The sequence below is a fragment of the Rhinoderma darwinii genome, chromosome 4 (genome assembly GCF_050947455.1).
Source record: "Rhinoderma darwinii isolate aRhiDar2 chromosome 4, aRhiDar2.hap1, whole genome shotgun sequence".
NCBI classification, from domain to species: domain Eukaryota; kingdom Metazoa; phylum Chordata; class Amphibia; order Anura; family Rhinodermatidae; genus Rhinoderma; species Rhinoderma darwinii.
Window position 1 is genome coordinate 137,144,652 of NC_134690.1, and position 126,948 is coordinate 137,271,599.

General features: G+C 43.0%; 1 protein-coding gene across 1 annotated transcript; it reads left to right on the forward strand.

The window, feature by feature from the left end:
* Nucleotides 1–24,363: 24,363 nt before the first annotated feature.
* SEC62 (SEC62 preprotein translocation factor) lies at nt 24,364–74,560 on the forward strand. The gene is made up of 8 exons (XM_075861589.1): nt 24,364–24,471; nt 47,224–47,332; nt 50,795–50,900; nt 52,179–52,383; nt 61,196–61,288; nt 62,686–62,746; nt 67,294–67,413; nt 70,540–74,560. The coding sequence occupies exons 1-8, from the start codon at nt 24,436–24,438 to the stop codon at nt 71,004–71,006; spliced, it is 1,197 nt and encodes a 398-aa protein (XP_075717704.1). The 5' UTR covers nt 24,364–24,435; the 3' UTR covers nt 71,007–74,560.
* Nucleotides 74,561–126,948: the final 52,388 nt, after the last annotated feature.

The window sequence follows — 126,948 nt, forward strand, 5'->3', positions numbered from 1 at the left end:
TGTCTTTTTTGACACAAAAGTATTTAACATTTCATATTGTCTCTGGCTAACACGGTACTACACTATTTTTTACTGTACTTCGTAAAAAAAATGAAATTTGAAAATTTCAGCTCTACTTTCCTTCAATTCCTGTAAAACGCCTAAAGGGTTGAAACACTTTCTGAATGCTGTTTTGGATACTTTGAGGGGTGCAGTTTTCAAAATGGGGTGTTTTATGGGGGTTTCTAATATATAGGGCACTCAAAACCACTTCAGAACTGAACTGGTCCCTGAAAAAATCGCTTTTTGAAATTTTCTTAAAAATATGAGAAATTGCTGCTAAAGTTCTAAGCCTTGTGAGGTCCTAGAAAAATAAAAGTATGTTCAAAAAACGATGCAAACATAAAGTAGACATGTGGGGGATGTTAATTGGTAACTATTTTGTGTGGTATTACCATCTGTTTTACAAGCAGATGCATTTAAAATGGGAAAAATCATAATTTCTTCATATTTTCGCTAAATGTTGGTGTTTTTCACAAATAAGCAATGAATTTATCGACCAAATTTTTGCACTAAACTAAAGTACAATATGTCACGAGAAAACAATCTCAGAATCAATTGGATAGGTAAAAGCATTCCGGAGTTATTACCACATAAAGTGATACATGTCAGATTTGAAAAAATGGGTCTGGTCCTCAAGGCCAAAATGAGCTGGGTACTCAAGGGGTTAACCTGCCACAACATATGCTTACTTCAGCACAATCAATTCTTCTAGCTAAAGGTCTTTATTTTTTCCCCATCTAACAATTTTGATTTATTTACAGTAATTAAAGACATACATCTTTTGCAAGCAAACTGGTTTTAAAGAAATTACACCGTAAAAGGGATCAAAGCAATGGACTAACCACGCTAGAAGAACAAGAGACTCTATCTGCTTTGGAATCATTACAGGGGGATAACATGGATGAGCAGGTAAACAAATTTGTCAAATTTCCACCTCTGAGTTTATGCCCCTTTGTCGATATTTTTGTAGACCTAGGGAGCAAAGATTTGGAAGGGCTGGTAGGTAGCCAAAGTTGGGACAATTTATCACGTGATGAATGTAAAGCGCTTAAAGCATTAAAAGCATTGAAAGAAGTTGAGATCAAACCAGCCGATAGGGGGGGGGGGGTAATATTGTCCTTTGGCTAAAGAGCATGTCTGAGAAACAGGCTTTTAAGTTACTCAATGACACTACCTGTTATACAAAGCTTGCATCTAATCCCCTCTTGTCCTTTCAAAAACAGCTTGAAGAAATTTTACAGGAAGCCTTAGACATGGGAATAATACCTATGAACATCCACAAATCTCTGATGGTGACCAGCCCCAGAATTGCAACATTCTACCTTATTCTGAAGATACACAAGGATATTCTCGATCCTCCGGGAAAACCGATGGACTTGGGTAACGAAAGTTTGTGTGAGACGGTGTGCCAATTTATCAACTTCTATCTAAAACCCCTAGTCGCTGAGTTACCTTCCTATACCACTGCACAGGGCCACCGTCAGGGCAGTACAGCTGGTACTGCAGTCAGGGGCCCACCCGCTTCTTAGTAACTGTAAACATTTGTATCAGGGCCCCAGCATTAGTTACTTGGAGAAAGAAACTGACCCTTCCGTTCCTTCCTCCGAAGTAACTTTAACGCTGGGACCCTGAGGGGACAGTAGGGGAAGCTGCTGCATGCCTCGGTGTGGAGCGAGCCCGTCCACCAGACACAGCCCACAGGACACTGCAAGACTGGTGAGTGCCCCATCCTCCTTTACATCCCCCCTGACCCCACTTGTAGAAAATACCTTGCGTTTTTTTGCCGCGGTTTTCGTAATCGCGGCAAAAATTGCGCAGTTTTCCCGCAATTTTAAAAAATCACTGCAAAACTGCTTTATTTGTGCCATGATTACAAAAATTACATTAAAATATAATGGCACTAAAGATGAAAAAAACAGTTCTTTTAGGCTATATTCTCACAGTGCAGTCAAAAATCGTGGCAAAAAATGACATTTGACTGCACTGTGTGAATAGACCCTAAAGGCCCTTTTTCACTGGCCGATGCGGCGAGCGCCGTTCAACGAGACATCGGTGTTCGACGCTCGTTTGCTCTTGTCACACGGAGCTATTGATGGGGACAAGTGGTCGTTACTCCGATCGCTCGTCCCAATATGTTATTATCATGTCGGAGGCGCATCTCCCTGTTTACACAGGGAGATGTGCTGCCGACAACGATAATATTTTACTTTTTTAAAACAATACGACCAGTAGATGAACGAGCATTTTCTCATTCATCTGCTGATCGCTGCCTTTTTTACACAGGGCAATTATCATCAACGAGCCTTCTATGAACGCTTGTCTGCCCGATAATCGCCCAGTGTAAAACCCCCTTCAGTCCACTTCAGACATGGTGGATTTATCTCCTATTTTTGCTGCTGATTGCACACTGAAAATTCACTACAAATTACAATACAATTTATGTTTGAAAGAAAAAGAAAGAAAGGAGTCGTATACTATATTGGTTTTAAATGCCACAGGCATAGAAAAGTTCAAACTTTATTGGACAAATACAAATAAAATAATAAAATCGAGAGTTCAAATCGGACAACTGTATATGAGCTACACATAAGACAGGAAAACACATAATTGCCAAGAGATAAGCTCTAAAACAGAGGGCTAAATAGCCATATCTGAAGGAGCTAAAATGGCAATATGCTATATCGACAAGGGGTATGTAGAAGTAATTCACACAGCAGATCGTAACAGAGACAGAGTATATACTATGATGATATCGGTAGAAGAAATGGTAATTTGTAACAATGCTGTGCAGCACTCAAGCACTCAAATCAATAGGGCGCCAGCAATCATACTTGACGCTTCTAAACCTCAAGGGGGAAAGTTCCCAAACTACAACTGTGATATAGGTTTATGAGAGAATGAATGAGTAACTAACCCATGTCGCTCCAAATGTCCAGTGGCTCCAAGGTGAAGAAACCCCAACGCGCGTTTCGCGTGGATGGCTTTATCAAGGGGCGGTGAGCACCGTTCAACGAGACATCAGTGTTCGGCGCTCGTTTGCTCTTGTCACACGGAGCTATTGGTGCGGACAAGTGGTCGTTACTCCGATCGCTCGTCCCAATATGTTATTATCATGTCGGAGGCGCATCTCCCTGTTTACACGAGGAGATGTGCTGCCGACAACGATAATATTTAACCTTTTTAAAACAATACGACCAGTAGATGAACAAGCATTTTCTCATTCATCTGCTGATCGCTGCCTTGTTTACACAGGGCAATTATCGTCAACGAGCCTTCTATGAACGCTTGTCTGCCCGATAATTGCCCAGTGTAAAACCCCCTTAAGGCCACTTCAGACATGGTGGATTTGTCTCCTATTTTCTCTGCTGATTGCACACTGAAAATTCACTACAAATTACAATACAATTTATGTGAATGGGGTTTTGAAAACCCCATTCACATGCAGCAGAAAAAAATCTGCATGGGCTGATTGTTAATTCAGCAGAATGCCTATTATGTTGCAAAATTGCCACGCATTTCACCCTTTAGAATGCAAAGGGTTAATTTGCTGCAAATCCTTAGCAAAATCGGTAAAGGTAAATTCACACGTAACACTACGGATTTTTTGTAATTGATTTCATTGCGAAAAATTCGCAGCGGAATACAGTAGCAGCAGAGGGGATGAGATTTGAACAAATCTCATCCACACGCTGCGTAAAAACATGCACTAGGAAACTGTTGATCAATTGACCTGCGGTGCGTTTTTTTAATCCGCAGCATGTCCCGTTATGTTGCAGAATCGCTGCTTTCTGTTGGGGGTTTTCTCCATTGAATTCAATGGGGAGGTAAAACCCGCTACAAATAGCAGATGTTGCTATTTTTGCTGCGGAAAAGCTGCGATTCTGCCACAAAAAAATTGCAACTCAGAAAAAAACAAACTTAACTTACCCAGAACTCTGTGCTTCTGCGTCCAGCCTGTCCTCCATAGATGACATTTCATCCCATGTGACTATTGCAGAATGTCAAAGAGATGCATGGCATGGAAGGTATAGGCTTTTTTTTTATTTTTTACCTGCCTTAGTGCTCCTTACATCCTCACAAAAGTTTCACCTTCTCTTAAGGCGCCCTCCACATCATGTTATCGCCCTACGTTTATCTTGTACATCGGAAAAGCTCCTGACGTACACGATAAATGTGTACATAGGACTTCATTATGTCCTTATGGTCTTCGTCGGGTTGGTATACTTCGGTATACTTTTTCTTTTTTGAAGGCTGGAATAGCGTAGTAGACTCTGCTATTCCATCCTGAGAGATCCCGCAGAAAAACAAAATGTATACCGCTCCTGACAACACTTTATGGACAGTAATGTCATGAGCTCCCCAATGCCGGAGTCCCCAGGCCGAGCATCACAAGTACTCTGCCTGTGGACTTTGACCCAGGTAAAGCTCCTTACGTCTCTGTTCATTTATGGACAGTGACTTCAGGAGTTTCCCTAGGGCCATTCCCCAGGCGACGTATCCCATTGTATGCCATATGTTTTGGCTGAATTCAATGAAATCCAGGGTATCAACTGGTCACTGACTGCTTCATGGTTTTGTTCACTATAACTTGACGTGAGTAACAAAATCATTTACTGCATATAGCGTACAAACGTGAGTGCCATACTTTCTGTTGCCCACCCCCGGTAATGGAGGGGGATCAATCTCTTTTGCTATAGGGGGCCCAGAAATTCCTGATGGTCGCCCTGCCACTGCAGCACTAAATCGCCTTGAAGGCTTGAGCCTGGATAACAACTGGCTGATAGTAACTGCAGATCTAGAATCCTTAGATACTTCGATACGGCATTCTGATGGTCTCATGGCAGTCTCCCAAGCCTTAAGAACAAGCAATCTAGCGGAGGATCTGTGCAAGGTATTACTCATACTGTTAGAATTAATTTTGAAACATGATTTTTTCATTTTTAAAAATTGCTTCTTCTTACAGATACAGGGGACTGCCATGGGAGCCACTTGTGCCCCATCATATGCCAACTTTTTTTTGGGAGCAAGGGAAAGAGAGATCTTCGTGATTGATCCATTACTGGGAACCGAAAATATTCATAATTGGATGCGATACATAGACAATATCCTGTTCATAAGGGAGGAGACTTATGAAGAACTTAACTCCATGGTGAATAGATTTAACGTCAATGATATCAATGTAAAACTCACAGACAAATATGGACAGGAGATCGAATTTCTAGATATCAAAATTCAGGTGAGCACTTTAGGCAGTACTGAAACAGATGTCTTCAAAAGCCACAGCGGTTAATTCCTTACTGCATGCCAATTCCTCACATTTACCCTCAACTATTAGGGGAATCCCGATAGGGCAGTTTCTAAGAATGAAGAGGATCTGCTCAACATCAAGTAAATTTGAGAGACAAGCAGAGGATCTAAAAGTAAGATTTCAGGAAAGAGGTTTCTCTAATCGGACTATCAAGAGAGGGTACCATAGAGCCAGAGCCAAATCAATAGAAAGTTTACTATGTCCCAATAAAAGCAACATAAAGCAAGATCCACAGACGTCATTGTCCGGTTCTTTTATCTGACCCAACACTCAAAAATAACTTAACATCAATTCCAAAACTAACAGCAAGAAGGGCACAAAATATCAAAGACCAGTTGGTACACAGTCATTATATTCCTCAAATGACCAATTTCTGCAGTACTAAAGGTCCCAAATGGGGATGCTTCACTTGTGGCGCATGTAAGATCTGTGACAATATTGAGAGAGCCTTCGAAGACTCAGTGCAGCAAATTACATATAAAATCACACAACATATTTTATGTAGCTCCATTTTTGTGATCTACTATGCAACTTGCCTGATATCTGTATTCTGATTTTAATTCTAGTTTTTTTTAGTTTCATTTATAGATGTATCTTCTCTCTACTTATGGGGTGTGAATATCCATTGGAACGTCAAGATTCAGAAGAATCCGTAACCCATGATTCTTGTATTCAGGGACTTCTTTCTTATCATTCCAGCATATCTGTACTAATTGTTTCTGTCTAATCTGCATGTTGACAGGTAATTTATTAGGTCATTAATGAAAAATTTAGATTTCATGGCACATAAGCACCTTATTTTGAGGCTGTGAAAATGGGGGTGGTCTGGTTATGATATGTGCATTGTACTAGTATTCTTGTTTTATTTAATTAGTGATACTTTTACGGTCTATGTTCCGATTTACTGTAATTTAAACAGGGGGTTAAAACTCCTTAGTCTTTTGTTTTCTCACATTCCTGATGCATACAGAGATTATAGATATATATATTTTGGCATCAGCTTAGTTTGCTTTTTGTATCACACTTACTCTGGATTTAATTTCAAAACCTTTTGTTTCACTATTGTAACGCATCAGACTTCTTTTTCTTCAGAACTTTTTCTTTTATTGGTCTTTATCTACGATTTCACTGAGTTGATCTACTTTGATCACTTACACTATTGATTGTATTTACACAGCTTATCATATAGATCTTTTCACTAGACTAGTTTTGCCTGCCCTCTGAAGGTGCACTTTTGTCTTTGGCTCAGTTCCTGGTCCCAGACTGCTGCCACAACTTTGTTGGTGTGTGTGCGACGCCCCCGCTGTCGCGGATTAGTACGGACGGGTTCTTGTGCGGTGGCCTCCCACACACACGCACAGTGCGGCAATGGTTTGGGATATATTCGGTGATTTGACAATCGAGATAAGCGCCCATAAATGCAAGGCGTTCACGTGATCATGCCAACATTTTTTTTACTACATAGACACTGTTTTTGTCTTTTTTATTCTTTTTATAATAATGGTATTTTGCCTCCTAATACGAAGATTAACCATAACACTTCTTTCTGGTCATATTATATTGACTTGCATATACCCACCAAAAACATGTCCGCCGCTATTTTGCGCATGCGTGGTCTTTTCCTGATCACGTGATCCTGATGGGCGGTGTTTTTTCCCCTCATCTAGTTCACGTGATCGGACGTGGAACCCGCCATGCTCAGTGGCGACTGGATCTATAAATTACGCCTGTGATCATCTGATGGGGTCACATGACCTTTTTAGAACACCCACACTCCCTCCTCCTTTTGTTCCTCCCGATACAATTTGCATAACTTTTAGACCTGGAAGAATGCACTGCAATTTCCTATTGGCCAGAAGCCCTATATCAACTTGCCCCCTGTATTCTTCTAGCCACGCCTCCTGAGGAATACCTAGTGAAACGTGCGTCGAGGTGCAGTACACGTGCAGGAACTATCTAGTAAAAGTTGGGACAATCAAAAACATCAATACAATATCACATACAGTATACAGAATAAATTGATATAATGCCATGACCTGTATTATCAAAGCAATTTAACCTGGTGAACAGAGTCAACAAATTTAACAACCCCCCCCTCCCCCCCTGACATCCGGATAATGCAATACCAAGGTATAGAGAGCAAAGTGGCTACTCAGAAACGGTTAGGTACATAAGAGCACAATAGACTCATGTCACCCCCAGGACAACACTACCCTCAAATACTGCCAAAATCACCCCTTCAGAGCTCCTAATGTACCCACCACAGCCCTCGTCAAGTACCAAGAAGTATAGTAGAACGGTGTCATCAGATCTTTGATATCAGTGGGCTGGAAATGCTTACATATAAAAGTTTTCCACTTTTTTAAAAACTTTGAGGAGCAGGATTCCACTGCACGTTCAATTTCCAACCGATCTAGATATACATATTTTTTTAATTGAGATATAACCTCTATAATTGACGGTAGCTGTGGCTTAAACCAAAGGGTAAGCGGGGTTCTTTTAGCAACTAGAAGGAAGGGATGTAGTGCGTCTGGAATGTTCTGAACAACCGGAAATACATGAAATAGAAGAGGTAGCGGCTCCACTGCAAGGGATACTCCCCATGTCTCCCTAAAGGCCTCCACAATCTCACTCCAATATGCAAATAATTTAGGACAGGCCCACAAACCATGGAATAGATTAGTCTTGGGTGTATGGCATCGTGGACACGCCACCAATCTATCTAGAAAATTAGGATGAGGGGGAATGTCAAATCCATATATAGCCCTATGAATGAATTTAAAGTGCGTCTCTCGCCATTGTTCACTAACAACAGCTTTACGTACTCGTGCCCATCCCCCCAGAATTTGCTGTGTAAGATCTTGTTGAGAGATCTCCCTATTCCACGCTTTAAACATTGTGGAAGTGGTTGCTTTGGCCATTGTTTCTCTCAGTGTGTAGTACAGAAAAGACAAGGAAGATTTAACTGGAGGGGTCATAATTAAGGTGTCTAAGATATTCCTAGAGCATTCAGGGGCAATATTGAGTAGCTTCGATCTCAAAAAGGACATTAACTGGCAATAGGCTAAATGTTGCCGTGAGGAGATATTGCGTAAGGCTTGTAACTCTTGAAAAGTCATATAGCGATTGTCAGTAGAGTGTATTAAATGGCTAAGTTTAGAGATGCCCAGCAAGTGCATTTCACGAAAGAGAGGATTCTCCCTCCCCTGAGGAAACTCTGGGTGCCCCCATAAATGCATATGTTTGAAAATGTGCTGAGGGAGACCAAGAAGGGATCTAACAGATTTCCAGGCCATGATGGTGTCCCTAAGTAATACACGGTGCCTAACTGCCGGGGCTAAGCTCCTAAAAGAGGTATGTAATAGAGAAGATAAATGCAGTGGAGCCATCACCCCCGCCTCTAGGGTGTAGTTGGAGTAGAAATCCGATCCCTGCAGCCAATCAAGGCCATGTCAAACTAAACAAGCTAAATTGTAACTGCGAAGGTCAGGAATATTAACTCCCCCCCCCCCCTCCTTAGGGACCATAAGTTTCTTCAAGGCAATTCTAGGCCGCTTCTTATTCCAAATATAAGAGGAAAACATTGAGTTTAGTTTCATAATATCAGTCTGCTTCAGAAGGAGAGGGATTGTCTGCATCAGGTAGAGCATTCTTGGGAAGCTAATAATTTTCAGTAGGTGGCATCTTCCCATGAAGGAAAGGGGTAAATGTTGCCAGCGCTGAAGATCCTGCTTAATTTTATTGATGACCGGTGGGTAATTGAGAGTATACAATGTGTCAGGCGTGCGACAAAAATGTATTCCTAGGTATTTAATGGAAGACTTGGCTAAAGTAACAGGAATATTCAATGATGACATTGAGAGCGCGATACCATTTATAAACAAGTCCAACAATTCACATTTTGTGATATTGAACTTGAAGCCGGAGTGGCTCTCAAAGTTATTTAATAGATCAAAGACATGGCAGAGGTCGTGAAGCGGATCAGATAGGAACACCAAGACATCATCAGCAAAATAAGACGCCTTCATTATTTCAGTTCCCACCTTGATGCCCTTAACGTTATCATCTGCCTCCAATGTGCGTATAAAAGGTTCTAGAGCAAGATTAAAAAGGAGAGGTGATAGTGGGCAACCTTGACGTGTCCCTCTAGACCAGGGGTCTCAAACTCGGCCGGGTAAGTGGGCCGCATATAGAAAAAATGGGAAGTTGACGGGCCGCATTACTTTCAAATTTGATACAATACAAAATTATTGTTAATCAATTAGTTATTTGAACTACTATAACACTATATTACTAGAATAATAATACTACATTACTATAATAATAGCGCTAGGTTTAAAATTTGAGATATTTCTCCACGTGCTTATTTCAACAATCCAGCTTTCCAGTTTAAGTGTCGCTAAATGCAGTCCGGCGGCTCAGTTAGCACACATGTCAAGATTGGGCAGCCCCTTTTTAGATAGTGCCGCAGTGCCCTCTGTGGATGCTGCCGCAGTGCCCTCTGTGGATAATGCAACACACTCCTAGATAAGGCCACAGTGCCCTCTGTAGATAAGGCCACAGTGCCCTCTGTAGATAAGGCCACAGTGCCCTCTGTAGATAAGGCCACAGTGCCCTCTGTAGATAAGGCCACAGTGCCCTCTGTAGATAAGGCCACAGTGCCCTCTGTAGATAAGGCCACAGTGCCTTCTGTAGATAAGGCCACAGTGCCCTCTGTAGATAAGGCCACAGCGCTCTGTTCATATGTGGCCAGCGATGTCAGGGAATTCCACAGAGTCCAGGAGCAGAGCCGACACCAGCGCTCTGCTCCGCTCTGGGCAAGACCCTGACACACTATCCATATATGGGCAGCGATGTCAGGGAATTCCACAGAGTCCCGGAGCAGAGCCTGTACTAGCGCTCTGCCCGGGACTCCGGCTCTGGGGAAGCCCCAGATATCGCTGTTCATATGTGGACAGCGATGTCAGGGAATTCCAGAGTCTCAGAGCAGAGCCGATACTAGCGGCTCTGTGTCCCGCGGGCCGCAGATGACAGCCCCAGGGGCCGCATGCGGCCCGCGGGCCGCGTGCTTGAGACCCCTGCTCTAGACAATGAAATGGGTGAGGAGAGAAATCCTGGAGTATATATTTTTGCGGACGGAGTTGAATGAAGGGCACCAATGAATGAACGGAAAGGGCCCTCTATGCACATAGTGTCCAATGTTCTACCCAGCCAATCCCAGTTAACCATGTCAAAAGCTTTTTCAGCATCAATAGTAAGGATAGCTGGGGTTGAGTGTGCAGAAGGATTGACTTTAATGTCATCCAGGACAGTAAGTATTTTTCGAATGTTAGACACCGCAGAGCGGCCTTTCACAAAACCGACTTGGCTTGGGGAAATTAATCTAGGGAGTATAGTGGCTAGTCTATCTGCCATAATTTTAGAGATTAACTTTAGATCGGAGTTAATTAAAGAAATTGGGCGATAGGAGGAGGCTAATTCAGGGTCTTTGCCAGGTTTAGGTAAGACCTTGATGTATGCAACATTGGAGGAAGCAGGAATTGTTTGTCCTGACAGGTAACCATTGTATAGGTGAAGTAAACAAGGTGTAATCTGATCCCTTAGGACCTTCAAATATTCGCTTGCGTAACCATCCGGGCCTGGAGCTTTTTGTAGTTTCAAGGAATTAATGCAGGATTTCAGCTCTATCTCTGTAATAGGGGGTTTAGATGCAACCTTTCCTCCTCCGTGAGTGTAGGCAGATTAAGGGACTCTATGACGGGAGGGGGCGATGTTGAACTGTGTGTTTGTCTAGTATATAGATCATCATAGAATTGTCTCAAGATGGAGTTAATTTGTTTTGGGTGGGAATGTGAGATTCCAGTTTTATCTTTCAGGGTGGTAATATGAGATTGTGGTCCAGCGGGTCTGGACAAACGCGCCAATAATCTCCCTGCTTTATTTCCATACCGGAACATTTTAGCTTCAAAAGCAGAACGTTTCAGTTTTTCCCTTTTGTCCAAGCACAGTTCATAGTCACCCTTCGCTTTCTGCCAAGCTTCCTTATACTGAGGAGTTGGAGTAACTTGAAAACGGGTGTAAGCCTGTCTTAGAGCAAGGCCAAACTCCTCAATTTTTCTTTTGGTCTGATTTTTGAGTTTTGAGACATATGCGATAAGATGCCCTCTCATAACCATTTTTGAGGTGTCCCAAAATAATTGAGAATCTTGCGAGTGAGCTCCATTAGTAGACTCAAACTCTGACCACCAGCCTTTGAGTAAAGATTGGAACGACTCATCCGATGCCAAATTACTAGGGAACCGCCACAAAATATCCGTGCCTCTTGGAAAGCAATTGTGTATATCAAGAGTCACCGGGGAGTGATCCGAAATAACCATAGGCTCAATAGCGCACTGTTGCACCCGCTGTAGGAGAGGGGTCGATACTAAAGTGTAGTCAATGCGTGACCACGATTGCTGAGAGTGGGAATAGTGCGAATATTCCCTGCCATCAGGATGGTGTAGACGCCAGGAATCATGCAGTCCTGTGTCTGTAAGGAAAGATTGTAATGTGGTTTCTTTGGACTGCCCTGTGTGAAGAGAGATTTTGTGAGGGTTACTCCTATCTTCCGCAGGTTGCAAGACCACGTTTAGGTCTCCACCCAAAATTTTAGATGGTTCAGAATCTGCTGTAAGAACAGCACTTAACGTCTGGAAAAAGACACATTATAGAGACCAATAGAGTCTGATGGACCGGTAAGGTGCACATTCACCCATCTCCCCTCTGAATCAGATGCGGTACTCGTGACTGAATAAGGAAGATTTTTACTGATGAGAACAATAACTCCCGCCTTAGATTGTTGGGCAAGGGACCCATACACCTGGCTTACCGACAGTTTTTGCATATGGTGATAATTTAATTCTGTGAGATGCGTTTCCTGAAGAAGCGCGATGTCAGTCTTGAGCCGTTTGAGATGGCGCAGTACCATCATGTGCTTATGGGGTGACTTGAGTCCTTTAACGTTCCACGATACAATTCTCATAAACAGTTGGCATTAGTGGCATATCAATATGGATGTCTAAGAGCAAAACTCCCCCAATAAAACAAAAATACATACCCAAATGTATAACTAACAGTATAAGTACATCACAACATGGTGGTTGATGAAAATTTGGACCAACCATGTACTCGTGTCGTGTGACTTCACTTTTTTCCAACATGTATAGACACAACTATCTCAGCATCATTATAGGAAAGCGACTCCTGCCTATCTAATTCACTGGTATGAATGCAATGCTGAATGCCCATGCACGGAAGGTGAGAACAGAGGAGAAAACAACCAGTGTATGTCACCTAAGATGCCATATCGAACAAACATTAGAGCAGTTATATCTTATAGAAATATCTCGAACCACAGAGCAATATGAACCTAGACAATCAAAAAGGGTTTCATGCCTAAGTCCTGGTCTCCTCTGGACCCGTGGGCTTCAGAATATGAAAGTCTTTCAAGTAGGTTGCTGTGGGAGATTCCTAAGCCTCTGTGGTTTGGGTGTCGAAGACGAGAATCCCTCTGGTTGGGGGTGACATCCCTGGGTAATTCACCCTGATCCTTAGCCGGGCTGTGTGGAGAAGATGGATGATCAGAAGATGTGGATTTCAAAATGGCCACCGCCGCTTCCGGGGAAGAAAAGGTATCGTAGGAGCCATCTTTATTAGCAACCTTGAGAACTGCCAGGTACAACAATGCAAATTTGACATGGCGTTTATATAGTGCTGAGCAAATTTGTGAGAAAGCCCGCTGTTTTTTCGTGACTTTCGCTGAAAAGTCCCCGAAGATCAAGATGCGGTGCCCTTTATAATCTAGGCCCTCACGTCTGCTTTTGAAAGCTTTCAGCAAAACCATTCTGTCCGAGTAATCCAAGTATTTCACAATAACTTGGCAAGGACGAGATCTCTCCATCTGTGTACCCCCTTCTGCGGATCGCAGGTCAGGACCAACTCTATGAGCCCGTTCCACTTTGCAGATCTGGCGATTTCCCAGGGCTTCAGGTAAGTCTGATTCACATAGGCGCCGAAGATCTTTTGCCAACACCGACTCTGGCAAACCTACTATACGTAGGTTATTTCTGCTTGACCTATTTTCTAGGTCTTCCACTCTATCCCAGAGTTTTTTATTATCTAGTCGCGTGTCCTGGACCAGCTGGCGGAAATCCATAAAAGCCGTATCCACGTGGTGCATGGCTATCTCTAGAGTATCTATACGTTCCCCCTGCTTAGTCACCTTGTCATGTAATTGAGACAGGGAGGTGGTGACTGTCTGAGACAGGGATTCTTGTAAATCTGGTGAGATTAGCTGTGCTACTTGAAGCGCCAGTTGTTTATAGTCAATGTGCAATGCTGACTCACCAGACGTTGCCGCAGACGAAGATTGAGAAGCTGCAGACTCATCAGGTATAGTGTGCTGGGAGGCGTCGTCCGCCATATTGGCATGCTGGTCACATGCCGGGGCCGGAACCGGAAGTCTTCAGCTTTTTTTATGTTTGATTCAAAATCTTATGTTTGATACAAAACATGTTTTGTACTGCATTGAATACTTACTTTCCATTTGTTTGGGATGTTACCTTTCTTTTCTTACACTTATACTAATATACAGTTTTATCTGCATTCAAATTTAGGCTATTGATTGAACTAACCAATATTGCAGTACCAGATATATGTTTCTTTTTCTTTTTGGGTCATTGATACTTTTTGCATCATACTAGGATTGATTATGCATTTTTGGAGTCTGTACTATTCATTATTACTTACCACCAATTGCAGCGTTATACTTGTCTTATATTGACGTCATCTTGAATACCTTTTATATTTATATTTACATATGTCCTACATTCATGTTGTTTTTAAAGAAGTCGAAATAAAATACATTTTTTAATATATACATGAAAACTTTTCTGGTCTCTATTCTCCCATTTGGGTCTTCCTTGGTTTGATATATGGTTGGGTGTCGAAACCACCATAACATTGTTATGGATCATTTATGAGTATAAAGCCCTCACAAACATGCACACAGGGATTAGCCAGTTACATTCAGCTTTCAGGAAAAAAAATTTGGTACATGTAAATGGAATGCTGTGTAGGAGAATGTTAAACATAGGCCAATATCAGACGTCTATTTTGCACGGCCGAGTTCTCCCTCGTTTTCACAGATCCCCATAGATTTGAGTCTACAGAGGGATCCGTGAAAACTGTACAAAATAGGAAATGTTCTATTCTTCAACAGACCCTTCACACGGTCCGTGGAAACAGCGGCCGTGTGAACGGCCCCATTGAAATACATGCGTCCGCGTGACAGCCATTGTTTTAATGGTCATCACACGGACGTATACTACGGCGTTCTGAATTTGGCCATACTCTAAGGGTCAGTTCACACAGTGGATTTTGCTTGGCAGGTCTCGCCGTAAAATTATTTCTGCCGTTGGCAGGAAGCTTCCTCCTCTCAGTGGTGGATTAAGTAGATCCTAGGCCCTAGGCCAGGGGTCTCAAACTCGGGTAAGTGGGCCGCATATAGAAAAAATGGGAAGTTGACGGGCCACATTACTTTCAAATTTGATACAACACAAAATTATTGTTAATAAATTACTTATTTGAATTACTATAACACTATATTACTATAATAATAATAATACTACATGACTATAATGCTGCCACAGTTCCCTCTGTGGATGCTGCCGCAGTGCCCTCTGTGGATGCTGCCGCAGTGCCCTCTGTGGATGCTGCCGCAGTGCCCTCTGTGGATGCTGCCACTGTGCCCTCTGTGGATGCTGCCGCAGTGATCTCTGTGGATGCTGCCGCAGTGCTCTCTGTGGATGCTGCCGCAGTGCCCTCTGTAGATGCTGCCACAGAGTCTTCTGTAGATGCTGCCACAGAGTCCTCTGTAGATGCTGCCACAGTGCCCTCTGTAGATAATGCCACAGTGCCCTCTGTAGATAATGCAACACACCCGTAGATAATGCCACAGTGTCCTCTGTAGATAATGCCACAGTGCCCTCTGTAGATAATGCAACACACCCCTAGATATTGCCACAGGGTCCTCTGTACATACTGCCACAGTGCCCTCTGTAGATGCTGCCACAGTGCCCTCTGTAGATGCTGCCACAGTGCCCTCTGTAGATGCTGCCGCAGTTCCCTCTGTAGATGCTGCCAGTGCCCTCCGTAGATGCTGCCACAGTGCCCTCTGCAGATGCTGCTACAGTGCCCTCCGCAGATGCTGCCACAGTGCCCTCCGCAGATGCTGCCACAGTGCCCTTCGCAGATGCTGCCACAGTGCCCTCCGCAGATGCTGCCACAGTGATGTCAGGGGCTTGCCCAGAGCTGGAGTCCCGGAGCAGAGCCGCTTCTAGCACGCTGCCTGGGATTCCAGCTCTGCTCCTGACATCACTGTCCATATATGGACAGAGATGTCAGGGGCAACGCCAGAGCTGAAGTCCCGGGCAGAGCGCTAGCAGGCTCTTCCTGGGACTCCAGCTGTGGTCCTGACATCACTGGGACTCCTGCTCTGGGGAAGCCCCTGACATCATTGTCGATGTATGGACAGTGATGTCAGGGAATTCCACAGAGTCCCGGAGCAGAGCCTATACTAGCGCTCTGCCCGGGACTCCGCTCTGGGGAAGACCCTGCACACTGTCCATATATGGACAGCGATGTCAGGGAATTCCACAGAGTCCCGGAGCAGAGCCTGTACTAGAGCTCTGCACTGGACTCCGGCTCTGGGGAAGCCCCAGACATCGCGTGTCCAAACATGGACAGCGATGTCAGCGAATTCCACAGAGTCCTGGAGCAGAGCTTGTACTAGCGCTCTGCCCGGGACTCCGCTCTGGGGAAGACCCTGACACACTGTCCATATATGGACAGCGATGTCAGGGAATTCCACAGAGTCCCGGAGCAGAGCCTGTACTAGCGCTCTGCTCGGGACTCTGCTCTGGGGAAGACCCTGACACACTGCCCATATATGGACAGCGATGTCAGGGAATTCCACAGAGTCCCGGAGCAGAGCCGATACTAGCGCTCTGCACGGGACTCCGGCTCTGGGGAAGCCCCAGACATCGCTGTTCATATGTGGACAGCAATGTCAGGGAATTCCAGAGTCTCAGAGCAGAGCCAATACTAGCGGCTCTGTGTCCCGCAGGCCGCGGATGACAGCCCCAGGGGCCGCATGCGGCCCACGGGCCGCGTGCTTGAGACCCCTGCCCTAGGCTGTTCCACAAACTTGGGCCCCCCTTCCTCACCGCCACTCTGCCGCGTCTATAGTGAACACCATCATTCTGTGCAAGCATCGACAAATGGGTGTTACGACTCCAATTGTCAAAGGGCTGTTTCCCTACATACTGACAGTCTCCAACCATGGCTGTCAGTATGACCTTGTGTAGGGACACATCCTCTTGACAATGGGAATGGTAACACGCCTCTGTCTATTAGTCCTGGGTACACAAAGACTTTTTGTAGAATACAAGGATTTCCTATAAAAGACGTGTCAGGAGAGGTGACAGATCCTCTATAGATCCAGTGACTCACAAGTGATGTCTTCTCTGATGGGAGCCGTTCTCTTTTCTTCTCCAACTGACACAGACCGTTATGGCGACTTCTCCTGATGAGACATCTTTGCCCATCACTTCTGCAGCCATTTCCAGCCTCTATAGAAACACAAAATTTCAGACACCAAGGTCCAGGACCATAAATTAAAGGGGTTGTTCGGACACGGACCGATTTTTCATATTGATGACCTATCAACGTTCCCGGACAACCCCTTTTACACAGACTAATAAATTCGGACCCCAGACCAGATCCTAGAATACATATAGACCCCAGACCTTCTAAACTATTGCAGTCCCCTGCCCAGATCCCCCTAAACAATTACAGAACCCAGAACAAGCCCCCTAAATAAATACAGACCCCAGAACAAGCTCCCTAAACAAAAACAGAGCTCGGACCAGACTCCTAAATACAGACCCCAGAACTGATCCCCTAAACTAATATGGACCCCAGACCAGACTCCTAAACTAATACAGACCCCAGACCAGACCCATAAATATAGACCCCAGACCAGACCCCCGAAATACAGACCCCAGATCCCTTAAACTAATACAGACCAGACCCCCTAAATATATACTACTGTTCAAAAGTTTAGGGTCAGTTAGAAATTTCCTTATTTTTGAAAGAAAAGCACAGTTTTTTTTTCAATGAAGATAATATTAAATTAATCAGAAATACACTCTATACATTGTTAATGTGCTAAATGACTATTCTAGCTGCAAACGTCTGGTTTTATATGCAATATCTACATAGGTGTATAGAGACCCAATTCAAGCAACCATCACTCCAGTGTTCTAATGGTACATTGTGTTTGCTAACTGTGTTAGAAGGCTAATGGATGATTAGAAAACACTTGAAAACCCTTGTGCAAATATGTTAGCACCGCTGTAAACAGTTTTGCTGTTTAGAGGAGCTATAAAACTGACCTTCATTTGAGCTAGTTGAGAATCTGGAGAATTACATTTGTGGGTTCGATTAAACTCTCAAAATGGCTAGAAAAAAGAGAGCTTTGATGTGAAACTCGACAGTCTATTCTTGTTCTTAGAAATGAAGGATATTCCATGCGAGAAATTGCCAAGAAACTGAAAATTTCCTACAACGGTGTGTACTACTCCCTTCAGAGGACTGCACAAACAGGCTCTAAATAGAGTAGAAAGAGAAGTGGGAGGCCCCGCTGCACAACTGAGCAACAAAACAAGTACATTAGAGTCTCTAGTTTGAGAAATAGGCGCCTCACAGGTCCTCAACTGGCAGCTTCATTAAATAGTATCCGCAAAACGCCAGTGTCAACGTCTACAGTGAAGAGGCGACTCCGGGATGCTGGCCTTCAGGGCAGAGTGGCAAAGAAAAAGCCATATCTGAGACTGGCTAATAAAAGGAAAAGATTAATATGGGCAAAAGCACACAGACATTGGACAGAGGAAGATTGGAAAAAAACGTTATGGACAGACGAATCGAAGTTTGAGGTGTTTGGATCACACAGAAGAACATTTGTGAGGCGCAGAACAACTGAAAAGATGCTGGAAGAGTGCCTGACGCCATCTGTCAAGCATGGTGGAGGTAATGTGATGGTCTGGGGTTGCTTTGGTGCTGGTAAAGTGGGAGATTTGTACAAGGTAAAAGGGATTTTGAATAAGGAAGGCTATCACTCCATTTTGCAGCGCCATGCCATACCCTGTGGACAGCGCTTGATTGCAGCCAATTTCATCCTACAACAGGACAATGACCCAAAGCACACCTCCAAATTATGCAAGAACTATTTAGGGAAGAAGCAGGCAGCTGGTATTCTATCTGTAATGGAGTGGCCAGCGCAGTCACCAGATCTCAACCCCATAGAGCTGTTGTGGGAGCAGCTTGACCGTATGGTACGCAAGAAGTGCCCATCAAGCCAACCCAACTTGTGGGAGGGGCTTCTGGAAGCATGGGGTGAAATTTCTCCCAATTACCACAGCAAATTAACAGCTAGAATGCCAAAGGTCTGCAATGCTGTAATTGCTGCAAATGGAACATTCTTTGAGGAAAGCAAAGTTTGAAGGAGAAAATTATTATTTCAAATAAAAATCATTATTTCTAACCTTGTCAATGTCTTGACTATATTTTCTAGTCATTTTGCAACTCATTTGATAGATATAAGTGTAAGTTTTCATGGAAAACACAAAATTGTCTGGGTGACCCCAAACTTTTGAACGGTAGTGTACACACTCCCAGACCCCTTAAACTGACACAGACCCCAGACCCCCTAAATACAGACCCCAGACCAGACCCCCTAAATACAGACCCCAGACCCCTTAAACAAATTCATATGTTTTTTCGTGACACATTTGAGTTTATGTTACTGACAAAAATTAGCATTTTTCTAAATTTAAATGTATCTGCTTGTAAGACAGGCAGTTAGGGTAGGTGCACACACAAAATAAAAAAACGTCCAAAAATACAGAGCGGTTTTCAAGGGAAAACAGCTCCTGATTTTCAAACATTTTTTACGCCACCCGTGTTTTTTGCGGCATTTTTCACTGCGTTTTTTACGGCCGTTTTTGGAGCTATTGTTCTATAGAGTCTATGAAAAACGGCTCCAAAAACAGATGAAGAAGTGACATGAACTTCTTTTTCACGGCCGTTTTTTTACGTCGCCGTTTTGAGAAACGGCCACGAGAAAAACGGCCTGTCGGAACAGAACACTATTTTTCCCATTGAAATCAATGGGCAGATGTTTGGAGGTGTTCTGCTTCCGATTTTTCAGCCGTTTTTCTGGACATACCCTTATACCACAGAAAATAGTTGCTAATAGTTGCTAATTAAGATCCCCCATATGTCTACTTTAGATTCACATTGTTTTTTGAACATCTTTTTTTTTTTTAGAATGTTACAAGGCTTAGAACTTTAGCAGCAATTTCGCACATTTTCAAGAAATTTTCAAAAGGCAATTTTTTTCAGGGACCAGTTCAGTTGTGAATTGGCTTTAAGGGCCTTATATATTAGAAACACCCAATAAGTCACCCCATTTTAAAAACTGCACCCTCAAAGTATTCAAAACAGCATTTAGATTTTTTTTTAACCCTTTAGGAGTTTCACAAGAATTAAAGCAATGTAGAGGTGAAATGTACAAATGTAATTATTTTTTTTGCAGAAATAAATTTTGAATCCATTTTTTTGGTAACACAGAAGGTTTTACCAGAGAAATGCAACTCAATATTTATTTGCCAGATTCTGCAGATTTTAGAAATATCCCACATGCGGCCTTAGTGTGATAATGGACTGAAATACAGACCTCAGAAGCAAAGGAGCACCTAGTGACTTTTGGGGCCTCCTTTTTATTAGAATATATTTTAGGCACTATGTCAGCTTTGAAGAGCTCTTGCGTTGCCAAAACAGTGGAAATCCCCCAAAAGTGGGTATAGTGAGCATTTTGACTCCACAGGTTTTTTGCAGAAATCATTGGAAGTAGGCTGTGAAAATGGTAATCTAAATTTTTTGAAAGAAAACGTAGGTTTAGCTAATTTCATTTCCACATGGACTAAAGGAGAAAAAGTACCCCAACATTTGTAAAGCAATTTCTCCCGAGTAAAACAATACCCCATATGTGGTCATAAACAGTTGTTTGGACACACGGTGGGGCTCAGAAGGGAAGAAGCACCATTTGGATTTTGGAATGGTTTCTGGGCGCCATGTCACATTTGTTGAGCCCCTGTAGTAGTAGTAGTACAGTGGAAACACCCCAAAAGTGACTCCATTTGGGAAACACCCCTTGGGGAATCATCTAGGGGTATAGTGAGAATTTTGACCCCAAAGGTTTTTTGCTGAATTAATTAGAATTAAGCCGTAAAATGAGAAATTACATTTTTTTCCAATAATATTTAGATTTAGATAAACATTTTTCATTTTCACAAGGAATAAAGAAGAAAAAGCACCCCAACATTTGTAAAGTAATTTCTCCCGAGTATGGTAATACCCCATATGTGGTTATAAACTGCTGTTTACATATATGGGAGGGTTCAGAAGAAAAGAAGTGGTATTTGACTTTTGGAGCATAGATTTTGCTGGAATGGTTTGTGGGCGCCACGTCGCATTCGCAATACCCCTGATGTACGAAAAAAAGTGACCCTATTTTAGAAACTACACCCCTAAAGGCATTTATCAAGAGGTGTAGTGAGAATTTAGACCCCACAGGTATTTTCCAGAAATTAATACGCCGTGGATGGTGCAAAGCGAAAATTGCATTTTTTCCACTGATATGCCTATTCACTGCACAATATGTTGCGCCCAGCTTGTGCCACTGGAGAATCTTATCCCATAAATTGTTAAGCGGGTTCTCCCGGGTATGGTAATGCCTTACTTGTGGACGTAAACTACTGTTTGGGCACACTGTAGGGCTAAGAAGGGAAGGAGTGCCATTTGGAGTGTGGATTTTGCTTGGTAGTAGTTTTGTTTGAGTATTACTGGTATTTCAGTTTATAATGTGGGGGCATATGTAATATGTGCGGAGTGCATCAGGGAATAATCAGAGGGTATAATAATCGGGTAAATAATAAATTATCCATAGATGTGTGGTACGCTGTGAAGCAATCCGTTATGCACAGGCCAGTGTTGCACTGAAAAACCGTATTCTTTTTTTATCCCCCTTTTGTAACACTCTGCACCTTGCTTGGAAAGTGTTGTTCTGGTATAACACGAGTGCCCTCACATCCAGCGGATGTGTTATGTCCCTTCCCTTCCTAGTTCCTAAATACTAGGGCCCTGAAACTGAAGGAATGTTCCCCTCCGGCCTGCACATCGGGATATTTTTTCATCACCACATTACTAGTGCCATAACTTTTTTATTTTTCGGTTGATGGAGCGATGTACAGGCACGTTTTTTGCAAGACAAGCCGTAGATTTTATTGGTATCATTTTAGTACATATACGACTTTTTGATCACTTTTTATTTCATTTTGTTTTGGAAGAGGAAATTGCCAAAAACAAACAATGATGGAATCGTTTTTATGGGTTGTTTTTTCGGCATTCACCATGCGCCATAAATTGCATGTTAACTTTATTCTGTGGGTCCATACAATTGCGGCGATATCAAATTTATATAGTTTTTCTCATGTATTGCAGCTTTTGTACAATAAAATCACTTTTCAAAAAAAATCATTTGTTTTTTGTGTTGCCATATTCTAAGACCCATAACTTTTTAATTTTTGCATGGACAAAGCTAGCCAGGGATTCTGGCGTTCTTTTTCATTTATTTTTTTACGGCGTTCACCTCTGGGGCAGAGGAAGCCGGAAGGGCGAAACCCAGGGTCGGGCGAGAGTGTTTGGCGTGCCGCCTAGAAATTTTAAAGATTTTTACTTACCTTGATGCTTTTATTTCTTGTTACTTCTGTGAGTATGGATTAAACTTGGCGTGGAGCAATCTTTTTGCAGAGGGTGTTGCACTATGTGTCTTCCTTTTTCCATCTATTAGAGACATAAGATCCTTTTCCTACCAGGAGTTCTTTGAATGTGGAGAGAGACGATAAGGAGCTTGGTGGAACTACAAGGATAAGAATTACCATCCACACCCTCATTGGATTGCGGACTGTCCACTGCATTTTTCTGGGAGAGAGTGTCTATACTGAATGATATTGGACTGTTACCAGTGCCGTCTGAGCGGTAAACTTCACTGTACTTTATATATGCTATTTAGGGTATTTGTTGGATCATACCCAATTTAGTTTTGCCTGCTCCGGTCTGAGAGAGATTTTGTGGGTATTTGAGCCAAGAGAAACCACCATTATATTTAATATTGTCAGTTACTCCTTAGCAACAAAGTATTCTTTGTTAGCTACCATACATGCCAAACAAGTGAGTATTCTATCTGTTAGGCCTCATGCACACGACCGTAGCCATGTGCACGGCCGTGATTTTCGGGTCGGCCGCGAGCTGCCCACAAATCGCGGGCCATGCACATGGCCGCGGCCATTATTTTCAATGAGCCCGGACCGCAGAAGACGCCGTAATAAGACAGATCCGTTCTTTCTGCGGTGCGGGCTCCCGGTCTATGCATGGACCGTAAAACTACGGTCGTGTGCATGGCCCCATAGAAATGAATGGGGCCGCAATTCTCCCGTGGATTTTCGGGGGAATTGCGGCCGCAAAAGCACGTTCGTGTGCATGGGGCCTTACTAAGGAGCATTTTTCCCCATCAACGGAAAGGCAAACGGAAACCATTGCTGCCGTTTGAATTACCATTGATTTATATGGTAATGCTTCCTCTGCAAATGAACCCGTCAGGTCTATACAGAGCGCTAGATACAGCTGCTCTGCATAGAGAATACAGAGCAGCTGTATCTAAAAATGTAAAACGAATTTTTAATAAAAAAGTATTTACAAAGTTACACAAAACATACTGATACACCTTTTTATTTAAAAAAAACATTTGCCTTTCAAATGTTTACATATACATTAAGCCGCTGTATCTTGCATTTTTATACTCAGCATGGCATATACTGTAGCCATGGTAGGCCTGAAAGTCTTTGTTAGGTTGCCATAAAAAACAATCAGCATCATCGGAGCACCTTCCCTCTGTGTAACAGCCTAGATGTCGCTATTGGTCACGGCATCTAAGGGGGTTAAATGGCCAGGATCAGAGTTATCGCCGATCTCTGCCATTGCAGAAAGGTTTTTGAAAGCCCCATTCACATTATACGGTACTTTGTTGTGGATTTTCAGTGCAGAATTGGCAGATGCAATACCTGACAACACAACAGCCTCTGTGAGAACGCCATTAACAGAATACAGACTGCTGTAAATATTGTTTTATTAGCCCCCAAAACAGACTGTATAAACACTATGTAGACGTATCTGGTACGACTATAGTGATTGCAAAATAGCAAAAATAAAAGCTATGTACTTTTTAGGAAAATAACAGCTTTTATTGTTGTTTTAACTTCAGTTTCCCGTACGAACGTTAGAAATGAATATATTATTTTTGTTAACAGATTATGCACCATACACAGCCTTATGTGGGTTAAAGACATGATGATACAGCAGAGTACAAATTGATTGTCCATGTATATTGGGCATAGCTCAAAACAACCAAAAACTCTGAGAAAGGGTTGTTGTCAAATTTGCAGGGACCAGTATGGGACATGTATAGGGACAGTGTACATAAGTGGTGATCGTATAACACCAGTCTTATTGATCACAATTGACAGAAAGTGTGCTAGTTATAGCAACCAATCAGAATTCAGCTTTAATTTCCAACACAGCACTGGGAAAATAAAATCTGAATTCTGATAGGTTGCAATGAGCAGCAAAGCCACTTTTTTTTTTTTTTTATATAGTTATAGGAAAATATAATGAAACAGACGGTGCAGCACAATCCTGTCATCCAAGGATTTATTTATGTTTCCTATCAATTCTGTCACGAGTCCCCATGTCGACATTCCCCGTCACTGCTCCACCGCGAACCCCGGGGACGCGCACTCTGCCTCCAAGTGGCCGCGCACGCTTTGTAGACCTGCCCCCTCCACGTCACCAGACAGGCCGGGGCAGACATGGCGGAGCGGAGGAGACACAAGAAGCGGATCCAGGTAACCGTGATCCAGGGGGAGCGCTCGTCAGTGCGGGGGGGTTGTCTGTGTTACTTGTGTGCGTAGAAGGGGGTTTTCCTCTTAAGCTGTTTTGGCGGTGTGTGGGGGTCCCCTGCCCCCTCCATTACTATGGCGGACACAGTGGGAGGCCCGGCTCAGGATTAGGGATTCCACCTCTAGTAGGAGGGTATGGAGCTGATCACCTGCAGCCGAGGAAGAGCCGCTACACGCGATGGCCGCTGGTCCCCTGAGCTCTGTATGGAGCGGCATACCCGGATGTGGCCTCTGTGTGGCTCAGCTGGAAACATCTGGAGGCTTCTCAGACCTGGAGCTCTATGTGCCCGGATCTCGTCGTGCTGGCAGGACCGCATCTCCTCCGTATACATCTTCCACATTACAGAGTCCTGCATGGATCTGCCCATAGGTGCAGCTGGATAACCAGCGGTGTAATGCTGATGATGAGCCCGTCGCTTCTATCCACAGTACTGAAAGTTTTGCAGTCACACCAGTCATCGCTTCTATTACAATATTTCCCCGTGTGAGGGCCAAATGGGTTTTGTTGCGATCACATCGGTTTTCTATGGGAATCTGATTCGGGTTGTAGCCGATGATCTGTACACATGTGGTTACGTGGGGCTTTATAGGACTGTTCACACTGGCATCATCACAGCTTCCGTTTTTAAAGTTGACAGATCTGTTTTGATCTATTATATAACGGATCTGTCAGCTTCCTGTTTTTTGTTTTTTTCATATGCCATATATGAAGTAGCTTTATTCTGCCCGTCACTGGCAAAGAGAACCCCGCAGAAATACATTATGATGCCAGTTTAAGCAGAGCCGGAGATATATTGTGTCTCTTCTGACCCCTCCTAGCCGGTGAATCTTGGGGACCACATCTGCTGGCGGGGGGGGGGGGGGGGCGGTGTAGGATATGATGTATACAGACACCTTCTCTGGGAGTGGCACTTGGGGACAGAGGTGACACATAAAAGAAAAGTCGGGTAAAGGCACCCACAATCCCCAGCTAGTCCTCCCTTTCTAATCTGTACTATTAATAACATTGCAATCCACAATCCTGACAGCCAGGAGCGGTGCTTGTGATTGACAACCTGTGATCTTTACACTGAGAGTGCAGAGATCTGTCCTCGTCACCTGCTGGTAACTGCCGCAGCTACGAAGTATTGGCCCAAACCGAGTACAAGAACTTATTCTTCAGGCACATTCTCCCCAATAATCACTAAACACACTCTGGATTTTGATAGTTTGGCTTTTAATGGTTTTTGTTTTTAACCAGGTCCTTAACCCCCTAACGACCAGACCTTTTTTGGCATTAACCCCTTCCCTCTTTAGCCACTTTTGACCTTCCTGACAGAGCCTCATTTTTCAAATCTGACATGTTTCACTTTATGTGGTAATAACGTTGAAATGCTTTCACCTATCCAAGCGATTCTGAGATTGTTTTCTCGTGACACATTGGACTTTAAGATAGTGGTAAAATTTGGTCGATACATTCAGTATTTAATTGTGAAAAACACGAAAATATAGTGAAAAATTGCAAAAATTAGCATTTTTCTCAATTTAAATGTATCTGCTTGTAAGACAGGCAGTAATACCACACACAATTGTTGCTAATTAGCATCCCCCATATGTCTACTTTAGATTGGCATCGTTTTTTGAACATGCTTTTATTTTTCTATGACCTCACAAGGCTTAGAACTTTAGCAGCAATTTCTCACATTTTAAAGAAAATTTCAAAAGGCCATTTTTACAGGGGCCAGTTCAGTTGTGAAGTGGCTTTGAGGGCCTTATATATTAGAAACCCCCAAAAAGTCACCCCATTTTAAAAACTTCACCCCTCAAAGTATTCAAAACAGCATTTAGAAAATGTCTTAACCCTTTACACATTTCACAGGAATTAAAGCAAAGTAGAGGTGAAATTTACAAATTTCATATTTTTTTGCAGAAATAAATTTTTAATACAATTTTTTTTATAACACAGAAGGTTTTACCAGAGAAATTCAACTCAATATTTGTTGCCCAGTTTCTGCAGTTTTAGGAAATATCCCACATGTGGCCGTAGCGTGCTACTGGACTGAAGCACCGGCCTCAGAAGCAAAGGAACACCTAGTGGATTTTGGGGCCTTATTTTTGTTAGAATACATTTTAGGCACCATGTCAGGTTTGAAGGGCTCTTGCGGTGCCAAAACAGTGAAAATCCACCAAAAGTGACCCCATCTGGGAAACTAGATACCTCAAGGAAATTATCTAGGGGTGTAGTGAGCATTTTGACCACACAGGTTTTTTACAGAAATTATTGGAAATAGGCCGTGAAAATTAAAATCAACATTTCTTCAAAGAAAATGTAGGTTTAGCGATTTTTTTTCTCATTTCCACGAGGACTAAAGGAGAAAAAGCATCGCAAAATTTGTAAAGCAATTTCTCCCGAGTAAAACACTACCCCACATGTGGTAATAAATGGATATTTGGACACACGGCAGGGCTTAGAAGGGAAAGAGCGCCGTTTGGCTTTTGGAGCTCAAATTTAGAAGGAATGGTTTGAGAGGCGATGTCACATTTACAAAGCCCCTGAGGGGACAAAACAGTGGAAACCCCCCCACAAGTGACCCCATTTCGGAAACTACACCCATTGAGGAAATTATCTAGGGGTATAGTGAGCGTTTTGACCCCACAGGTTTTTTGCATAAATTATTGGAAGTAGGCTGTGAAAATGATAATCTAAATTTTTTCAAAGAAAATGTAGGTTTAGCTAATTTTTTCTCATTTCCACAAGGACTGAAGGAGAAAAAGCACCGTAAAATTTGTAAAGCAATTTCTCCCGAGTAAAACAATACCCCACATGTGGTAATAAACGGCTGTTTGGACACACGGCAGGGCTTAGAAGGGAAACAGCGCTATTTGGCTTTTGGAGTTCACATTTAGCAGGAATGGTTTGCGGAGGCCATGTCACATTTACGAAGCCCCTGAGGGGACAAAACAGTGGAAACCCCCCACAAGTGACCCCATTTTGGAGACTACACCCATTGAGGAAATTATCTAGGGTTATAGTGAGCGATTTGACCCCACAGTTTTTTTGCAGAAAATATTGGAAGTAGGCCCTGAAAATAATAATGTACATTTTTTCAAAAAAAATCTAGGTTTAGCTAATTTTTTCTCATTTCCAGAAGGACTGAAGGAGAAAAAGCACCACAAAATTTGTAAAGCAATTTCTCACGAGTAAAAGAATACCCCACATGTGGTAATAAACGGCTGTTTGGACACACGGCAGGGCTTAGAAGGGAAACAGCACTATTTGGCTTTTTGAGATCACATTTAGCAGGAATGGTTTGCGGAGGCCATGTCACATTTGCAAAGCCCCTGAGGGGACAAAACAATGAAAACGCCCAAAATGGGACTCCATTTAGGAAACTACACCTCTTGAGGAATTCATCTAGGGGTGTAGTAAGCATTTTGACCCCACAGACGTTTCATAGAATTTATTAGAATTAGGCAGTGAAAATAAAAACAGTCCTTTTTCTTCAGCTTTAGCGCAAATTTTTTCATTTTCTCAACAAATAAAGGAAAAAAAGAACCCAAAATTTGTAAAGCAATTTCTCCCGAGTACGGCAATACCCCATATGTGGTCATAAACTGCTGTTTGGGCAAACGGCAGGGCTCAGAAGGAAAGGACCGCCATTTGGAGTGCAGATGTTGCTGGATTGGTTTCTGGGCGCCTGTGGGCCCAAAACAGTGGAAACCCCCCAGAAGTGACCCCATTTTGGAAACGACACCCCTCAATGCATTTACCAAGGGGTGTAGTAAGCATTTTAACCCTGCAGGTGTTTTGTAGAAATTAGTGTTCACTCGATGTTGCAGAGTGAGAATGGGATTTTCTTCCATAGATATGCCAATATGTGGTGCCCGGCTTGTGCCACCATAACAAGACAGCCCTCTAATTATTATGCGGTGTTTCCCGGTTTTAGAAACACCCTACATGTGGCCCTAATCTTTTGCCTGGACATATGACAGGGCTCAGGAGTGAAGAGTACCATGCGGAGTGGAGGCCTAATTTGGCGATTTACAAAGTATTGGTTCACAACTGCAGAGGCTCAGATGTGAAATAATAAAAAGAAACCCCTGGGAAGTGACCCCATTATGGAAACTGCACCCCTCAAGGCATTTATTAAGAGGTGTAGTGAGGATTTTCACCCAACAGGTCTTTTCCATAAATGAATGCACTGCGGATGGTGCAAATTAAAAATTTATATTTTTCCCTAGATATGCCATTCAGTGGCAAATATGTCATGCCCAGCTTATGACGCTGGAGACACACACCCCAAAAATTGTTAAAAGGGTTCTCCCGGGTATGACGATGCCATATATGTTGAAGGAAACTGCTGTTTGGGCACGCTGTAGGGTTCAGAGCCGAGGGAGCACCATTTGGCTTTTGGAGAGCGGATTTTGCTTGGTACTAAATTTTTTGAGTATTGCTGGTGTTTTATAATGTGGGGGTACATGTAAGCGGGGCGGAGTATATAAGGGGCATAGTCAGGTGGTATGAAAAAAAATTAATAATCCATAGATGTGTGTTACGCTGTGAAGCAATCCTTTCCGCACAGGCCAGTGTCGCACTGATAAATGGTGTAATTTCTTATCCCCCTTTTGGTCCACACTCGGCACCTTTGTAGTTTGGGGAATTTTGCTGGGAAGTGTTGTCCTGGTATAATACGGGCACCATCGCTTCCAGCGGATATGTTTGGGCCCTCCCTTTCCTGGTTCCCTAATTTTAGGTCCTTGATAAATCGCCTCTTCAAACAGAAGAAATGTTCTCCTCGGGCACAACTGCATATTTTTTTATTTCCTGACTTATTGGAGCCATAACTAATTTTATTTTTCATAGACGTAGCGGTATGAGGGCTGGTTTGTTGCGGGACGAGCTGTAGTTATTATTGGTACCATTTTGGGGTACATGTGACTTTTTGATCACCTTTTATCCTATTTTTTGGGATGCCAGGTAAACAAAAAAATGCAATTCTGGCACAGCTTTTTTCGTGTTTTTTTTATACAGCGTTCACCATGCGTTATAAATTACATGTTAACTTTATTCTGTGGGTCAGTACGATTCTGGCGATACCTAATTTATAGCATTTTTTTATGTTTTACAACTTTTTTCACAATAAAATTACTTTTGTAAAAAGAATGTATTTTTTTTCTGTCGCAAAGTTGTGAGAACCATAACGTTTTAATTTTTTTGTCGACGGAGGTGTATGAGGGCTTGTTTTTTGCGGGACGAGCTATAGTTTTTATAGGTACCATTTTTGGATACGTGCGACTTTTTGATCACTTTTTATTCTAATATTTGTAGGGCAAAGTGACTGAAAAACAGAAACTCTGGTAACGTTTTTTACGGTTTGTTTTACGCTGTTCACCGCGTGCAATAAATAATATAATATTTTGATACCTCCGGTCGTTACGGTCGTGGTGATACCAAATACATATGGTTTATTATTATTTTTCAATAATAAAGGACTTGATAAGAGTAAAAGGGGGATTGTGTTTTATTTGATTACTTGAAACTTTTATTGTTTTCAAACTTTTATTTTTTGCACTTTTTTTTACACTTTTTTATACTTTTTTTTACACTTTTCTTCAAGTCCCACTAGGGGACTTGAAGGTCCAACGGTCAGATTTTTTTTTTTTCTAATACATTGCACTACCTATGTAATGCAATGTATTAGATCTGTCAGTCATTCACTGACAGCAAGCCGATTAGGCTTCGCCTCCCGGCGGGGCCTAATAGGCTTCCGTAATGGCAGAGCAGGAGACCATTGTGTCTCCTGTTGCCATAACAGCAGTCGCCAGTCCCGATTGCCTGTCAGGGCTGGCGATCTGCTAGTAACCGCTACGATGCAGCAATCGCTTTCGATTGCTGCATCGAAGGGGTTAATGGCAGGGATCGGAGCTAGCTCCGGTTCCTGCCGTTACAGGTGGATGTCAGCTGTACAGTACAGCTGACATCCACCGCTGATGACGCCGGATCAGCTCCTGACCCGGCGCCATCTTGCCGGCAGCTACGGAAGCCGATCAGGCTCCGCCGCCGGGCGGATCTTGACCGGCTTCGGTGCTAGGCAGACCGGGAGGCGAGTATTAGGCCTCCGGTTGCCATTGCAGCCACCGGAACCCCGGCAATTTCATTGCTGGGGCTCCGATGAGCTGCAAACACCTTAAGTGCAGCGATCGCGTTTGAGCGCTGCACTTAAGGGGTTAATGGCGGGGATCGAAGCTAATTTCGGTCCCCGCCGTTACAGTCGGATGTCAGCTGTAAGATACAGCTGAGATCCGGTGATGATGGCACCGACTCAGTTTCTGAGCCGGTGCCAAACATTTGACGTACATGTACGGCATTTTGCGGGAAGTCAATGCTTTCCATGACGTACATGTACGTCAAATGTCGGGAAGGGGTTAATGACCAAGCACTATTTTTCGTTTTTTCACCATCACGTTCTAAGTGTCATAAGTTTTTTTTTTTTTGTTTTTTTTCGTCGACACAGCCGTGTAAACCGTGTCATAAGTTTTTTGGTTTTTTTTCGTCGACATAGCCGTGTGAGGGCTTGTTTTTTTTGCGCGGGTAGTTGCATTTTTCAATTGCAAAATTGTTGAGTGCGTATAATATATTGGGGGTTTTTTTTTGGGATCAAATTGAAAAAAAGATCTATTCCAACATTTGTTTTTCGCATTTTAAATTTACACCTTTCACTATGCGGTGTATATAACATGTTACCCTTTATTCTATGGGTCGGTATGAATACGGCGATACCAAATATGTATAGGTTTTACTAAGTTTGCTCACTAAAAACCCTTTTTTTAAAAATAAAAATAAAAAAAAAGATCAAATAATTTGTTTTTGCATCGCCGCATTCCAAGAGCTGTAACATTTTTTATTTTTAGGTCTATGTGGGCTTGTTTTTAGCGGTACTAGGTGTAGTTTTCATTGGTACTATTTTAAGGTACATGGGACTTACTGATTAAAGGGGTTTTCCACGTTCTGACAACTGATGAACTATCCACCGGATAGGTTATCAGTATATGATCGGTTCGTGTCCGACACTCCGGCTGCCTCCGGGCGCCAGACGATGCTGCCAGAAGCACTTGGCTCTGGTCAAAGAATAGCGGCCGATCTGCAGTGTTGCAGCTCTGGTTGTATTCAAGTGAATAGGAGCATTGCTGCAGTTCCGCCGAATGGCTGCTATTCAGTGGTCGGAGCCATCTGCTTCCGGCTCCAACTACTGCATCCAGTGCACGGAGGCAGCCGGGTGTCAGGCACGCACTGATCATATACTGATGACCTATCCAGTTTTTTTGAAGGGGAATGAAAAAAAAAGGAATTTTGCTGTGTTCACCCGGCCGTTTAATTAATGTATGAAAAAAGTGGGTTTATTCTATTTTTACTTTTAATCTTGTTTCTTTTGTTTTTTTTTTTTTATAACTGTTTTTTACACTTTTTATTTTTTAGTCCCACCAGGGGACTTCGCAATGTGATTTTTTGATCGCAGATATAATGCTTTGGTATACTTAGCATAACAAAGCATTATTGCCTGTTAGTGTAAGGGTATGTGCACACGACCTCTTTTCAGACTTAATGGAGGCGTTTTACGCCTCGAATTACGCCTGAAAAGACGGCTCCAATACGTCGGCAAACATCTGCCCATTGCTTGCAATGGGTTTCACGATGTTCTGTTCATACGAGGTGTAATTTTACGCGTAAAATTACCCCCGCGTCAAAGAAGTGCAGGACACTTCTTGGGACGTAATTGGAGCCGTTTTTCATTGACTCCAAAGTACGCTGTGGAAGTGGGTAGCTTGTACCATGGCTATGCGTAAGCTACCTACTGCCGCAGCGTACTTTTCAGTAAGGTTTTTTTCTATTGACCAGCGGCAATAGAGTTTGACAAAGGCCGGATTGTGGCCGAAACGTTTTCTCTTAAAGAGGCTCTGTCACCAGATTTTGCAACCCCTATCTGCTATTGCAGCAGATAGGCGCTGCAATGTAGATTACAGTAACGTTTTTATTTTTAAAAAACGAGCATTTTTGGCCAAGTTATGACCATTTTTGTATTTATGCAAATGAGGCTTGCAAAAGTCCAACTGGGCGTGTTGAAAAGTAAAAGTCCAAGTGGGTGTGTATTATGTGCGTACATCAGGGCGTGTTTACTACTTTTACTAGCTGGGCGTTCTGTCGAGAAGTATCATCCACTTCTCTTCAGAACGCCCAGCTTCTGGCAGATCACGCTGTGACGTCACTCACAGGTCCTGCATCGTGTCAGACGAGCGAGGACACATCGGCACCAGAGGCTACAGTTGATTCTGCATCAGCGTTTGCAGGTAAGTCGATGTAGCTACTTACCTGCAAACGCTGATGCTGCTGCAGAATCAACTGTAGCCTCTGGTGCCGACACGATGCAGGACCTGGGGAAGTGACGTCACAGATCTGCACTGCCAGAAGCTGGGCGTTGTGAAGAGAAGTGGATGATACTTCTCATCAGAGCGCCCAGCTAGTAAAAGTAGTAAACACGCCCCGATGTACGCACATAATACACGCCCACTTGTACTTTTACTTTTCAACACGCCCAGTTGTACTTTTGCAAGCCTCATTTGCATAAATACAAAAATGGTCATAACTTGGCCAAAAATGCTCGTTTTTTAAAAATAAAAACGTTACTGTAATCTACATTGCAGCGCCTATCTGCTGCAATAGCAGATAGGGGGTGCAAAATCTGGTGACAGAGCCTCTTTAAATTGCCTTATTCAAATAATTATTTTTTTTGCATATTTAATCTAAAGGAGTGCTTGAGTTTATCTCCATGGATACAGTGGCAGTACCCACGAGTGACGGATGTATCCGTCACGATGTGGGAACTAGCACCCACTTGTGAAGGCTATATCCGTCGTTAAGGGGGTTTAGAAGTATTTTAAAGGGGTTGTCCACTTTGGTCACCCATGACCAGCAGCATCCAGATGTTATTTAAATGTGAATGGGATTTGTAAAAATGGTAAAACGTTTTTAGTGCTGGTTAGTCTCATGCGTAATCTTACGCATGAGACTGAAATAACTTTGTATAGGAAGAAGGCGCTAAGTACATAAGAAGAGGTTCTCAGAACTAGGGATGTCACGATACCAGAAATTGGACTTCGATACCGATACTTTGTTTAGTATTGCGATTTCGATACTAATTCGATACTTTGCCAACAATAAAAAAAAAAGTACGTTATTCCGTTTTCTGATGTGAGGCGCGAGGTGTGATGATGAATTTTGAATGTGCCTCACATTAATAGTAATTAATCCCATCATGTTTCTCATAACGGGTTAATATGTAAGGTAAATGATGAGGTTAATTACTATTAATGTGAGGCACATGGAGGTTAAATTCATCATCGCACCTCGTGCCCCACAATAAGTGATAGCTGTTTTTATTTAATTTTTTTACAGCGTACACATCATAAATGATGCATAAAAATGGTTGTGAAGGTTATTACGGCTGCGCCAATACTGAATGTGTATATTTTATGTATTGAGACTTATTTTAATGTTTATTGTAAAAAACGTGTATGTGTATTTTTTTGATTTAATATTATTTTATGTTTTTACTTTATTTTTAAACTTTAATGTACTGGCATATATCTATATTACAGTACATTAGCCTGTGCATGGATAGTACACAGGCAGTTGTTAGGACATACCTAAGTATGCCCTAACAACAGGAAATATGGTGAGACAGCCCTGGGGTCCTTTAATGGACCCTGGGCTGTCTGCCCATATATGGTATGGCCCTCAATCGCGTCACAGGAATTCCCTGTAACGCGATCCAAGGGGAATCCCCCCTTCTCATTTTCTCCTGAATGCTGCAGTCAGCTGTGATCGCAGTATTCACGGGAATAACGGCGGAGATGAGAGGTTTCTCTGATCTCTGCCGTTATAGAGCGGGGCTGTGGCTGTGTAACACAGTGATTGCCCCGCTCCTGACAGGAAGTGCGCGCGCGGTCAGCATGAGGGGATGCAGCCGGTGCTTCACTAATTGAGCGGCGGTTCAGGCACTGAAGACAGAACATGGGGGTGTTTTGCAGCGCGGCCACCATGTTCTGTTCTCAGTGCCGTCGCTCATTAGTGCAGCGTCGGCCGCATCGCATCATCCTGACCCTGTGCACTTGTTATCAGGACCTAGGAGCGGGGCAAAGGCTGTATCACACAGCCGCAGCCTCGCTCTCATACATTCATGTGTTACTATACTTAGCTGTGCGGCTGCGCAGCTAAGTATCGAAATACATGAAATAACGGTATCGAACCGTTTGGGGATGCAGAGTATCGAAACAGTATCAAAGTTTCGATGCATCGTGCATCCCTACTCGGAACATCTTATGTACTTATTTAAACCCTTCCCGACATCCGATGTGTATATATGCGGCGCACATTGGATGAGGGAGTATGGAGTGGGCTGAGCCCGCTCCATAGGACGAAAATGTTGGCTGTATGCTACAGCCGACACTACCGGGTAACGAGCGGGAAACAGCTTGAGCACGATTCTGTTAATTTAACTCGTTAAATGCCGCGGTCAATAGCGACCACAGCATTTAAATGATTAAAACGGGGGCGACAACCTGTAACTTTCCAACCCCCCCCCCCCCACCTGCAGCGTGATCGTGGGTGCCGTTGGTTGACATGCTAGCCTGGGGGCCTGATGAAGGCCCCCAGGTCTGCCATCTTTGTACTCCTATTAGGCGACTGTCAGTATCACGATATACTGCAATACATTAATATTGCAGTACATCGTGCAAGCGATCCAGCGATCGCTTGTTCAAGTCCCCTAGGGGGACATGTAAAAAAACTGTAAAATAAAGTTGTCTTGTAATAAAATATAATTTTTTTAAAAAAGTAAAAAAAAACATCCTTTTCCCTAAAGCGTGATGTAAAAAAATGAACATAACTGGTATCGACGCATCTGTAAATGTCTGAACTATTACAATATATCATTATTTAGTCTGCATGGGGAACGTCGTAAAAAATAAATCAGAATTGCTGTTTTTTGGTCACTTCATCTCCCACAAAAAATGAAATAAATAGTTTCATGTACCCCAAAATGGTACCAATATAAACTACAGCTCGTCCCGCAAAAAATAAGCCCTCGTACCGCTAAATTGGCGGAAAAAGAAAAGTTATGGCTCTCAGAATATGGCGACAAAACTCAAATTTTATGTTTAACATTGTTTTTTCCTAGTAAAAGTAGTAAAACAAAACGATATAAATTTGGTATCGCTGTAATCGTAAGGACCCCCAGAATAAAATTGACATGCCGTTTTTACCGCACGGTGAACGCCGTAAAAACAAAGCCACCCAAAAGATTGAGGAATCGCAGTTCTATTCCTATTTCACTCCACAAATATTTTTTTCACGTTTCCCACTACATTATATGGTACAATAAATGGTTATGTGAAAATCTACAACTTGTCTCGCAAAAAACAAGCCCTCATACGGCAATATTGATGGGAAAATAAGAGTTACGGCTTTTGGAAGGTGGGGAGGAAAAAAACGAAAGTGAAAATCAGAAAAATGGCTGCGGCGAGAAGGGGTTAAACTCTTAGGCCTTATTTACACGAGCGTATTTCACGTCCGTGATACGCGCGTGAGAATCACGCACGTCGCACGGACCTATGCAAGTCAACGGGGCCATTCAGACATTGTGTTTTTCACACAGCGTGTGTCCGCTGCGTGAAAGTTACTGCATATCATATACTTGTGCGTTTTTCGCTCATCGCGCACCCATTAAAGTCAATGGGTGCGTGAAAATCATGGACAGCACACGGATGCACATCCGTGTGCTGTGCGTGATTCACGCAACAGTTGCTAAAGAAACTATTAAAAATAGAAAAACACCTCCTTCAGTTTATTTTGCTGACGTGATACATGTGACATACTGATGACATACGCGCATAAAAAACGCAGACACGCACCATACACGGATGTCACATGGAACTGCGCAAAACTGACGTTCGTGTGAATTAGGCCTAATACTAAGCTGCTAGTTCAGTACTGCTGGTTGGCTCCCAATGGCGTCAGCTGGGCACCTGCACATTGCGCAGGAAGACCCTATATGACACCTGTCTGACCACTTTAGGAGCCGCCAAGCCGTTTTCTCCGCACACTCGCTGCTCCTGGAAGGACTAATGTAACGAAAGCAGTAGCAGTGGAGGAAAATGGTGGCGGCCGTAGTTGTCTCAGCATGACATGGTGGTGACTGGGCGGAGCAGAAAGCTGGTCAGGAACTGGGGAGTCCAGCATTGTAACAGGCAGTGGTGGCCACTAAGGTGTCGATATCTTCAGATATGTATGAAGTTCCTAATATAAGGGTATGTTCACACGCTAAACAAAAATGGAGCTGTTTTCAAGGGAAAACAGCCTCTGATTTTCAGCGTTTTTGGAGCTATTCTTCTATTGAAAATGAAAAACTGCACCAAAAACAGCTCAAGAAGGGACATGCACTTCTTTTTACGGGGCGGTTTTTTATTTGCCGTTTGAAGTGGCCACGTAAAAAAAAACGCCCTGTCGGAACGAAATGCAGTTTTTCTTATTGAAATCAATGGGCAGATGTTTGGAGGCATTCAGCTTCTGTTTTTTGAGCCGTGTGAAAATACCCTTACAGTTGGGGGTGTGGATGTTCCCAGGCTCTATCCCATGCTGTGACCATAGTTTAATTGTTACTGTGGCCCCTGCGGTGTACATATCCACAGCCTGTGGACCATGAGTAAGGCCTCATGCACACGACCGTAGCCGTGTGCACGGCCGTGATTTTCGGGTCGGCCGGCTGCGGACTGTCAGCGGACTGTCAGCCGCAGGCCACCCGCAAATCGAGGGACATGCGCATGGCCGCGGCCATTGTTTTCAATGAGCCCGGACCACAGAACCGGGCCGTAATAAGACATGCCCGTTCTTTCTGCGGTCCGTGCTCCCGGGCCGTGCACGGACCGCAAAAACTACGGTCGTGTGCACGGCCCCATAGAAAAGAATGGGGCCGCAATTCTCCCGTGGATTTTCAGGGGAATAGCGGCCGCAAAAACACGGTCGTGTGCATGAGGCCTTATCCTCCAGTATGATAGGTGCTTTAGCCCCTGAGTTGTACTCTGTCAGTGTATGAGGGGGACTCTTCCCTCCAGGCTTGTGGGGGTGATGATTAAAGGGGTTGTCCGAGATAAAATGACTGTGTTAAATGTAAATACATTTGTAATATACTTTAAATTTTCCAAAGTGGCCCCGTTTCCAGATCCTGTCGTGGGGAACTTGACGGGTGGCGTCACTCTCGCACTGTATCTGGCCGCTGTGTTAATCTTCAAATCTTTGCCGGGTATACGGCAAGTCACTTGTGACGTGCCGTGTATGGGCTGTTCTGTTGTAACGCGCATGCGCGGTCCTTGCAGTTATCTCGAGAACAACAGGGGCCACAAGAACCGCAGGGACTGCGCATGCGCGTTACGGGCTGTGCAGCAGAACAGCCCATACACGGCACGTCTCAAGTGACGTGTCGTATACCCGGCAAAGAATTGAAAATCAACACAGCGGCCAGTGCAGAGAGTGACGTCACCCGTCAAGTACTGCACGGCAGGATCTGGAAACGGGGCCACTTTGGAAAATTTAAGTATATTACAAATGTATTTACATTTATAAATTACATGCATTAATACATAGTCATTTGATCTCGGACAACCCCTTTAAGTGCCCACCATCTGTAGAGGTTACTTTCCTAGCTATCCTAAACCGCTGATGAATGTTAGTGACAGCAAGATATATAATGTATATCCCTCCTATAATATATATATATATATATATATATATATATATATATATATATATATATATATATATATATATATGTGTGTGTGTGTTATGAATGAAGTTATTTGTAGCATATGCCTATGTATTACACTTAACTTATAATATTCTGTGGAAATTGTGAATGTTTTTAGAGCTCTGTAAAACCATACTGAGTCATACTAGGCAGGAATTGTCTATTTTATGCTGGTTCTCCAGCATTTCTGGAAAATGTAGTCTGACACGTAGCGGCGGCCGAAAACCACACCCATGTGTGGTGGGCACGGATAATAAATTGATGGTAATGCTGACGTTTTATCACAAAACCGTGCAATCATTAATCTGCGCCAACCACACGTGGGTGTGTTTTTTTTGCCACTACTGCATGTGTTCTCACCCTACACTGGAATCACACATGCAGTTTTTGGGGCACATGCAGGAGTGGATCCAAAAAAAAAAGGAAAAGTATAAAGTAAAGATTCATTTTGTGTCCTTTTGGATCCACATGTTTGGCTAAAAAAAAACGACATGTGTGATTTCAGCCTTAGGCCTCCTTCACACACACAATTTGTTTTTGCATTTTAAACTGTATCAAAAAATGCTTCTAAAAAATTATTAAAATGAATCATGCATTTTTCTGGCGTTTTTATATGTGGTGTTATTTTGTATATGCTTTTTTTTTTTTCTGGCATTTTTGAAGTCCTATAGTTAAGCCTATAGAAAAACTTTTGAAAGATTTTTCACTCAAATGGGATAGTGGTGCAATACCTTGCATGGCAGCAAAAATGTAACGGTGTGTGCAAGTATGAACCAAGAGAAGAACCATGTAAACAACAATGAGGAGGCTGCGGCGCTTGAAAGAGTGCCGCGGCCCCTTCAAACAGCTGATCGGCGATGCTGCTGAGAGTTGGACCCCAAACAATCTTATATTGATAGCCTATCCTATCCTCATCTTATTTCATGACAAAAGGAGGAGATAAAAGATCTGGAGTTGATGGGTTGAATTTACATTTGGCTGTTCATGGGAACTCTCAATATATGGTCCAAAGAGTCCATGCAAGTGAAGGAGACTTAGTTGGCTGAAAACATAGAACAAAGCTAGCAGAGAGAGAGCAGAAAATGTAGGAGCAGAATGCACTGGCGAGCTAGGGCCTGGAAAACCACGGAGGACAACTAAAGTGGATGATCTCTTCACTACATCGTTATCATTGAGATCAATGGTGAGGGAAACGGAAGCTTAGGTTTACATTTGCTTTTCCGATGAGGGGTTAAGAAAACCTCAGACGGTACCACTCAACAGAAAGGGAGCGGGAACAGGCCCTAACACTCAAGAACGGAAAGAGAATAGGAAAAAGAATGCACGCAGATCTCGAACAAGATTCTGTGGATAGATAAAACCCAGATGAACTTGTACCAGAATGATGGGAAGAGAACAGTATGAAGAAGTAAAGGGAGGACTCATGATCCAAGACATAGCACGTTATCTACCCAATATGGTGGAGGCAGTGTTATGGCATGGACATGTAGCGTTGCCAATGGAACTGGATCACGGGTGTTTAGTGAGAAGGATGAAATCTGAAGTGTACATTCTTCTCATATTCAGTCAAATGCTGCAAAACTAATAGGACAGCGCTTTACAGTACAGATAGATAATGATCCAAAACATACCGCATAGGCAACCCAAGTGCTTCTTAAGGCAACGAGATGGAATATTCTTCAGAGTTGGTCATCTGACGTGAACCCAATTGAGCATTCTTTTCACTTCACTGAAGACAAAACTGAAGGCAGATAGACACCCGCAAACAAGCAGCAACTGAAGGCGGATAGACGCCCGCAAACAAGCAGCAACTGAAGGCGACTGTAGTAAAGGCAAAGCATCTCAAGGGAGGAAACTCTGCGTTTGGTCCAGACTTCAGGCAGTCATTGACGGCAAAGGATTTGCATCAAAGTATTAAAAATGATCCTTGTATTTCTAATAAGGTTAGTTTGTCTAATCGCTTTTGAGCCTGTGAAAATGGAGGGGCCATCTAAACCTTTTGTGTTACTTTTTATTAAAAATTCATCTTTTTTTGATACAGCTGCTCTGTAAGATTCTCTATACAGAGCAGCTGTATCTAGCGTTATTTACTGAATCCGTCAGTCCCGCGGACCTGATGGGTACAGTGACAGTGGGTGCTGCGTGTCTGACACACAGGATCCACCTGTAAACTATTACATCTAAGTTTATAACTTCAATGTGATCGATTACAGGTGGATCCTGAACATGTCAGGTCAGCTGGACTGGCGGATTCAGGTAATAGCGAACAATACAGCTGCTCTGTTTAGAGAATACAGAGCAGCTGTATCTAAAAAAGTTAAAATACTTTTTATTAAAAATTATTTACAAAGTTACACAAAGCACACTGATACACCTTTTTGTTTAAAAAAAATTGTCACTGTTCAAATACTTCCAGACCTGACTGTGTATGCCTAACGTAGTGCCCAAATGCAATGAGAACCTAGCCTTATGCCCCATGCACGCGACCGTAGTTTTCATCAGTAATTACAGATGAGATTGTGGACCCGTTAATTTCGATGGGCTGCGGACAACTTTCCGTATATTTACGGATGGGTGTCCGTTCTGTAGAAAGGAACCGTAAAATAGAGAATGTGTCCTATTCTTGTCTGTAATTACTGCACGGGCTCTCCATAGAAGTCTATGGGTGCTTCCGTAATTGCGGATGGCTACCCGATATACACCCGTAGCAGTCAGTAATTACGTAAACGTTGCTATGCGACGCCAGGGAATTACCCAAGATTTCACCCTGTTTTTGTTTTTTTTGCGGATCCCTAAATACGGATGAACTATGAATGCACTACGGACAGTATTTGCGGATAACATGCCGCATATGTGGATAACAAGGCATCCGTATTTGTGGACAGTAAAAACCATTACGGATGTGTGCATGAGGCCTTAATTACGGGCCCATAGACTTCTATTGGCCACGGGTTCCTCCCCGTATGCTTACGGGAAGGTGCCCGTGCCGTTGAAAAAGATAGAACATGTCCTATTTCAGGCCGTAATTACGGCACGGGCAGCCCATAGAAGTCTATGGGGCTCCCGTAATAACGGGTGACTACGTGTGTGCACCCGTAATTACGGGAGCGTTGCTAGGCGACGTCAGTAAATAGTCACTGTCCAGGGTGCTGAAAGAGTTAAACGATCGGCAGTAACTGTTTCAGCACCCTGGACAGTGACTTCCGATCACAATATAGATAAAGCTGTAAAAAAAAAAAAAAAGGACGTTCATACTTACCCAGAACTCCCTGCTTCCTCCTCCAGTCCGGCCTCCTGGGATGATGTTTCAGCCCATGTGACTGCTGCAGCCAATCACAGGCCAATCACTGACTGCAGCGGTCACATGGACTGCCGCGTCATCCAGGGAGGTCGGGCTGGATGTCAAGAGAGGGACGAGTCACCAAGACAACGGCCGGGTAAGTATAAATTTATTTTACTCTTATTACGGAAAGGGCTGTCCCTTCTCTCTATCCTGCACTGATAGAGAGAAGGGCTGCCGATTACTGCCGTGTAATTTTGCAGCGAAAACGTGGCCGTAAATACGGGTGGAATACTGGTGACACCGGACCCGTATTTACGGGCACGGGTCCGTAAATACTGGTGCAATACGGGTCGAATACGTGTGACCAAGGACCCGTATTTACGCCAGTATTTAAGGGTGGACAAAAATACGGTCGTGTGCATGAGGCCTTACACTGTACTTAATTTGCACAGTGTGGTAGAGAACCGCACAATTTTCAGGAAATGTCTTGTAATTGCTCACAGTTTTGTTTAGGTTTTCCAAATTTGTGTTCACATTAGGAGCCTCCATCTCAGAGTCCGTCATATATTGCGGACAAAATAGCAATGCGGCACTATTTTTTTCCCGGCAAAATTTTAAATAAACTTTCAATATGTGAAATATAGTAACAACCTATAAAATACTGAGATTACAGAGTCATTGCACCACCAAACCCTATATATTTCCTGAAAGTAGACAACCTGACAATTGCGATTGTCATGTCCACCTTCACATAACTTTGTGACAAAAAAAAAAAAAAATCGTATCGGCGTGTCTGTAAAAGTACAATATAACAGTATTCAATTCGCACAGTGAACTAAAAAAGTTAATAAAAAACAGGATGACTTTTGAAATACGATTTTAAAAAGCTGAAATAAATCGCTCTGTCATTGAGGCCCAAAATATAGGCTGGTCACTAGAGGGTTAAGTCCTCGTACACATGGGCATTTTAGGGCTCCGTACAAACTCTGAGTTGTACCGGCTGTAATATGGAACCTGTAGTAGTGACTGGAGCCGTACTGTACCTCCATATGCCTTCAATTCCATACAAAGGCATGCAGTGGTTCTTTCTGTCAGATTCATATGGAATCCGACAGAGAGAAAATTGAGGCATTCTCCATTGCATGTTGTATTATGGAAATATGTCCCTAACACGGTGCCATGTGGATGTACCATACGACGGCTCATAGAATGCCTACAGCTTTATAGTGAGAAGCCCTAGGGACTATGTTTGCTACCTAAAGGGTTCCTTAAATCTGGTCTGCTGTGTGCACGAGGCCTAAGATGACTGATGTGAAGAGGATTTGATCATACATTAGTAAATCAGAAGTTACAGCAATAACCAGTGACAAGTTTAGTAATGTTTTATTTACTTCGAGATATTGTCATTTTTCTGTTTTATTGCAGTGGTCATTTTTGCAAAAGTGACAACAGAAAGTGCAGCCCTGTTGGTTTTCCACATTAAGGGCTAGTCCACACGCGGCGTAAATACTGCGGATTTTCCGCAACGTATTTCACAGTTGTAGAGGAGTGGATGAGTTTTCAAGAAATCTCATCCACACGCTGTGTACGTGATATGCGGAGGTTCCTCACACAAATTGCGGTGCAGTTTATTAAGCCGCAGCATATCAATTGTGGTTGCGGAATCGCTGGTACTTTCTTGCCTTGTTTTCCCCATTGAGTTTAGTGGGGATCTGAAACCTGCAACAAACGGTCTAGTGTTGCGACTTTTGCGGAGGAATCGCATCAAGCCACAAAATCGCAACTTAGAAAAAAAAATCACCTCATACTTACCTCTGACGTTCTGCAGGCCGGCCTCATGGGATGACGTTTTATCCTATGTGACTGCTGCAGCCGATCATAGGCTGTAGTGGCGGTCACATGGGATAAAACTTCATCCCAGGAGGCCGACTTGCCAGCAGGCTGGCTAATGCTGCAGTTTTCCCGAACGGTCATAATTTGGTGCAGCTTTTCAGCCTGTATTCCCTACGACGACCAGGGCAGATACGCTGTGTACCTTTTACACAGCATATCCGCCCTGTGTGAACTTCCCCTTAGGCCCTATTCACAAGACAGGGTGTCCCGGCCGTATCACGGCCGTTCAAAAAACGTCCATCACACTGCTGCAAACCAGGCTGTCAAAAAATGGGGCATGACGTATTTTCGGCCGTTCTCCCGGCCGCCCGGCTTCCATAGACGTCTATGGGGCTGAGTAATACACGGCCGTCACTTGAATGTGTTCCGAGTGATGGCCGTGTCTTCCCTTGCTCGCTCTCTCCTCCTCACAGTGCGAAGTGCATGCGAGGAGGAGGGAGTGTATTTTGTTGCTCCCTGTAGGAGCAGAATCCCCACTCCCTGGCCATAGCTTCGGCAACGCTATGGCCGGGGATTGCGGATTCCGCTCCAGGAGAAGTCCCTGACGTCACTGTGTCCATATATGGACACAGTGACGTCAGGGACTTCTGAAGCGGGATCCCCGGCGCTGTGGCCGGTGTTTCCGCTCCAGGGGAAGTTCCTGACTTCTCCTGGAAAGGTGGCGCTATCTACAGAAATGTGGGGGGTGCCATCTATGGGGGGGTGCTATGTAAAAGGGTCCTGTGGCACTACCTACGGGGAGCTGTGTGGCACTACCTACGGGGTTCTGTGTGGCACTACCTACGGGGTTCTGTGTGGCACTACCTACGGGGTTCTGTGTGGCACTACCTACAGGGGGCTGTGTGGCATTACTTACAGGGGGGCTGCGTGGCGCTACCTACAGGGGGGCTGTATCTACAGAGGGAAGTGTGTGTCAAAAAATTTACAAATGAAATTCATCCGTTTTTAAAACTGACAGGGAAAAAAACGAATGCAGAATGCCTCAAAATCGGCCGTTAAAAATGGAAACACGGATCACTCGGACCCTGTCGTGTGAATAGAGCCTTAATCTGTTTAGTTTCTGAGAGGTTTAATTCAAAGGTGTCAACCAATATGGCTGCACTTCTTGTCACTTCTTCATAAATAGCTGCTGCAACAAACAGAAAATGCTGATTTCTCTGCCCAAACGGACGATAGCTCTAACTTCTGTTTTACCATTATATGGCCAATTTTATGTTTTTTTTTATGGTTTATGTTGTCTTTGTCTAATCTTTGTCAGTTTATTCTGGAGTGGTTAGATAAAGGTAATATAGCCTGTTTAGCACAAAACTTTTGCCATTATTCTCAAATTATATAGCTGCAACACATTCAGGGCACTGGCCAACAGCCTAACAATTATAGACCAACCTGTAAGATAAAGTTAGCTAAACATTCACTCCAATCTTTCTTGAGTCAAAGCCTTGGAATTGATCACATGTGTTTACTTCCAGTATAAAACACCAGGTGCTAGAACTCCCAGTAGCTTTAATACTTGTTAATACTTTCCTAAAATGCTGTCCCCTAAACAGCAATGAGGACTGACTGCAAGCTTTCTGATATGCCCCCCATTTGTATGGGCACTGTTATTTCCACAGCACTGCTATGTGTTAGGAACAACTTTTCGGATACAGCTATGTGGTTATCTAATATGCGTAGTGGGTATAATGGTATAGACAATTTTCCATCAATGTTACTACTGTTCTGGCACTGCTACTTGACCTACTCTTCTTCCTGATCACAACCGTAGGGACTAGCTGCCAGGTACTATTTGACTCTAGCTTGGGTACAGTTTGCTGTGAGTGTAATTTGCATCACTAATCTAAATAGCGGTTGGATTAGGACAGAGTATGTGTCTAGAACATTGGCCGTGGCATGTGCTTAATGATTGAGGTTCCTTAATTGTAGCTAGCCATTAGGGTATGGTTCACGTAGCGGTAATACCCAGCAAAATTGGGCAGCCATTGGACACCGCAAGTGAGCAGGGTTTTAGCCTGATGCGTGTATCGCTACGTGGGACCGTAACCTGATTGTAGCTCTCAAAGGGCTATTCGCTGAAAGCTATTATATACAAGCCCATCAGCTGTGTGTTCATGCCTGAATAGGTTTTCAGCCTCGGAATGTAATCAATGTTTGCGTTCACTGATGGCAAGCGGAGATCTTGAAAATGGTGATTGAGTTGAAAGACAAAGTATTATAAACCGTTGCACAACTTTTTAATGTACAACAGGCCTATTGTATGATGTCTGTAGTTTCCTGCATCAGTGTCTGCTATCTGAGTCTGATGCAGGAGACGCACACAACACTGTACTTATATAACAGCCCCTGTGTCCCTGCCTGGCTGGAGCGGCTCGCGAGAAATGGAGCTTGATGCTGTCAGTGACAGCAAGCAGCTTCATGCATTTGGCACCTGGTAGAAATATCTGGCTGTCAAATGTTTGAGTAGCCGAGAGCAAAACTCGGGTTTTGTCCTGCCCCGTTTTTCAGTAAATCCATTCCCTATCCTCATATAGACGTCGTAGCGGTATGGACCCTGATTGACGCATCTTTTTATGAGCCAGAACAGAGAGCTTTTCTGAAGGACCTGGCCCCTCTATTTTGAAAGAGTTTTTCTCTGGGAATATAACTTAATTCACATGCAGTTACTGATAAAGCTATATAATATTCATAAAGCGGCACATTTATGCTCTATTTCTGGAAATTCCCTTTAAAGTGGATCTGTCACTAGTTTAGTACTGCCCTAGCAAGTAAAAATTGTGTCCCAAAACGTTTATTATTTTATTATTTTAAAAGTTATGAGCTTTTTTCTAAATATGCAAATGAGGATATACTAGACAAGTGGGTGTCAACACCAGCGATTCTCCTGGGATGGAGCTACGTCACGGCCTCTGACGCTGTCCTATCAGCATGAAGCTGCTTCACACAGGGTGAGAGACTGAGGCTGGAGGGAAGGGGATCACTTCAAATAGCCATATCTCTGGTTGTGGACCACCTAGAATGGTGGTTCTGGTGTCATATGAAAGATGAGATTCTAGCAGTTCTAGGTGTGAAACAACCAGAGGTATCAAAAAAAATACACTTTAGTTATCAGCATCATAGCGCCTATTAGATTAGTTAGGAGATAGGGAATTAATAAACTAGTGACAGTTCCTCTTTAAGCGAAGTACCATCAGATTAAGGATCCATAGTGGAGACTGAAATCCACACTGAGGCTTTTAGAAATATGTGCGAGTGGAATCCACTTCATCTGCCTGAAGCGGTATCATGAATAGTTGTGTTATCTGTATAAATAAGTATTCCCTCTCCTTGATCCTATATAATATAGCACAAAGGGTATTTCTTTTTGCAGATAACATGGTAGTTCATGAAAACTAGAAACCAATACATTACAGGACCCCAGGCGAGTGGGGGACGACACAGCTGAAGGAAAGGCTGAGTTTTCGGTGTTTTCTTGAAGGGTTGCAGCTTTCTTTTCATTTACTTGGATATTTGTTTCCAACATACAAACTTTTACGTGTGCCGCTAGTGTTATTAGAAACATTCGACAGTATTGGTCCAGCGTGCTCCAGATACTGCATTGCAACAAACTGCCGATACATGAACTCATTTTGTGTTTGTTAACGTAGGAAACGATATTAAAACGTAACAGACTTTCATTTTGTTGTTCCACAGGAGGTAGGTGAGCCAACCAAAGATGAAAAGGCAATTGCTAAGTACCTGCGTTTTAGCTGCCCATCGAAGTCTACCAACATGATGGGGCACAGAGTTGACTACTTTGTTGGTAAGTTTTCAGAAGGCATGTTTAGATATCTGCCTTTTCTTTAGAAATATGAAAAGATATTTTATTTAGAAAAGCACCCTCAAGCGGATATGTTATCCTGGAACATTCACTGCTCAAAAAAATTTAAGGGAGCACTTGAATCACACATCGGATCTTGATGAACAAAGATTCAAGTTGAAAATCTTTACTGATATAAATTGTGTAATTTGTTGAAGAAAATAACGTATCGACAATGAAAGGAAACCAAATCATGAACCAATTGAGGGCTAGATTTCAAATCAACCCAAATGTAGGTCATCACGACAACTCTTAATTTGACTCAATACTGTGTATGGCCCCCACGTGCCTGTATTCACTCCCACTGGCAGCGTCTGGTGCACTGATTCATAATGTCCCAGATGTTCTCAATTGGATTCAGGTTTGGGGGACATGAGGGCCATTCAATGGCATCAGTGCCTTCCTCATCCATTAACGTTCTACACACATAGGTCACATGAGGCCGGGCATTGTCCTGCACCAGCGTGAGGTCTGATAATGGCTCTGAGGGTTTCATCCCGGTACCTAACCGCAATCACGTGGAGTTTTGTGCAACCCTACAAGGATATCGTCCTCAGAACATCAATGATCCACCGCCAAACTGGTTATGCTTGATGATGTTGCAGGCAGCATAACATTCACCATGGTGTCTCCAGTCTCTATCATGTCTGTCGCATGTACTTCTTGTGAACCTGCTCTCATCTGTGAAGACAACGGGGCACCTGCCAATTCTTGTGTTCTCTGACGAATGCCAATCGAGCTGCACGGTGCTGGGCTGTGAGCGCAGGTCCTACTACAGGAAGTCGGGCCATCATGCCGCCCTCATGGAGTCTGTTTCTGACAGGTTGGTTAGAAACATGCACACCAGTAGCATTCTACAGGTAATTTTGTAGAGCGTGGCAATGCTCTTTTTGTTCCTCCTTGCACAAAGGAGCAGATTCTGGTCTTGCTGATGTGTTGATTCCCTGCTACGGCCCTGTCCGGCTCTCCATGTGTAGCGGTCCGTGTCCTCATAGCTTCTCCATGCTCTTGAGACTATGGATGTGCCATCATGGAGGAGCTGTACTACCTGTGCAACCTGAATAGGCTGCAGGTACCACCTCATGCAACCAGTAGTGACAAAGACACAAGAAAAATGCAAGACTAGAGAAGAGTCGGTCAGGGGGAATAAGGAAAGCGGAATGGTCTATGGCAACCACCTGCAAAACCATTCCCTTTTTGGTGGTTGTCTTGCTGATGCTTTACCAGTGCGCCTGTTGTCACTTTCATTTGCATTAAAGCAGGTGAAATTGATTCACAATTACTTATGCTTCCATAGGCTGGGTTTCCTGCCATGGAATAAAAATGCATTTTGCCCGCGATGTGTGTATTCCGCTAACTAGACCAATTGATATCCCTGAAGTTCCCACAACTTGTAGGTTGCTTTGCTCTCACCCTTCTGTGCAGTTCATCCCAAACAAGTTCAATGGAGTTTAAGTCTGGAGACTGTGGCGGCCATTCCATTCTTTGAAGCCTACCTGCTTCTTCTTGTCTTCTTAGGTAGTTCTGACATAAACTAGAAGTATGTTTTGGATAATTGTCTTGCTGTAATACGAACCCCTGACCAAGTAGGTGTACACCGGAGGGTATTGCATGGCGCATCAAAATGCTGTGGTAGCCCTTTTTGTCCAGTGTACCAATAACCCGGTGCAAGTTGCCAACTCTGGATCCAGCAAAAGAGGCCTAGACACAATCACGCTTCTTCCTCCATGCTTGAGCGTTTGTGTCACACACACTGAGGAAGCATCCTTTCACGTAGTCAATGACGTACAAAAACCTTGCATGATGTACCAAAGATGTGAAATTTTGATTCATCAGTCAAGAAGACCTTCTTCCACTCTTCAGTAGTCCACTTGAGGTGCTGCTTGGCCCAGGCGAGTCTTCTTTTTTTTTCTTTTTTATATTGCAAAGCTAGCAGTGGCTTTCTTACTCGACCTCACTCTTCAGACACTATAATGTAATCTCGCCCGAGAGTGCCCGTTCTGCGCTATCTGCCTGGCCCTGCTGCAATTTACACTGCTCCCACCTGCAATGTCGGAGACCGGCTGAGGTGGTGATGGGCAGAGAGGGATGTTAGTGCACGCAGAGCATCATTGATTATAGATTCTATTAACCTGTTTCCTGCCGGGGAACACAGAAATTATAATCAATTAGATATACATTTTTCCAATAGTATTTCTGATAAAGTATTTGCAGAGGTTAAGAGTTGTGAAGATACTTACATTTATTATAGCAATGTATGTTAAAAAGTTATTTATATAAAGAAAATTATTTATTAAATGATCTCTTGGTATTTTTTTTCAGTTTATTTAACAGTAATAAGAAAATCGAGATTCAAATCGAAAATCGCCCATAGGATTGAAAAAAAATCTAGATTTAATTTTTTGCCAAAATCGCCCAGCCCTAATATAAATAAATAAGGACATTTTTTTTATATATATATATATATATATGTATATAGTCCACCATCCAGCAGCACCAATATAACATGAGTGGGTGCTCGCCTCAGGAACCTGATCACGGATCCCAAATCTTCCAATATATGTCCAAGAAAAGGCAGCACTCCAATTCAAAGTGAAAAAATGGGTTTTTATTTGCCCTCGTGCAACGAGCCTTTTTTTTTTTTGCTTGAAAAGGCTCCATGGTGGAACTGAAACGTCGCTTGGCTCCGAACATGGGTAAATAAAACCACAGATTGTTTTTCTGGACCTTGCTTGAGTGCTGCAATCTTTTTTTTTTTTTTCTTGTATGGTATTTTGGATTACACACAGCGTGATCTATTTACAGCATTTTTTTTCTTTTAATGTTGAAGATTATGGCTAGCTGTTAATGAAAACCCAAAATTTAGTCTCTCAGAAAATTAGAATATTATATAAGCCCAATTTCAAAAATAATTTTTAATACTGAAATGTAGGCCTACTGAAAAGTATCTACAGTGTATCTGTATATGCCCTCAATACTTGGTCGGGGCTCCAGTCAGACAAACATTCTGATATTATCTGAACCTTTACCCATTAAGGGCATTCATGCTTAGAAGAATGAATATATTCACACTGCCCCACATAGGAAATTCTCAGAATGCATTTACAATACATTTATAATTTGCAGTTGTGACATCCATGTAATATTACAAAATAACTGCTAATACTAGTAAATACTAAGAGTGGCCCAGACGTTCTCTTACTTTATGCACTTCTGAAAATATATTTGGCAATCACAAGCAATTCATACAATATGTCTTATGTCCTTGTAATATGTTCCCTGATCTTGCATGTTCTCCTGGGATCTGGTGGATTTACTTGATCACTGATGTATTTGTAGTAATAAGAGAATTATTTGAAAAAGTATGTATATTTCAAACATGATTTTTTGTTTTTTTTCATACAGCTTCCAAAGCAGTGGACCGTCTTCTGGATTCAAAATGGGCAAAAGCAAAAAAAGGAGAGGAAGCCTTGTTTACGAACCGGGAGTCTGTAGTTGACTTTTGCAACAAGTATGTAAAGCCATCAGGCTGCAAGGGATAACACTTACAAGTGGTCTGGATATAGGTTTATTTTGTGTGTTTTAATAACTAGAAGCAGCCTCCAGTTTTGTTTTTACATTTTGTTTTTAAACTGTAATTTTCCTTAAAAAAAAGTTTGGCTACTTTAGACAACCCATTTATTTATTCCCTGGTAGGCAATATAGATGTAATACAGAGAGTGTTCCTCCGCATTAGATAGGCTGAACAGCAACTTTAAAGAGAAGTGAAGCCCCCTTGAGGACCCAGGACACTACCTGGACAGTTGATTTTGATGGGTGCTTCAGAAGAGATCAATACTAGCAGGCTCTTAGGGATTCCGACGAAATATGTTTAAATGGACACTAACTTTTCTAACAAGTTATGCAAATCTAATAGTATACCTGATATAGGTCAACTTTGACGTTTACTTACTGTTAAAATGTTGTTGATTTTATCCATGCGAATACTGTGTAAAGTTATTGCCACAAGGTGTCTCCCTTACTGTAATCTGCTTTCCATCCCCAAGCAAAATCCATTGCTAGTTACAGAGCAGAATTGACGGACTGCAGAAAAGTAAGGGGGGGCACTTCACTACCTGCCTATACAAGTCTATGGAGAGGGGAGGGAAGGGAGCAGGAGCAGAGTGAGAAAGACATGGATGTGCTGCTGGTGGGATTTCTATGTCACCCCAGTGATTCTCAACTACACTACATTATTGCTGTATAATGTCCTCCATGCTGCTTCAGTTGCTATATATGTGATAGATAGAGGAGAGCAGGATTCTCCTCTTCTGTATGTGCAGTGTATAGCAGACATGATAGCAGTAAGGCTCTTCCCACTAGCTCAGAGAAAGCTTAAAATTAGAGCATACAGAGGGGAAAACTACTTAAAAATGTAGAGTACAAGCTATATATTGGCCAGAACAAGCGTTCTTCCTCATGCACATACATATGGTAGCTTACTTATTCTGAAAGTCTCCTGAAAAGTTAGGTACACTTTAACTCATGATTCAGTTTTACTGAATGGAGTGGAGCAGACATAGGGACCTTTATATTGTAGCACCAGCAGTATTTGGGCTAGGGTTAGCTGGTGGAGTAGGTAGTGTAGGACGGTGTTGTTTTCACCATGGTACATTAAAGCAGGGCTGCAGTATCCCATCATTTTCCTGCCGTGTTGATCCTTACCTGTTTGCAGAATAATTCTTTGTAATGCTTTGTCTGCTACAGTGTGTTTAGTGTGTTGGTTAATGTAGCATTTGATTGTTCTAAGGCTTCTTAAGAAACAATTCTTTCACCGTGCATTAAAAGTAATGAAAATGAAGCCAGAGAGAGACCCAAAGAAGGAGAAAGAAAAAGGCAAAAATGATAGTGCCAAAGAAGAGGAGAAAAAGAGCAAAAAAGATACTTCTAAAGAGGATAAAGCAAAGAAAGATAAAGAGAAAAAAAAGGAAGCGGAGAAGGAAGAGAGCAAAAAGGTAAGTGTACGGAGATCCCTTCTTAGTCTAGACTGCAAGAATATTAGTTATTAGTGTGTGTAGCAGTTAAAGGGGTTGTCTAGGAGTATAAAAACATGACTTTCAAAAAAACACCACCACACCTGTCCACAGGTTGTGTGTGGTGTTGCAGCTCATCTTTTTTTACTTTAATACAGCTGAGTTGCAATACCAGACACAACCCATGGACCGATGCATCGCTGTTTTTGGAAGAAAGCAGCCATGGTTTTCCTGGGCAATCCTTTTTAACCCTTTCCTGGCTCTAATATGCCTATTTCCGTCAGGAAAGGATTTTTTAAAATGGTGCCCGCTCATAAGATTAGCAGGTCCATAGCCGCCGGGTCTCTGCTGTGTTGCACTGCTTGCGTTCAGAAAATTTTCTGATCGCAAGCATTTAACCCCCTCGGATGCCAATGTCAGATGTGACCACCGGCATCTGAGGGGGTTTTACTGCCCCTTCCACTTCGGGACCGGTCACCGGCTCCCGTGCAGCGAGATCGCTTGAGCCGGTCTATTCTTATAGCAGCTGGGAACCTTGTGAACATTCTTAGCTGACAGGTCTCAATAGCAATGCACCAATTTTGCAATATTGTGATATTGCACTCTAGGCCATAAGCGATCTAATTATCGCAGGTTCAAGACTAAAAAAATGTACAAATACTTTTTTAAAAATATATAAAAATTCTAACCGCTCCCCTTTCCCTAGATCACATATAAAAATAAATAAACAAAAATAAACATATTAGGTATACCTGCATCCGAAAGTGCCCGAACTATAAAACAATACGGTGAAAAAGGTCAAAATTGCAGAATCACTATTTTTTTTGCCACTTTAACTCCCCAAAATAATTTAATAAGTGATCGAAATGCTCGACATTCCCCTAAATGGTATTAATAAAAACAACATCTTTCCACGTACAAAAAGACGCCTTACACAGCTTTATACATAGAAATCTAAAAGCAAGTTACGGGGGTTACAATATGGCGATGCAAACCATTTTTTGTTTCTTCCAAACTTTTACATTATTTTAAAGGTACTAATACATAACAAATACAATAAATTTCGTATCACTGATATCTTACTGACCCGCAGAATAAAGGTACTGTCATTTTACTGTACAGTGAACACCATAAAAACGAAACCCATAAGAATATGGTGGAACTGCTGTTCCAATTCCACCCCATTCTGACGTTTTTTCCCAGCTTCCCAGTACATCGCACATATTAAATAGTACCATCAGAAAGTACAATTTGTCCTGTAAAAATTAAGCCCTCATGACTGTGTCGGGAAAAAAAAAGTTATGACTTTTTGAAGGCAGGGAGGAAAAATTAGTTTTGTCCTGAAAGGGTTAATATATGAGAACATATTAAAGCAATTGTCCAGCGCAAAATTACTTTTCTGCCATATTTTTATTATAAAGGGGTAATAAATGGAAGCTACTATTATGTTGCAAAGGCAATGCCTTATCTTGTTTTTGCTTCAGCTCTGAAATGGCTGCCATTTTTCCTTTTTTTTTTTTTTCCTGCCTGATCAGTCAATGGAAAGAAGGTCCCTCAGGTATTAAATTACATCAGCACCATGTGATCATCCCAAATAGCTTTACTCCTGTGTCTATGACTGGGGTCTGAGCAACTGTGGTCAGCACTAACTTCTGCAGAAGATTTAGTGTTTATTAGGAGGTTCTGCAGCAACTGGAGTTTGTATTAGGTGCTTGTCAGAGGCGTAGCTAGGGGTTTAGCACAGTGGAGGCAAAACATATCTGAGTGGGCCCCAACCCAGTGGGCCCTCCTTAATGCATGGTTACAATTGAAGAGGCGCATTCTAATTATATACAAGCCATCATCCCTGTATATAACCCCCATAGTCCCTGTATATACCAGCAATCATCCTTGCTTATAACCCCCATCGTCTCTGTATATAACCCCCATCATTCCTGAATATACCACCCATCATCCCTGTATATAACCCGCATCATCCCTGTATATACCAGCCATCATCCCTGTATATAACCCGCATCATCCCTGTATATACCAGCCATCATCCCTGTATATAACCCCTATAATCTCTGTATATACCAGCCTGTCTAGTATATACAGGTAAGGTGGGGGTTATAAACAGGGATGATGGCGGTTATATTAAGGGATGATGGCTGGTATACACAGGGATGATGGCTGTTAATGCAGGGATAATGGCTGGGCTACCCATCATCCCTGTATATAACCACCATAATACCTATATATACCAACCATCATTCCTGTATATAAACCCCATCAACCCTGTAAATACCAGCCTGGCTGGTATATACATACAGGAATGATGGCTGGTATATATGATTTTGATGGTGGTTATATACGAGGATGATGGGGGTTATATGCAGGGATGATGGGTAGTCCAGCCATCATCCCTGCAATAACCCCCATCCCTGTATATCTCAGCCATTATCCCTGTATACAAACCCCATCATCCCTGTATCCATTCATTATTGAGGAGGGGTGTATGCTCACCCTCTCTTCTAACATGCAGGCTTCTTCTGCTCCTCTCTGGCGGGCAGCATTAGTGGTGTGCTCTGCCCTAGCAGATGTGCCTAGCGTGCGGCACGTTTGCTAGCTTTTCTGCTGCCTGAGGCGAAAATTTAAATGCCCCCCCCCATTTTGATTGACACCCCCTTGGTGTGTCCAAGTAGTACAAGACAATGGCGCATCCGAGAAAGTTGGAGGAGATTGGTAGTGATGTATAACAGCCAGGGGGATGTCAATGAAGCATGGAAAGGGGGTTTGGAGGCAGGACTATGTGACTCTTCAGGATAGCGGCACAGCCCCATGACCCTTTAATGAGTAATTCGCATATAGTGTGTGCCATTTTAAAAGTTTATTTTATAGATTTTTCTGCATCTGAATAAAACATACATAATGATTGGAAATATAGTTAGGTCATGCATGGTGGCGGTTCAAGGGGTTAAAACTACCAGACAGGTTCGCATTAAATATACAATGAATTGAAAACAATTCCATCTGCCCTGCAATTTTGTTATTATAAATATATCCTACATAATTACAGCATGAGAACCAAGCTCTGACATTTACAGCTCCAGAACCAAGCTCAAAAACATATACACAGCCCCAGAACCAACCTCCGTACATATTTACAGCCCCAGAACCAAGCTCCGTACATATATACAGCACCAGAACAAAACTTAGTACATATATACAGCACCAGAACCGAGCTCAATACATATATACAGTACCAGAACCAAGATTAGTGTATATATACAGTTTCAGAACCAAGATCAGTACATATACACAGCTCCAGAACCAAGCTCAGTACATATACACAGCTCCAGAACCAAGCTCAGTTCATATACACAGCTCCAGAACCAAGCTAAGTACATATATACAGCACCAGAACAAAGCTCAGTACATATATACAGCACCAGAACAGTTCTCAGTACATATATACAGCACCAGAACAAAGCTCAGTACATAAATACAACACCAGCACAATTTAGTGCAACCCCTGCTGTATAGGTTTATGGTAAAACTACTGCTTCCAGCATGACCCGAACAATGGTAAGTATATGCTGGGAGTTGCTGTTTAAAAAAAAAAATCATACCACCCATAATCTCGCTGCAGATCATACAGTGACTACAGTACTGATTAGAGGCAGAATAAAAATTTACATTAAGTGACTCACTGGTGACGTCTTTTCAGATTCTAGTTGTTCTTTTTCTCGTTTCTTCTCCATCCGGTCCAGACCTCTATGATGACTTCTCCCGGCCACAGCCCACTTCTACATTTTGCCGCTCAGATGTCTTCAGCTTCTCACTTTTCAAACATTTCTGCACCTATAAACGAAGATATAATTCTCATAGTGCCACACACTATGCCCCTAAATATAATCGTGCCATACACTTCACCTCTAATTATAATAGCACAATACACTGTGTCCCCGACTATAATCACACCATACACTGTGTCCCACACGCACAGTGCTCCCTGTAGATAGTGCCCCTATAGATCCCCCTGTAGATAGTGCCCCCATAGATCCCCATGTAGATAGTACCCACAAACCACCTCCTGTAGATAGTGCCCCACATATAACCCCCGTGTAGATAGTGTCCCACATATAGCTTTCCCTGTGGATTGTGCCCCACATATAGCTCCCCTGTAGATAATGCCACTCACACATTTAAAGGGGTTTTCCCACGAGGGACATTTATGACATATCCACAGGATATGTCATAAATGTCAGATAGATGCGGGTCCCACCTATATCTAGAACGGGGCCCCTAAACCCCGTTCTACCTCTGTGTGTGTCGGCTGATTTCCGACCATGAAGTTGAAAACAGCGTAGCTTGCTGAGCTACGCTGTTTCGTAAGCCCCATAGAACTGAATGGTAGTTATGGAAACCGCGTAGCTCGCATTCTACGTTGCTTCCGTAACTGCTATTCACTACTATGGGAGTTAAGGAAACAGCGTAGCTCAATGATCTACGTTGTTTTCTTAACTCCCGACCATAAAGTCAGGAAGTGGCAGGGAGTCAGCGATAGCAGACAAAGATAGAACGGGGTTTAGGAGGCCCCGTTCTAGAGATAGATGCGGGTCCCACCTCTGGGACCCCCAACCTATCTGACATTTATGACCTATCCTGTGGATGTGTCATAAACGTCCCTCGTGGGAAAACCCCTTTAAGTGAAAAAAAACAAAACTTGACATACTCACATTGATCCCGTCCCCGCTCCGTCCTGTGTCAATGCAGATATGCTCTCTTCTGAGCAGGTCATCGCGCCGCTTGCGTCGTTAAAAGGCGCTGATTGGCAGGGCACAATGACTTGCCCCGCCAATCAGCGCCTTTCAACAACGGAAGCGCTAATGTCGTTGATAGGCGCTGAATGGTCGGGCACGGAACGTGCCAGGACATTCAGCGCTTATGCATATAATTGTATCTGCGACCTATAGACGCAGGTACAATTAGTGCAGGAGGAGGTGGCGGCGGCTGGTTTCAGTTGCTCCGACACCCCCTCAGAAAGGCAGCAGATCGCCCTGTGCGGCATGGTCATGGCGGGGGTGACGGTCGCGGTGCGCCACACCATCTCAGTGGGCCCAGGGCCACTGCCCCCCTGCTTTCTGCGCTACTGGTGCTTGTATTAGGATCCTGTCGAGCTCCTGTGAGAGAGCAATGTGTAGAAGAACGCGTAGCTTGCACACTGCTGACATCCATAGAGCTGGGATACTGAGAGCTGCAAGGAGATTCATCAGACTACTGATGCATGCATAATGCCACTGTTCACAGGGTAGTCTAAAACATCAGCATTACATGGCAGCCATGACAACCACCACAGAAGACAAGGACTTCACTGGTACATCTACTTTGAGAAACCAGATGGAAATTCTGAAGTAGGACAATCGCTTTTAACCCCTTCTGACATTTGTTGTGGATGTACGTCTTATTCGGGAGGGTGCGGGAGTATGGAGCGTGCTCACCAGCAGAGTTTTCTCCATACAGAGTGGGTGTCAACTGTACATTACAGCTTATATCTCGCTCGAACGGCCGGGATCGGAGATAACTCTGATCCTGGCTGCTTCGATACTGCATTCAATGGCAACCGCAGCAATTAAGTTGTTAGAATAGGGGCCCCCCCTCTGTCACCCAATTGACATCCCCCATAATTCGATCGTGGGGTGGCAATGTGTTTTCATGGCAGCTGGGGCTTAATAGGAGGGTAAACAATACACTACAATACATAAGTATTGCAGTCTATTGTGCAAGTGATCTGACGATCGCATGTTCATGTACCGGTTTCCAATTTTTCCTAAAATAATATAAACAATAAAAAATAAACATTATTTATATTGCAATGTCCGTAATTATTCGAACCATTACAATATGTTGTTCTTTATCATGCACAGTGAACGTCGTAAAAGAAAACAAAAACTGCAGAATTGCTGATTTTTGGTCATTTTGACTCCCAAAAAGTTGCAATTTAAGGTGATTAAAAAGTTATATGAACCTCAAAAATTATATCCGTGTAAATACTACAGCTCACCCCGCAAAAATCAAGCCCTCCCACAGCTCAAACGACGGAAAACAATTTTTTTATTTAACAGATTGTTTTTATTTTGTAAAAAAAATAATAATAGTATTGATTTGCAGAATAAAGCAAACACCCAAAAAATAATGAAGCGGTTTGTGGGTTTTTTCCATTCCACCCCACAAAATAACTTTTAAGAGTTTCTCAGTACATTAACTGGTAAATTAAATTGTTCCCTTAAAAGCTACATTAGGGCTGGGCGATTTATGACCTAAATCAATATCACGATTAATTGAACATGTAACCTCGATTACGATTAATGAACGATTATTTAGGCCACACCTCATTTTGCATTCTATGCCATTGAAGTAATATTTATCCCCTGAGCCTGCTGTATACTATATTATATATAATATACCCCCTGACACTGTTCCCACACAGTATAGTGCTCCCAACGCTGTATAATGCCCCATAGCTTCCCCCACACAGCCCCAATAGTGCATGATAAAAATAACAATATACATACTCCCCCTAACCCCGTTCAAATGACGAGTGGAGGAGATCCTTCTGCTCCTCTGGTCTGTGCGGCACGGCGCAGACAGGCGCGATGACATCACTGCCTCGCATCCGGCGATACATAGTGAATGGTAGAGCAGGGACCTTACGGTCGCCTGCTGTACTATTGGTTTCAACTGTATCTGAGTCCTGAAGATGCAGATACAGTTTAAACTGGGAAAAAAATAATTGATAAAACCAAAATTCGCAAGATGACGTCAGTTAATTATGCAAAATTTCTGTTTTCTGGAGGGTTTTTTCGATTAATTGCCCAGCCCTAATCTTGACCCACAAAAAAAACCGCTCTGGTGTCGACAAAAAAATGAAAACGTTAAGGGTCTTGGAAGGTGGAGAGAAAAAATGATTAATAACGGGAAGGGGGACAAGTTACATAGTTACATAGTTAGTTACATAGTTAGTACGGCTGAAAAAAGACACATGTCCATCAAGTTCAACCAAGGGAAGGGAAAAGGGAACGGAAAAATTTCTACACATAGGAGCAAATATTTTTTTGTTCTAGGAAATTATCTAACCCTTTTTTAAAGCCATCTACTGTCCCTGCTGTGACCAGCTCCTGCGGTAGGCTATTCCATAAATTCACAGTTCTCACTGTAAAGAAGCCTTGTCGCCTCTGCAGCTTGAACCTTTTTTTCTCCAGACGGAGGGAGTGCCCCCTTGTTTTTTGAGGGGGTTTTACAAGGAACAGGATTTCACCATATTTTTTGTATGTGCCATTAATATATTTATATAAGTTAATCATGTCCCCCCTTAGTCGTCTTTTTTCAAGGCTAAATAGGTTTAATTCTTTCAATCTTTCCTCATAACTTAAATTCTCCATGCCCCTTATTAGCTTCGTTGCTCTTCTTTGTATTTTTTCCAACTCCAGGGCATCCTTTCTATGAACTGGTGCCCAGAACTGAACTGCATATTCTAGATGAGGCCTCACTAATGCTTTGTAAAGTGGCATTATTACATCCCTGTCCCGCGAGTCCATGCCTCTTTTAATACACGACAATATCCTGCTGGCCTTTGAAGCAGCTGATTGACACTGCATGCTGTTATTGAGTTTATGATTTACAAGTACACCCAGATCCTTCTCAACAAGTGAATCCGCCAGTGTAGCGCCCCCTAGGACATATGATGCATGCAGGTTGTTGGTACCAAGATGCATAACTTTACATTTATCTACATTAAACTTCATTTGCCAAGTGGACGCCCAAACACTTAGTTTGTTTAAATCTGCCTGTAATTCATGAACATCTTCCATAGTCTGAACTATATTACATAGCTTGGTGTCATCTGCAAAAATAGAAATAGTGCTATTAATCCCTTCCTCTATATCATTAATAAATAAGTTGAATAATAGTGGTCCCAGCACTGAACCCTGGGGTACACCACTTATAACCGGTGACCATTCAGAGTAGGAATCATTGACCACAACTCTCTGGATACGGTCCTTGAGCCAATTCTCAATCCAATTACAAACTATATTTTCTAAACCTATAGTCCTTAATTTACCCATTAGGCGTCTATGGGGGACAGTGTCAAATGCCTTTGCAAAGTCCAAAAACACTAAATCCACAGCGGCCCCTCTGTCTAGGCTTCTGCTCACCTCTTCATAAAAACAGATTAGGTTAGTTTGACAACTTCTGTCCTTAGTAAAACCGTGCTGGCTGTCACTTATAATGCTATTTATTGTCACATAATCCTGTATATAGTCCCTCAATAGCCCCTCAAACATTTTCCCCACGATGGATGTTAAGCTTACTGGTCTATAATTACCCGGGGAAGACCTAGAGCCCTTTTTGAAAATAGGCACCACATTTGCCCTGCGCCAGTCCCTTGGCACTATACCAGTCACTAGAGATTCTCTGAATATTATGAAAAGGGGGACAGAAATAACTGAACTAAGCTCTTTAAGAATTCTAGGGTGTAACCCATCTGGTCCCGGAGCCTTGTGCACATTTATTTTATTTAATTTAGCTTGGACCATCTCTACATTCATCCAATTCAGTATATCAACTGATATATTAACAGAACTGGCACCGGCTACATCAGCTGCTGTATCAAAAATTTTCAAAAAGAATCTATCAAAACGATTTCTGGTGCAAGTGCAAGTTTTCCTTAAAATCCATTGTTGGTAGAAAATGTTTAAACTCAAGAAATGCTACGTCTTTATATATTATTACCTCACATTGTTAATCATAGGATGAGACTCCTGGAACTCCTAAGAAAAAGGAAACCAAGAGAAAGTTTAAGCTTGAGCCGCATGAAGATCAGGTTTTCCTGGATGGTAATGAGGTGAGGTGGGAAGAAAATTGGGGATTCTTATACGTGTGGACTTATAGACAACTAGTAAGAAGGCTGAAAGTTTTTCTTTGATTCGGCATCAGTAGAACCTAACATTCAGACCCTTTTAGAGAGGATTGGGCTTCATTTAGAAGCAATATTTGACATTTGTATTACATTTTGATGCCTATAAGGACCACAAAGCTAGCTGAAAGCCCATCTATAGTTGAAAACTTAGTTGTGTGTAGTATTATTCCTGCAGTCTATCATCCCAGACTCCCAATATGTGGTTCACACCCGTGGTAGAACATTGGGGTTCAGAGGGAGCACACTAACATCAGCCGGATGGTAACCAGGCAAGGAGTTGTCCCCCTGATCTCTGCTCCCTGACACTTCTGCTGACTACAATGACAAGGACCAGGAATCCAACACTCCAATTTTTCACCCCAAGATGTCCTATTTCCTAGAGGAAACTGTTCCATAGTTACTTTTTGGTTTCAGGGTGAAGTTACTCTGAGAATTGGTGACTATTCGTAAATAATATAATTTGGCAGCAGATCACCAAAAACATCAGCGAGTTCAACTACTACCAAAATTATAGGCTAAATTAGATTTATAGGAATTCATAAAAATCCATGTCTGTTGCATTGATCAAGGTTAAAGCCATGTTTCTTTGTGATTCCTATTTCAATTAAATTTCTTCCATGTTCATAAAAGTGTTCCCCATAGAGAGCACCGCTCATATGCGCCTCATCTTCATCCTGGATAAGATTCCCACAATCAACTGGCGCTCAGTCGAGACTTGTGGGGCACAGTTTTATGATAATTCAGAACTCATTTTATGATCTTCAAGACTCTTCCATCGTTCCATACACTTTAAAATTCAATTGCAGAAAAAAACGACTTATAGCTGGCAAATTTAACAAAAGTGCGATCGTCTAGTTAAGTGCCTGAAATAGATGGTACCATTTTTTTTCTCAAAGAGCCACTGATGCGAAATGTAATTACATTTTCCAAAAGATATACAAGGCGTTCATTCATATAACTTGATTTGTAAAGTGGTGTCATATATACTGCAGGTAGAGATGGGAAGTATCACCCCTACAGTTAATATATTGTCTCTTAGTTCAAGTCTTTGTCATTTGGATCCATGATTTGTGACCTTGTATTGCTTGGGCAACAGAAAACTGAAAAATACTGCGTGTAAATTATGAGATGTGCCAATGTATTCGCTTTAGCGGTCCCTTATATCCAGTTTTAAAAAGTTATGTACAAGCTCCCCCACCTTTTATGCTCTCTGTTATTCTCTCTTTTTATTTTTTCCCCCCAATGTCATTGTCCATTTAGAAATGTGCCTGCCAATGTTGGAAACTTTGTTTTTCACTTCTCAATTCTTGAAATGTTTCCAGGTGTATGTGTGGATATACGATCCAGTCCATTTTAAAACTTTTGCTATGGGCCTCATCCTTGGTAAGTAAGATCCGTAAGTTTATTTTGTGGGTGACTGTGCCACAGATCACTCTGTCTCTTTATTTCTTGCAGTAAGTTCAATAAAGTAGAATTTGACAATTTTCACAATATATTAGGGTGTTTTAAATGTCATTCGGTCTGACCCTGAAATTCATACTGAACTTGCCTACAAGTTGTGGTGCTATAAGTCCGTTCTACTCACTGCCGGTGTCACTTCCCTTCCCCCACGGGGCTCTGTGGTTTGGTTATACATGGATGCGTTTCTAACTTATGTTAAAATATTTGATGTCTGCCATCAACATGAGGTGGTTCTGGCATTCCGACATATGTCCATGTCCTGATCGCAATGGCACAGCTGCGGAAGGGCGGTTGTGATTTGAGGACCACCCTCCCTTGCTAATGGCTGTTTCTTCTATCCTGGCCATTAAAAACAAACTTCTGACGTGTTATAGAGACATAGAAGAATTTGTGATTGGTAGACTTGCTGGTTGATAAAACCACACTGACCACTCGGCTGCACGCGGAGAAACTGGCCATTGACTGTATACATCACGTCTGGAAAGCTCTGCATGCAGCCAAGGAAAGCCAAGAGTAGTCGGATGGGCACGGAGTTTAGAAGAGTAATTCTGCTACTTCATTCTATTGTTTGTGGATCACAACCCACTGATCACAACTACTAATATGTCTCATGTTTTAAGTGATGGTCAGATTTCAGAATTTAGGGATTTGCTGCCAGCAAATAAGACTAAAGATTTTGACTGATGCACTGCAAGCGCAATCCCTCTGACCAATGGGTAGAAACCCTGGTAAAGGGACAGTGACAAGAGCTTGGTCATCTGTTGTCTGCAGCCCCATCTTTACTAAATGTCAACATGTTATTGTAACCTCCTCACATAGTGTATTTTTACAATGTTTTTTCTTTTCCTGAAACTTCTCTCCCCGTAGCCATTGATGTATCTGATTTATCCTGGCTACAAATGGACCTAGCTCAGGCTAAATTATGTCAAAAACTTGGCTTTAAAATAAGACCAAGATCGAGCTAGAGCAGGCTGAAGTGGGAACTACATAAACGTGCAGCTCCCACTTCGGTCTTATTGTTGGAGCAGGAGGGGGCAGTGGTGAGTTGTGCAGGAAGTATGCAGGGGAGATGAGGATCTGTGATTCTCCTCCTGTGCCTGTATGCTTCTAGATGACCACATGGGGGGATAACATGAACTTTTGTTCACGTTATACCCCTCCCTATCAATGAGAGAGCATATTAGCACTCTGTCCCGTTTTTTGTTTGTTTTTTCTTTAAGAAAAGCTCATTTTATCACTCGTCTGTGCCTAATTAGCCCATTGATTGACCACGACCCGGAGGTTTACCGATGTCCAGATCGCAGCGTCAATTAATTTGTACCAATCACTAAAAATCGATTAATGAATTCCTGCATTTTTGGCATGTTGTTTCTACACAACCGTGAACACAGACATGTGTGGAATGTATGAACGTCTTACATCATGCAGTTTTTCAATGAATACATTTTGTTTGCACAAGGGGTCGGCTTGAGAAGGCATTTTCGTTTTTGCTTCTAATCACTGACACTAAACTGCAAGAAGATGGTTGTCCATATAAATTATTAAGTTGTATTTTTAAACAACACATGCTGTGTGCCTTCTCAACAAATAATGATTTGGGTAGTATAGTAGCTCCTTGGGGTGTGCACTACATATTTTATTACATTTGTGGATGAAAACCAAATGTTGCAGGGCCTCTGTTTCAGTGTTTTTGAGAGCTTGTTGATGTAGATGCTTATGATATATGCGAACTTTGCACACCTTGTTCTATTATTTTTGCGTTGTATATTTTGATGCGAGTTTTAGGTGCAAATGTACAAATTAAGAATTTATTTTATTTTTTTGAATTTCTAATTGTCACAAAGTTACATGGAGGGGACAGCAGTGTTTTTCTTATTTAGAAAAATAATCATTTTTTACGGAGTTATGACCTATTTTAGCCTTATGCTAATGAGTTTCTCAATGGACAACTGTGCGTGTTTTACTATATGACCAAGTGGGCGTTGTACAGAGGAGTGTATGACGCTGACCAATCAGTGACCAATCAGCGTCATACACTTCTCTCCATTCATTTACACTGCAGATACTGATATAGCTATATCGCTATCTGCAGCCTCATACACAAACACTAACATTACTGCAGTGTCCTGATAATGAATATACATTACCTTCAGCCAGGACGTGCGGTGTATTCAGAATCCTGACCACTTCTGTAGCGTCTGTGTGAGACTACAGCACAGCACAGCAAGATCTCGCTGTAAATGTCAGTTTACAGCGTAATATCGCGAGACTACGCCTGCTATGCTGTAAATCACAGAGACGCTACAGAAGTGGTCAGGATTCTGAATACACATCACGTCCTGGCTGGAGGTAATGTATATTCATTGTCAGGACACTGCAGTAACGTTATAGTGTGTGTATGTGGCTGCACGTAGCGATATAACTATATCGCAAGTGCAGTGTAAATGAATGGAGAGAAGTGTATGACGCTGATTGGTCACTGATTGGTCAGCCTCATACACTCCTCTGTACAGCACCCACTTGAACAAAAAGTAAAACACGCCCAGTTGTCCATTGAGAAACTCATTAGCATAAAGCTAAAATAGGTCAAAAACGATAGTTTTTCTAAATCAAATACACCGCTGTAATTACATTACAGCGCTGATCACATCATGTACAATATAGAGCACTTATAATGTGGTGACAGAGCCTCTTTAATATATAGGGTATGGGGTTGCACTCACTTTGAATGGTGTGTGTGTGATCCTTTTCTTTTTTAAGGAGTTACTTTTTGTACGTTTCCAGCTTCAAACTGGAAATTGGATGAGGTGTGTCTATTCTGCATGGGTCAGATTTTTAGCCACAAACATGAATTTCTATGTATTTCGGGGGTTTTTTTTAATTACACTTTGCCGCAAAATTGCATGAAGTGTAAAAAGTTTTGTGCCATTTTGACAATACGCTAGGTGTCTACGTACAGAAAATATGGGTATGAGTGTTTAGTATGAATTTTTCATTTTGACATGTACAAATAAAACCTGAATTCTAAAAAGGAATGAGGTCCAAACTGTCCAGAAACCCCTCTCAGCGAAATCGTTAATTCTCATGACATTAGAGCTGTGAGTAGTATCAGGATTCTGCCGTCATATTAGTGTACTCTTTTGAAAAACAAAAAAGCAAGACACATGTTGTTCTAGGTTAAGGTCACGCATACCGGATTTACTGTGGAAAATTTCTGCCGCAAATCCCCTGAAAGCCCCAGGGGACTCATGCGGCTTTTGGAGCACATTCGCTGCTGCTGGTCCGCTAAATAAAAACAAAAACTGTATACTCCCCTCCCCAATCTTCTGCCGCTCCACTCGTATTGCTAACCCTGTGTAATGCCAGTCTCTGCATCCTGGTCTTCATTGATGATGCGTCGACACTCCTGAATTCTAACATTACCAGTGGTGGGGCAGAAGATTGGCGAGTATAGGTTTTTTGTTTTGTTTTTTACAATTATTCGCATCTGTGAATTTTGCTTCGGATCTGCTGTTAATCCTCAGCAAATTTTCTGCAACAATTGGGTTCTGTTGTGGATTATGACTGCAAAAAAATCCACGCCCAATCCGCATCAGAAGTTGACATAATATGGATTTAAAAACCCACACCACAGGTTAATTTCCACATTGACAATTCACACAGCGTGTGGATGAGTTTTGTGTAATCCAGTTTGCTGGAACTTAATCTACTGCCTATTTTTCGCCTGCAAATCAGAACGGAATATCTGCAGCAATTCCAACATGTGTGAACGAGCTCATAAGATTGAGAAAATAGAATACAAACAGAAAAGGCTATAATGTCATAGAATTTCTGTATTAACTTGATTACCTCCTTGAAGGTGCATCTTCATGTGCAGAGTGGCAGTAGTAGTGGTCACGCGACTTGTTCAAGTAAAACCAGTGCTTTCAAATAGTTAAATCTGTAGAAGCCGTGAAACAAAAAAAACATATTTGAAATTTGCGGTAAAAAACGTGAGGTTTTGCCATGCGCCACACTACAAGTGCCATTCGGCACGTGTGAATGCACCTTGAAGGTGGTAAATAGTGGCTGTTTTTGTATCCAAGTAGAATAGAAAATGCGACACTGAACCAAAGTAAAATAATATTTCCATTATTCATTCAAACGGCATAAAACAAGCTGGTATAAAATGCAGCATGTGACCAGGCGATGGCCGTTTCGCACTTCAGCGTGCTTTCTCAGGCCTCTTTATAGTAGCTGTTTTTGCCAACTATATTGTTTTATGGAGAATGTGTTTTATTAAACTCCGATCAGATTGGGTGAGTCCACACGTAGGGGTCCCATTGCGGCTGCTACTATGCATTAACCCTTTCTGTTCGGCTAAGTTTCTTGTCAAGTGCTCTGTCTGGCTTATGTAAATGCGGGCTGAGTAACTCAAATTGACTGAACTAGAAGTAATTGTTTGTAACCCGTATCTTACCTTGTTGCAGTAATTGCTGTGATCGCTGCCACCCTCTTTCCTCTATGGCCAGCTGAAATGCGTGTTGGAGTTTATTATCTCAGCGTTGGAGCAGGTTGTTTTGTGGCCAGTATTCTACTTCTTGCTGTGGGTAAGTCTAATTACTTAATATAGTACTGTTTTACCACAGACGGCCACTAGATGTCCTCAGTCCATACTTTTTCTTTGGTCAAAATGGGAAGAAATAATAATTTATTACTGAATTTTCAATCCTGCTACAGTAATTGGTGCTAAGTCCTCTGCCTTCCTGTTTTTTTCACATTAAGATGACACTGTGCGTTGCATATTGGTGGTGGTTGTTGACCAAGTTTAAACCTGTTTTTTTGTTTTTTATTGCCACGCTCAAAAGCTATACAGTATGAGTACACCCTAAAACGAACATATTGTGGAACATAGCGGGTCAGCTGTGTCTGTAATACTTTGTTACTTATCATATTTGACTTTGTGGCATGTTCCAATTGCATACCTTATTACTTAAAGGAAAGGTGTTCTAAAACATTTTTTTTTTATTATTCTAGCTTTTTTTATTTAAAGAGGCTCTGTCACCAGATTTTGCAACCCCTATCTGCTATTGCAGCAGATAGGCGCTGCAATCGAGATTACAGTAACGTTTTTATTTTTAAAAAACGAGCATTTTTGGCCAAGTTATGACCATTATTGTAGTTATGCAAATGAGGCTTGCAAAAGTCCAAGTGGGTGTGTTTAAAAGTAAAAGTCCAAGTGGGTGTGTATTATGTGCGTACATCAGGGCGTTTTTAATACTTTTACTAGCTGGGCGCTCTGAAGAGAAGTATCATCCACTTCTCTTCAGAACGCACAGCTTGTGACAGTGCAGATCTGTGACGTCACTCACAGGTCCTGCATCGTGACGGCCACATCGGCACCAGAGGCTACAGTTCATTCTGCAGCAGCATCAGCGTTTGCAGGTAAGATCGACTTACCTGCAAACGCTGATGCTGCTGCAGAATCAACTGTAGCCGATGTGGCCGACACGATGCAGGACCTGTGAGTGACGTCACAGATCTGCACTGCCAGAAGCTGGGCGTTCTGAAGAGAAGAGGATGTTACTTCTCTTCAGAGCGCCCAGCTAGTGAAAGTATTAAAAACGCCCTGATGTACGCACATAATACACACCCACTTGGACTTTTACTTTTAAACACACCCACTTGGACTTTTGCAAGCCTCATTTGCATAACTACAATAATGGTCATAACTTGGCCAAAAATGCTTGTTTTTTAAAAATAAAAACGTTACTGTAATCTACATTGCAGCGCCGATCTGCTGCAATAGCAGATAGGGGTTGCAAAATCTGGTGACAGAGCCTCTTTAATTAATTTTATTTTTTCAAATTTTTTTATTTTTACACTTTTTTTATTTTTATAAGGACTGCCATTTATTATTGCATCTGTGCATGTGTCTCTTCCCGTCACATATACAGATGTAATATGGCAGCTACAGGGCATAGGAAATAGCCACCAGGGTTGTCTGGAAGAGCCTGGTACAATAGAGTACTCCACCATCTGGAGTGATAGTTGGGCACTGGGTTTGCCGCAGGCTGGTATTATGAGGCTGGAAAGGGCCAAAAACTGTGGCCCTTCCCACCCTGGTGATGCTAGGCTGCGGCTGCTTTGTTTACCGGGGTAATAATGGGGGGTTGGTGCTAGCCTTTTTACTGTAATGGATGTCGTCAAACAGACAACTGCCATTATCAAGGCGCTAATAAAGTATTAAAAAAACATCAGAAAATATTCTTATTGAAATAAAAACTACCCCACACAATCCTCGCTAACCATTTTATTTAAACAAAAAAACGTAGATCATCGCAGTAGTCCAGGGAATGTACGACGTAGTCCAATAGGTCCAGCGAATCCTGCAAAAAAAATAAAAAATAATAAAGTTAGTAATCTGAAAAATAAAAATCTTATACTCCCCTACAGCAGACTTCTGTCTTCTCCCCTGCGCCACAATAGAAACTAGAGGTCAATGAAGAATAATTCCCTTAGGCCCCATGCACACGACCGTAAATTTCGTCCATAATTACGGTCCGTAATTATGTACTCATTTTATTTCTATGGCCGACAGACATCTTCCCGTATATTTACGGGAAAGCTTCCGTGCCATAGAACGCTTCCGTAAAAAATGGGACGTCCAATTTTTTTATTTTACGGACCGTTCTCCCATACTTTATAATGTATTGATGTAAATGAGAACTTTTAATCAAGCATTTAAAAAAAAAAAAAAAAAAAAATCGGCGCATAAAATGCGCCAAAATACACGTCAAATATACGACGTGTGAACTGGTCAACTGAAAAGTCCTTCACCACAGGGTCTTCCCTATTGACTTACATCATTTTAGCTTTTTCAGCTGCCATTGTAAAAACACTCCCAAAATAGGAGCTGGACACTACTTAGCAATTTGAGGATACCTCTTCCTGGCTTGTAGCCAAAAATGCGGGGGGGGGGGGGGGGTGTGAGCCTCCCTCCCACATTTACAGCAGCTATAAGTCAGATGTCTTTGCCTGATTCACCTTGCTGTAATTCTGGGAAGTGCTCCCTCTGGTGGCCAACACCGGAAACATGTGAAATTATTATTTCATTTTTAATACTTTCCACCTTGTAAAAGAAAAAAAAGATACACCATAAAGAAATTATATATATATAATATATATATATATATATATATATATATATATAATAAGTAACTTACTGTAAAAGAATGTTTCATTTGTGACACATTCCCTTTCAGTATTATACCCTGGTAACATCTATGACATAAAGAACCTAATAAAGCACCAGACAGCAGAACACAGAGAACCTCTATAGTACTGAGCCGCCATGTACTTTAAATGCCGACATACAGCTTCCTGAACACAGCTCCACTGTGAGCATGAGGCCTATTACTGTGGATTTTGCTGCAGTCCTATGTAAATAAATACATTTAAACAAAAAACACAGCAGATAAAACTTATTAGGATATAATGATGTGTTGCAAGATGGAAAAACTCTGCTTGGAATCAAAACGTTACTTTGCAATAACCTCTACAGTCGTATTCTCAATAACTGTACATATAATGTCCACTGGGTCAGTAGTGTAGTTTGCACGGATTTGTGAAATACACATGGTCTGTGTGGAAATAGCCTTACACCATAAGCTGTCTGAAATGTACAGAAAACCGATGCTTTATCTTGTTCCTGTTTCTTTGTTTCTTCTTTTTAGCTAGATGCATTTTATTCCTTATCATCTGGCTCTTGACTGGAGGGAGACACCACTTCTGGTTCCTGCCTAACCTGACGGCTGATGTTGGCTTCATCGACTCCTTCCGACCACTGTATACTCACGAGTACAAGGGACCAAAGGCTGAACAGAAGAAAGATGAAAAACAAGAGTCTAAAAAGCCTGTCAAATCTGACAGCGAAGATAAATCTGACAGCGAGAAAAAGGAGGAAGAGGAGAATAAGGTCGCTGAAGCAGCAGATGGATCCGGCACAGAAGGCTCGGGTCCAGAAAGGCAGTCAGACACAGACAGTGACAGGCGGGAGGATGAAGGCTCACAGCACAGTAACGGCAATGATTTTGAAATGATCACGAAAGAGGAACTTGAGCAGCAGACGGATGAAGGAGACTGCGAGGAAGACGACCAGGAAGAAACAGCCGAGACAGAGCCTCTGTGCGAAAAATCTTAATGCAGTCGCTGGGCTGTAGGACTGATTTATGTGCATACAAAAGGATTTTTCTGTGGAGTGATCACCAAAACATTCACACATCTCTTCTCTGTCTTCTATCAGATATGCAGGATGGATAGGGATCATCAAATTCACTAGAGTTCCAGCTTTAAATCTTTTTAAACTGGTAAAGGAAATTCAAAGACTAAAATGCAATTTCTTCAACTCCTGCCTGCTCTTAGTGCACTTTCATATGTGAGCCACCGGGTTCGATGATGCCTATCTGGCTTCTTCATGCCGCTCTAAAGCATAGTGGTTGGTCTAGTGCATGCAATGCAATATGGTCTCTTCATTTCAGGAAGTGTAGTGTAAAAAAACCTCAGCAGCTCTCTATTGTAGCAAATTATTTAATGATTAATATATTTTTTAAGAGCTACTTTCTTTTATACATGCTTGATCGGGTCAGCGTGTCCTCCAACACCTGCCATTAAAGTGCTATTCCATCATCACCAACTGGAGATCTCATTATTATAATTTTTTTTTCCTATGAATTTGATGATCCCTATTTACATATTCATAATCCGTCTGTCCCTATGTGTATATTTGAAGTTTAGATTTTTTTTAACTATTGTCGACAACCCCTCCTATGTAACAGTTAAACTTCTCATCTTTGCATTTGTTTTAAAGCGCAAAACAAAGAGTACTGTCTGGCTTTTATTGATGGTACTTGATGCAGTGGAAACAATCAGTATGGGGATGATTAGAGATAGGGAACTCTATTTACTAGAACTGTCCAACCGAATGGTTGAACGGTGCATTCAGATGTTTAAGACTTTATTCACATGAGTGCTGCTTGTGGTCAGCATGGTCAAACAGTACTGCAACTGGTGTTTCCCGTCTATAGTATTATGCATGTTAGAGTATAATACTTTCTATAATGCAAACAAACGACCAAACATGAGGATCTATGACTAGATGAATCTATAGTTTCAGTACACAATACAGAGCCAGCCCACATTGGCGCTTACTTGTAGGTGAAGAAGTCTTAAGACTGACTGCAATGAAAGGATCCTGCCTAAATAATAAAGGACTTGTATCATACAAAGTGAGTGGAAAGTTAATTGGGGGTTTGAGCCAATCACTAGCATTTTCACACTTACTAACCAGGGGATTATGATGAGGGTTCAAGATATAGAGTATTAGGAAGCCACACGTTTTTGATAGGGTCTCCCTATAATGCTATGGGAGTAGATCACTTAGAAGGTCTTCCACCTAATTTAATATTTTATCTTTTAAATCCGATTAATGCTGAGGTGGTGAATGACCTGGTGAAACGGCTGCCACGCTGCTTTTCCCATTCTCTTGAATCAACACCGCTTTGAGCTGATCGGCTGAGTCATGTGACAGACTGGTCGCTAGGGACACACTGCCTAACAACCAGGCAGCATTTCCCTAGTAACCAGTCTGTCTCCCATTACTCACATCTTCATCTCTAGTCAAAATGACAGCTGAGTTGAGGGCAGAGAAGGGGCATTGGGGCACGGTAAACCATACATTTCCTTTATACTTACTGCTGTGTTAAATATATTTTTGTAATGATAAATTTAGGTGGAAAACTTTTTTGATTAGTTTAGACTCTGTTCACACTGGCATCATGGCGTGTGTTTTTATAGGATCCATGATGGATCAGTCCATTATGATTCCTTTTTTTTTTCCTCTATTGACTTATGGTTCCATCAGATCTCCATTGTTTTTCAATTAATTGTGCTACTCTGTTCTGTCAAAAAGCAAAGGAAACCTGATGGTAAAAAATGAATGGAAGTGTGAACAGGGCTTTAAACCTAAATGTCTAACAAAGCCCACTTCTTTAACATAACACGTGCATCACTTTTTGTACCATGCGTGCAAAGAAGCGGATACAATTGGAATAGTACATCTAGTACCAGTTGGTATTTTCTAGTTACAGATAAATTCATATATTGAAGGCTTTTGGCCAACGTGGAAATATGTTGGACAGCCTATATAATATAGCGGATCGCAAGTCTTTCAACCTAAGTTGTATTTGTTAGTCCTCACCTTTACTTGATACCGTACTTTTTACTTACGTGTTCTCGCACCATTTCCCGTGACAAGGGTGCTTTTGCGGTTTTACACAAGTTAACTTTTTAGAAGAATGTGCTTAAACACCTCTCTTTCTTGTCTTGTTGGGCTTTTATGTCAATCACTTGAGCGGATACTATGGAGATTTAGACCGTTTTCTCTGTGCTATATTCCCTACCCCTAATATAAATGCCTATCATTTAGTCTATGTAGTTCTTATTTCTGTAAACAAATGTCACCAAGCAGGCCCAGATGGTGGAAAAGGAGCAGATGAGGGATGCGGGGCTTTCTTTTTGAAACATTGACCAGACTATAAAAAGAAGTGAGAATTGTTATGATGTACATGTACGGGTCTGCCCACTGATCAAAGCCACGTTCTGAAATGTATAGTCCTGTAAAAGCAAAAATACAAAAAAAAAAGCTGCAGTGCAAACATTCAAGTTGGTTGTGATTCAATAAACTGTAATATTGGTGGTTGTTGCAAATGTTGGTTATCAGAAATTGATCCATTTAGCCTGTGAAATGCCCCTAAGTATATTTATCTGCTGTTTTTATGATGCAGGCAGTGAATTGTGTCTGTGTATCGCCATATTCAGCTGATACTTGGCGTTGCTTTATAATATAGACACCGTTTATTTTTTCCATAGGAACTGGATATCAAAGCAGCTTGACATTGCTCCAGGGACGCTGGTTATTTTTTGCAGGGATATTTTACATCCCGTTTTCTTATCGAGGCGTGCCTGTGTAACTATTTTCTCTTACAAGATATGGTACAACTCGGTGTGTGACTTGGGAAGAAGCTGGATTTGGTTTCCATCATGTCACTTGGTGGCAGTCATATATGCAAGCTGAATCTGCATTACTAGCATTAGCCTTTATTTTATTTTTATTTATTATACCTTTTAATGCCTTAAACTAAATATTTCAGTCTCATGGTGTATCGGTGATCCTTCCACAGTAAAGTGCAATGGTATACTGGCAAAAGTCAACACCTGGAAATAGGCATCCCTCGCTTACACCTGGTGGAAGCAGCCGTTTTGTGGACTGAACCAATATGTGATAAAACAGCCTAGGAGATTGTCATTGGATAACACAACATGACTGTTCCGCTGTGTGGCCCTAAAGAGTCCACTTTAATTTTAGTCTACTCTCTTCTAACTTTTGTATGTAGTGTATTCTGTACACACACATGTAAACTTTCCAAATTGTCTTACACTTATTTGTACAAACAGTGTTCTGTGGTTTAAGATTTCTGAGGGATATGGACAGGTCACATGCTCCAGGCCCATTCAGGATTGTAACTGGATATCAGGAATGAAGAAACAAAAATAAAGTGTTCTTTCAGGAGGAGATAGGCCTGGTTCCTGCACGAGGTTTATAAGGAAATAGATGTTTTCACAGCATATGTGTGTGCCAACATTCCATGTATGTAAGTATAAGTTAAACTATGCTTATTAAAAGTAACAGTGACAAAATCTTATATGTATTTGTATTTTTAATGACAGCCATTTTGTTTTAACCCGTTAGTGACCGCCAATACGCCTTTTCACGGCGGCCACTAATGGGCTTTATTCTGATGCATACGCCTTTTTACGTCGCTGCATCGGAATAAATAAACAGAGCAGGGAGCCGTTAAATCTCCCTGCTCTCAGCTGCCAGAGGTGGCTCAGGGCTTGGGGCGTCGCTGCTCGACCAGGTGAGATCGATATCCGTATCAATCTCACCCGTTTAACCCCTCAGATGCGGCGCTTAATAGCAAGCGCTGCATCTGAGTTATTTTGGAGAGAGGGAGGGAGCTCCCTCTCCCATCGACATAGATCACCGGGTGTCGGTATCTTCTATGGCAGCCGGGGGCCTAATAAAGCCCCCCAGGTCTGCCTGCTAGGTCATGCCAGAGGCATGGCCTAGCAGGTGCCTGCCCGTTTTAAACGGACAGGCAGTAATACACTGCAATACAAAAGTATTGCAGTGTGTTATAAAAGCGATCGGAAGATCGCATAGTGAAGTCCCCTAGTGGGATTAGTAAAAAAAAAAATGTAATAAAGTTAATTTAAAAAAAATGAAAACCCCACTTTTTCCCCTTACAAGCTGCTTTACCATTAAAAAACTAGCTATTACATTATTTAACCCGCACGGTGAACGCTGTAAAAAAAATAAAAAAATTGCTGTTTTCTGTGAATTCTGCCTTAAAAAAAAATGTGATTTAAAAAGTGATCAAAAAGTCGCATCTACTCCAAAATGGTACCAATAAAAACTACAAGTCGTCCCGCAAAAAAAAAAGCCCTCATACAGCTGCATCGGCGGAACAATAAAAAAAGTTATGGCTCTTGAAATATGGAGACACAAAAACAATTTTTTTTTATGAAAAATGTTTTTACTGTGTAAAAGTAGTAAAACATACAAAATCTATACAAATTTGGTATCGTTGCAATTGTAACCCGCTGAATAAAGTTATTGTGTTATTTATACCACGCGGTAAACGGCGTCAATTTAGGACGCAAAAAAGAGTGGCGAAATTTCAGTTTTTTTCTATTTCCACCCTCCCCAAAAAAAAAAAAAGTTAATCAATAACTTATATGTACACCAAAACGGTGCTATTAAAAAAATACAACTTGTTCCGCAAAAAACAAGACCTTATACAGCTATGTCGACGCAAAAATAAAAAAAGTTATCGCTCTTGGAATGCGACGATGGAAAAACGTAAAAAAAATTGCTTGGCCAAAGTCGGGTTAGGGAAGTATGGAGCGGGCTCACGGAGTGAACCCGCTCCATACGATGCTAGTGTCTGCTGTTTGTTACAGACGACACTTCAGAGTAACCAGCGGCATCCCGCTCGTTTAACTCGTTAAATGCCGTGGTCAATAGCAACCGCAGCATTTAAATCGTTAGGAGGGGGCGACCCCCTCTAACAGCTCATTGCGCCCCCCGCAACGCAATCGCCGGGGGGCTATGGCTGCCTGGGGGCCTAATGAAGTCCCCCAGGTCCGCCATCTTTGTGCACCTATTAAGCACTGCCACCGGCAGGGCTTAATAGATGCCTGTCAGAATCATGATATACTGCAATACATTAGTATTGCAGTATATCGTGCAAGCGATCTAACGATCGCTGGTTGATGTCCCCTAGGGGGACTAATGAAAAAAAGTAAAAATGAGTTAAATAAAGTTATTGTTTTTTTTGTGTGTAAAAAAAAAATAAATATTAAAAGTTCAAAAAAAACAACCCTTTTCCCATTTTCCCCCTAAAGCATAGTAAAAAAAATATAATTGGTATCGCTGCGTCCGTAAAAGTCTGAACTATTACAATATATCATTATTTAACCCGCACAGTGAACGCCGTAAAAAACAAAAATTGTAAACGCCAGAATCTCTCTTTTTTGGTCACCTAATCTCCCACAAAAAATTAAATGCTAGGTGAGGTAGAAAAAAGAAACACGGCGCCGCAGATCAGATTCTGACAAATGGTAATAGAATTGGGTCAATGAGACAATTCCGCTCACCTCGGGTGATGGACACCAAATGGGTGTCGACAAAACTTAGGAAGCTGCAGCCAGGTCCACAACACAGCCAAACGAGGTTTGCTGTCGGTTTGTAGTAGTTTAGAAGTAGGAAAACGGAACCACCGGCGCTGCTTAGATCTTTAGTCGATACAAAATACACAACCAGCGTGATGGAAGACGTCAGTTCGACGTCGAAACGCGTAGCCTATCAACATTAAACTCTATACACTTAACCCATCACGCTGGTTGTGTATTTTGTATCGACTAAAGATCTAAGCAGCGCCGGTGGTTCCGTTTTCCTACTTCTAAACTACTACAAAAAATTAAATAAGCGATCAAACCGTTGCATTTACCCCAAAATGATATTATTAAAAACTACAGCTTATCCCGCAAAATATAAGCCCTCATACCACTTAATCGATGGAAAAATAAAAAAGTTATGGCTCTCGGAATTTGGCGACACAAAATAAAATTTTTTTTGAACTTCGGTTTTTACTTGTAAAATATAGAAAAAACGATATATATTTGGTATCGCCGTAATCATATTGACCCACAGAATAAAGTTAACATGTTGTTTTAATTGCACCGTGAATTCCGTAAAAACGACGCACAAAAAACAATGGAGGAATCGCTGGGTTTTTTTCATTTTCTACCCCACAAATAGTTTTTTTTTCACATTTCCTAGTACATTATATAGCAAAATAAATGGTGCTACGAAAAACTACAACTCGTCCCGCAAAAATCAAGCCCTCATAGTACTATATCGACTGAAAAATAAAGACGTTATGGCTTTTGGAAGGTGGGGAGGACAAAACGAAAATGAAAATCTGAAAAAGGGCTGCGGCGGGAAGGTGTTAAAATAGGCTGGTCATTAAAGGGTTAAAGAGTGAAACAGGATGCTCATAAAATGTTTGTGAATACTGCAACCATCTATAAACGTAATAAAGTGAGAGTGAGCCCTATGAAACAGACATCCGGAGTCAATAGCACAGTATGAATGACCATCAAATCAACTGTGTGGTATGTAGACAAAGAGCTTGTCCTGTAGAGGTGCCATACACATTAGACGAAACTCGGACGAACCGGGAACACAGATCAGGCATGGTGGGTTTGAACATGCCGACTCTTAATACCCACAGGAGGACACACATCTGGCAGCGGCTTATCCCCCTCTCTCTATATTGTAATATACATACACGCTTAACCGAGATTGCATGTTCATGGGGGAGTCAGATAAAATAGTGTTATTTATTTGTACGGCCACCTCAAGGGTATCTTCACACGTATCAGATTGGTTTCAGAAATTTCTATGACTAAAAATCTGTTCCATACATTTGAGTGGGGTTGTTTCTGTATTGATTTCTTCAAGACCCATTTAGTTGAACATACCCTAAGATGAGCAGGCTGGTTCACTGCAGCACTTATTGTCTATGCCAACTTCACTGAAATAGTTAGGACCCATACAAGAGAAAACTAACTTTGACAATACTATCACCATGCTGAGCACTAGAAGGGAATCCTATATAGTGAAGTCAGAAAGTCTTCAGACCCTTTCAATTTTCACATTTTGTTACGTTGAGGTCTTGTGCTAAATGTAAAAAAAAAAATAGTTTTCCCTATCATTCTGCACTTAATACCCAATAATGACAAAGTGAAAACAGAATGTTAGTAATCTTTACTAATTTATTGAAAAGGAAAAACTAAAATCTTGCATTGACATAAGTATTCAGACAATTTACTCAGCACTTAGTTGAAGCGCCTTTGGCAGTGATAACAGCCCCCAGTCTTCTTGGGTATGATGCCACAAGGTTTGCACTCCTGGATTTGGGTATTTTCTTCCATTCTTCTCTGCAAATCCTCTGAAGCTCTGTTAGGTTGGATGGGGACTGTCGGTTGACAGCCATTGCCAGGTCTCTCCAGAGATGTTCAATTGGGTTTAAATCAGAGCTCTGGCTGGGCCACTCAAGGACATTTACAGAGTTGTCCCTAAGTCACTGCTGTGTTGTCCTGAGTGTGTGCTTAGGGTCATTGTCTTGTTAGAAGGTGAACCATCAGCCCAGTCTGAGGTCCAGAGCACTATAGATCAGGTTTTCATTAACCCCTTCCCGCTCCTGGACGTACTATTAGGTCATGGCAGCTGTATCGTTCGCGCTCCATGACCTAATCGTACGTCTCGGGAGTAATGGCCGTTTCGGCCGTCCTCCTGACACATACAGGAGCTGTGACAGCTGCTGTCTTGTTCAGCAGCTGTCAGAGCTCCTACAGCGGGGACCGATCGCTGTGTCCCCGCTGATTAACCCCTTAAAAGCCGCGTTCTATAGAGATCGCTGCTTTTTAGGGGTTAAGCTGCCATCGCCGGCCTGCTACGCGATTGCGGCCGGCGTTGGTGACTATGGCAACCGGACACCAAACAATGGCGTCCGGCTATGCCATAGACGGAAGCCTAGTGGGTCCTGACAACGTCAGGACCCACTATGCTTGCTGTCAGTGAGTAGCTGACAGTTCTAATACACTGCACTACGCATGTAGTGCAGTGTATTAGAATTGTGATCAGGGCCTCCAGCCCTCAAGTCCCCTAGTGGGACAAAGTAATACAGTAAAAAAAAAGTTTAAAAAAGATGTGTAAAAATAAGAAAATAAAAGCATTAAAAGTAAAAATCCCCCTTTTTCCCTTATCAGTCATTTATTATTAATAAAAATATATAATCAAACAAATAAACTATACATAATTGGTATCGCCGCGTCCGTAACGGCCTGAACTACAAAATTATTTCGTTATTTATCCCGCACGGTGAACGCCGTAAAAGAAAATAATAATAAACCAAACCACAATTGTTTGGTCACTTCACATCCCAAAAAATGGAATAAAAAGAGATGAAAAAGTCGGATGTACCGAAAAATGGTACTGAACGAAACTACAGTTCGTTACGTAAAAAATAAGTCCTCGCACGGCTTTATTGATTGAAAAATAAAAACGTTATGGCTCTTAGAATAAGGTAACACAAAAAGTGAATGATTGTTTACAAAACGTATTTTATTGTGCAAACGCCATAATACATAAAAAAAAAAATATAAACATCTGGTATCGCCATAATCGTATCGCCCTGTAGAATAAAGTGAATATGTCATTTATAGCGCACGGTGCACGCAGTAAAAAAAAAAAAGAATAAAAAAACAATAGTAGAATTGCTGTTTATTAGTCACCACGCCACCTAAAAATAGAATAAAAACTGATCAAAAAGCCGCATGCACCCCAAGAAAACTACAATGGATTCCTCAAGGGGTCTAGTTTCCAAATTGGGTCACTTTTGGGGGGTTCCCAATGTTTTGGCACCACAAGACCTCTTCAAACCGGACATGGTGCCTAATAAAAAAAGAGGCCTCAAAATCCACTAGGTGCTCCTTTGCTTCGGAGGCCGGGGCTTCAGTCCATTACCGCACTAGGGCCACATGTGGGATATTTCTCAAAACTGCAGAATCTGGGCAATAAGTATTGAGTTGCGTTTTTCTGATAAATCCTTTTGTGTTATAAAAACAATGGTATAAAGAGGATTTTCTGCCAAAAAAAAAATGTAAATTTCACCTCTACTTTGCTCTAAATTTCTGTGAAACACCTAAAGGGTTCATAAACTTTCTAAATGCTGTTGTGAATACTTTGAGGGGTCTAGTTTCTAAAATAGGGTATTTGATAGGGGTTTCTAATATATGGGCCCCTCAAAGCAACTTCAGAACTGAACTGGAACCTAAAAAAATAAATAAATGAGGCAATACTTCGCTTCTTACATTATACTGATAATGAGCCGTGCCCACCCCGAGATGACCCCAGTTTTTGCCGTTTGTATAAACGGAGACCCCTATTAGACCGTTCCAGTGCCCGATTTTCCCAAGCATTCACCCCCGAGAAGTGTATTTCTATTGATGAGTCCCTGGTACATTTTAAAGGGAGGGTTCAATTCCACGAGTACCTGCCGGTTAAGAGGGCAAGGTATGGCGTGAAGATGTATAAGCTGCGAGAGTGCATCCGGGTATACCTACAGGTTTAGGATATATGAAGGGAAGGCCACCCCCAAACCAGACTGCATCCTGGACTACAATAGGCACATGGGAGGGATGGACTTATCAGATCAAGCCCTGAAGCCCTACAGTGCCATGCGGTGTGGTATAAGAAGCTGGCCGGGCACATCATACAGATGGCATTGTACAATGCGTACGTGCTACGTCGATGTGCAGGCCAGACGGGAACTTTCCTGGAATTTCAAGAGGTGATTATCAAGAACCTAATCTTTAGGGACCAAGAAGGGGGGGCACCGAGGACTTCTGGAAGCGGGGCCACACGCATCGTACCAAGGCGGCAACACTTTCCAGGAGAAGTTCCCCAAACTGGCAAGAAGGGAAAAAGTCAAAAGAGGTGCAAAGTCTGCTATAAGAGGGCGATAAGGGATGACACAATATATCAATGTGACACGTGTCCCGAATAACCAGAGCTCTGTATGAAAGTCAGTTTTAAAATTTATCATGCATCCCTTGGTTTATAATTTACCCCAATTTTACTTACCCTGATGAACTCCGCACAGCTTATCCCCCCTCGTCTTTCCCCTCTGAGCCCTGCTGTGTGTCCAGGCAGCTGATAACAGCCACATGTAGGGTATTGCCATACCCGGTTGAACCCACATTACAGTTTATGGGGTGTAGGTCTCTGGTCAAAATGCTCACTACACCTCTAGATGAATCCCTTAAGGGTGTAGTTATTAAAACGGGGTCACTTCTTGCGGGTTTCAACTGTACTGGTACCTCAGGTGCTTCTGCATAGATGACTTCGCACTAGAAAATCCCCAGTAGGCCAAATGGTGGTCCTTTACTTCTGAGCCCTCCCATGGGCCCAAACGGCAGTTTATCACAACAAATGGGGTATTGCGGCACTCAGAACAAATTGCGCAACAGAATGGGGTATTTTGTTTCTTGTGAAAGTAAGAAATTTTCTGCCAAAACTACATATTATTTGAAAAAAATAATTTTGTTTTCATTCCCAGCCCAATTCAAATAAGTTCTGTGAAAAAACTATGGGGTCAAAATGGTCACAACACCCATAAATGAATTCCTTGAGGGGTGTAGTTTCCAAAATGGGGTCATTTGTGGTTGGTTTCTATTGCTTTGATACCTCTGGGGCTCTGCAAATGCGACATGGCACCCGAAAACCAATCCAGCAAAATCTGGACTCCAAAGAACACACAGCGCTCCTTCCCTTCTGAGGCCTCCCATGGGCCCAAACGGCAGTTTATTGCCATAAATGGGGTATTCCTGCACTCAGGAGAAATTGGGCAACAAAATTGAGTATTTTGTTCCCTGTGAAAATAAGAAATTTTGATAAAAAATTACATCTTATTGGAAAAAATGTCATTTTTTTAATGTCACGGCCCAATTGAAATAGGTGCTGTGAAAAAACTGTGTGGTCAAAATGCTAACAACAACCATACATGAATTCCTTGAGGGGTGTAGTTATTCAGTAACTTTTTAATTAGGCTTTATTAAAAATTAGTTTTAAGCTGCTCTGTATTCTCTATACAGAGCAGCTGTATCTTTCGCTATGACCTGAATCCGTCAGTCCCACGGATAACACATTACGCCGTAATGGATTAAAATCCTGCAGTGCCCGCAAGGTCCCCCTGCTCAAGAAGGCACATGTACAGGCCCGTCTGAAGTTTGCAAATGAACATCTGGATGATTCTGTGAGTGATTGGGAGAAGGTGCTGTGGTCAGATGAGACTAAAATTGAGCTCTTTGGCATTAACGCTACTCGCCGTGTTTGGAGGAAGAGAAATGCTGCCTATGACCCAAAGAACACCGTCTCCACTGTCAAGCATGGAGGTGGAAACATTATGTTTTGGGGGTGTTTCTCTGCTAAGGGCACAGGACTACTTCACCGCATCAATGGGAGAATGGATGGAGCCATGTACCGTCAAATCCTGAGTGACAACCTCCTTCCCTCCAGCAGGACATTAAAAATGGCTCGTGGCTGGGTCTTCCAGCACGACAATGACCCGAAACATACAGCCAAGGCAACAAAGGAGTGGCTCAAAAAGAAGCACATTAAGGTCATTGAGTGGCCTAGCCAGTCTCCAGACCTTAATCCCATAGAGGGAGCTGAAGATCCGAGTTGCCAAGCGACAGCCTCGAAATCTTAATGATTTACAGATGATCTGCAAAGAGGAGTGGGCCAAAATTCCATCTAACATGTGTGCAAACCTCATCATCAACTATAAAAAACGTCTGACTGATGTGATTTTCTGTTGTTTTTTTTTTATATAATCTATCTCTCACTGGTAAAATTGACCTAGCCTAAAAATTCTAGACTGTTCATGTCTTTGACAGGTATTTTTCATTATTATGTATATTCGCTTCTCTTGGACACAGCCGGGTCTTTGATGCTGGGAGAGCATGGTGTGTTGTTGTTTGGCATAGCAAGCAGGGTAGCCCGCTCTATGAATTATCAAGGCGTCACAAATAGGCTTCTACCTGGCTATACACGTTGTGCCTCATGACGTACACACTATCCCTCCATGTTTCACTCACTTGCACCCCATTATCCATTTATTTTTATTGAGGCACTTCACTCATTATTGCCCCCTATATTTCACTTATAGTATTACACTTGCACACACACTATTCATTTATTATTTCTTACTACACATCCCATGCACCACACACCACTCCCCTTAAGACTAGTGGGAGTGGCTATTATTATTTAAAGCACCTGCTCACCCTTTCATCAGCGTTTCTGACCTGGCTGTGTCCATTTGTAAGTATGGCCTTTTTCTGTGTTTTTGTATATGTCCCCTTGTTTTTATCGGTTCTGTTTGTGCATCAGGAACGTTCTGTTCCAGTTTAGGAGTTAGGGACTCGCAAGTCTGGGGATCCTTGTCGTGGATTGCGAGCTTGCGTCCTTTTGGCCAAAATGATTACCAATACCCCAGGTATTTTTCATTATTATGTATATTCGCTTCTCTTGGACACAGCCGGGTCTTTGATGCTGGGAGAGCATGGTGTGTTGTTGTTTGGCATAGCAAGCAGGGTAGCCCGCTCTATGAATTATCAAGGCGTCACAAATAGGCTTCTACCTGGCTATATACGTTGTGCCTCATGACGTACACACTATCCCTCCATGTTTCACTCACTTGCACCCCATTATCCATTTATTTTTATTGAGGCACTTCACTCATTATTGCCCCCTATATTTCACTTATAGTATTACACTTGCACACACACTATTCATTTATTATTTCTTACTACACATCCCATGCACCACACACCACTCCCCTCAAGACTAGTGGGAGTGGCTATTATTATTTAAAGCACCTGCTCACCCTTTCATCAGCGTTTCTGACCTGGCTGTGTCCATTTGTAAGTATGGCCTTTTTCGGTGTTTTTGTATATGTCCCCTTGTTTTTATCGGTTCTGAGTGGGCAAACGTACAAAATCAGCAAGGGATAAAAATACTTATTTCCTTCACTGTATATGAAGATACCTTAGACTAAAAAAAAGCAACAATTTAAATTGAGAAGCAAAGCCAAAGATTACACAGATATGGAAACAAATGAAGGTTTTTAGCAAAGGGGTATAAAAGAAGGGAACATATAGAGGTAATAAAAAACAATAAAAATATGCTGGTCAACTCACCTGAGGAAATTGCGGAGGTTTCTAAAAGCTTTCACAAACACCTATATAGGGACTCAGATCAGATTGAAAATGTGCAGATGGTGGGATTTCAAGATATAATTAATTTAACCAAAACTGAGGGTCCGGAGCTGGGAATTTTAAATGGTGGGATTGCAAAGGGAGAAATAGAACAGGTAATTAACAATCTCCCATTAGATAAAGCTCTAGGCCTTGATGGATACAAATAATATAGGAGACCTGCTAGGAAAGGTCTTTAACAAAAATTTTCAAGAAGACAAAATGATGCCAACCGCCAGCCAGGCATACATAGTGGTTATCTGGAAGAAAGACATAGCTATTTCACTACCCCTATTTTATAAACCGATATCTCTATTAAATCATAAAATAATTGCAAACAGACTTTCTACTGTGCTGCCTAGGCTGGTAGGGGACCATCAGAATGGTTTTGTAAAAAACAGAGCAGGGAATAGAAATATCAGGAAGATTCTGTCTGTGCTCGACTGGGCCAGACCCAAAATCCATCTGATGACAAAGGCAGCTGTGATCTCATTCGATGTAGAAAAGTCTTTTGATAATGTATCCTGGGTCTGGCTGAACCAAACCCAGGGAATTTTGGGCAGATAAATAGAAATCTATATAGCCAACCACAAGTTCAAGTGAGGGTGCCTGGGACCCTGTCTAATTCCTTTGACTTGAGAAGGTGGACCAGACAGGCTTGTCCACTCTCCCCACGGCTATTCAATTTAGTCATAGAGCCTTTGGCTCGAAGCTTATTGGAAAACAGAGAGATAAAGATTAGAAATGAGGAGATAAAAATTTCACTTTTCGCTGATGACCTGATAATGTACGTGAATAATATCGAAGTAAGTATAGATAAAATAGTCTCTTCCTTGATGGAATTTGGAGCAATTTCTGGACATAAAGTAAACCAGACGAAATCAATGGTATTGTTGCTTTCCAAGAGGGCAGATACCTCTTGGAATAAAAACTTGAATTTACACATTGCCAAGGAACAGATAAAATATTTAAGTTTAAAAATAAATAGCAATACAAGAAAAATATACCTTAGCAACTATGCCCCTACCATCAATGAAATAGAGTAAGAATTTAAAAAAATGGGACGAATTGCCACGGTCCATCTTTGGCAGATGTCATTTTCTTAAGATTACTATTTTATCAAAACTAATGTATCCTATGCAAATACTCCCTTTGTTAATTACAAACAATGACATAAATAGGATCGAAAAAAGGCTTCTTGAGGTTCATATGGAAAAATAACAAGGCAAGGTATCAATAAATAGTATCTACGGAGGAAAAAGCCAAGGTGGACTATCCCTACCCAATATACGTTCATACAATCTTGCGTGTAAGGTATATCAAGGAGTGGAGACAGAGAGAATCTCATTTAACGAACCATGCAATAGAAGATGTGCTGGCATATCCTATTTCTATAAAGGTTATTGTTTGTGCTAGGACACAAGAGATGAAGGAAGGCCAAATAATTTATATTATATTCACAGACACAACATTTACATGGAGAAAAATAAAAAGAAGCCATAAGGAACCATTGTATTTTGTTAAAGAACTAAAAATTTTTGATATTCTGTCCATTGGTCCTTTAATAGATAGGAAAGTATGGAGAGAGGGGAAACTGAAAAAGATAAGTAAAATTGGAGATATACTAGACGTAGATGGGCAGTTTAAGTCCCTTTCTGCCATACTTATTGAAGGTGGATTAAGGGACAGATAATTTCTTCAATATTTGAGAATGAAGGGAAAATGTACAGATCTTCTAGATGAAATGCATTTCTGAGATGATTAAAGAGATATAAAATTGTGGGAATATATGAATGTCTAAAAATAAAATATCCGCTATTTATGAAGAACTAGCAGAGTTACCCGGCTTCGCACGAAGCCAACATATCCGATAAAGTCCAATTGCAGGGCTCCTTTTTGGAGGTATGACTGGTCTGAAAGGGGTTCTATTTATGAGAGTGCTGAAATCCAGTATGGGTACACTGCAGTATAGGTACAGCCCATTCACGGCGAGTAAAGAAAGATGGCTGGATTGTTATGGAAAACTGGTGTAAAACTGTGTGTATGTCAGTAAGGCTAAGGATACATTCAGACAAGCGTGTCCGATTTGAGTGCGTAAAAAACGCATGTTTTTCCTACATTTCTTGTCTGTGTGCGTTGCGTTTTGGCATCAGTGTGCTTTGCGTTTTTCACATCCGCGGAAGCACTTCATTTTTTTTTACATTTATTCCCCTGCTTTTCCATGTATTTGATGCGTGAAACACGGACAGCACACGGATGTCATCCATGTGCTGTCCATGGTTTTCACGCACCCAAAGACTTAAAGAGGCTCTGTCACCACATTATAAGTGGTCTATCTTGTACATAATGTGATCGGCGCTGTAATGTAGGTAACAGCAGTGGTTTTTATTTAGAAAAACAATCTATTTTCACCGCTATGACCTATTTTAGCTTTATGCTAATGACTTTTGTAATAGACAACTGGACGTGTTTTTACTGTTGACCAAGTGGGCGTTGTGGAGAGAAGTGTATGACGCTGACCAATCAGTGACCAATCAGCGTCATACACTTCTCCCCATTCATTTACTCTGCACATAGTGATCCTGCGTTGTTCACTATGTGCATCACATACACCCACATTAACGTTACTGAAGTGTCTTGACAGTAAATAGACATCGCGTCCAACCAGGGTGGGATGTCTATTCACAATCCCTTTTCAAGGAACAAGGCAGCACGTCCGAAAATAGGAATTTTATTTACCCACAAATGCGACGTTTCAGTCCAGCAGGACCTTTCTCAAGCATGCTTGTTCCTTGAAAATTGTTGTTTCCATTTGTGGAACCTTGGATCAGGGTCCTGTAAAGGCTTGCACCCATCATATTACAGCAAATATTCTCTCCGGTGCTGTGATCATCTTCCTTTCTTCAGCTATTCACAATCCCGACACTTCGGTTACGTTTGTGTGTGACTTACAGCAGAGCAAGCGTAATCTCGTGAGATCTCTCTGTAAATGACAGCACAGCGTGATCTCGATGTGCAGTGTGAGTAAGTCACACACAAACGTTACCGAAGTGTCGGGATTCTGAATAGACATCCTGTCCTGGCTGGAGGTGATGTCTATTCACTGTCAAGACATTTCAGTAACGTTAGTGTGTGTATGTGACTGCACATAGTGAACAACACAGGATCACTATGTGCAGAGTAAATGAATGGAGAGAAGTGTATGACACTGATTGGTCAGCGTCATACACTTCTCTCCACAACGCCCACTTGGTCAAAAGTAAAAACACGCCCAGTTATCTATTAAGAAAGTCATTAGCATAAAGCTAAAATAGGTCATAACTTGGTGAAATATAAAACGCAACAATACAGGACATGCAGTGAGTTTCACACAATGGACACATGCTGCGTGAGAAACAACGCTTGTGTGAATGGTCCCATTGAATTGCATGGGTCCGTGTGCTGTGGGTGATTCAACGCCCAGCACAAGGACGAGTATTACGCTCGTCTGAATGAGCCCAAAGAATGAAGAACCTGCGAGCTTCTATTGGCTAATACGATCATCTTATGTGATAGAGAGGCGGACTCTTGATGTGGAAGCCAGTGGTTCCATATTTGATTCTGTATTGCAATTTTTTGTGAATATGTCGAACGGTAGGCCCTAGAGAGCTGAAAATCGGTGTGAAACCTTCGAAAAGCGCCTAATTTATTAATGTGCCAAAATTGGTGCAGATTGGCCGTGCATAAAGAACAGATAACAGAGATTCATTTTATATATATATATATATATATATATACAGACAGACACACACAAACTAGTCCTTCTCGATTAATTAGAATATCATCAAAAAGTAAATTTATTTCAGTAATTCAATTTAAAAAGTGAAACTCATATATTATTTAGATTCATTACACACTGTGGCACTGCTGAGGTGTTATGGAAGCCCAGGTTGCTTTGATAGCAGTCTTCAGCTCGTCTGCATTGTTGGGTCTGGTGTCTCTCATCTTCCTCTTGACAATACCCCATAGATTCTCTGTGGGGTTTAGGTCAGGCGAGTTTGCTGGCCAATCAAGCACAGTGATACTGTGGTTATTAAACCAGGTATTGGAACCTTCCCACACTGCCAAAATTACCAAGTCCTGCTGGAAAATGAAATCAGCATCTCCATAAAGCTTGTCAGCAGAGGGAAGCATGAAGTGCTCTAAAATTTCCTGGTAGACGGCTGCGTTGACTCTGGACTTGATATAACACAGTGGACAAACACTGTTGCTCAGTGGTCCAAAGTCCTGTTTTCAGATTAAAGTAAATGTTGCATTTCATTTGGAAATCTCGGTCCCAGAGTCTGGAGAAAGATTGGAGAGGCATCAATCCAAATTGTTTGCGGTCCAGTGTGAAGTTTCCACAGTCTGTGATGGTTTGGGGAGCCATGTCATCTGCTGGTGTTGGTCCACTGTGTTAGGGCTCATTTACACGAGCGTGTTATACGTCCGTGCAACGCGCGTGATTTTCACGCGTGTCGCACAGACCTATATTAGTCTATGGGGCCGTACAGACAGGTGCGTGATTTTTACACAGCGTGAGTCCGCTGCGAAAAACTCACGACCTGTTCTATATTTGTGCGCTGTTCGCGCATCACGCACCAATTGAAGTCAATGGGTGCGTGAAAACCACGCATGTCACACGGAAGTACTTCCGTGGGACAAGCGTGAATCGCGCAACAGCACTGAAAAGGATGAATGAAAACAGAAAAGCACCACGTGCTTTTCTATTTACAAACATCCAAACGGAGTGTCATAATGATGGCGGCTGCTCATCATACGGGGCTGACACACGGAGCTGTTAAGTGCCTTTTGTGCACGCAAAATGCCGCGTTTTTTGCGCGCGCAAAACGCACATGCTCATGTAAACCCGGCCTTATATCTTGTCCAGAGTCAACGCAGCCGTCTACCAGGACATTTCCCAGCACTTCATGCTTCCCTCTGCTGACAAGCTTTATGGAGATGCTGATCTCATTATCCAGCAGGACCTTGGCACCTGCCCACACTGCCAAAAGCACCAGTACCTGGTTTAATAGTATTGAGGGCATATACTGTACGTACTTTTCAGTAGGCCAACCTTTCGGTATTAAAAATCATTTTTGAAATTGGGCTTATATAATATTCTAATTTTCTGAGACACTAAATTTTGGGTTTCCCTTAACTGTTAGCCATAATCGTCAACATTAAAAGAAAAAAAATGCTGGAAATAGATCACTCTGTGTGTAATGAATCTATATAATATATGAGTTTCACTTTTTGAATTGAATTACTGAAATAAATTAACTTTTTGAAGATATTCTAATTCATTGAGCCGGACTAGTATATAAAGATTACTCAACATGAAAGTGGAAAACAATCAACAGCTAGGACGGAAATGGAAAAACAGCTTACAATTACAGGATGTAGCAGAAATAATACATAAGAGAATTATAAAAGCTTTACAAAAAGTAACAAAATAAATCTCCTGAAAATTGGAGGGAGGTGTACTGGAGCATTATACAACAAACTTTTTATGCTTTTTATAGACCGCTACAACATTATTTACAGAGATATGAACAAAAATGGCAGCAGTGCGATAAGGACAAAGCAGACCTAATACATGCGCTATGGTCTTATCCAATGCTGAAAGATTTCTGGGAAGAAATAACAGGGAATCTAAATAGATTAACTAGAATGAAGATGTCTCTGAATTTATGGTCACATACCTTCATTCAGATAGCAATCTGATCAAAAAGGGATAAAGTTGGATTTAGGCAATCTAGCACGCATATGATATTAATGACGGCTAAGAAAACAATAATAGATTATTGAATCCACACATCATCGCCAACATATGCTCATTTTAGAGCAAAAATAAGAAGAATAATGCTAGAATATAGACGTGATAAACATACAAGAGGCAAACAATACTATTTACTAAAAAATGGGGTAAAGCAATGAACTTATTCTTCTCCCCAAAGGAATCAATTTCTATTTTAAAAAAGTTTAGTTATGAAGAAAAGAATTGATAGGACTGGCAATGCCACAATAAGGGGAGGGGGGGATTGAAGGTAATTGGAAAGAAAAGGAAACAGAGGAAATGTAGAATATTAGGCTTTGTTCACATCTGCTCTAGGGTCCCGTTCCGACAGAACTTTCCATCGGAACGGGACCCTGACTGACACAAACGGAAACCAAAGGTCAAAGACATCAAGCGGAGTGCTCCAGTAGCGGAACCGCTGGCCACACGGGGATTCCGCTCCTTCAGGGAGCTACAGTGGCCGCTAGTAGATAGCAGAGCAGGGAGATACCTCCCTGCTCTGCTACAGTGGCACAGCTACCACCGTAGCAGAGTTAGCTAGAGGCGCCGACAGGTTGAACTGGTGCCCTCATGCCCGATGTCGCCGCTAGCAGCCGCTATGGTTTCTACAGCGGTAGCGACGCCACTGAGTGAAGAAGCGCCCGGACGGAAAGGCGGCTACTGAGTCACCGGCCCAGGTGCTTCTGAAACAAGCAGGGGAAGGGAGCCAGTGCAGTGGCACTTGTCGCACACCACTAAGACCGGCCCTGGGTAAGTGCAAGAGTGGACCTGGTTGAGTCATTAAAGAGGCTCTGTCACCAGATTTTGCAATCCCTATCTGCTATTGCAGCAGATCGGCGCTGCAATGTAGATAAGAGTAACGTTTTTATTTTTAAAAACGAGCATTTTTGGCCAAGTTATGACCATTTTTGTATTTATGCAAATGAGGCTTGCTAAAGTCCAACTGGGCGTGTTTAAAGTAAAAGTCCAACTGGGCGTGTATTATGTGTGTTACATCTGGGCGTGTTTACTTCTTTTACTAACTGGGCGTTCTGACGAGAAGTATCATCCACTTCTCTTCAGAACGCCCAGCTTCTGGCAGTGCAGACACAGCGTGTTCTCGAGAGATCACGCTGTGTCGTCACTCACAGGTCCTGCATCGTGTCGGACGAGCGAGGACACATCGGCACCAGAGGCTACAGTTGATTCTGCAGCAGCATCGGTGTTTGCAGGTAAGTCGATGTAGCTACTTACCTGCAAACGCTGATGCTGCTGCAGAATCAACTGTAGCCTCTGGTGCCAATGTGGCCGACACGATGCAGGACCTGGGGCAGGAAGTGAGTGACGTCACAGCGTGATCTCTCGAGAACACGCTGTGTGTCTGCACTGCCAGAAGCTGGGTGTTAACGAACAGAAGTGGATGATGCTGATTCATCAGCATCATACACTCCCATTCCTAACGCCCAGCTAGTTAAAGAAGTAAAAACGCCCCGATGTACACACATAATACACGGCCAGTTGTACTTTTACTGTAAACACGCCCAGTTGTACTTTTGCAAGCCTCATTTGCATAAATACAAAAATGGTCATAACTTGGCCAAAAATGCTTGTTTTTTAAAAATAAAAACGTTACTGTAATCTACACTGCAGCGCCGATCTGCTGCAATAGCAGATAGGGGTTGCAAAATCTGGTGACAGAGCCTCTTTAAGTCATTGTCAAAAAACAATCGAGATTTTTGAATCCAAAGTATTTGATACTGTGCTGCATAAAGGTTGGTACATAAAATGAGAATGCTTGAGTTTAAATGTGGGCAACTAAAGTAATAAATGGACTATGGTACCCAGAAAGATCAAAATTAGTTATTTATTTTAGAAAAATTAACTATGGATAAATATATAAAAGGTCAATACAGAGATCTCTCTCACGGTCTTATTTATACCCAAGACTGTAAAGGTATGTTCACTTGCAGTGAGCAAAAACGTCTGAAAATACAGAGCTGTTTTCAGGCGAAAACAGCTCCTGATTTTCAGACGTTTTTTTAACAACTCGCGTTTTTCACTGCGTTTTTTACGGCCGTTTTTGGAGCTGTTTTTCAATGGAGTCAATGAATAAAACGTCCCAAGAAGTGTCCTGCAGTTCTTTTGACGAGCGGTCATTTTAAGCGCCGTATTTTGTCAGCGACGCGTAAAATAAAGGCTCGTGGAAACAGAACATCGTAATTCCCATTGAAAGCAATGAGCAGATGTTTGTAGGCGTATTAGGGGCGTTTTTTCAGGCGTAATTCGAGGAGTAAAACGCCCAAATTACACCTGAAAACACTGCGTGTGAACATACTCTAACTATAACTGTCACAAAGGGTCTGTGGACCCACTGGGCTGTACCGCCTTGGCGGTAAGGCAGCTGGCCAACAGGGCGCAGGTCTGAGTCTATGGTATATAGGATACCTGTGGCAGCACGGACAGTAGCTTGGCAGGAACTAGGCAGCAGGTGGACGACAGGCGTGGGTAGGCAGTCAAGCGTGGTATCCAGCACGGCACGACAATAGCAAGCACGGCACTAGATCGGGATACAGGAACAGGAAACACTGGGAGCAGGAAACACTAGGGGACCAATTTGCATAGACAGACTAAGGAAACACAACAACGCCCAAGCATAGAACTAGGGGGCTGGACCCCTCTTATAGTCCAGGTTACTCACGGGTCAAAGGTCGTCCATGAGGTCCGGTGTGTGCGCTGCCCCTTTAAGAGTGGGTTAGAGCGTGCGCGCGCACCCTACGGGATCCGGCAGAGGTGAGTGGATGCGAGCGCTGGTATCTTCTGAGGAGGAGGCTGGGGCCAGCGCTTGCCGACTCGTGGCTGCGGCTGTCAGCGGGAGGTTGGAGAGCCCGCAGCCACCGACATTACAGTATCCTCCCTCTTACGCCCCCTCTTCTTGGGACCAGAGCGAGAGAGAAAACTCTTCAGAAGAGTAGGGGCATTGAGGTTCTCCTCTGCCTCCCAGGACCTCTCTTCGGGACCAAACCCCCTCCAATCCACCAAATAAAAAGTCTTTCCTCTAACTCTCTTGGTGTCTAAGATCTCCTTGACCTCAAAGATGTCCGAGGGGCCGCTGGGGGCAACCGCAGGGCTGGGAGTCTTGGAATAGCGGTTTAGGATCACAGGCTTCAGGAGGGAGACGTGGAAGGAGTTGGGAATCCTGAGGGTAGGAGGCAGCCGAAGCTTGTAGTCGACAGGGTTGATCTGTTGCAGAACCTCGAACGGTCCGAGGAACCTGGGGGCAAATTTACATGATGGCACCCTCAGTCGGATATTCCTAGACGACAGCCAGACTTTAGTGCCAGGAAGGAACCGAGGAGGCTCTCTTCTCCTTGTGTCAGCCTTCCGTTTCATGCGGTCCACTGCCATTAGGATGGAGGATTGAGTCTGCTGCCAGATCTGCAAAAAGTCTCTAAAAGTGGAGTCAGCTGCAGGTGCCTCGGAAGTATCAGGCACCGGAAGAGGAATTTGTGGATGCTGGCCATAGACATTGCAGAACGGAGTATTCCTAGTAGTCTCAATGGTGTGATTGTTGTAGGAGAACTCTGCCAATGGGAGCAGCTGCACCCAGTCATCATGCTGCTTGGAGATGAAGTGGCGTAGGTAGTTCTCCAAAATCTGGTTGATCCTCTCGACCTGACCATTAGACCGAGGATGATGGGCAAGAGAAAAGTCCAACTTCATGCCAAGGAGTCCGCAGAGGGCTCTCCAGAACCTCGAGGTAAACTGTACCCCCCAATCAGACACAATATGCTGTGGCAAGCCATGCAGGCGGAAGATGTGTTGAATAAATGATTTGGCCAACTGAGGAGCGGAAGGAAGACCGGTCAGAGGAACGAAGTGGGCCATCTTCGAAAATCGGTCCACCACTACCCAGACAGTACTGCATCCAGCAGGTCTGGAGTGGGTCGCCTTGTTGGCTGCACATACAGCACAGGAAGAAACGAAGTCCACAATATCTGTGGGCAGAGTGGGCCACCAGAAATGACGAGCAATCAAATCCCTGGTCTTATGTAACCACGCGTGACCTGCCAGTCTAGAGGAGTGACCCCAGCGGAGGATTCTTCCACGATCAGCCAGGCGCACAAAAGTACTCCCAGGAGGAATGTCCCCAATCTGCAGGGGATTGACCGAGACAATGCAGGATAGATAGATAATATTCTGTGGATTCTCAATGGTGTCTTCTGTCTCGAAAGACCTGGACAAGGCATCGGCCCTCACATTCTTGTCGGCCGGGCGATAATGAAGCTCAAACAGAAACCTTGCAAAGAACAGTGACCACCTGGCCTGACAAGGGTTCAACCGTTGGGCCGTCTGGAGGTAGGTCAGATTCTTGTGCTCCATAAAAATCAAGATCGGGTGAGCTGCGCCCTCTAGTAGATGTCTCCACTCCTCCAGAGCCAATTTAATGGCCAGTAACTCCCGATCCCCAATCGAGTAGTTGCGTTCTGCGGAAGAGAAGAGCTTAGAGAAATATCCACATACCCTTGACTTGCCCTTGGGACCTCTCTGGAACAGGAGTGCACCAGCACTGACAGAGGATGTGTCCACCTCCAACGAGAACTGTAGGGAAACGTCTGGATGATGGAGGATAGAGGCTGACGTGAAGGCACTCTTCAGGCTGTTGAATACGGACTCTGCCTCAGGAGTCCACACCTTGGTGTTCATACCCTTCTTAGTAAGTTTAGAGATGGGAGAAGTCAGTGAAGAGAAGTTCGGAATAAACTGCCTGTAAAAGTTAGCAAATCCCAAAAAGCGCTGTATGGCCCTCAAGCCTTGAGGATGTGGCCACTCCAGGACAGACTTTACCTTCTCAGGGTCCATCTCGAGGCCTCGATTCAAGACGATGTATCCCAGAAATGGTAAAGCATCCTTGTCAAATACGCACTTCTCCAACTTTGCGTACAGACAATTCTCCCTTAACCGTAGCAGAACCTGACGGGCATGTCTCTGGTGCGTCACAGGATCTGGGGAGAAAATCAAGATGTCATCAAGGTAGACTACAACACAAACATAGAGGAGGTCACGTAAAATGTAATTAACGAACTCCTGGAGGACCGCGGGGGCATTACACAGGCCGAAGGGCATTACTAGATACTCATAGTGTCCATCACGGGTGTTAAATGCAGTCTACCATTCATCGCCCTGACGAATCCGGATTAGGTTGTAAGCCCCACGTAGGTCTAGTTTAGAAAAAAAAATTGCACCACGTATTCGATCAAACAGTTCGGAGATCAGTGGCAATGGATATTTATTCTTCACCGTGATCTGGTTAAGACCACGGTAGTCGATGCAAGGACGAAGAGAGCCATCTTTCTTTTTGACGAAGAAGAACCCGGCTCCTGCTGGTGAGGAAGACTTTCGTATGAAGCCCCTTTCTAAGTTCTCCTTCACATAGGCGGACATGGACAGAGTCTCTGGCAAGTAGAGGGGATATACCCTACCACGGGGAAGGTATGCACCAAGTATCAGTTCAATAGGGCAGTCATACGCCCAATGTGGAGGCAAAGTCTCCGCCTCCTTCTTGCTGAAGACGTCCGAAAAGGCAGCATAATGACCCGGCAATCCTGACAATGACCGAGGTAGCGAAGGCTGAGCTGAATGAATCCTCACTAGGCAACGTCCTTGACACTCAGGAGCCCACTGAAGAACCTCTCCAGAATTCCAGTCCAGAACTGGGGCATGCAGTCGGAGCCGAAGCAGGCCCAGCAACACAGGATTAACTGCTTTGGATAGGACAAAGAACGACAGGAGTTCGGTGTGAAGAGCTCCCACTTGGAGCCCCAGCGGCTTGGTCACAGCAATAACTGGGTCTGGCAGAGGTAGTCTATTCACTGAGGCAACTGTCAACGGGCTCTCCAGGAGGGTGGTGGGTAACTGCAGAAGGTCCAACAGATCTCTGCGGATAAAATTAGCAGCGGAACCAGAGTCCAGATACGCAGGGACCTAATACGTTCTCTCGCCGACCACTATAGTCACGGGTATGGACAATTTAGACAGAAGTCCATCTTTACCCAGGGTCGTCACTCCAAGCAACCCTAGGTTTTGGTATTTTTGGGGGCACAGGCGCACCAGGTGACCATCAAGGCCGCTATAAAGACAAAGTCCAGATGTGCATCTGCGTAGTCTCTCTTGGGTAGATAACTTATAATGGTCCGTTATTACCGACTTTTCAGGAGGATCAGTATCTGAGGACAGCAGGGGTTGCTGCAACGTAGGGGCCAGACTAGGAAGGGCTCCCTCCCGTTGAACCTCTTGGAGGCGTTCACGGATCCGCATATCAATCCGGGCAGAGAGAAGGATGAGGTCATCCAGGGTAGACGGCAGATCCCGGGCGGCAAGTTCGTCTTTAACCCGTTAGTGACCGCCAATACGCCTTTTAACGGCGGCCACTTACGGGCTTTATTCTGATGCATATGCCTTTTTACGGCACTGCATCAGGATAAAGTAAACAGAGCAGGGAGCGTCAAATCTCCCTGCTCTCAGCTGCTAGAAGCAGCTGAGGGCTGGGGGCGTCCCTGCTCTGCCGGGTGAGATCGATATTAGTTTAGTATCGATCTCACCCGTTTAACCCCTCCGATGCGGTGCACAATAGCGTGCACCGCATCTGAGTGGTTTTGGAGAGAGGGAGGGAGCTCCCTCTCTCTCCCACTAACACCCGGCGATACGATCGACGAGTATCTGTGTCTCTAATGGCAGCCGGGGGCCTAATAAAGGCCCCCAGGTCTGCCATTAATGAATGCCTGCTAGATCATGCCGGAGGCATGACCTAGCAGATGCCTGTCCGTTTTAAACGGACAGGCAGTAATATACTGCAATACAAAAGTATTGCAGTGTATTACAATAGCGATCGGAGAATCGCATATTAAAGTCCCCTAATGGGACTAGTAAAAAAGTAAAAACAACGTTTAATAAAGTTAATTTTAAAAAAAAATTGAAAAAAATGAAAAACCCAGCTTTTCCCCTTACAAAATGCTTTACTATTAAAAAAACTAAATAAAGTAAAAAAGTTACACATATTTGGTATCGCCGCGTCTGTAACGACCCTGACTATAAATGTATTACATTATTTAACCCGCACGGTGAACGCCGTAAAAAATGTAATAAAATATTATGGAAAAATTGCTGTTTTCTGTGAATCCTGACTTTAAAAAAATGTGATAAAAAGTGATCAAAAAGTCGCATCTATTCAAAAATGGTACCAATAAAAACTACAAGTCTTCCCGCAAAATAAAAGCCCTCATACAACCGCATCGGCGAAAAAATAAAAATGTTACGGCTCTTCAAATATGTGTAAAAGTAGTAAAACATACAAAAACTATACAAATTTGGTATCGTTGCAATCGTAACAACCCACTGAATAAAGTTATTGTGTTATTTATATCACATGGTAAACGCCGTTGATTTAAGACGCGAAAAAGTGTGGCGAAATTTAAGGTTTTTTTCTATTCCCCCCCAAAAAAAAGTAAATAAAAGTTAATCAATAAATAATATGTCCCCCAAAATGGTGCTATTAAAAAGTACAACTTGTCCCGCAAAAAACAAGACCTTATACAGCTATGTCGACGCAAAAATAAAAAGGTTATATCTCTTGGAATGCGACGATGGAAAAACGTAAAAAATGGCTTGGTCATTAAAGGAACAGTGTTACCACAATTTTTTTTTTAATATGTTAAAGATGTTAGTGCTTTATTAAAAACGTTTGGATTAATTTGTGTGTTTGTGTGTTACTTTTTCTTATTTTTACACTTTTTCTTCCCTATGGGGGCTGCCATTTTTTTTTCCATTTCTGTATGTGTCGATTAACGACACATACAGACATGGAATACGGCAGCTCCAGTCCCATAGGGACTGCGAACGGGGCACGTTCCATCCACTAACATGTACGCCGCTGTGTGGGAACGGCGCATGCGCCGCTCCCACACAGTTCAATTTGAAATGCGCGCCGTCCGGCGCCATTTTCCTGTGGACCGGAAGTCGCGGCCGGACAGTAAGATTACTACTTCCGGTCGCGGCTTCCGGACTTGTGCACATGGAACAGCGGCAGCAGACGGAGCGGATGGACCGGAGGGAGCGGCGGCGACTGGAGCAGGTAAGGGATTTCTATGTATGTTTGTGTTCAGTGTGTGTTTACTACTGTATGTAAACCTTCTACACTGTGTGTTAGCTCAAAAAATGGCGACACACAGTGTAGGAGGTTAGACCGTTCAAACCCCTCGTTTCTCCCGGCACTAGCCAGGATAAAGGAGGGGGGGATGCTGAGAGCTCACTAGAGCGAGGGCTTTTTACCCAATTTTGCAGCATAAAGCAATGTGGTTGCTTTACCACATGCAATGCTGCAATTTTGGGAATGGATCCATCTAGTGACCAGCAATGGGAAATATTATAAATTAGAATCCAATTGAATCCAATTTCTAATATTTCCTGACTCGTGAAAAAAAAAAAAAAATTAGAACAATGTTTAATCACCTATACACTAATTGTTTAAGTAAAAAAAAAAAATCATGTTTTTCTGGCAACACATTCCCTTTAAGGTCTAAAATAGGCTGGTCACTAAGGGGTTAATTCTGGAAGATAGTCCGTGCCAGAATGCAGCCACCAGAGCCTCATTGTTCCATGTGAGCTCTCCCGCCAGGGTGCGGAAATGGATGGCGTACTCACTCACGGAGGAGTCTCCTTGGAGCAGGTCAATCAAAGCCGCTGCAGATGAGACCCGGCCGGTCTTCTCAAACACCATGCGAAACGTCCGAAGGAAGGCAGGGAAGTCATGCGTCTCTGGTCCTTGTCTCTCCCAGACAGGGTTCGCCCATGCAAGGCCCTTCCCGGTGAGAAGAGAAATGATGAAAGTGACCCTGGCACCATCAGACGAAAAAGTCCTAGCATACAAGCTGAAGTGGATCTGGCATTGATTAAGAAAACCGCGACAGGCACTTGCTTCTCCATCATAGTGGTCAGGAAGGGGCAAAGAAACACGTGGGTCAATACTGCCAAGAGGTGTAGACTGAGGATCCACATTTCCAGGAGGTGTAGTAGGAGGAACAATATTGCCAGGTGGTGTAGTAGGAGGAACAGCAGCTTGTGCCTCCTGCCGACATGCAAGAATGTTCAACGCCTGGAGGAGTTGGTCCTGTCGGGACCGGAGGTCCAGCATATCCGCTCGCATCTCTTGCGCCGTCGTCATAGTTTTGAACTGGCCAGTAGGGTCCATGACCTGAGCGTACTGTCACGAAGGGTCTGTGGACCCACTGGGCCGTACCGCCTTGGCGGTAAGGCAGCTGGCCAACAGGGCGCAGGTCTGAGTCAATGGTATATAGGATACCTGTGGCAGCACGGAGAGTAGCTTGGCAGGAAATAGGCAGCAGGTGGATGACAGGCTTGGGTAGGCAGTCAAGCGTGGTATCCAGCACGGCACAACAATAGCAAGCACGGCACTAGATCTGGATACAGGAACAGGAAACACTGGGAGCAGGAAACACTAGGGGACCAATTTGCATAGACAGACTAAGGAAACACAACAACGCTCAGGCATAGAACTAGGGGGCTGGACCCCTCTTATTGTCCAGGGTACTCACGGGTCAAAGGTCGTCCATGAGGTCTGGTGCGCGCACTGCCCCTTTAAGAGCGGGGACGAGCGTGTGTGCACACCCTACGGGATCCGGCAGAGGTGAGTGGATGCGAGCGCTGGCGTCTCCTGAGGAGGAGGCTGGGGCCAGCGCTTGCCGACTCGTGGCTGCGGCTGTCAGCGGGAGGTTGGAGCTGACAGCCCGCAGCCACGGACATTACAATAACAAGAGGGCATCCTCTACATCTAGAGGAAAGAAGGTTTCTACACCAACATGAAAGGGATTCTAAACTATAAGAGAAATGAGACTATGAAACTCTCTGCCAGAGGAAGTTGCCATGGTGAATCCACTGAAAGAGCTCAAAAGGAACCTGGATGTAATAATATTACAAGTTATATGTACTAGATTTCTGGAGATCAGTAGTTGATCAAGGGATTTATTCTGATTGCCATTTTGAAGTCAGGAAGGAATTATTTTCCCTAAGATGAGAAAAATTGGCTTTTGCTTCTGGGTTTTTTTGCCTTCCTCTGGATCCACATCTGCAGGATAATAGAATGAACTGGATGGACTTATCTCTTTTTTCAGCCTTACAAACTGTTACCAGCAGGGACAGCATATATTGGCTTGTTTGTAACTAGACTGCTGTCTCTCTAGACTTGGACTTATGGTAGTTACTGACATATACATTTTTTACAGAACTGCTGAAGGTTTTCCTTAAACGTACATCAATGTATCACCAATTGAAAGAAAAATCACACCCATTATGTCAACAAGGGATTGCTTTCCATCTGTTAACAACTCGAACAAACACAGTAAACACACTTTCACATTTTTCTAAGGGAAAAAAAAAAGCACATGCAAAATATCCCTAAGGGTATGTTCACACGGATTACTAAAAAAACTTCTGAAAATATAAAGCTGTTTTCAAGGGATTCCTGATTTTTAGCTGTTTTTTTTAGCAACTCACGTTTTTTACGGCCCTTCTTGGAGATGTTTTTCTATAGAGTCAATGAAAAACGGCTCCAAAAACGTCTCAAGAAGTGATATGCACTTTTTAAAAACGGCTGGGTAAAAAAATGGCCCGTTGGAACAGAACGCCGTTTTTCCAGTTGAAATCAATGGGCAGATGTTTGGAGGTGTTCTGCTTCTGATTCTTTGGCGTTTTTTTCGGCCGTTTACTCTATAGAAAAAACAGCTCCAAAAAAGGCTGTAAAATAACGCCGCGAAAAACGCAAGTTGCAAAACAAAATGGCTGAAAATCAGGAGCTGTTTTGCCTTGAAAACAGTTCCGTGTTTTCAGACGTTTTTGTTTGCATGTGCACATACCCTTATAGTATGTTCAGACGGGCTATTTTCAGAAGTTTTTAGGGGTGTAAACACCCCAAAAAATGCCTAAAAATGCGGGGGTTGAATGCCTCCAAACATCTGCCCATTGATTTCAATGGGAAAAACGGTAGTTCGTTCCCACGGGCGTTTAAAAACGGCTGAAAATCAGAGGCCGTTCTTTGTTAAGCGTGTGAACATATTACTAATGGGCAGATGATTGGAGGCGTTCAGCCCGCGCATTTTTAGCCATTTTTCTGGTTGTTTACGGCCCGAAATATGGCTGAAAATAGCCCGTGTGGTCATACCCTTATGGGGAATCTGTTGCAAGCACCATATATGGAGTCATCGTGCTGAGCACTGCAGTTTTGAACATTTTAGAAGAGACATTGGCATTACTAGGTATGGGCACTCAGAAAGCACAGTATAGAGATTCCATCCAGAGTTAGTTTGGAGGTGAGGCCATTATAATAAGCGGTGTGATTATGATGGAGGTTACGTTGTTATGCCTGAGGTTCTATATCAGCAACTAGTCACTATCCTAAAAAGCAGTTAGCGGCCACCCCTGTTAGGGTATGTTCACACGGCTTAACAAAATACATCTGAAAATACGGAGCTGTTTTCAGGCGTAAACAACTCCTAAATTTCAGACGTCTTTGTAACTACTTGCGTTTTCGCGGTGTATTTTGCAGACGTTATTGGAGCTGTTTTTCAATCGAGTCAATAAAAAACGGCTCCAAAAACGTTCCAAGAAGTGACCTGCACTTCTTTTTCGCGGGTGTCTGTTTACGCACCGTCTTTTGACAGCGACGCGTAAAATTACACCTCGTGGGGACAGAACATCGTAAAACCCATTGAAAGCAATGGGCAGATGTTTGTAGGCGTAATGGAGTAGTTTTTTCAGGCGTAATTTGAGGCGTAAAACGCCTGAATTACGTCTGAAAACAGTGCGTGTGAACATATCCTTATAGCCTCAGGATCAAACATGAAATATATCTTAGTATTTATTAGCTGACATTCACAATTCAAATTTGAAGTTCAAACGCGCTGATTTGTTTTTGGTTTTCATGTTTTGCTCTTGCGTTGTCATTTGTAAAGGGTGTGACAGTGGAACAGAAATAAATAGATTTACATTGGTAACATAATGCAGCCTGTAGTGTGACAAACTTGTATACCATGATAAAAATAGATGCCCATTGCTAGAGTGCATACTGATAAAAATTGGAAAGTTTGGTCTTTGGTGATTTATATGTTTATTTTGTAGTTTCTATGTGTATGTTGCGCCTCCGAATCTCCTGGTAAATCCACCAACTACAACAGGTAAGTAATTATCTGATGTAAGGGAGGAGAGTCAGGGGAATCCGCTGGTTTAAACCAGCTTTACCAGCTGTCTGCCACTCAGATCAGGCATTCTCTAGATATAATTACCATTTGGAGTGAGAATTACATGTCGTGTGAATGAGGCATTCAGTTACACAACAGAACATGTACATGCACACAATAAGGTCATCTCCATTGGGCCTTGTTCACACTTTAGATTCACTTCCGATTTTTAATGGATTGAAGTGGAAAGCATAATAACGGATTCTCTACATTTTTATCCATATCTTCATTGATGTCAATGATAAAAATAACAGAAATGTTTCCTTCCTGGGTAGAATAGCTCGCCCACTGAAAACAAAATGTTTTCTGACAGAGTGGAGGTACTAATCATCAGATAAATCCTGTTGAAATAAATGGGGTTCTTTGTGGAAACATTCCTTTTTTTGTAAATTGTGAACTGGGTCCAACTCTTTTTTTTTTATAAAGAATTCTGTAATGTAAGCAGCTATAAAACATTAGTAGTATACAAAGACATTACAAAGTAACCATCGAAGCAGGATCACATGCATTAATGTATCATAATACGGCCACAACACCCAGACCCCCAGTGGTTCTACTAAACCCAACTTAGGTCACAGTATTATAGCCGCAACTGCTGGACTTGATAAGGCTCTAATGAATTAAATAGGTTTTAATATATGGTTCTTAGGCAATATAGGTTTAGTTCAGAAGAATCGTGGGGCCCTAGATGTCTTGTCTGCATGATAGCGGTGCTACATAATAGTAATGATCTTTTGGTAGCCTTTCACCTTGCCAGTAAATGTGAGTCTGGTTCAGGCATAAAGTAGCCACAATACCTGTACGATGCATTTTTCAGCAGTTTTTCCACTTTGAACGTTCCATCTCTTATTGTCACTTTTTCATTAGCTCAGCTTGCTATGATGCTCTCTTACACCCAGGAGCACTGCACTCTGTCCCCCCGCTCACAGTTTAGTCAATGCTTCCAATTAACTAGAGGGTTCTGAACAGGGGCGTAACTAGGAAAGACAGGCCCCATAGCAAACTTTTGACTGCCCCCCCCCTAGGCGCCACACGCAGCCCCCCTTATAGATAGTGCGCCCTGTAGATTGTGCCATACAACCCCCTGTGGACAGTGCTATACAGCCCCCCCCTGTAGACAGTGTCACACCCCACTTGTAGCTGGTGCCCCCACCTCCCCCTTTGTAGAGAGTGCCAAACGGCCCCCTGTAGATATTGCCATAAAGCTTCCCATGTATATAGTGCCACACAGCCCCCTCCCTTGTATATAGTGCCAAATAGCAGCCCCCTTAGTAGATAGTGCCACACAGCCCCCTGTACATAGCGCCACATGTAGAGCCCTGTAGATTGCGCCACACACAGCCCCTGTAGATAGCGCCACAGCCTCCCCTTGTAAATAGTGCCATACAGCCCCCCTAGTAAATAGTGCCATACAGCCCCCCTAGTAAATAGTGCCACACAGCCCCCCTTAGTAGTGCCACACAGCCCCCCTTAGTAGTGCCACACAGCTCCACTCTAGTCTATAGTGCCACACAGCTCCCCTCTAGTGTATAGTGCCACACAGGCCCCAATTGTATATAGGGCCACAGCCCCCCTAGTATATAGTGCCACGGAGCCCTTCCCTTGTATATAGTGCCACACAGCCCCCCTCCCTTGTAGATAGTGCCACACAGCCCCCTGTAGATAGTGCCACACACAGACCCCTGTAGATAATGCCAGACATAGACCCCTGTAGATTGCCCCTCCCAAGTAGTGCCACACAGCTCCCCCCTTGTGTATAGTGCCATAGAGCACCCCTTGTATATAGTGCCACCCTGCTCCCCCTCCTTGTATATAGTGCCACCCTGCTCCCCCCTTGTAAAAAAAAGTGCCAACCTGCTCCCCCCTTGTATATACACCGTGTACCAAATTATTATGCACATTGGATTTAAGTGCCATAAATATTTAATTATTAGTTTTTCAATTAAACTCATGGATGGTATTGTGTCTTAGGGCTCTTTGGATCATTGTAATCAATCTCAGACACCTGTGATAATTAGTTTGCCAGGTGTGCCCAATCAAAGGAAAACTACTTAAAAAGGACGTTCCACATTATTAAGCAGGCCACAGGTTTCAAGCAATATGGGAAAGAAAAAGGATCTCTCTGCTGCCGTAAAGCGTGAAATAGTGCAATACCTTGGACAAGGTATGAAAACATTGGATATTTCAAGAAAACTTAAGCGTGATCATCGTACTGTGAAAAGATTTGTGGCTGATTCAGAGCACAGACGGGTTCGTTCAGATAAAGGCATAATGAGGAAGGTTTCTGCCAGACAAATAAATAGAATTAGGAGAGCAGCTGCTAAAATGCCATTGCAAAGCAGCAAACAGGTATTTGAAGCCGCTAATGCCTCTGGAGTCCCGCGAACCTCAAGGTGTGGGATCCTCCAGAGGTTTGCAAGTGTGCATAAAGCTATTATTCGGCCACCCCTAAATAATGCTCACAAGCAGAAACGGTTGCAGTGGGCTCAGAAATACATGAAGACTAATTTTCAAAACGTGTTGTTTACTGATATGTGCCGTGCAACCCTGGATGGTCCAGATGGATGGAGTAGTGGATGGTTGGTGAATGGCCACCATGTCCCAATAAGGCTGCGACGTCAGCAAGGAGGGTGCGGAGTCATGTTTTGGGCTGGAATCATGGGGAGAGAGCTGGTAGGCCCCTTTAGGGTCCCTGACGGTGTGAAAATGACCTCTGCAAAGTACGTAGAGTTTATGATTGACCACTTTCTTCCATGGTACAAAAAGAAGAACCGTGCCTTCCATAGCAAAATTATCTTCATGCATGACAATGCACCATCTCATGCTGCAAAGAATACCTCTGTGTCATTGGCTGCTATGGGCATAAAAGGAGAGAAACTCATGGTGTGGCCCCCATGTTCCCCTGAGCTCAACCCTATTGAGAACCTTTGGAGCATCCTCAAGCAAAATATCTATGAGGGTGGGAGGCAGTTCACATCAAAACAGAAGCTCTGGGAGGCTATTCTGACATCCTGCAAAGATATTCAAGCAGAAACTGTCCAAACACTCACAAATTCAATGGATGCAAGAATTGTGAAGGTGATATCAAAGAAGGGGTCCTATGTTAACATGTAACTTGGCCTGTTAAGTTTTTTTGGATTGAAAGAGCTTTTGATTTCTGTAAATATGACCTCCTGATGCTGCAAATTCAACAAATTACCATTTTAGTTCTCTTTACAACCTTTAAAATGTTTTGATCTCTGTTGTGCATAATAATGTGAAACAGTGCATTTTGAGTTTTTTACTTCTAAAAAAATAACTGTTATCATTAGGAGATTTGTTCAATAAAATTCGCATCAATCATTGACTAATCAGTGTCCTACACTTCTCATTGTTCCAGCCAGGCTTCTTTCACTGCACAATCACACTGTGCTGTGGATCATGCTGGGCTGGAACAATGAGAAGTGTATGAAGTTGGTTGGTCACTGATTGGTCAGCCTCATACACTTCTCTGTACAACACCCAGTTGGTAAAAAGTAAAAACACGCCCAGTTGTCCATTGCGAAACTCATTAGCATAAATCTTAACTAGCTCATAACTTGCTCAAAAATTATCGTTTTTCAAAATAAAAACCACTGCTGTTATCTACACTACAGCGCCAATCAGATTATGTTGGAGATAGGGCATTTATAGTGTGGTGACAGAGCCTCTTTAAGCCCTTAAAGACAACAACGTACTAGTACGTTGGATGTCATTAAGGGGTTAAAGCGTATGCTGCCCTTCCTAAGGGCAGTATAAATATGTGACAGACACGCTGATTTCGGAGAGATATTACTTACTAATGTTCTGAAGTTTATGAGAATTGATTTTAGGCTATGTTCACACAGCATATGTTCAGGCTGAAAAATACGAGGGTGATTTTTAGGGTATGTGCACACGTAGTGACCAAAAACGTCTGAAAATCCAGAGCTGTTTTCAAGGGAAAACAGACCCTGCTTTTCAGACGTTTTTTGACCAACTCGCATTTTTCGCGGCGTTTTTCACGCCGTTTTTGCGGCGTTTTTTACGTCCGTTTTTGGAGCTGTTTTCATTGGAGTCTATGAGAAAACAGCTCCAAAAACGTCCAAAGAAGTGTCCTGCACTTCTTTTGACGAGGCTGTATTTTTACGCGTCGTCGTTTGACAGCTGTCAAACGACGATGCGTAAATAACAGGTCGTCTGCACAGTACGTCGGCAAACCCATTCAAATGAATGGGCAGATGTTTGCCGACGTATTGGAGCCGTATTTTCAGACGTAAAACGAGGCATAATACGCCTCGTATACGTCTGAAATTTGGCCGTGTGAACATACCCTAAATGTAAAGTTTTATTATTATTACATGTTCACTTCCACTTCTGCACTGCGGCTATTTAAAAACAATATTATGAAAAAAATAATAATTTTTAGAGTCACCAGTGGACAACTCTTGTTTCACACAGCAGTTAGGCCTCATGGTTGTACTGCTATGTGGGATGCTCCATCACATTCAATAACAAATAATACAAAAATATACTTTAATAGTAAAATTGTTCCTCGAGGAGAATATGACGCTCACAGAGGCATCACAGGGCAGCATACAAAGTGCAACAAGATGAAGGGGGTAGAAAAGTCATTACTATACACAAAAAGGAAATATTACGACAAAGGTAATAAGGCGCACTCGCTTCTGGCCAGACTATTGCGGGATCAGGCGACTGTTCGTACTCCACAGGCTGTTCGGGATAAGGCGGGCATACTCCAGCATCACCCAGACACGATAGCCACACTTTTTCATGACTATTATAAATCCTTATACCACCTGCCAAATACCTTACCACCTGATCCGGCTCATCGGAGGGAAACGCTGCAAGCATATCTCTCTTCCTGTGCTCTCCCTAAACTGAAAGATGAGGAGCTTTCATCCCTTAGTGCCCCGATCTCTGCGGAGGAATTGTTTGATATATTGAAGGACCTCCCTAGTGGTAAGGCCCCTGGACCAGATGGCTTTACATATGGGTATTATAAGACCTTTGCAGAGATCTTGGTTCCACGGATGGCTTCCTTATTTAATGAATTCCTACAGGGTTCTCCCATCCCTCAAACATTCCTGCATTCTCATATCACGCTGATCCCTAAACCGGGTAAAGACCACGCAGAGTGCTCCAATTACAGACCCATAGCCCTTCTGAATTCGGATCTAAAAATTTTCACCCGTCTTCTAGCTAATAGACTCAATGTTTGGCTCCCTTCTTTGATTCACAAAGACCAAGTGGGCTTTGTGCCTCTTAGGCAAGGAGGAGACAACACACGAAGGGCCCTTGACCTCATTGATGCCCTCCAAAAGCAAAAGGAATCGGCGATCCTTCTTAGTCTAGATGCAGAGAAGGCGTTTGACCGCTTGGGATGGCCATTTATGTTCGAAACTCTAAATTCATTTGGGATTTCGGGCCCTTATTTGACAGCACTGCGTGGTCTCTACTCCAAACCGACAGCGGCAATTAAACTCCCACACTCCACCTCCCCTCCGTTTCAAATCTGGAATGGTACACGTCAGGGGTGTCCCCTATCCCCACTTTTATTTGTGCTATGCATAGAACCTTTAGCAGCTCAAATACGGAAATCCAGGGATATAGCGGGGGTCCAGATACAAGATAAAGAGTTTAAGGTTTCCCTGTTTGCAGATGACGTCTTCTTGACTATCACTAAACCTCATACCTCCCTCCCTAACCTTACTACAGTTCTCCGTAGGTATGGGAGGCTGTCAGGATATAAAACTAATACATCTAAAACGGAAGCGCTCCCTCTTAATGTCCCACACCAGGAGCTCCAGCTACTCAAACACAACTACACCTACAACTGGAAGGAAACCTCCCTGACTTACTTAGGAGTTCAACTCACTCCCTCCTATACGTCGGTTTACAAGGCTAATTTCCCCTCTCTGTTTGTAGAGCTACGTCAGCTAATGGCCAGGTGGGATCCTCTTCCCATGTCATTTTTTGGGCGCATAGCAGCGGTCAAAATGACCTTGCTCCCTAAATTACTGTACTACTTTGAGACTTTGCCGGTAGCAGTACCTATGAAGGAATTGCGGGCCATGCAGTCTTCTATCCTCAGGTTCATATGGCATTCCGGCAGACATCGAATTCCGAAATCAGTTTTATTATCGGGTCGATCTGCGGGTGGGCTATCGGTCCCTGATGTGGTGAAGTACTACTGGGCGGCACACCTCCGTCGCATACCCAGCTGGGTGTCTTTAAGGGCGTACAATAAATGGACTGAAATAGAGAAGCTATGGATTGCCCCGGTCCACCCAAACTCCCTGTTATGGGGTGACCCACTGGTAATGCCGACTGCATCTTTATTGGGTCCCATGAGATTTCAAAGGGAGGTGTGGGAAACCTGTAAAAACCGCTTCCATTTGGCATCGGGTTGCCCGCCCTTGACTTCGGTACTCTACACTCCCACTATTCCGGGGGGCACTACCTCCCGAATAGTCCGATTGTGGACGGGAATTGGTTGATCCCCACACGCAAGAGCTTCACCCGTTTTCATACTTTCAAAAACATCATAATATTCCCTCCGCTGCGTTCTTTCACTATCTTCAGGTTAGACATTACATGCAGCAAACTTTTAGATCCACGCGGGTTACTGCACCTACAAGCTTCGAAAGGTTATGTCGGTATGCTACCACCACTAGGGGGCTTATCTCAGCCATTTATGCATTATTGCTATCCCCGGAGGGTTCCCCTCCGCCTGGGCATAGATACATGTTGAAGTGGGAGGCCTTACTGAATAAATCCATCCCCCTCTCATTGTGGCAGATTATTTGGTCGCAAGCAGCTAAAACCTCCATCTGCACTGCATATAAGGAAAACCAATATAAAATCCTTATGTTTTGGTACCACACCCCTGCCTTTCTGCATAGCTTCAATCCGGGTATTCCGTCGGAATGCTGGCGTTGTAGAGGTCAGAGAGGTGATCTGTTCCATATTTTCTGGAGCTGTTCACTGGTACAACAGTATTGGTTGGAAGTTAAGAACTTGGCATTGGCGGTGTTGCAGCAGGATATTCCCTTAGATCCTCTTCATTACCTCCTAAATGTTCCCCCTAGGTCTTTGGGGAAATCACCAGCTCGACTCTTTCGACACTTTCTCACAGCCGCTAAGACGTTGATAGCGTGGAAATGGAGACAGACAACCCCTCCCTCCCACATCGACTTAGTAACTAGAATTAGGGAAATACGTACAATGGAGCATATGACGGCCTCTATTGACAATGAACTGGACAGGTTCAAAGTGGTGTGGGACCCGTGGGACAAGTATTGGATACAGGGAACTCAAGATTAGGTGGTAGGTGGAGCTCCGACTATCCCCCCCCCCCTCACCCCCTTAAACCCCTGTGTTTTTTCCCAGATGTTTTGTCTGTCTATTGAAAGTTACTGTCTTACTATGTGAATTGCATGGCCCTTCATGCTGCTCTAAGTTATATGTATATTTTTGAAAAATTTTCAATAAAAACACAGTTGAAACCAAAGTGCAACAAGGGGCAGGACTGTCCTTTAGGTGCGTCCCATGCCACGCACTTGCCGTCAGAACCACATCTGTTAACAGTTACTGTAGTAACTGGGGTCCATGCAGTAAACTACACGGGCCCCTGTTACTACAGTAACATCTCTATATCCTTACTATCCCTGCTCCTGAGTCGGGTCCTCTTCACCTCCGGGGACAGCGCCTGTATCTAAGCCTAACATGTGTGAAATCGTCTGCTGGGGCCCTCTAAGCCTATCATGTGTGGTACAGTCTACTGCGTATTATGTATCTAAGCCTGCCATGTGTGATACTGTCTGCTGTAGCTCTGTATCTAAGCCTACCATGTGTGATACTGTCTGCTGCATTCTGTATCTAAGCATGGCATGTGTGATACTGTCTGCAGAGGCTCTGTATCTAAGCCTAATATGTGTGGTACTGCCTGCTGGATTATGTATCTAAGCCTATCATGTGTGATACTGTCTGCTGTGGCTCGGTATCTAAACCTATGATGTGTGATATTGTCTGCTGTATTCTGTATCTAAACCTGTCATGTGTGATACTGTCTGCTGGATTCATTTTTTATTAATACATTTATGAATATACAATTCATAATAGTAAACAAAGCTTTTTACATCAATAAAGCAATAGAAGTAACATAAAAAAAACAAAAAAGAAAAAGTTAAGAAGAAAAATTACAGAAATTGAAATTAGAAAAAGCTGACGGACTAGCCAATTAATAGAATAACAACCTATAGGTTTGAAAAGTGTTGATTTCTTATCTAGGGTATCCATCTTTCCTGGAATAAATACTTTCCCACCTCCCAATCTAATCCTAGGACTTTCTCATACTGAAAATATGTATTTACTTTATTTATTACTTCAGTAATAACAAGGAATTTTATTTCTTTTCCAGTTAAATGCAATTATATTTTGTGCTGCATCTAAAATTCCGCAACAGACCCATCTCTTTTCTTTGGCGATTAGATTCACTCTCATATTTAATAGAGCTAATTCTATTGTAAGAATTTCTTTACTTTCTCCAATAATGAAATTAATTAGAAACTTCGGACTAAAAGGTATTTCATTTTCCACACCCCCACCAAATATTTAACAAATTACCCATTATCCCACAGTCTCTCCAACATAACCAATTGTTGTTAGAGTTGAACTGGGCTAATTTCTGGATTATTTTTTTAGCGTTTTTTTGACAGGTATATTTTATAGCAGTCAGCCATTCATCCAACGGAAAGTGTTTTTGTAAATATTTTTGCCATTGTAGCATGTACCTAGATTTGCCTTTAATATTTCCAGATATTAATTTATTATAAATCGGGGATAAACCATTAGAGTGCGCTATAGACTCAATGTCCCGTACAGATCCATTTGTATCCCTCTGACTATGTAGCTTAATAGATTCAACAATTTTATATCTATTAATGATACTTTTGATTTGGGCAAGTTTGGGCATACTGGTGAACCAAATTGATCTCTATTATAAAGATCATCTAGGCATAAAATGCCTTTTGGTTCCCACCAAGTGCTATCCCAATTATGTATTAAGTGACAAAAATAACTTATTTTGAAATCTGCCCTTTTTACATCGATAGACAGATCCCCAGGTCTCTATGCGTAGCGTGCCATATTCTAAGAGAGTTAGAGACAATAAAAGGAAGATCGTGAGGAATAGAGAGATGAGGATTTGTTTTAGATGTCATCCATCTTTAAAGATGCGGCTTCTAATTTGACCCATATCAGAATTTCGTCTTCTTGACACCAACAATTAATTGGTTCTGTTATTGCTGCTTTATAATAGGATAATAAATTTGGTATCCCCAATCCACCATTTTTCAATTTTAAATATGCTATTTTCCCCGAAACCCTCACTTTCCCTCTACCCGCTTTCCAAATATAATGAGAAATGTAAACTTTTTTTGAGCAGATATTCAAAGCATTTTTAAAGCGTATTTTTAATCCCTTCCCGACATTTAACATATGGCTACGTCATATCCGGGAAGGGGAAGTATGAAGGGAAAAATTTAATAAAAAGTGATCAAAACATCGCATGTACCCCAAAATGGTAACATTAAAAACTACAGCTTATCCCGCAAAAATATAAGCCCTCATACTACTTAATCGATGGAAAAATAAAAGTCATGGCTCTCAGAATTTGGCGACACAAAATTAATTTTATTTTTTACACTTCGTTTTTTCCTTGTAAAAGTATTAAACCATAGAAAAAACTAGATATATTTGGTATCGCCGTAATCGTATTAACCCACAAAATAAAGTTAACATGTTGTTTTTTTTTTTTTAATTATTGAGTTTATTATTTTAAAACAAGGAAATACAAATGTGCAAAGATAAGCAGTATCAGCACAAACATACAGAATGAGCAGTAAACGCATATGCAAAGTAATGGAAATAGTAGCAGTAGAAAAACAATGTATTCGTAATACAACAAATGTATGGAAAATATTCCATAAGACAAGAGTCTGCAGTAAGCCAAAATTACAGAATAAAATGGAAATACAAAGAAAAGACAATACACAGACAGGGGAGACAAACAACAAAAAGGAGAGAGAGGGGAAGAATAAGAGAGCAACTGAAGGCACTTCTGTATTCACTGTAGCTTCATGACACAGCAGAAAACAGTTCAATCAACACCTGTTAACCACCTAGCGAGGTCATTACTGTCTCGAAACTCAATCCATAGGGCCCAAGTATGGAGAAATTTCACAGAACTGTTGTGATCATCTTACATAAATTCTTCTATTCTCATGAGAAGGTTTACCTCCACGACCCATTCACTCAGGGAGGGAACCTGTGTGGATTTCCAGTGTCGAGGAATTACAGTTCTGGCTGCAGTCAGGAAATGTCTAAGAAGACCCTTTTTAAGGCTGGAAAGCGACTCTGGTATCATAGTTAGTAAACCTGCCACAGGAGTAGCAGGAACTGTAGAGGCTGTACGTTTATTGTAGAGGTCAAATATCGATAACCAAAACGGGTGCAATAATGGGCATTCCCAACAAATATGTAGCATAGTCCCGGGAGCCCTCCTGCAATGCCAGCAAAGATCCAACACAGAGGGGAAAATCTTTTGCAGACGGGTACCCATACCACCAGTGAGAATTTTATAATTCTTCTCTTGTGCAAAACATGAAGTAGGGAGTTTATGTGTGAGTATGAATGCCTTCTGCCAATCCTCATCCGAAATCTGAAGTCCAAGTTCTTTTTCCCAAGACTTAGTATAAGTGAGTTGTGTTAGAGAAAAAGAGGGCTGGAGTAAAGTGCGGAACGAATAGAGCAAATGAGACGGAGAAGAAGACTGATGTAGAAAGGATTCCATAAGAGTCCTATCCTGAGTGAGGACAGTACACTCCTCCATAGAAGATACGTATGACCGTAGTTGCAGATATGGCAACCAACCCAATCTCCTCTCCGGCAATCATTTGCTAAAACACTGAGAGGATGGAGCTCCCCAGTTGAAGATATCGTCTTTCCTAAGCAAACATTGTCGGATCTCTGCCAACTCAGAAAAGCTTCCACTCCAACTGCAGGAGGAAAGGGTGGGTTGTCAAAAAGTGGAGTGAGAGGGCCCGGTCTATGTGAAAGGTCTGTGGTTTGAAGCATGCGATCCCATGGCAGCAAAAATTGCTGTGTTAACAGAGGGAGTGAGTCCGCCCGTCGATGTGAGCTATTTAAAGGGAAGGTGTCATGAATTATTATTTTTTTTTTCATAATATTGCTTTAAGTATGATATTAAAATAAATTTTATTTATTTGGATTCTACTTTTAACTTTTTTCTTACTTTTACTTCTTTATGGGGGCTGCCATTTTTTTTTCATCTCTGTATGTGTCGATTAATAACACATACAGAGATTGAATACGGCACATACAACCCCATAGAGAGTGCGAACGGGAGCCTTTCCATTCACTGCAGCGTACGCCGTCTGTGTGGGAACGGTGCATGCGCCGCTCCCACACAGACCAAAAGGAAGGTCTTTGGCAGAGCGAAATCCAGCGCCATTTTCATGTGGACCGGAAGCCGCGGCCGGACAGTAAGATGACGACCTCTGGCCGCGGCTTCCGGCCATATGTTCAACGAAGCGAAGGTGCAAGGCAGAGGAGCGGAGGCGGCAGCGGCGGCAGGATCAGGTAAGTTATGTTCGTGTATGTGATGTGTGGTTTACGTTCGTGTATGTTTGTGTTATACTGTCTGAGCACTGTATCTAATCCTCCTACACTATGCAGTCGCTCAGAAAATGGCGGCACACAGTGTAGGAGGTTTGACGAGTCAAACCCTCTCCTTCTCCTGGCACTAGCCAGAATAAGGTTGGGGGGTTGTGTGAGGACACTAGAGAGTGTGTCTTCCCCAAATTTGCAGCATAAAGCAATGAGTTTGCTTTACCACATTGACCATGCTGCAATTTTGGGAAGTGCTCACTCTAGTGCCCAGCACATGGAAATGTTTGTTATAAATTAGAATCTAATTTATAATATTTCCTGACTTGTGAAAAAATTAAAAAAAAATAAAACAATGTCTAATAACTTAAATACTAATTGTTTAACTGAAAAAAAATAAAAAAAATTCTAGCGACACATTCCTTTTAACCTTGGGAGCGAGGTTAGGGCCAGGGACGACATTTCTTTCTCAATCCTGACCCATTGCTTATTGACTGACGATCTAAGCCAATCTGCTACCCTCATAAGAATCGCTGCACGGTGAAATTGTGCAAAATCAGGTGATCCAGTTTCGCCAGCCGATTTAGGTTGACAGAGAACCGAGAATTTAATGGGTGGTCTGGATGAACCCCATACAAATTTGCTAATGACTCTGTGAAGTTTGTGAAAAAACGATGAGGGAGCCATAATGGGGACAGTCTGAAAGACGTATAAAAATTTAGGTAAAACATAGATTTTAACGACGTTTATGCGACCAAACCATAACATACGTTTGCAGCTAGAATTTTCCAAGTCCTTGAGAGTTCGTTTAAGGATAGGGGTATAATTTAGAGTAAATAAGTCAACATGTTGTTTAGGAATTTCTATTCGTACGCCATTTGAAAGAGAATGCCTGGGTGACATGTCCAGCCAAGTCATCCTGCAAAGAGACATTCAAGGCCTCCGATTTGGAATAGTTGACCTTGAAATTACTAAGCTGACCAAACCGCTCAAACTCCACCATCAATGATGGCAGTGTAATCAAGGGATCTGTAATATACAGCAGAAGATCATCAGCGTAGAGAGCCAACTTGTGAGAATGGGGACCGACCTGTATGCCATGCCATGAATGTTGGGATTCCCCCCTGAGTGCCACAGCCAAATGTTCCATGGTAAGGACATATAACAAGGGTGACAAGGAGCACCCCTGTCTAGTGCCATTTGCTATAATCTTCTCTAACAAAATAGGGCCAAGACCGATCTGAGCTAAAGCACTGCGAAGGAGCAACCAATGGACCCGGTCTAAGGCCTTTTCAGCTTCTATGGACAATAAACAAGCTGGCACTCCACGTTTCTGAGCATAAGACAGCAAAAGAAAGGACTGTTTGTATTGTCCCTACCCTCTCTCCCCCTAATAAAGCCAACCTGATTATCATATACCATAGGGTGCAGTAAAGGAGAAAGGCGAGAAGCAATTATTTTAGCATATATCTTGAGGTACACATTAATTAAAGAAATGGGGCGAAAATTAGTACACGCTGTGGGTTCCTTACCAGGTTTTGGAAGGAGTGTCATGTGAGCTACCAAGAACTGAGAAGCAAAAGGACATGAGGGTGAGATGGAGTTAACTACTTTGCCTAGAAACGGAGCTAGTTGTTCTCTAAAAGTCTTGTAGAAGCAGTTATTAAAACTGTCTGGTCCAGGACTCTTGCCTAACGGAAAGTCCTTCATTACCTGTTGAATCTCAGAATCCGAGAAATCAGAATCCAAATTTGACACATCCTCTGCTGACAAAGTCGGTAGTGCAGTTTCATGAACATCGTGATCAATTTTCTCCTTCAGATCAGGGACTGGCATGTCGCAAAAGTGGCCCCTAATGTTATACAACGATGAATAAGAAATTTGAAAACAAGATGCAATGGCAGTGGGATCGCACACTTCAGGACCCTGTGGGGGGATGGCAAAATGAAGGAGAAAATGATCCAGCGCTGGTGTTGGTTAAAAGGGAAAAACAAGTCCCATGTTTATTTCAGGAAAATATTAAAATCGGAAGGGAGACGCAGTCCCAAGGCAAAAAAGTAGGAGTAATTGGGGTGAATGCCCAAGCCTACGCGTTTCGAACGCGGTCTGCGTTCTTATTCATGGCAGGAAAGAGGGGGGGATGTCATGGCGTGGGGTGTGGACCCACTGGGCCGTACCGCGTAGAGGGATATCAGCTGGCCAACTAGTTACAGAACAATGTCTATAGTCCAGAAAGGGTACATGAGGCAATATAGACAGTAGTGGGGACACAACTTGACTTTCACTGTAGATGGCACAGTAGATGCAGTGGAAGACACGACTTGACTTTCACTATAGATGGCACAGAGGCACGGTAGCACAGGATACAGGGTACAGGCAGAAGGGATGGGTAACACTGGGAACTGGAAAACACTGGGAGACCATTTTCAAGACAAACTTTAGGTATACAACAACGCTCAGGCAAGGATCAAGTGGGCAGAGCCCTTTTTATAGTCCAGCAGCATTCTGGGCTAATTACTGATTGTTAACAACTGGACGCGCCCGCCCTGCGGGAAACAGTCTCAGAGCCTGGAAGTGAGTGCCGGCATCTCCCTGCAGGGAGATACCGCCGAGAAAACAGATGTCCATGGTCAGGGCCGTCAGAGGGTAAGTCAGAACGACAGTCTGCGGCCATAGACCTTACAGTATCCCCCCTCTTACGCCCCCTCTTCTTGGGGCCAGAGCGGGAGAGAAATCTCTTCACGAGGACAGGGGCATCGATGTTCTCCTCTGGCTCCCAAGACCTCTCCTCTGGACCAATCCCCTCCAATCCACCAAATAAAACGTCCTTCCTCTCACTTTCTTGGTGGCCAGGATCTCCCTCACTTTGAAAATCCCTGACGAGCCGCCAGGAGCCACTGCAGAACTAGGAGTCCTGAAGTAGCGGTTCAGGACCACGGGCTTCAGCAAGGAGACATGGAAGGAGTTAGGGATCTTGAGGGTAGGAGGCAGCCAAAGCTTGTAAGACACAGGATTGATTTGTAGCAGAATCTCGAAGGGTCCGAGAAACCTGGGAGCAAACTTGCAAGACGGCACCCTCAGCCGGATATTCCTGGAAGACAGCCAGACCTTCGTACCTGGAAGAAACTGGGGAGGTTCTCCTCGTCTAGTGTCTGCCTTTCTCTTCATGCGATCCACCGCCAGCAGAATAGAAGATCGTGTCTGTTGCTTATCTGCAGAAAGTCCCTGAAGGTAGAGTCAGCTGCAGGCACCTGGGACATAGTAGAGACAGGAAGAGGTATACGAGGATGTTGGCTGTAGACGATGAAGAACGGACGGGAGGTGGTGGACTCACTGGTATGGTTATTATAGGAGAACTCAGCCCACGGGAGCAGCTGCACCCAGTCATCATGCTGTCTGGAGACAAAGTGCCGCAGATAGTTCTCCATCATCTGGTTAACCCTTTCAACTTGTTCATTGGACTGAGGACGATAAGCCGAGGAGAAGTCCAACTTTACACAGAGGAGACCGCAGAGTGCTCTCCAGAATTCGAGGTGAACTGGACCCCTCGATCCGAGACAATATGCAGAGGCAAGCCGTGCAGACGGAAGATGTGTTGAACGAAGAGGTCGGCCAGTCGAGCAGCAGAAGGCGGCCAGTCAGTGGAACAAAATGAGCCATTTTAGAAAATCGATCCACCACCACCCAGATCACACTGCATCTCGCAGAGAGAGGCAGATCTGTGACAAAGTCCATAGCAACATGCTGCCAGGGGGCATCGGGCACAGGCAGTGGTTGGAGTGGGAAACTTTGTTTGCTGCGCACACCGTACAGGAGGAGACCAAGTCCATGACGTCTTTGGGCAGCGTGGGCCAACAGAACTGAAGGGCAATTAGGTCTCGGGTCTTACGGGCACCCGCGTAACAGACCAGCTTGGAACTGTGACCCCAGCAAAGGATTCTTCCTCTGTCGCCAGACGTACAAAAGTCCTTCCCGGAGGAATGTCTTTAACTTGCAGAGGGTTAACAGAGAAGATGCAGGAAGGATCAATAATATTCTGTGGGGATTCCACAGTGTCCTCTGTTTCAAACGACCTAGACAAGGCATCGGCCCTCACATTCTTGTCGGCAGGTCGGTAGTGGAGTTCAAACTGGAACCGAGCAAACAACAACAACCACCTGGCTTGATGAGGATTCAGCCGTTGAGCCGTCTGTAGATAGGTCAGGTTCTTGTGGTCCGTGAAGACCAGGATAGAATGAGCTGCACTTTCCAGTAGGTGTCTCCACTCCTGCAAGGCCAGCTTGATGGCCAGTAACTCCCGATCCCCAATCGAGTAGTTGCGCCCTGCGGGAGAAAACAGCTTAGAATAGTAGCCACATACCACAGTCTTGCCTTTCGAACCTCTCTGGAACAAAAGTGCACCGGCACCAACAGAGGAAGCATCCACCTCTATAGAAAACTGTAGGGATACATCAGGGTGATGAAGAATAGAGGCTAACGTGAAGGCCTTTTTTAAGGTTTTAAATGCGACTTCTGCTTCTGGAGTCCACACCTTGGCATTCATGCCCTTTTTAGTGAGGGTGGAGATGGGAGCTGTTAATGAAGTGTAGTTGGGAATGAACAGCCGGTAGAAGTTGGCGACTCCAAGGAAGCGTTGTATAGCCCTTAAGCCTTGGGGGCATGGCCATTCCAGCACAGTCCATTTTGAGACCCTGATCGGAGATGACATAGCCCAGGAAGGGTAGAGACTTCTTTTCAAACACGCACTTCTCCAGCTTGGCATAAAGATGATTCTCCCTTAATCGAAGCAACACCTGGCGGACATGACCTTGATGAGTCACAATATCTGGAGAAAAAAATCAAAATGTCATCGAGATACACCACAACACAGACATAAAGGAGATCACAAAAAATGTAATTAACAAATTCTTGAAACACCGCGGTTGCGTTACACAGGCCGAAGGGCATGACCAGATATTTGTAGTGTCCATCACGTGTATTTAATGCAGTCTTCCACTCTTCACCCTGTCAAATCCGGATTAGATTATAAGCCCCCCGCAAGTCTAGTTTACGATCAAACAGTTACTAAATCAAAGGCAATGGGTACCTGTTCTTTACCGTGATCTAGTTGAGGCCTAGGTAGTCAATGCAGGGTCGGTGGGATCCATCTTTCTTCTTGACAAAGAAAAACCGGGCTCTGGCCAGGGATGAGGATTTATGTATGAAGCCCCTCTCCAGATTCTCCTTAAAGGGAATGTGTCGCTAGAAAAAAAAAAATATATTTTTAGTTAAACTGTTAGTATATAAATGATTACACATTGTTCTAATTTTTTAAATTTTTTCACAAGTCAGGAAATATTATAAATTAGATTCTAATTTATAACATTTCCATGTGCTGGTCACTAGAGGGAGCGATTCCTAAAATTGCAGCATTGGCATGTGGTAAAGCAACCTCATTGCTTTATGCTGCAAAATTGGAGAAGACACACTCGCTCTAGTGTCCTCAAACAATCCCCCCTCCTTTATCCTGGCTAGTGCCACGAGAAAGGAGGGGGTTGAATGTTCAAACCTCCTACACTGTGTGCCGCCATTTTTGAGCTAATGCACAGTGTAGGAGTATTAGATACAGTGGTAATCAGACAGTATAATACAAACATACACACACATCACATACACAAACATAGCTTACCTGCTCCTGCCGCTGCCGCTGCCCTCCGCTCCTAGTCCTTGCTTCTGAACATATGGACGGAAGCCGCGACCATAAGTAGTCATCTTACTGTCCGGCCGCGGCTTTCGGTCCACATGAAAATGGCGCCGGATGTCGCTCTGCCGAAGACCTTCCTCTTGGACTGTGTGGGAGCGGCGCATGCGGCGTTCACATTCTCTATAGGGATGTATGTGCAATATTCCATCTCTGTATGTGTCGTTAACCGACACATACACCGCGTTCCAAATTATTATGCACATTGGATTTAAGTGTCATAAACATTTAATTATTAGTTTTTCAATTAAACTCATGGATAGTATTGTGTCTTAGGGCTCTTTGGATCATTGTAATCAATCTCAGACACCTGTGATAATTCGTTTTCCAGGTGTGCCCAATCAAAGGAAAATTACTTAAGAAGGACGTTCCACATTATTAAGCAGGCCACAGCTTTCAAGCAATATGGGAAAGAAAAAGGATCTCTCTGCTGCCGAAAAGCGTGAAATAGAGCAATACCTTGGACAAGTTATGAAAACATTGGATATTTCAAGAAAACTTAAGCGTGATCATCGTACTGTGAAAAGACTTGTGGCTGATTCAGAGCATAGATGGGTTCGTTCAGATAAAGGCATAATGAGGAAGGTTTCTGCCAGACAAATTAATAGGATTAGGAGAACAGCTGCTAAAATGCCATTGCAAAGCAGCAAACAGGTATTTGAAGCCGCTGGTGCCTCTGGAGTCCCGCGAACTTCAAGGTGTAGGATCCTCCAGAGGTTTGCAAGTGTGCATAAAGCTATTATTCGGCCACCCCTAAACAATGCTCACAAGCAGAAACAGTTGCAGTGGGCTCAGAAATACATGAAGACTAATTTTCAAACCGTATTGTTTACTGATGAGTGCCGTGCAACCCTGGATGGTCCAGATGGATGGAGTAGTGGAAGGTTGGTGAATGGCCACCATGTCCCAACAAGGCTGCGACGTCAGCAAGGAGGTGGCGGAGTGATGTTTTGGGCTGGAATTATGGGGAGAGAGCTGGTAGGCCCCTTTAGGATCCCTGATGGTGTGAAAATGACCTCTGCAAAGTACGTAGAGTTTATGACTGACCACTTTCTTCCGTGGTACAAAAAGAAGAACCGTGCCTTCCGTAGCAAAATTATCTTCATGCATGACAATGCACCATCTCATGCTGCAAAGAATACCTCTGTGTCATTGGCTGCTATGGGCATAAAAGGAGAGAAACTCATGGTGTGGCCCCCATGTTCCCCTGACCTCAACCCTATTGAGAACCTTTGGAGCATCCTCAAGCAAAATATCTATGAGGGTGGGAGGCAGTTCACATCAAAACAGAAGCTCTGGGAGGCTATTCTGACATCCTGCAAAGATATTCAAGCAGAAACTGTCCAAATACTCACAAATTCAATGGATGCAAGAATTGTGAAGGTGATATCAAAGAAGGGGTCATATGTTAACATGTAACTTGGCCTGCTATTGAAAGAGCTTTTGATTTCTGTAAATATGACCTCCTGATGCTGCAAATTCAACAAATTACCATTTTAGTTCTCTTTACAACCTTTAAAATGTTTTGATCACTGTTGTGCATAATAATTTTAAACAGTACATTTTGTGTTTTTTACTTCTAAAAAAAAAATCTGTTACCATTAGGAGATTTGTTCAATAACATTTGCATTATACTCCAACGGTTGATGGCTTGAAGATTATACTGACTGTCATTTGCATCGACTATTTAGGAAAAATAACATTTGCATAATAATTTGGAACGCGGTGTACAGAGATGAAAAAAAAAATGGCAGCCCCCATAGAGAAGTAAAAGAAAGAAAAAAGTACAACACAAAAACACAAATAAATAAAATTTATTTTAATGACATACTAAAAGCAATAACATATAAAAAAAATAATTTCATGACACCTTCCCTTTAATGTAGGCTGACATAGACTGGGTCTCAGGCAAGGAGAGAGGGTATACTCTACCACGAGGAGGGAGCGAATAAGGAACCAAGTCGATAGGGCAATCATATGCCCGATGTGGTGCCAGTGTCTCTGCTTCCTTCTTGTTGAAGACATCTGAGAACAGAGAGTAACAAGGAGGCAACCCTGCCAGAGACTTATGCGGAGCAGACTGAGGCGGATGGACATGCACCAGACAGCGGTCGAGACACTTGGGACCCCACTGGAGAATCTCTCCAGAGTTCCAATCCAGGACTGGGGCGTGTAGACGGAGCCAAGGCAAACCCAGCAGCACGGGGTTGATGGCCTTGGGCAGGACAAACAGGGAGATGAGTTCAGAGTGAAGAACTCCCACTTGGAGTCTTAACGGCTTGGTCACAGACAAAACTGGGTCAGGCAAAGGCAGTCCATCTACCGAGGCAACGATCAACAGCCTTTCCAGCAGAACAGTGGGCAACTGAAGAAGATTCACAAGGTCTTGGCAGATGAAATTGGCTGCAGAGCCAGAGTTCAGGTAGGCAGAGACTGGATGGGGCCTCTCGCCAACGACGATGGTCACAGAAATGAACAGTTTGGAGGAGAGTTCTCTATTAAATGCTGTCTCGCTCAGGGTTGTCTCCCCAACCAATCCTAGGTGTTGGGGTTTTTTGGCTTCTGGGGACACAGACGCACGACATGGCCAGCGAGGCCGCAATATAAACAGTGTCCAGAGGTGCGCCTGCGCTGTTTCTCTTGAATGGACAGTTTAAGCCGATCCACCTGCATCGAAACCCCGGGCGGAGCAGTAGAAGAAGGCAAGAGGGGTTGCTGGAAGTTGGGCACAAGTCTAGGAAGCTGTCTCTCCTGTCGAACCTCTTGAGATTTCTCTCTGAGCATTATGTCCACTCGAGTAGCAAGTAGAATCAGGTCGTCCAAGGCAGCTGGTAAATCTTGAGTAGCAAGTTCGTCCTTGATCTTGGGCGATAGGCCATGCCAGAACGATGCTACCAAGGCCTCATTGTTCCAGGACAGTTCTCCTGCCAGGGTCCGGAACAGAATGGTGTATTCGCCCATGGAGGCGTCCTCCTGGCGAAGGTTAGAGATAGCGGTGGCTGCCAACGAGACTCGTCCAGGCTCCTCGAATACGGTATGGAATAACCGCACGAACCCCTGGAAGTCTAGGGTCCCTGTTGTTCCCAGATTGGATTCGTCCACGCCAGGGTCTTGCCGGCAAAGAGAGACATAATGAAGGCGATCCTGGCTCCATCCGAAGAAAATGCTCGGTCTTACAGAGTGAAGTGGATGTCGCATTGGTTCAGAAATCCCCTGCATGTACTTGCGTCTCCATGGAACCGAGGTGGCAATGACAGCGAGAACCGAGGATCTGAACCAGAGCTGCCAGGAATTGTAGCAGGAGGGTCGATCGGAGGAGCTTGAATAGACGCAGAGAAGGAAGTAGCTAGTGCCCCTAGCTGCTGTGCCATGGAACCTACTGCCACAAGATGTTGATCCTGTCGTGCTCACAGATCCTGCAGGTCTGCCTGCATGGCTTGGGAGGCTGACAGGCCCTTGAATTGGCCAGCGGGGTCCATGGCCTGAGCGTACTGTTACGGTGCGGGGTGTGAATGCACTGGGCCATACCGCGTAGCGGGATAGCAGCTGTCCAACTAGGTACAAAACAATGTCTATAGTCCAGAAAGGGTACATGAGGCAATGCAGACAGTAGCGATGACACAACTTGACTTTCGCTGTCGATGGCACAGTAGATGAAGCGGAAGACACGACTTGACTTTCATTGTAGATGGCACAGAAGATGCAGCAGAAGACATGACTTAACTTTCACTGTAGATGGCACAGAGGCATGGTAGCACGGGAAACAGGGTACAGGCAGCAGGAACGGGTAACACTGGGAACTGGAAAATATTGGGAGACCATTTGCAAGATAAACTTTAGGTATACAACAACGCTCAGGCAAGGATCAAGTGGGCAGAGCCCTTTTTATAGTCGAGCAGCATTCTGGGCTAATTACTGATTATTAACAACTGGACGCGTACTAGCCCTTTAAGGGCGTGGGCGCGCGTGCCCTGCGGGAAACAGTCTCAGAACCCGGAAGTGAGTGTCGGCGTCTCCATGGAGTGAGATGCCACCGAGAACATGGACGTCCATGGCCGGGGCCATCAGAGGGTAAGTCTGAACGACGGTCCTCCTCGGCCATAGACGTTACAGGGGATAATCTTAGGAATATATGTAGCATGTGACCTTGGGTCTAGTAACTTAGCCGGTGGTTTACCGCATTTGTCTGCAAACTCAAATGAATGTCGGTGCATACGATCACGGAATCTAGTATATGACTGATCCACCAAGGATCGTAGAGATTCGTATGCAGACGTGAGATCAGCAAAAGCCTGACGGGAACGTGATCGCTTGTGCCGAGACTCCAGAGCTATTATTTGATTTATGAGGTCGGTGATGGCCAACCCATTTTCTCTCTTCAAGCGAGAGCCATGTTGTATATGTACACCCCTGATAACACACTTCAAGGCCTCCCACTGTATGGGCAATGATGTCTGATCATGTTCATGTGTAGTAAAGAATGTTTATATTGTGAGAGCAGCCATGCAGACCGTGTTACGTAAGAGATTATCATTGACCCTCCAAGCTGAGAAAGTCTTTACAGAGTTGGGAAAAGTCAAGGATAAGAACACCGTTGCATGGTCTGATCACAACATCGCTCCAACAGATGAAGAAGGCTGCCATGTGAGTAACTGATGAGTCATCAGGAAAACGTCTAAGCGACTGTACATGTTATGCAGCGGAGAGAAAAAAAGTATAATCCTGGACTCCAGGATGAAGAACTCTCCAAACATCTATGAGCTGCATCGCATGAACAGAAGCCGACAAATCTGTTAAGTGAGATTTAGGGATAAAGCTCCTACCCGAGGAAGTGTCAAGTCGGCAATCAAATGTAAGGGTATGTGCACATGTAGTATTTTCAGCTGTTTTTCGGGCCGTAAGCGTATGTTCACACGCTTAACCAAAAACGTCTGAAAATACGGAGCTGTTTTCAAGGGAAAAGAGCTCCTGATTTTCAGCCGTTTTTTTAAGCCACTCTTTTTTGCGGCCCTTTTTTTTAGGCAGCCGTTTTCAAAACGTCCGCGCAAAAAAACAGCCAGTCGGAACAGAATGCCATTTTTCCCATTGAAATCAATGGGCAGATGTTTGGAGGCGTTCTGCTTCCGATTTTCACCCATTTTTCGGGTGTTTACGGACCGAAAAACAGGCGAAAATAGGCTGTGTGAACATACCCTAAACGTCCCAAAAAACGACTGAAAAATCGAAAGCAGAACGCCTCCAAACATCTGCCCATTGATTTCAATGGGAATAACGGTGTTCTGTTCCGACGGGCCATTTTTTACGTGGCCATTTTTCAAAACAGCCGCGTAAAAAAACGGCCACGCAAAAGAAGTGCATGTCACTTCTTGAGCCGTTTCTCATAAACTCTAAAACGCTCCAAAAACTTCTGTAAAAACGAGAGTATGATTAAAAACCGGCTGAAAATCAGGAGCTGTTTTCCCTTGAAAACAGCTCCGTATTTTCAGACATTTTGGATTTTGTGTGTGCACATACCCTAAGATTAAAGTCTCCACCCACCAGCACCAGACCCTACGCAAACTGCTCCAGCTCCCTGAGAAAGGACCTGCAAACCCCTGCCTGATCCTGGTTAGGAAGATAAAAATTGGCAACAGTAAAAAGTTGATCACGTACTGATATCTTTCCCAAACAAATATCTCCCCTCTGTCTCAGACTGTGTCTCCAGCACTTTTAACATGTTGTTTTAATTGCATGGTGAATTCCGTAAAAACAAAGCGCAAAAAACAAAGGAGGAATCACTTTTTTTTCTTTTTCTACTCCACAAATATTTTTTCCCGTTTCCTAGAACATTATATGGCACAATAAATGGCGTTATAAAAAACTACAACTCGTCCCGCAAAAACCAAGCCCTCATAGGACTACATCGATGGAAAAATGAAAAAGTTATGGCTTCTGGAATGTGGGGAGGGAAAAAAGAAAATGAAAATCTGAAAATTGGTTACGACGAGAAGGGGTTAAAGTGTCAATGGGAAAGATAAGCTTGTAAAACATTTCAAGTGACATGTGACTTCTTTTAAACGAGGCATATCTTTATAACGCATTTTTTTATTCAGCGGTGTAAAAATACGCCATACATGAACTACACAGTGTATTTCCCATTGAAATCAATGGGAAGCTGTTTGCAGGTGTATTACGGAACGTAGTATGAGCGTTTTATGCTCCGAAATAGATATGAAAAAATAAGCCATGTGAACATATGCACACAGTAGTGATGCCCTGCTTGTTCCCCCCACACAGTACTGATGCCGCCTTATCCTTAGTGCCTTCCCACACTGAAATAGTGCCCATTAGCAGCTTATTCTTCAGGCCTCTTCCGGCCAGCGCTGTTGTTGGTAAAGTCATCGCGTCTGTCTGCACCGAGGTTATGGGTCAGTGTATGAATGGTTGAGCAGGGAGCTGACGGCTCCCTGCTCTACCATTGTATTTGATAGTATCTGCGTCATGAGGAAGTAGATACAATTAAAAGTAAGGCTGGATTCACACGAGCATGTTCGGTCCGTAAAGGACGGAACGTATTTCGGCCGCAAGTCCCGGACCGAACACACTGCAGGGAGCCGGGCTCCTAGCATCATAGTTATGTACGACGCTAGGAGTCCCTGCCTCTCCGTGGAACTACTGTCCCGTACTGAAAACATGATTACAGTACGGGACAGTTGTCCCGCAGCGAGGCAGGGACTCCTAGGGTATGTTCACATGCACTAATTACGGACGTAATTCTGGCGTTTTTGCCCCGAATTACGTCCGAAAATAGCGCCTCAATAGCGCTGACAAATATCTGCCCATTGAAAGCAATGGGCAGACGTTTGTCTGTTCACACGAGGCGTAATTTACGCGCCGCTGTCAAATGACGGCGCGTAAATAGACGCCCGCGTCAAAGAAGTGACCTGTCACTTCTTTGGGCATAATTGGAGCCGTTATTCATTGACTCCAATGAATAGCAGCGCCAATTACGTCCGTAATGGACGCGGCGTTCAAGCGCCTGCACATGCCGTTACGGCTGAAATTACGGGGATGTTTTCAGGCTGAAACATCCCCGTAATTTCAG

Coding starts and splice junctions, on each gene's coding strand:
- SEC62 (XM_075861589.1), top strand. CDS start 24,436: ATGGCGGAGCGGAGGAGACACAAGAAGCGGATCCAG. Junction 62,747..67,293: donor TGCTATGGGCCTCATCCTTG/GTAAGTAAGATC, acceptor ACCTTGTTGCAG/TAATTGCTGTGATCGCTGCC. Junction 67,414..70,539: donor TATTCTACTTCTTGCTGTGG/GTAAGTCTAATT, acceptor TCTTCTTTTTAG/CTAGATGCATTTTATTCCTT.